The sequence below is a fragment of the Gymnogyps californianus genome, chromosome 21 (assembly GCF_018139145.2).
Source record: "Gymnogyps californianus isolate 813 chromosome 21, ASM1813914v2, whole genome shotgun sequence".
Lineage (NCBI taxonomy): Eukaryota > Metazoa > Chordata > Aves > Accipitriformes > Cathartidae > Gymnogyps > Gymnogyps californianus.
The window spans coordinates 5116085-5217515 of record NC_059491.1 but is presented as its reverse complement, the minus strand read 5'-3'; the positions used below and the strand labels follow the sequence as shown (position 1 = coordinate 5217515).

At 39.0% G+C, this 101431-nt stretch overlaps 2 protein-coding genes across 9 annotated transcripts; both read left to right on the top strand.

Moving 5' to 3' along the window:
* The first annotated feature begins 5905 nt into the window (after positions 1-5905).
* On the top strand, positions 5906-39202 carry CTNNBIP1 (catenin beta interacting protein 1). 6 transcript variants are annotated; one of them, XM_050909589.1, is made up of 7 exons: positions 6459-6591; positions 10425-10504; positions 13144-13183; positions 23297-23386; positions 25642-25763; positions 26239-26329; positions 37589-39202. In XM_050909589.1, exons 5-7 carry the CDS (start codon positions 25668-25670, stop codon positions 37645-37647), a joined length of 246 nt encoding a protein of 81 aa, XP_050765546.1. In that variant the 5' UTR covers positions 6459-6591; positions 10425-10504; positions 13144-13183; positions 23297-23386; positions 25642-25667; the 3' UTR covers positions 37648-39202. The 6 variants fall into 6 exon arrangements, with proteins under 6 accessions (XP_050765545.1, XP_050765546.1, XP_050765543.1 ...); XM_050909586.1 differs by lacking the exon at positions 13144-13183 and adding an exon at positions 9090-9132; XM_050909587.1 differs by lacking the exons at positions 6459-6591; positions 13144-13183 and adding exons at positions 7120-7182; positions 9090-9132.
* A 19435-nt stretch (positions 39203-58637) lies between these two features.
* CLSTN1 (calsyntenin 1) lies at positions 58638-99681 on the top strand. Of its 3 annotated transcripts, XM_050909382.1 has the most exons (19): positions 58638-58752; positions 69303-69425; positions 76404-76433; positions 77874-78069; positions 80211-80419; positions 81428-81577; positions 81676-81861; positions 83032-83280; positions 84991-85112; positions 86513-86675; positions 88851-88901; positions 90671-90828; positions 91528-91676; positions 92194-92420; positions 92851-93021; positions 93624-93769; positions 95326-95461; positions 96178-96362; positions 97053-99681. In XM_050909382.1, exons 1-19 carry the CDS (start codon positions 58650-58652, stop codon positions 97245-97247), a joined length of 2949 nt encoding a protein of 982 aa, XP_050765339.1. In that variant the 5' UTR covers positions 58638-58649; the 3' UTR covers positions 97248-99681. The 3 variants fall into 3 exon arrangements, with proteins under 3 accessions (XP_050765339.1, XP_050765340.1, XP_050765341.1); XM_050909383.1 differs by lacking the exon at positions 88851-88901; XM_050909384.1 differs by lacking the exons at positions 76404-76433; positions 88851-88901.
* The last annotated feature ends 1750 nt before the right edge of the window (positions 99682-101431 follow it).

The following is a 101431-nucleotide window of genomic DNA, read 5'->3' as shown; positions in this document are numbered from 1 at the left end:
ATAACACCCATCACAGTTGCTGGAAAGAAAAGGATGGTGATAATACTGGAAAGATCAGAAGAATTCCTAGGAAAAAAGTGATCTTGTTTCCATCTTGTTAGTGCTTTGAATTATAAAAATTAAGAAATACATGTACTAAAAGGATGACACTGAATTCTTTTTGAATTAGTAATGGTTTATAAACCAACTTTTAAACCCAAATGTTGGGTAGATTCAGTTCCAGTTTATGGTGGCATGGCTGGTTTTGGCAACGGTGGAGTTGGACCTGCATTTGTCAGCAGTTTCGGTGACCCACTGTTTTGAGGAATCCTGTATTTAATGGAGTAGAACATCTGTGTGTTACCTATCATATATATCTTAGGCTTTTATAGCTAGACTTGAGCTTCAGTGAGAACTGCCATTAAATTGAGTGGAGTGGAAATAGTCTTAAATTTGGATAGTCTATTGCAATTTTAATCTGAGTGTCACATAGTAGTCACTTAGAGACTAAGTGGGTAGTATAAACAGAAAATTAACATGATCAGTCATAATTTAGATTGCACTTATAGGGCATAAATACCCTATAAATAAGCAAGTTTGTCTAATTGTAAACTAGGACTAGAGTAAACCAGAAAATGCGTTTTTTAGAATGTATTTTGCTTTAATAGATATCCTTTTGAAATCTAGTATTTTAGAAATTAAAGGATACACAGTATAGACAGCATAATTTATGTCTTTCACTGACGGAACTTTTTTCCTCCTTTTTTTTTTAAGAAGCTTTTATTTAGATGGGGTCTTTTGTCCATTATGTCAGAACTATTTTCCTGTCTGGGGCAGTATTATGTTCTCTGACAAAGGCTGATTGCAGCTTTATAGCTGAGAGCAGCTTATTAAAAGGCGTTATTAGACAGTCTAAAATTATTGAAAACAAAACAGTCCATGGGGACTGTAGCTGCCTTCTTTTCCTTTCTGCTCATTACTGGTGCTAAGTAACTCTTCTCCCCCCACACCCCCCAACCTGCTTGCAGCATTAGTATGTAAATTAAATCTCTCAGCACTCCCACAGATCACAGTAAGTTTACAGTACAATGATATGGAAATCTTTTTCCTTGTAGTTTGAGGTGTACGTTTCCAGGAGAAACTTTTTTTATCGATTTGCAAATATTTCAGGATTTTTTCAAAGTTTCTGTACTGCAGGCAGTTGTAAAATTCCTATTAAATTGATCCTTGGATGAATATCTTTTTAACGTTGTGCTCCTCCTGCTCTTGAAAATATCTCTCGTGATTTAGGTGGACAAAGATGAGATTGAGATCAAAGACCAATATTATTGCAGGATTCAGTATGCCAGGCCAAACTTCCCTTCTCAAAAGTTGTGAAGGGTCAGAAAGCATAGCTCTAACCCAGAGGCTGGATATGTCCTGCAGAATGCCCTGACTATAAATGTAATTTAACAAAGATGCTGTTGCCAATATGAAGCTATTCATATGTTGACCCTAGCAAATAGTTATTTAAGTAACCTACTTGAAGTGGTTAGATTAATTTCAGAGGCATAGTAAGTTAATTGGTGTGCTGTGCTAAATATTTTGCCAAATAATCCTGGGATGTACCTCCACTAGTATGTCAAATGTTTCTGCAGGGGCTGGAAAAAACTCCATAATCTATTTATTATAATAATTATTTGCTCCAATAAAAACTGGTAACAAAAGAACAACTCCTAAATGAAAGCATGGTTTTGTCATTTAACATACAAGCTTGTGATATTTGAGTTCCATCCCTGGTCCAGTGTTAGACCCAGGCAGATCACTTATTCTCTACACATCTTTCTCTCCTGGAGTAAAATACAGATCATGATACTTGAATATCGAGTGCTATGAAGTTGTTATTGATCATACATTGCTTTGAAGATTAAAAGTGCTTTGTTTTTTGTTTATCATTTTACTTCTGAAATAAGAATTGTAAAGTACAGTAGCTTTAAACACATCAGCAAAGTTGCCCAGAGTTCTTTTTGGCCGTATATAACCTCCCTTTTTTAATCTTCTTTCTCTATAAGGTGAATCTAGTGATTGTACTGATCTAAAAGAAAATGTGTTAGAGAGAAAATTGAAGCTTCAAATGCTCTGTCTGTCTGTCTTCTGTCTTTGTCTCCTTGTATTATTTCCCTTCTTTGATCTTGAATGGAAAAGTAGCAAGTTATCTTTGTCTTAAAGGAAAAATACAAGATTTGTTAAGAGATCCCTTAGTTCATCATGTTACTTTGCCTGTTAAATTCATTTTGATAGAGAATTCTATATTAACGATACCCTACTGACCAGGCATTTAAGGCTGTATCATTAGTGGCTGAAATGGCAGGCAAATTAAAATATAACCATTTGGTTTTGTTTCCAGTATGGCCATTCCCTTCCTATATAGGGACAAATGTAATTTTTACATTGTAAAGAAATAAAAGTCAGCCTGCAGGCATCTTTTAGTTTCCCCACTTTCATAATTTTTAAATTATCCTCACTGAGTTCTGGGGAAGTCTTTTCTATTAGGGAAGTAAACTCTTATTTCAATTCTGTCTGCTTAGCTAACCACAAGAGAGGAATAGGAGTGCTCATATTGGAGTTTTTCTTTAGGAGTTATGCTCATATTGGAGTTTTTCTTTAGGAGTTATGCTCATATTGGAGTTTTTCTTTAGGAGTTATGGAAAATGTGACACCTTGTCTTGCTATGAGGTTGTAGGGTTTTTTAACTTCACCTTAATAGGGTTTTACACCTGTGAGGGAGAGGGGAGAATTACTGGAGTTTGTTGCCCAAGATTTCTCTCCCATAACTTTTAAACATCTGAGCTCCCCACCTCAGTCAAGCAGGAGCTGCTGATGTTCAATGCATCTGAAAAGGTGGCCTAAAGTATCTGACACTATCTGACAGGTTAAATAAAAATGTTTCGGAATCAGTAGTCTGTAAGGTCTTAAAAGAGGAAATACAGACATAAGGTTAGTGAATATAACTATATGTAAGGCATTGCTGTATCATGCACTGAAATATCTACTGTAATTTAACACACGAATGTGCTAATGATAGATTTAATAGCAGGTTTCTTTTTAAAACAAATTCTAATCATGGACATCTCTTTTTATCTCGCTATCATCATAGTTTGCTGCTTGATAATGTTTAGGATCGTGTTTTCAACATGCTTCCAAAAATGGGTCAGTAATAATCGCAGATGTACTGAAAACCATCAGGCAGAACCACCTGCAAATCCTGTGGACAGAAGTGTTAATGCCTGGGTAAATAGCTTTTCTTTTGATTGTCCAGTTAATATCCTTGTAAGGTGGAGATTGAAATTAAGTTCTGTAATGTTGTCGTAAAAGAGTATGCTTTGCAACTTTGTAAATACCAAATTTAATATGGGAACACTTCTGGTTTTGAATAAAATATGCAGCTGAGAAGGTTTCTTACTGTACAAACTAAGTCTGGATTAACAAAAAGATTGTCATAGCCTTTTTTTACACAAAAGGGCTTTTTTGTCCATCCCTCTAAAACATCTCTGTGTACTTCCTCACTGCACAGTTTGTAGAAATATTAAATATTCTAAGGCAGCTGAACTATTTCTTTAATTTTCTAGTATACTCTCTCTAATCTATGCACGTGCTCGCCACTAGTCATGGAAATTTTGACTGACCCTACATCATTTATTATAGTGTCCCAAGTATGCAGAGAGTTGATTGGTTGAACTGCATTTAATTTTCAGGAAACACTTTACTGTTTCTGCATCAGAGCATGATTTTGATGGATTGGAATTGTCAGACTGAGTCTGAAATATAAAAGATTACCAAAAGAAAAAAGATTCCAAACTAAAAACAATTCACTCATTGGGTACCATACTCATCTTCGAGAGAAACAGAGTTTTCATTATTGTTGCATGTGGTTAAATCAGATGGATAATGAAAGCAGGGCTTGTGTGTACAGATGCTGCTGGAAGCTCTTAATGAGAGGGAGATGCCAACAGATGCAGAGGGTGTAAGCAGCTGTACTGTGAAGGAATCCTAAATGAATTTCAGAGCTGATTAAGAAAGAATTGGAGAAGCATAGAGTGAATTGAGAGAATTTTTCTAAGCCAAGCAGGGATTCAGAGGAGGTTTCATGAAGTTTTGGCTTACTAGAACGAACAGCAGCCTCATTAAACAGAAGAGATTAGAAGCTATTGAAAAGAAAAATCCATTTAATCTGCTAGATTTTTATAAAATAGTATCCAGTCTTTACAGAATACTTGTAAAAATGTTAGAAAGACTTAATGTTTAGATAATTAAACTTCCTAACATTCCGCTGCTGCTGATAAGCTGTATTCTTCCCATTTTGTGGTTGGGGCAAGTAGGGTGATGATTGGTGAGATAATAGATTTGATCAAGTGCAGTGCACTTGTATCTTCTGTTGACGTTGTGAAGGTCTGTGCATTCCCATGAGACATGAACAATATTGTACTAAATCTGTTACGGAACTAAGAGTTAAGAGGTCTCTTGAGCATCCATCATGTCTTATGATGATACAAGTGAGTACTGTAATGGCAAGATGTCACCTTGCTTGATAGCTAAACACCTCAGTAAACTTGAAGGTAACGAACTAAGGTGGGGCAGAAGCTGATTAAGTGGTTTTTTTATTTTTTGTATATTTTTAAGAAAATAATCTAAAATTCTCCAAGGGTAGAGGAAGCCTTATAGTATCTCTCTCTGCTAAAACCCTTTCTAAATAAATGCAAGATGTTAAATTGATGCTATATAAGATTGCATTACACTGTTGTACAGTCAGCCAGCTAAATTAGAATAGGAGAGCTAGACAATACTTAGTCATAAAATGGTGTTTTGCCCATGATGTTATCAGTAAGAAAATTCATACTATTGCAAAGATGCAAATGATGGCTTAATTATACGCTCCTGCTAGCATAAGATGCTTTTAGATCTTTCCCGCAGACTCATGTACTGTGCTAATTAACAGTAATCCAACTGGAGGATCCCAGAGCAATGCTTCTGCATATTTTTTTCAGCTTATGCTGGAGCTCTTATGTTCTTTTCTTAAATAATTAATAATCATTACTGCCTGCTGTGCTGTGGGTATGTGCTAGTGATCTCAGATCCCAGCATATTTGCACCATTCCTGTTCCTGTCAGCAGCTTGGTTTTGCTCTTTGCATAGGCTTTCATGTTAAAACCTTCATTAACTGGCAGTGGGGTATGGATTTCAGTGGCATTGGGCTTTGATGTCATAAAGTAGCAAGCTGTTAAAGGAAGTGCCACCTATTTCATTACTGTGACTATTTTTATGCAATTAAGTTAAACGCAGAGTAGAAAACAGATGTATTTTACTAAATAACACTTGGTACACAAAGCATTTTTATCTTCAGGAATTTTATACTTACCTTGCTGACCCCACCAATGCATATAATAGGTAAGCAGCGTTACTGACCCCACCAATGCATATAATAGGTAAGCAGCATTACTGTTAAGCCTAGTGGGAAACCAAAATGCAGATTAGTGATGGAGCAGGGGTGATGAGCCTTTGATGGCTTGTGTCTTTTTTTTTTCCCCCCACTTAATTTTTCTCTGTGTTCACTGTGGTTTTACTCTGCTTCAGTCTATCTAGGGGAAGGATTACTTTATTCTTGAGTGCTTGAATGACCAAATGGATATTCATTCTAGTTTGAGGTTCTCAGAAGATGGCAATTTCTGTATTTGCTGAATTAGCTTGCATTAAGCTGTACCGAATTTTGCAGTGTCTTTAACTTTCTTAGCATAATATTATTGAAAAGTGGTCATGTAACCTGTTTTAACATTGATGTGATTTATCTAACACGGCACTACCGGAGAAGTTGTGCTCCTCAGCCTCGCCCCGTTGAACAGGACAGCTGGAGGGAAAGCATGAGCTCATGGAGACGCTCGGCACCACCTAATTTCAGAGTCTGATTCAAAGGATGTTTCTGAAGGTAAGCATTATGGCTAATACCAGGAACTAGACTGCGTGCCCCCTCTGCTGCCAGCGTCTTGTACGTCACCTATCCCGATGGAGAAGCGATGTCGCCGAGGGGGGTTCCGCAGCCCGTAGCGATAGGGGCGGGGGTAGCCGCTGAGTGCCGGCGGTTTGCTGCTCGGCTGGCTGCGCTCCCGCGCCCCCCGGGCAGCTGTGCCGAGGGGTCCTGCAAAAGGGGGGGCTCCGCGCCCCAGCAGCCCGGCCTCCGCTCTCGCCCCGGCTCCTCGGCGGGGAGCTCGGCCCGGCCCGGCCCGGCCGCTCCTGCTCCTGCCTGCGGGCGGTGCGCGGGCCCCGCCCCTTCCCCGCCCCGCCCCTCAGCGGCTCCGCCCCGCCCCTTCCTCCCGGCCGGCTCTCGGGTGGTGCCTGCGGCGCCGCCGCTGCCCTGGGCGCCGGGAGGCGGCGGGTCCCTCCCCCGCAGCCGCCCAGGCACCTCCCTCCCGCCCGCCCTCCCTCCCGCCTTGGGCCGCCGCGGTGAGTCACGACGGAGGAGGCGGCCGCTCCGCTCCGCTCGGCTACGCTCGACTCGCCCGCCCGCCCGTGCTGAGCGCGCCCGGCTGCCGCCGCCGCCGTGCCGCAGGACCGCCGGGGCCGGCCCGGCCCCGCACGCAGGTGAGCGCGGTCGCCCTTTGTGCGCGGCGCCCGGCCGTGAACAAAGGCGCTCGCCCGGGCCGGGGCGCCGCTCCGCCGGCCCCGGGCCTCCGCGCCTCCCCTCTGCCGCCCCGCGGGGGCCGGCTCCCGCGCCCCCTCGCCGGCCCGGCGGGGAGCCCGGCTCGGGGCCGCGGCCCCTGACCTCCCCGAGGCCCGGCGGCGGCCGAGCGGTCGTGGGCGCTGGCAGGCCGTGGCCCCGCGGCACAGGTACGGGAGGTGCCTTTTTAATTTTCTGGCATCATCTCTTACGTCATGTGGCACCCTGTTTCACGGCGGCGGTGTCCCACCCCAGCAATGGCCGCGTTTTTGTGGCAGGTGAAGTCATTCCCACGTAAAGCTGCTTAAGGTGCGCTGGAGCCGTCGCGAGGGCAGGTGTCACGTCTGCAGGCAATAACACACGGTATCTGGACACCCCGGCTCAGGGCAGCCCCCGTTTGTCTTACAAAAAGTGTGTGATGCTGCACAGCGTCCTGGCCCTCGGCGTGAAACACCGGTAACTCGCGTGGGAAAAATGCTTCTTGGCTAGTATTTAATAGAGGGCTTCACTTGGAGGTAATTTCTACCTTGGCTAAAAATTGTGTTTCTAGAGCATCCAAAGCAGTGCTCCGTAACTTTCGATTTAGTGTAAAGATGGACAGTATTTGTTGACACACAATGGTTCTGTATCTCTTGGAAAGATACACGAGAGAGGAACAGCATCATTTTCTGAATCAGAATACATCAGTCCTCCAGAAAGCGGATGAGAGATGATACTAGTTTCTGCTTCACGTCCAGATGTGCTTCATCAGGGTACATTTGACTTTCAGACTTGCATTTGCTTTCTCCTCAAGAAGAGAATATTTTGCTCTGTTGTGTATCATCTTTTATTTGACCGTTCCTCATCTTGGCACATCGAACAAAATAAGCTTTGATGCTCTGTGAGATCAGAGCAAGACATTCTGCAGATGTGGTGGTTTAAAAAAAAAAAAACAAACCCACCAAACTCCAAAAAACAACAGACATTGGAGGCCAGTTAGGTATGCTTGTTCAGTTTTCTGATCTGAGTTGGCTCCGGTATGGTGACAGGCATGTCTATTGAGTATTTTAAGAATATGATTTTTAAATACATTTACAAAATCAGAATTTTATATTTAGTTTTTGTTGGCTGCTGAACTTGCAAGCTGTCAACTTCTCTTGCTCTTGGGATTTTTGGAGCTCACATACGATGTGAAATAGCCTGCTGAAGGAGAAACACTATGTAAATGGTGAAAAGAGAGGCGAAACTACGTAGTTCGGGGGGGTATTTTTAAAGTATGGGTATTCAAGGTGAGGGGGCATGCAGAAAGCTACATATTACTACTTTTATTAAATGCAGGCTTATTTTGTTACCAATCTAAAAGCTATTGTTTGCCTTGACAAACAGATTCAGCTGGAAAATGGTGGCAGGTGTACTTCAGATACATTGGAGTTGCTTCACTTTGCCATTAGCTGAAAAAGCATCATCTCTTTTATTGTATCTTTGGCATCTTGTTAGAAATTGGCAGCTTCTTTAGTGTAATTTAGAATTTTTGGTAAATGGATTTGCATGCTCTCCTAGTTGATGTGGTACATCGTAATAGTGTAAATCTACAAGGAAGCATGCAGGATTGAACAAATGCAAGAGCAAAGGCCATTTTGAACAATATGACTGGTAATTGGTTGGCTGAAGTTTTATGGCTTACCCAAAATTGTTTCAAAGCAGTCGTTCTCTTAGTTAATTTTAAGCATTGCGACAGAAGTTATGAAAAGTTATGTAGGACATAACAGTGCTTTTCAGGATTCTTTTTGACTTCGAAGTGGGAAGATACTGAAATCTTCACCAGGAAAATCATCCCATAGCCTGATAGGAGTCATTGTAATAAATGCATATGAGATATAACACAGTTGTCATTTGCCTGAATGCCTGTTTGCAGCTAGGTGTGTGGGGAAAGAGGGCTATTTGCTCACAATGTGAAGCTTCTGTCTGTTGTCTTAGCAAGAATTGGTTAATATTCATACATTTCACCAGATATATAACATAATAATGTTAAGTATTAGGGCTGCACAGAAAGCAAGTTCTGAATCCTAATTTTATGGGAAATCTGTAGTTGTATCAATTTCTGCTCTCTTCCATTTTCTCCTTCCCCCATCCAGGGTTTTAGAGTACTTAACTTTGCAAGGGGAGAGAGGGGTTTCCAAAACAGTTTGTGTTATTTTCTAAACAAAACCAGAAGTGAACTGAAACAAAACCTAAATTTTGTCATTGCAAACATTGACTGTGATACACACCTATTGCTAAAAATTAAAAATCATCCTGCAGTTGCATACAGGCAGATAAAGCTAACATCTGAACGTGTTTGATACGGTGAAACTAATGTTAAAGGTTGATGCTTTGCCTAGGAAACAACTTGTGTGAAATTGATCTGTTTATATTAGTTTAATATGAGTTTTTTCCTCTCCAGAATGTTTGTCATCTGTAACCAACATAAACATTTATGATTTCTAGTAAGTATTTCAATTCGTAAGTTTGTTGTTGACTACAAAGCATCCCTCCTCAGCATCTGACCTAGTTTTAAGTGTCAAAAATGCACCCAAGTGCTGTGCATATAGAGAGGGAATAGGCTTTTGAAGGCTGCTGTTGAATATGGTTGGAGAAACTTCCAGTAGAGTTTTTTCCAAAAAAGAAGGATTGGGTATCTTCAGAAATATTTCTATACGTGCAGATGCGAAACTGTATTGCTTTTTATTGCAAGCTGTCATCAGATTGGATTTCCTGCTGAAATGCAACAAGGACAGTAGCAGCTGTTACAGCTATACCACACCATTGTGTATATAATGCAGAAGCAATTGAACCTGATGTTAATGTTTTTAATTGGGAAAATTGTAATCCTAATAAATATGCCAAATGTTTATATTCTGGGAGTTGGCATAAGTGTTATAGCTAGAAGGTGATTATAATTCAATTTTCAGATAGTAAGAGTAAATTACTTTTTCTGCTATGTTTCCAAATATGTTAGTAGTCATGATGGTAAAGCTGGTCGATCATGTTCTTATTTAAACTGTCACCATGGTACTTCTGGAATGATATGGTGGGATATTCAGTCAAAAATAAACCTTGATTTGTAATCAGAAAGATGTAAAAAGATCATAGTGTTTAATAGTTTTAATTGAGCCCTCTTTAAAACAGCACTTAGTCCTGTATGTTTTTCCAGTAGACTAACTGAAATCCGTCATATCTCATAAGAGTCTCTCGGAAAGTATACATATATGAGTATTCTTTGATTTTTTTTTTTTTTGTCTTCTGTGTTAAACCATATAACTAGAAACCATACATAATTCATATTGCCTTTTAAAAAAATTTCTTTTAAAATAACTCTCTGCGTCACAGACATTAGAAAGATTTTTTTTTTTTTTTTTTTTTTTTTGTTCAGAGTTCTGATTTGCTGGAAACGTAATAGTATCCATTAATTTAATTTCAGTAAAGCTACTGCAGTATACAAGTATGTGAATAGTCCCAGAAGGTGTTTATGTTTTGATGCTGATGTACATCAAAGATGTAAATTATTGGAATGAAAACATTTTGTTGCCTACTCCACATCCTAAGAAATGTTGGTAGTCTAATGGTCTTGCTTCTACATACATGGGAGAAATGATACGTAAATAGGTTTTAAATGTACTAAAAACTTTTTACCAACAAACTTAATTTCATTTAGAAAAAAAACACACTTGTTTACTGTTGTTGCTGCTGTTGTATCTCTGAGAATGGATGAGACTTACAGTTCTTTTTCCCTTTAAAGAGCCGTGGCCTGTCCGTGAACTTCGATTGGCATAAGAAAGCAGATAGACCAGAATGAGCAAAACTACGGAGTGTTAATAGGTGAGAAGAAACCAAAGATCAGAAAAATAACTGAAAAACCTTAGTTGGTAATTGAATAAGTAGAACACTTATTCAGTTCTGACTCTGCGATTTATTTTCAGACTCATTGTTGGGGAAACATTATGTAACAAATGCTCAAAAAAATGAGGAAAGTTAATTTCTTGTTTCTGCTCCCTACTGGTGATTTGACGGAATGTTACAGTGCTTATGTATGGTTTAAATGTCAGTTTGAATTTAGGAAGTGTAATCATACATCTTGCTTTTCAATAAGTATTTTCAAGGTTTTACAGAAATCAAATCTGCCAAGCCTATTTTTCTTTTTTAAAAAATAATGTAGACATAATTATTAATACTGTTTTAAAAACAAACAAACAAAAGCCCGCAGCCTAAAAATCTCATCTGGAGATAAACTGCCATGAAAAAAACCCTAAAAATTTAAACTTCTTGCGTTATTGGAATTCCTGTGACTGACTAAATTAGCTACTGATTGGGGAACAGAAATGGAGCCAATAGATTTGTACAACCATTACACTTGTCTCAGGGTGTTCTGTTTTATTTCCTGCAAATATCTAGGCCAAGAATTTATTTGACTTTTCAGAAAGTCCATTTTCTCTGTTATGAGGGTAACTAACAAATATGGAAGCAACTTAAGTAATCAACTCTGTTTATGACCATGACCAAGCTGTGAAACTTTCTGACTCAGTTTATCCTTCTATAAAATTAGTTGACTGCTTCACAAGAATGTTAAGATGTTTAATTAAAGTGTAATTGTTTTGCCTCTGAACTCATCCAGGTTCTGATTCAATGCACACTGAAGTCAGTGAGGAGCTTTTAATTAATTTCATTGAGCTTTAAATAAGTATACATGTACGTGCACCCATGTACACTTAAAGGAAATGTGACCTAAATTTTTGCATCAGAGTTTCTGTAAAGGAGCAGCATAAATACTGAAACAATTTAAGGTAAACTACTGATGGAAGGCTTTTTGTAGAAATGAGAAGGGGATATGTGCAACTGTGGTGATTGCTGGTGCCTGTTGTCATACTAATGTAATTTTAATAGAGTTTCTTAACTTTGAGTGTGCTGGATCTTACATGGAAAACTGGAAATTTCATTGTGTCCTGGCAGCTTGCTCAGTTGATCAGGGGAGGCAATATCAGACTTCAAGATAAACACAGTTAACTGGATGTTTATGCAAAAATGATCAGCAATAACACACTTAAAATATAATTAACTTTAAGAGTTGATGCCAAATTGAGAAAAATAGGACCATTCACATCTGCTTAGCTGCTTTTTTTCAGGAATGTCTGTAGATGCCAAATAATACTCATTGGTTTATGTGGAATTCATGAAAGGTTTTGCTTAACTTCAGAAACATCAGGTTTTTTAAACAGAACGTTTATCACTGAACATTTGGTCAGCAGCTACAGGGGACTCAGCAAAATAAACCTTTCACAATTCACGTAAAACTGTATGCAATGGTTTTCTCAATGTTTCACTGTCATGATTCTTAGTTCGCTAGCTCTTACAAAATATGTTTTAAACCTTAAATAAAATTCTGTATGTGTAATAGCATGTGTGAGGAAACACAGTTTTGGCACCTTGTTTTTAATATACCCATTTCATTGTTCTTTTCTTGGTAGGTGCAATTTTTGACATAAGTGCTATAAGCTCCTTCCTTTTGTTGAGAAACTAAATATAATAAAGATATACTGTACTTGTACCAACAGTTTGGGAAGTACAGAAATCTGTCTGCAACTTCAGTATGCTCTTTCCCCATTCTACCTGAAATTGGTGGTTGTTGCATGCAGTCTTGCTTATGGAAACTTTCTGAAGTGGTCTGGAATCTTACAGTTTTAACTAGTAGAAGGATCAGCCTTGTCTTGAGCATTGTTGTTAATGGTCTCTGGGCTAACACCTTTTGTTATTATTGGTATACATCAGAGTTTGATAAAATACGTATTGTTGCATCTGCATGATGCCCCCATTCTTAGGGGAGCTGTTGCCATTTATCCTGTAAATGCAGCGAATTTTACGTATATGGGAGATCTTGAAACAATCAGTTTTAAGTATTTAACTTCATTAGTGTCGATCTCTGAATAAATCAAACTTGCCACACAATTCTACATACAGTTTTCTATGCAGCTCAGCTTGGTTGCCTTTAACATATGTGCATTCTCAGTCTTGCCTGTAATTCTTCCAGTTTTCATTGTACTCTGAAATTAATCAGTCCCAGCACTGATTGGGACTTGATATAACCCTTAAAAAACCCTGTAGTCAGTAGTTTATTTCTCTCCAGCCTGTGTGTGTGTTTGTACAGTAGTGCTAAAGAGAGATTTCTGCTGTCAAACTAATGACCTCATACAGGTTAATTTCACAATTCAGGGCTAATATAATTAAGGTAACATTCAAAATTGTGGCTAGGGAGGAAGGAAATTGCATCCCTTTTCCTGAGAAATAGGAAGTTTCTTGAAGGCAAGATATCCTTCCTTGTAATCCCAGTTTACCAAAAAATATAGAAAGCAAAATGTCTGTGGTAAAATTGGTGTCTAATTAGGAATTTGTTTTAAACTTGTGAATGTTAAAAGTCCTCTCTTAAAGTTGACAAGGATTTTTTTCCTTCCTCCTCTCTCCATCAGATATCTTTGCAGCATGGTCTTGTTTGGTGACCTAAAGAAGGTAACAAAAATCCTTTTCTTGTGCTTTTTATTTTTAATAAGTCCTTCAGAGAAGAGAGGAACTGGCATACTTTTGCACATATGATTGAAACAGCTATTTAGACCAGTTTATGAAACACTATCGAGGAAAGTTCTCAAAGAGTATTATTTTAGGAAGGTCCTAGGAGCAGGGGTCTCTTGCCCATGTTATCCAGTAACATTAATGATGCTAACAGATCACTGAGGAGGCAAAGGTTTTGTGTTGTGCTTAGTGCAAAAAAGATGATCAAGGAATATATTCGTATTAGACAAATAGCCATTAATTCTTAGTTCAGCTTTCAGCAAGAACTATTGATAAAATACCTCTTTAAATGGTTTAAAAAATTAAACCATACATTGATTCAAAACTGAAACCACTTCTTTGCTTTTTTGATTATGCAGAACATCCATGGGGAAAGCAGCACAGAGATTTCTTTTTTCTCTAAAGAGGCACAATAAGTAGGTGTCATAAGGGGTGTATTTTATCACATTTTACAGCAAATTTTATTGATGTATGAGGACAGAACAATATTTCATGATGTTGTCCAATGGTTAGGCAATTTTAGTAGTCAAGAACTATTAATCTAAGAGTCTCTGGTCCTAACACTGTACTTTGATACAGTATTGCAAAATATTAAAATGCTAAGTAGTCACCAACCTAATAACAGCTCACGTTTTAATTGCTTTAAAAAAAAAATCTAGTAGCCATAATCTCTCTACTGTAAAAGATCTGTAGGCATTTTCAGTGTAAAATGTATATGATCGGCATTAATGATGTTCAGATGTCAGTATAAATTACAGGGCAGCATAGGTCACGTTTTAAATTGAAAGCTATCTTTAATATGCTAGGCATCTGTAGAAAGATACTATGTTGATGAGTACCAAAGAAATGCCTATAAATATAATGGTGCTTCAGTGAGTGGAATAGTGGAGAGAAATCCTTTCAGTAGGCATTACTCACGATGTCTGCCATTTCTGGTTAAATATAACAATGCAGTGTGCTTAAGCTGCTGAGAAGTTGGTCACTAGACCACAGGCAGTTCGACTCCAAATATGGTACTTCTGGGTTTTGGGGGCTTTTACTGCATGCTTGTAAATTGAAATTAAATGTTATTGTTTTTTTAACTGCTTACATATACTTACTGGAATCTTGCCTATTCTGATTTTAGACTGTTCTGTAATGGTTTATGGTTGGCTAATAGTGTCACTTGCCTTTTTGTTAAAGTTGACTGAAACATCAAATTTTTGCACTAGACGTAGTTTAATTTCAAAAATCTGAATACAAATACAGTATTAATGAAACTGTTTGGTTGGAAACATACCAAATACTGAAGTGCTGCTCCATTAGCACTGCTGGTAATTCTGAATGTGTGCTTGTTCATGCATATTTCTTTTTCCTGTTCCATTTCAAGCCACTTGAGAATTACTGAAGAAGGCAGAAAAAACATGCTGCACCTTGGGCATATACACATACGTGCATCAATTTTGACATTTTACTCCGTTGTGTAGGCATGGTAGGCTTATTTTAGGTTCATTATGCAGACTGAACCAATTTCTTGCTTCTACAGTCAACTAATTCTTTATCAGTGTTTATGCTTCATGAGTGTAGGGTGTTTATGTCCCATGTATTAAGGTATTTTTTAGTGTGTTGAGTTTAGTTTCTGTAATATAAGTGACAGTCTTCAGTAAAACTCAGTTTTAATGCTAATAATCTGTAAGTCTTCAGAGGATTGTGAGTCCAGCGTTACCACTTCTTGCGGAGCTTCTTTGAAAACGTGACTTTGGTCATAAAGCTGATTGACATTGCAAGAAAATGAAGTGACCACAATTAATGGTCTCAATCTTCCGTGTGCATGCTTGTGTATTGGCCTTGGTTCAGTTTCTGCAATGATCATAGAATAGACGTGCTGCAGGAGGCTCTGTCATTGGTGTCAATAATTAATAGTCAAAAAATATGATACTTCATAGGTGGAGGTGTTATATTGGTACATATTTGTACAATGTATGTAGCATGCCTACCGTATAAAATGGGATAGATATCTTGAAAATAATTTGTTGATTCTTGTAAGCTGTTGATAAAATTTTTACCTATTATTGGTGCTTCATTTTTTCACTGGTTTATGATTAAAGTTAAAATCAAACTATGAAAGCAAAGCTAATTTCTTAAGAACAGGAAAAAGCATCGCAAGTTTGTTATGTCTATGTGCTGGAAACTTCATTTACTGTTTCTGAATAGATAGAATATTTACAGAGGGATCCATAGAAAGCATTGCCGTACAGTTTTGTTTTGATGATGGATGCGTAACACTTTTTACAGCAGTAATTTTTTTGTGTGGGATACCTGGTAGTTAAAATCATTGGCTATCTATCATTAGTGCCTAATTTCCTGTCTAGAAGATTTGAAGCTTTGTTATAAATAGGGGAAGAGGCGCGTGAGCCTCTGTGAAAGATGCTAATGATTAGGACAAGAGCAGCACTCATCTATCCAGCTGTTGAAGACCATCTTCAGTAAAGTATTGTAACATTCTTTTAGAATTGTTTCTTTGACTGGGATAGAATTTGTGTATAAACTGCTGTAGCTAAGTGGTGTCACTTTTTAAAGAATTTTCGACAAATTCATCTTTGAAGTGTGAATACCTTTGTGAAATGAAAGTCTTTTTTTAAGGTTTTGTTGCTGTTACTACATTTAATTTCAGAGGCTTCAAGTTGACTGACGTGAACTACCTAAAAACCTGTGCTGCCTCTTTTAACTGTATGAGCCGTGATAGATGTCTTCTCTTTGAGAGATTGCTGCTGTGGTATGGCAAAAAAAATAATCTGGTTTGTGTGTGCCTGAAGGTCAGGAGGCAAGCATTAATTTCATAAAAATCGTGATTATAATGGTAGGATTTTTTTTTTACGGTTAGCTTGAGCATTGATGTAAGAACTGTTTCAGTATATTGGAACGCTTTTTTGAATGCACTTCATTACTACTTTTGAAGTCCTTTTTGAAGCTGTGAAAGGTGATCCAGCACTGGAAAAAAAAAAAAACAACTGCTTTTTTTTATAGATTTTTCATGTCTAAATGGCAGTGTTTTGGGCTGTTTCCTGTGCCTCTTCAAGAGGGAGGACTGTACTGTTTTGTTAAAAATTTAACATTTAAGAGATGCAAACCTACCACTGGAGTTCCAGCTGTAAATTGACCAAAATCTGACACTGGGGTTCAGATTCTAAAGTCAGCTAAAAGATAATACTGGACATAGAAATGAAGACAAAAAACCCCACATTAAATATTTCAGCTCTTACTGTTCACCTATAAATAGGTAGCTGTTATAAATTCTTCGTTGTCGTATCCCTCTGGAGATGGGAATTAATCCAGTCTCCAGCTGCCTGTGACTGAAGGTCATGAGTCAGACTGAATTAGAGGAAAATTTGTAGCAGGATTTTGCAGACTCTGGTTCCTGACTTCAGGTTTCAGGCTTCAGCTTGGAAGGTTTTTAGGGCTCTAGCTGTTCTCTGTAAAATGTCATTTGAAAATTAACAAGGCTTAAAGGTGCAGCATCCCCTTGCGCTTGCAAGCTTCCCAGTATGACCATGTTTTAGCCACTGAAGTACTCAATAGTATAACTGTAGAGGCTAATAGCTTAACCTTGGCTAATGATATCATAGAGTTAAAGGGACCTCTTCATGCTGGCTGTTAACTCAATTTGTGTAGTGCAAAGGAAACCTGCAGCGGTTGGTTTTATTCACCATAACTCCTTATCTGAGCTTTTCTAATCCTATCCCATTAATTGAGGTTTTTAGCTGCCTTGAACAGAACCAGCCAGATTCAAGGGAAAAAAAAAAAATTGTAGCTGAACTAACTCCTGTTGGATTTCTTTTGGCTATAACTGGAAGTGATACAAGATACTAAAGAGGTAGTCAGCTGTGACTTACATTTTAAAGAGCTTGCCAGATGGCCACTGTAAGTACCCTAAATTATTAAGACCGAATATGTAAAATATTACATTTACTGACAGATTACTGCCTTTTTCTTTTTTTCTCCCCCCTTAATTTAGGTTGTGCATATTCCTCAGTTCCACTTTGTTTTTTCCCATACCAGTAAAATGTGGATGTTGGGAATTTCAGCGTTAGAGGACTACAATGTTGGGGGGAATGTGTAATCTGAAGGAACAAAAGCTCATGTTGCTTTCTCATTGCATTAAATAAGCATGTCTTTAAAATTAAATGGGATGCTTAAGTAGCTTGCCTTACGCAAAATTTACAAACGTACCATTTTTTAGTGTGTCTTTTTCTTTTTCTGTTGGGATGTGAATTTTTTTTTTTTAAGGGATGATGGGAGGGGAGTCAGAGTAATTTAGAAGTTCTTTATTATGAACCCATCTGTGGCATTGTCCAGCAGAGAAGCCCTTCCAGGTTTTGAATTCATAAGAGCATAGGCGGAAGTGAGGGAAATACAGTTATGAATCTGTAATTTTCAGTTGCTGTGTGTTGGAATCCTCCTCTACTGAAAGCATTCAGTCAAAACAGTTCTTGCTGGTGAGCCTGCGTTTCCTTAGGAGCTGTTTCCATCTGTTCATATAACAGCCTAGTTAAACTCAGTTTGAGTACAGATTTCTCCTGCCTACATTTTTTTAAAGTGAAAACACAGTAGCTGATGTTCTAAATCTAGTTAGGAAAAAAAAAAGGGGGGGGGGGCTAACTGCAAAGGCAATATTTTTTCATTACATACTGTTGTGTCCAGGGTCAGTAATTGAAGAGAAAGCCGATACGGTCTTTTAGTTCGTTTTTGGGAAGGATTATATTGTATTTTCATTTTAAGCTTTTCAGGTGTGCTGGTTTTGGCTGGGATAGAGCTAATTTTCTTCATAGTAGCTAGTATGGGGCTATGTTTTGGATTTGTGCTGGAAACAGTGTTGATAATTCAGGGATGTTTTAGTTATTGCTGAGCAGTGCTTACACAGAGTCAAGGCCTTTTCTGCTTCCCACCCCACCAGTGAGGAGGCTGGGGGTGCACAAGGAGTTGGGAGGGGATGCAGCCGGGACAGCTGACCCCAACTGACCAAAGGGATTTTCCATACCATATGATGTCATGCTCAGCATAGAAAGCTGGGGGAGGAAGGAAGAGGAGGACATTCAGAGTGCTGGCATTTGTCTTCCCAAGTTACTGTTAGGCGTGATGGAGCCCTGCTTTCCTGGAGATGGCTGAACACCTGCCTGCCGAGGGGAAGTGGGGAATGAATTCCTTGGTTTGCTTTGCTTGCCTGTGCGGCTTTTGCTTTACTTATTAAACTGTCTTTATCTCAACCCACGAGTTTTCTCGCCTTTACGCTTCCGATTCTCTTCCCCATCCCACTGGGACAGGTAACAATGTGGAGAGGTAGGGAAGCATCTCTTAATGCTAGTGGAAAAGTTTAAAAATACTTAATCCCCTTCTACTTTGGTAACATACTTGTAAAGTGGCCCAACTGTTTTTTGGTGTAGACATACCTACATCTTTTGGTTCCAAAACCATGTCCGGTTTACTCTCATCTCTAACTTAGTGCCTTGCTAGACAATCTATAGTGTTTTGCATGAAGGCGGTACTTATACTTTCTTTTGCCAGGGGGACAGGATTGCACATACTCTTTCCACAGCCAGAGAGATCGGTTTGGTAGGCAGACAAACAGGGATCAGAACGGGGATGTCAGGCGTGCTTGACTCTGCCCAGTCCACATGTTGGGCCTTGCAAAGCAGAAGGCATTCCTGTGATCCTCACCCGGCCCTTCTGCAGGCAGCATGGGGAATGAAGTGCAGTAGAACAGGACAGCTTTTCCATTTTGTTTACTGACCAACCTCATTTACGGCTTCGGAAAGGGAGGGAATGTTTTTAAACTCAAATTGATTGCTTTGGCAAAGCTGGGCTGGCAGTTTTGGCTGTAATGCAGAGATCTTTCTCATTTATTATTCTGTCTTGTGAATCATATTAAAAATAAATGAGAAATAAATTTCATTGCATGTGCCTGCCAAACAAAGGAAAATTAGGTGACCCAATTATGTCCATTTGCAGTGTGTTGGATGCAGCAGGGCAAGCTTGTAGGATTTAGTCTTTTAACACGGTTACTAAAGAATATAATCATTTCAGACTAAAACTATAGCTTTTGAAACACACAGGTTAGTCTTTTTTGTGAGAAAGGAGTTGGATAATGGCATTGTGCTTAGCTGCAAAATAGATAAGGTATTGGCAGCCCAAACTTTCCTGTTGGCTTTGCACATCTGCCTCACCCTTACCTGGAGAGACCAGTTCCAGACTTGATAGAACAGTGCATTCTGTACAGCTTTATCAGCCTTTGGCATCTCTTCCTTTAGTGCTAGTAATTCAGGATATGGTTACCAGAAATTCAGCTGAGACCCCAGTATTTCTTCGCTTAGACCAATAAGTATCAGTGATCGTGTAACTGGGCTTCTGAATAGCTTTGGCTCTTCATTCTTTTGAATGAACAGCTTTCCAGTTGAGTTCTGTTAATGCTGTGGGGATTCCTTCAGTCCAGTACACAGTAGTTCTTGTTTTTCTCTCTCTCTGTCTGGCTTTTTGTGCTGAAACTACAGATTGAAATGTTATCTTTCAGGGAATGTTTCTCATCTGCAATATAATACATCTGGCAAGAATAGGTAAATAAATTAATTCTGTGTTTTAACTATAAACAGTAGGATTGATTAGTGCTGTTGATAAACGTTTGTTTATGATGTATGGGATGTGCAAAATTTGTTTTTATCTTTGCTGATCAGCTGACATTCAACTGCCAGGATCCTGCATTTGGCATGTTGCATCCTGATGCTGGTTCAGTTTCCTTATGCTGTTGTAATTCAGTGACATGTACTTTAAAAACACATTTCTTTTCAATTAGTTTGCCTTACATTTTAGCTTAAAAACTCATTTATCCTAGCAATGTTTGAGGAAGCAGCATGATCTCTTAAGTGATAGAACCTGAAGCTAAGACTTTGACCTTTTTCCATCTCCCATATGGACATCTCTGAACTTGTAAACATTAGTTCACTGCTTTTAAGTTTTTCTGTACATTTAAAAAATACTCTTTGTAGCAGTCTGTGACCCAAGTGTAAACCATTGTAAGGAAGTAGAATTATTTAGGACAGAAGGATAAGGATGGATTGAAACTGGAGTCTTTGTGCTTAGAATAGTTTTCATTTCACTTCCATGGTAAAGAACCTTGCATGCTTTTATCTGTTCTTAAATCCTGGCTGGGAACGTAAGCCCGTTGGGGCAACAAGAATTGTGATTGTAAGTTTGAGAAATGATTTTACGTTCTTGTGTTCTGGTGACACCTAAATTGGAAAGTGTTCAGTTATTGTTTTCTCATACTTATTGGGAGTACATGGTATGAGTTAAGCTTTGACAGAACCTCGTGACCAGGAGAAAATCTGAATCTTGCTTTCCGTGGTAGAAGTGCTCGTTGGTGTGACAAGCCCAAGCAGCTGTTTGTAGTGCCTGTGTAAGTGTAGAGAGGCTGGTCTGAGGGTAAAGTGATACAGACCTGCCCGAGTCCTGCAGCATTAATAGACTAAATGAAGTAGTCACCACTTGTTTAGAGACAAAAAATTGGAACTGAGCGTAGTCAAAATAAACTGTGTTCTGACCTTGCAGGAATAGAAGGTGGATATAGGCGAGCAAAGAAGCAGAATTCAGAGCTGGTAATTGCAACTGAGGCAAAGAATCACCTGACCTGAAAAGTGCTTCAGGGATGGATCATTGTGTAGCACACAGGTCTATTGGGACTCTTAAGATTGTGAACAGAACTCGTGCTAGTAGTAATTCAGCTGTTCCTCAGCTGTCTTGCTAAACTCTTTCTCGTATTTTGCACTTCTTCCCTCCCACCCCCAAAATACACAGTTGCAAAGTATTTTTAGATCCTATTTCTTAGGGTTCGTTAGAGATGAATGTGGAAATGTTGATGTGTAGTTGAAAAAGTTGGAAGTGTGAGCTGCCATTTAGAATAGATAGCAACAAGTTGGTAGGAGAACCTTTGTGTGGCTTTGGGCTGGTCACTAGGCCTTTTAGTCTTATTTTTTTCTCATACTTCTAAGAAAAAGTCATGAAACCTCTTCCCCCCCCCCTTTCTTTTTTTTCTTTTTTTCTTTTTTTTTTTAACTCCAGTCATTTTTGGAGATGTGCCCTATGGTTTAGCAGAGAAATTCTTACGTTCTGGTATGCAAGCTTGATGTTCCACCCATGTATTTGTTGTGACAGTGGTGAGGTGAGTTCAGCCGGGGGAAGCCATGTGGATCGGACAAAGACAGCATGTTTTGAGTGCTGCTGCTGACTTGTAGAGGGACTAGACTTTTGCTTGAAAGTGAAACTGTCCATGATACAAGCCTTCTGGCTGGTCATGCAAATGGCCTGTCTGTGGAGGCTGTTTCAGTTCTCAGCTGAATTCCTCTAAATTTATAGGGTTAGGAAAACATTTGATCGTTCTGTTTTCATTTGTATTTGGTGTTAAATATGACAAATGCATAGATTACTATTATTTGTAGTTTGGGGTATGTGTGGGGAATTTTAATGGTAACTATAAATACGCTGTTGCTGTCAGTAGGACAGAAGTGCATCTCAGAAGTGGTTACTTCCCATGCTCTAATCCTTTTCTTTAGGAAGGAGTTCACACAGTTGTGTGGTGAGTATTTGTACAGTGGTGGTGGTGGGGGGTATGTCTTTGAAGTCCGTAGAAATGAGAACAGCAATTAGTTACTGCGAAAGGTCCTGTTGTCAGTGCTGTAGATAATCTTTCTTGGGACTGCATTGCATATTTAGAGGGCAAGAACAGTGGGAACTAATTAGTGAGGTAGGGCTTAAATAATCCTTTCGGAGCAGGCAATTTCTCTCCTCTGGACAGGTAAAATGATTCTTCTAAGCTATTGATAAAGCTCAACTGCTTCCAACACTTGTTAGTAAGAAACAGTGTAGAGAACCTACAGGTGAAACTAGCAGGTATTTTGGATTCAGCATTTCTCTGATGAACCTGGTGTACAGAACAGTTGAGTAGCTCTAGCTACTCCTGTCTTGTTTCCCTGATAGTAATGACATCTGCATGGGGTGGTGAACAGCCATGAAAGAAATTGAATTAGTCTAGATCTGCCTTTGCTTGTTGACCATGGGGGGGGGGGGGGGGGGGGGGGGGGGGGGGGGGGGGGGATAAAAAAAAAAAAAGGAGAGAGTATGTTTGGTAAATTTAAGCTGGACTTTGTTAACAAATGGTGCAGGTATGCATATCTTCCCTACTCAAACTCTTAATTAAGTACAACAGCTTATGCTATTAATTACGTGATTCTAGCTGTGATGCTGTCCTAAGTAGCAGGCACTTGCTATTTTATTACATATTACAGAGGGCTTGAACTGTCACTTCGTTTGTGAGATTGAGCTGCTTGTCTTAGAGGCTGATGTGATGGATAGGAAGAGTGATAAATTCTTACCATGCCCTGATACCCAGTATCAGTTGTAAAATATGTTCAGAAATGTCAAGAGTCTAAAAAAAAAAAAAAAAGTCTATAACTGTTAGCTGTTGGTGACTGAGCAGTGAGGTTGGTCTGAAAAATTCTGTGCAAAGGGTTTTCCAGCCCAGCTTTCAAGTGTCGGTCTTCATAATTGCTATATTCAGATAACATACACATGGTTGAAAACAATAATTTTGGTCAAAACCAACATGCTTTACATTTCTCCTTAGTTTTCCTCAAATCTTTGGTAAGCTACGCCTATTTATTTTATTTTTTTTTTTTTTTTTACTAGAAGAAATTACATGTCATGACGTTTATTGGTTTTTCCGGGGAGTTGGGTTTTATACTGAAAGCTTCTTAAAGAATGCAAAGCTTGAATACATTCCATTCTCAAGTGATTGGGAATGTCATTGGTATGGTCAGGGTGTAAATCTTGCAGATGAAGCATGGCTTGACCTTTAAAAAACTTGGTTTTTAAAAAGGGTCTAGAAACTCCAGACAAGCCTACAGTTTTACAGATTTTGGCTAGACTGTGTTCTAAGGCAGACTGTGATTCAAAGCATATTTAATGAATGGTCTTTCTGGTTTTCAGCTTCGTGTATTTCTGTAATGCTTTGCTCATTTGTTTTCACAGGGCAGTTTCCTCATACATTTTTTCCAGCTACGATCATTAATCGGGACTGAACGCGTGGGTTATCTGATCTTCTGTGATTTTTAGAAGCAGGTACGTTGGCAGGGAAATCTCTGGTGATTTATTGGTTGGGGACGGGGAGACGACGACTTCATCTATGTGCCAGAAAGAATTGTAGGGTTAGGGAAGTTCTGCTTAAGTAACATTTCATTATGTATAGCATATTAATGTAGCTTTCTTGAGAAAGCAAAGTTGATAAGTACTTTGATAAGATTTTTCAGTCCTTCATTTGTAAAGATGGATTGTGCTGTCTTCTGGTCATAGACTAGCTTTGTAAGTGGTTTTGGAAATTTACTGATGTAATATATGTCGGGTAATATTGTCATCCTAAACTGTGTCTTAAAAAGCTTTATGTAACAGGAACAGAGATAATGTTAAAGTTTTTCATGTTGAGGTCTCAGTACTGTCTGAAGACTTTTGTCTTTCTACTTTGATGTCATGAAGTAGGAAAAGCTGTGGCGGCTGAGGCTATCAACCAAAATAATTGTGCAGTGTATGAAGAGCAAAGCACTGTTGCTCTTAATTTAACCTCTTTATACATATATTTTAATAGCTTTTGAGCCATATTGAGTGCTTTTTCCCCAGTGTTGCTTACTGACTTTGTGAAGCATTCGCTGAATGGGCAGGCTTTAGTATTTTTATCCTTCCTGTTAAATAGGTAGCTTCATGATAAATTCATCTTGGCTGAAGTTTACTTTAGAAGAACCAGGTTTAGATAGGAATTTCCATCACCCCTTTTTAAAGTTTGAAAAATTAATAAACAACTGGAAGACTATTATGATGGAAGACAATGAATGTCATGTATAGACTACAAATCTCTTGTAATATCTGATGTGTAGAGGAATGCTGAAATGTGATCTTCCTAGCTGGCATGGGGGCAACCATGGCATTTTCTTGGTGCTTGTGTATGGTGCTGCCTATTGATAGATATCCCGTATAATTTGTTCCATTTTTAAATGATAGGTGTGTTACCACACTTCAGGTTTTTGCTGTTGTGCTTTTCTAAATTGATTTCTTTGGCTACTAGTACAGCACCTTCCTTCTTCAAGTAAAAATATTACCAAAAAAAAAGAAAAAAGAAAAAAGTATGTATTAGTATAACATTAAGAACCAGTCACAACCTTTCCGACTTACTTGGTGTCTTGATAAACATCTGTTGTTCTATCAGTCTCTGGATATGCGTAACTTAATGTCTCTTGCTCACTGTCTCATTTTGTTCATTGTCTTACTATTGACATCACTTGTTAGCACTCAGTAAATTCCACCGTGGAGTATATGCTTAGTAACATCATTTGAGTTGACACTACACAAAAATATGGGATCATTTTATTCCCCCTTCAGAAAGCAGTTTGCTGATTATAGCAAAAAAATATGGTCACCTTGCACATTTACAGGCTGCAAGTTTCCAAGCAGAAGCATCTACAGCAAATCAGCATAATGCAAATCTTCCCACTGGAAACTTACTCAAGTAGGACTGATGATATAGCTTTCTCCACTTTTTACTACTGTTATCTTCATGCTAAGTAATGTGGGTGGTAAAGCCTATCCCAGCAGCTGCTACTTAAGTTTGCATTACTTCTGACTCACTCAGGAGAGCCTATGTGTAATTTTAAACTGTTTCCACACCCAGATTACTTTCCCTTAAAAGTAATAATGAAAATAAAGTGAGGGGAGAGGTTGGTGAAGACTACATGGGAAACAGTGTGTTTGAACCTGCTGTGATGCAGTCGTCATTAAGCATGCCTCATGTGTAGTGTATTCCCTTGGTTACTAAGGTTCGGGAAAGCAGATTTAAAGCTCAGTTTAGGACCAGACTCAGTTCTGTGAGTGAAAACTAATTGGAGAACTGTTCTGGAGCCAATTCTCCGAGCTGTGCATGGAGGAAGAGTGGCTGGCTTACACCTCCATCCACAGATTCCTTACCGGGGGTTACCTTTCTCCAATACACAGCATTTCTAAGAGGTTAGTTTAGTTTGTTACACCGCTGTACTAGTGTATTATTTGAAGCAACATTGTTTTCTAAATTTGAAGTTAAAGTTTTTACTATTTTACACAGCTAGTAGGGATGTGAACATCAGCCTCTTTAAATGTTTGAGTTGCATGTGTAAGGCCTAGTTTAGCTGTTCAAATTTTTAAGGATTTCTCTGATGAAGCATGTGATTCCTTACTCTCCCAGGCTCTTAAGTGGTCTGCCCACTGGTGAAAAATAGGTAGTTTGGAAATTAAACTTTTCCTATTATACCCCATTACCTATTTTAGTTTGTCTTTTTCTGATGTTGTATCTTCAGGAAATCCAGGAGCTGGCAGGAGGGGAATGAACCGTGAGGGCGTCCCCGGAAAGAGTCCGGAGGAAATGTATATTCAGCAGAAAGTGAGAGTCCTACTCATGCTGAGGAAGATGGGATCAAATGTAAGATGCACTGTCATAGCCTATATTTTGTGGCTTTCCAGACAATTTTGTAGTAACTGGGATAGTGCTTACTGAGATGGGCAGGTGGTGGTCTGGTTTTATCGCTGAATTGTTTTAGCCATCATTGATTTAACCATTATCTGCACAATTGATTTTTTTCTTAAATATTATGAGGCTTGTGATGCCTGAAACGAAATCTGAGCATCTGATCATTTCTCTATATAGAGTAAAGTTTTTCGTTATTGGAAAACCAGCAAAATAAAGCAACTGTTTTAAGGTGACTTTGAATCTCTCCATGAACACATGATGTACCAGTTTGCTGCTATGTCCTTGCAGATGGTATAGTTTGCACAAATAACAGTTGATTAAACTGTTGAAGAGTAGAATAGAGGCAACTGTGACGTTTCTTGGGAGGTAATATCTTCGGTCTTTCTTCATTTTCCTTTTTGCTGACCGACTCTTTGTACATTTCCAGCTGACTGCTAGTGAAGAGGAGTTCTTGCGCACATATGCAGGTGTAGTGAATAGCCAACTTAGCCAGCTTCCTCAACACTCAATTGATCAGGGTGAGTACTGGATTTGTTTGCCTTGTGTTTATTTAATCTGGGAGAACAGTCTCAGAGAATACCAAATTTAGGTTCCTGTATTTCTGTAATAATATGCGACCTACTTAAACCCATCCTGCAATCTGGGATATGCAAGTCATTGCCTGCTATAATCTTTGGAAGAGAACTAGAGTGTACTGTTCAACAGGTGGTTTTATTTTAACAGGTAAAGTCAGTCTTGGCTATACCTAAGATTCGTTAGGATGAAGAGCATTGTTAAACATATTATTCTCCATGATAACTCAAAACATTGATGGCCAAAGTCCTGTGAGCTAAATGCATGTATATAGCTTCCTACTCTATGTAATATATTAAATAGAAATAAATTTTAACCTGATTCATTTTTTGCTATAGGTGAAGTTAAATTCAGGTATGCATAGCTCCATCTAGTTCTGAGTGTGTCTTACTGTATTCAGTATGGATCCTCTGCATAAGATGACTTTCATCTAAATTTTTATATTTATTCTTAAACTGGACATCTGTGCTTAAAAAGGAACAAGGCTGGGGGTGGCAAGCACTTTCTTAGTACGCTTCAAACTGGGAGTTTTATAACAAAATAAAATGTAAAGTAGATACAGATTTCTAAGGTACAAAAGCAATTTGTTATGCATGTGATAATTTAGTTACTATGACTCTAGTTGCTTGATAACACTTTTCTCACAAAATAAAATGGAATCATCTAACAACATCTTTTGTTTTTTTCATTTCCATGAATGTGGAAGTGAAGAGCAATGTTACTAGTTTGGCAAAGTTTAGTAATAGGATGAATTTGTTTCCCATTGCATTTCTTTAATTTGCACAGAGTAATTAATTCCTGGACAGGGGTAGTAGACATGAAGTAAGTTTACAAATCTGCTTTGGTGTGTTTAGATTCCCATTAAAGGGATGAAGTATGTGCTGCTTTTGTGAATGCTTTGCAGAAGTCTTGCTAAACAATTGTGTGGCGCTACTCTGAATCTACTAATCTCTTCTGAACCAGAACGTTTCTTTCTGAATTTTTTTTTCCCTCCCCTTCATAGGCCTCGTGCCAGTTCACATTCATAATGTAGAATTTGGTATTGAAGGAAAATTGTAAGACACGTATGCCAGAAAGAACTGAGTTGAGCAGAAATTTAATATAGATCTAAGACATTTAGAAAACTATTAGAAACACAACCTGCACAAACTTGCTCTTCAGTTTTAAGCCTGTGTGTTCATTCCTCACATAGCTGGGGGATTGATGGAGATAGATATACTTGTATATTTTGGCTCAGAATTCTTAAACTTTTCTGCCAGTCTAAAGTGAAGATTTGCTGGTTTCTCATCAAAAACTGAGGTAGACATAGTTAAGAAAGACTGTCTTAGTTGCAGTTGGCATTCTTCAGCATTATCCCTAAAGCAGTTACGTTTCTCACAATGAAAATATATGCTGAATTACCTGCGCTTTGGCAAAGAAGAGATAATAAAAACAGAAGTCCAGCCAGGGGACAGATACTTTGTACAGCTGTGCTCCTGCACAGCTTGATCTAACTTTCTTGTATAAACTGTGTGGTTTTATCAAATGTAAGAGCTTCATACATTGTTCAAAAAGTTGTCTTTGTCCCATACCTGAACATGCTAACTGATTTCTCTGTCATCATTTTCTTCAAGTCCTTGAAGATTCTTAAAACTTTGTCCGTAGGGAAGTGAAGTCCTCCCTGTTGATGCTTGCTTTGATCTTATTTGAGACACTGCTGTCTTTCCTGGGAGATTTGACCCCACAATCTACCTTCAATCCTCCCAAATTACAATTGAGCTGGTGGTCTGACCGTTAAGATTTTTCTTGGTAGGGGAAAAAAGAACAAAGACAGAAAATAGTTAAGTATTTAGAGAAGTGGGAAAGGATGTTGGTTCTTTTCATATTCAGATATGCCATCTCTCCAAATTAAGTAGTGAATAGCGTGAAGAACAAATGAAAATGAGGAAGCCTAGCCAAACACTTTTTCCTTTGGAGAAAGATGAAGCCGTAGTATGCTGTATAGACACAAGCAACTGTGATTTATTGCTCAGGACTTTGATTTCCTTAGAAATCTCTCCAGATTTCTAACAGTCAGTTATGATAATGTTGCTCTTTGCTCTTAGGTGTGGTGGTTCACGCAGCAGCAATCATTGCCATCTGTCTGTACCTTTTGCTGTATCCTGGTGAAACAGGAAGGGTCGATTATGAAAGCATTGGAAACAGAGAATGCAAATTGCATAGGTGTCCAATTTGCCATCTAAGGGAGATTCCATCTCCACTAGATGGCATTATCTTGCGCTGAAAAACCCTGTCCCAAGTCCACACACTGAGGTACTTAAATGTTTTGTGTTCTTCGAGATTGCTTAAAGGAATTTTCTTCCCTGCTTTTCTGCTGTTTTCATTGAATCTCCTCTGGAGGATTTTTTTTTTTTTCCTTTATGCAACTTGCCTTACACAACAACTAAAAGGTGTGTTATTTAAGGAGTAACTTATAAAGAGTTAATATGTTAGTGGATTTCACAATCTTTTCTTCCAATAGTAGGACAGATTGCTCTCAGCCTAACTTGTCCCAGACCTATCTTTAGAGTCATTTTCCTCCAGCAGGCAGGCACAAGACAGAAAGCTGATTTCATACCCCCATTTCGTTCCAAAAAAGGGAATGACATTCTTGGCCTTAGCACTCTAAAAGCTTTGTTATAGACCTGCAAATTTGTGTGTGTCACTTAAAAATGCTGTAGTCTGGCTCCAGAATTACAGGAAGGTCCTTTTTTTTCTTTTTTTTTTTTGAGAAGAGTATAGAGGATGGATGGTCTAGAATTCTGTAAGTGTATCACAGTCTCTATTACAATTTTTATGCTTTTCTTTGTTGTGCATCCATGAAATAGTGTCTTAGAACAGCTGGCTGGTGGCCTCATAGTAATTACCCGAGGTAGGACTGCTGAGCTTATCACTGTATGGTGCTCCCTACAATGGTTTCTGATAAAGATCTTTCACCTTCTTTGTTGAGTCTATTTGTTTGACCACAGGGAGTCACTGCAACCTATGTGTCCAATATATATTTGCAGCAACATGACAGTGCGTTGAAGAAAGAAGTTTACACTTGTCCCTGCTGAATTCAAGTGCTTGTGCCATAAATGTTCAGTAAGCCACTATTAATAACAATATCTCTGACACTTAAAGTTCCTTCATGATACTCTGTTCACTGTCTTAGAGTTCAGTAATAGAAGTTAATTGCTAATTTTGATGAAGAAGCATCTTAGAATACCTCTGTAATTTTTAAGCAAGCCTGAAGTCTAAGACACCTCTTCAGTTTGTGCTTATTTTTATAGGAAGAGGAGAAATTAAACTCTTTATCTGTTTATTTCCCATTTTACTTTCAAAAGGAATTCATCAGTTCAGATGTACAAAAACACTATGTTTTAGGATTGTTTACAGATCTCCTTTTACATTTGAAATGTACATTTGGAACACCTTCACTCTTGAAGCATTTACACTGTATACTGTTGAAGGGAATCTTGTTTTCCTGACAGAAAGCTCACAGTTACTCTGATTGCATTACTGAATATCTTTGTGTAAATCAGGTAATAATGACACATGTCCAGGGCTCTCTAATGTGCTGTAGCAGATATCAAATTTAAATTAGTGCAAATCTTTCTAGTATATGTTCTAAATTCTTTACATTCATAGCCACAACGTATGTTAGAGCAACAGATCTGTGAAGGGATCTTGAATGACCAGAACATGTACTCCAGTCTTAAAATAGTATTTTTTCTTTTTTTTTCTTTTTTTTTTTTTTTATTCCAGCTCTATTTGCCCTTTCTTTTCAGTGTATTCCAGAATCTCAGGAAGTGCTTAGTCCCTCAGCGTGTTGACTTTGATACACTTCTCTAGAGATGCTGTTTCCCTAACACGGGCTATACTCCACCAAGAGCAAGGAACATTTAGGCAATTCAGATGTCTGGATTCTGTTCATAGCTTGATATTTTAGCTATTTTTATTAATACTTTGGCCTGTTCACCCATTCTCTTCTTCAACTGATCCAGACAGTCGTGTTGCATCCATGACAGTTACGAGGCTTATCTGATGTATTAAAAATACTTTATTATCCATTGAAAGATGAACTGCTAGCAGAGGGGATGAGATCTCAGCAACCCAGGAAAGCCTGAACAACAGTTACAAAACTCTGGGGGAAAAAAAAAGCTGAAGTATTTATACTTAAATTTAGTATTAATTGAGAGACTAAACATTAATGTCATGCTCACATTTTTTTATAACCATTTTATTTTTCGATCATTGCTGTAATGTTGTTAACACCTATATGAAAGTCCAAAATATAGGGCATTTTTCTTTACTCAAGGAGCTTTTTAGCTGACATCCGTGGGTTGTTTGTTGTTGTGTTTTTATGGCTTCAAGAATAACCGAGGAACCCAAAGGCATCTCTGTTCAACCAGTGTATGTGCTAGAGAGTGGATGTAATCATGAGCTGTTTTGAGATATTAACATACTAGTTGTCTTCCCTGCATTGCAGCAAGAACTAACGCAGCTCAGACTCATTAGGTTTCTTGAGCTTGAAATGATGAAATTAAGGCTTTCTCACATATTTTTAATACAAGCAAAATGCCTTTCAGGAAGTTATATGCACAGAAGCATCTCCTGCATAAAAAACATATTTCCCATTTCCCAGTTACTTAAATTTCTAAATGGTAGGCTAGCACTTGGCTTTCTTAAGTCGCTGCTCTGGCAAATCTGTAAATGGAAGCTCTGCAGCTAGTAAGCATGGTATGTGAATTATACTAAGACCTTGGTGATTACAGCTCTGTTGTTCCTATAGCAACAGGAGTGTCGTGCTGGTTCTTGAAGAAAGCTGGTCCCTTGGGGAGGGCAAAGCTGAGATGCAAACACATGCCTTGGCTAGGTTAGACGCATTCTCTGGATGGCAGGGCATTAAAAATGAACCCGGGCTGCTTGTGGAGTTAGGAGGGGGACCATGCTCATGAAATATCGGATAGTCGTGGAGAAATGGAGATAGAGCTCTTCTCAGTGTAGTTTTATTCTTTTGAACACAATGCTTGTTTTAACATCTCCTCCTCTCAGCAGTGCATGTTGTATTTTTAGAACGCCAGACTAGGATACTAGTACCGGGAGTTTCAGAGAAAAGTTAATGTCTAGAAGATAGTTGCTGGAAGGTGATTGAAGAAATGTGTGTATGCAAAGATCTCGAGGGAAGTAAAGAATTTTTTTAATTTGGCAGCCTTCAGAAATTCATGACAGGCTTAACCTTCTGATCTCTAAAGGCTTTTTGGTTTTAATTAATTTTGCAGGTGACTACAAACAAATCAGGTTTATGTATCTATTCATCATTCAAAGAACACTTGGAAATAGCAGCCGTTAGATGTGTCAGTTAGCATCTTCCTTTGTGTTAAGGTAGTGTGGTTTTAATCTAGCTTGTACCCTACTGGCTTGATGTCACGGTAGCTGAGTACTTGCTGTGGAAAGCATTAACTTCAGTCATGTTGGTGAAATTTTCTGAAACTTAGGTGAACTGATTAGCAGTTGCATGTGCGGAGCTCACTGGCTATCTACAGTCTTTACTGCTGTGTGGTAGAGTCATTTGACCTTCAGATCATCTTGGCTTGCTAAGACTGAGGTCCAAGTGGTATAAATGAACTACTAAATTCAGCAATCCAAACAACTGGAATTAGGACATAATTGCAGCAGGATTTTTTGGAAAGTTAGTGGAGTCAGACTGTCACTATTGCTTTTTTTAAGATAGGACATAGGCCTACCAGTTAATTATTGTTAATTTCTAGGAAGGATGAGGGTGGGCAAGTGTAAGGCAGAAGAAGTGGGAGAAGTATTTGCATGTCTGAAAGTTTGTGGCAATTAATGCTTTACTCATGAAAGAAGATGGGGAATATTTTGTTGGGTATATGTAAGTGTCTATTTCAGTGTAGAAATGTGTGCCCAGAAAAGGGACAGCTGTGGAGAGAGAAGTTGTATGTATAGAATGTAGAAGGTCAGGTATAAGTGTGCCTTTTTCATTGTTCTATACATTAATTACTGGAAGTGCAAAGCTCAGTGAAGGATGTGCTAAAAGTAAACATGGTTCACCGTCCTATTGTCTTAGTTGCGGGCTTTTGGCAATGTGCAGCTTAACTTTATAACCTGTGCTCTGCATTTTAATTTTTTTTTTTACTTGATTAGAAAGAAAACATCCGTTGTAGGAGCCAAGTGGGACTGCAGCAGAAGCTCTATTCACTAGTACTTTAATCCCTGCTTTCCTTTCACCACATAGAAACCCCTGCTCTATTCTCTGGAAATGTTTGTATTTGTACATAAGCACGGGCAGCTGTAGAATTGCTTAATGAGCAGACTTGTTAGATTGGTTTCATTTAGCTCTGGATAGTTTGGGTTGTAGGACTGGACTTGAACAAAACCTGCTTTTGTGCTGAGAAACGTGGATGTGGATGACCTTTTTCTGGACAAATGTCGCCCAGGTTTTTTTGCCACAGGACATCTTCAGAAATAATCGTGCTCCATAAGTGGATTCTGGAAGGCTGAAAGCACTGATGAGAGTATCCCTTTCATTTGCATACTGCGCTCTTACCCTTACTCGAGTTCAGCAGAGAAGTTTTCCATTCTGTTTCAGATCATTGAAATGCTCAGCTAAAACCAGTAGGACTTACTGCCCTTCAAGAGGTTGTGGCATTGTTATATTATAACTACTTGGCTTATGGACATGAAGGTATCTTCCCTTTCTGCAAGTCCCCTGAACAAACTGGTTCCAGATATGGGAAATACTGTTGCCTTTTATATCCCAGTCAAGAGTCACGGTGCTCATGAAGAATGGAGAATTGCTGAATAATGAACTGTCTCTTTTGTTAGTGAATATAAAATAAGGCCACGAGGTGCAATACTCGGAGGGCAGTGATACACGTGTTGAAAGTAACTGGGCTGACATTGTCTGGGAACCACTGGTTTTGGTGTGAAGTAGATGGTCCTGTTCACGCTAGCATCAGATTTGATAGCCTGCAAGAACTTTCTATGTGGCTGCTGTTGTTTGGACAAAGAATGTCTTCCTCTTTGTAATAATGTATCACCTCACTAAGGATAAAATTGGGTCTTTAATGTGGGAATAAAAGAAATCAGCATAGGCTTGAGTCTTTACTGCAAGATGTTGTTCTGTTGGGTGTTGTGCCCTCAGGTTACCCACCCACTTACTTGTCTACCTGGAAGGTATTATTATCTTTTCTTTGATAGATCAAATTGTCTTTTTAAAGGCAATTGCCTGAGGCTCTTGCAAATGTTGGGTTGCATGTAATTCCTGCAAATGAAAACGTTGGTGGTTCTACCAAATAACAAAAGGATCTGAGGAGGGAGCAGGAAATAAAACTGTTCAGAATTTTGTATAAAATCCAGTCTTTACTAATCTTGTTTAAAACTGTACCATGAGACATAGAAATAATCACTTCTTTATCTTTTTTTTTTTTTTTTCCTTTCTAAAATGAATAGCTAAACCCCTTTTGCCACCTCTGGTCTTCATTGCTATCCTGTTTGTTCCTGTATATTGTTTTGCTGCTCCCTTGTGTTTTGGCAGAACTTTCTAACTTTGTATTGCCATCAGATTTCATTAGTATGTGACTACTTTTCTGTTCCAGGATCATTTATGAAAGCATTAAGTAAATGGTGCAAAGGCCAACTGTTGAGAAAGTGCAGTTGTAATCTCCTTTTCAGCCCAGTGATTATCCTTTCAAACACAATTCATAATCTTTCCTTAATGAATTGTTTACCCACCTCGGTTCTTGTACTGATTGCCCATCTTAATTTAAAAAGTACCATATGGGAAACTATGTATTATAAAATGCTAAAGAACATCAGAGAGGGAGCATGCTTTTTGATGATGTTATGATAAAAAAAAAAGATGCACTTTGTTCATGAATTCAGGTAACTTTAAACCTAGTTATTGTAATTACGTTGGTGGTAAATCAAGGGTACTGTACACTGACTGTGCAGTTAGCTTTGGCTGTGAAAGACCGAAACCTTGAATTCTAGAGCCATTCTCCATCCACTGTTCTACTTCTTCCTTTAGGATGCACGTAATAATAATTCAGTAATACTATAGGTATTCAAGCATTTTCCACACTTTTACACTGTATTCTTTATTGTACTCTTCCTTTTTCCTCCAAATAGAACACTGGTTTAAAATTTGGCTTTTTCTGTTTTCCTGTTGTATTGACAAGCTATATTTCTTGTACTCCCTTCTCTTTTCCTATTCAAAGTCCAGGCAAATGGCAAGTTATCAGAACGTTCATACTGACAGCGACGCTGGTATTGAAGCTGTGCCAGGTGGGCCTAGAAAATTAGAACAGGAGCTAGCTGAGTGTGAACCTGCTCTTCAGCGATAGCTGTTTGGATTGTGAAAGCCAAAACGAACTGCAGAATTCCCAGCATCCTTTGTGCCAAAAGCTATTTCTGCTCATCATGCGTTTTAAACGGCTGGGTGCTCGGCACAGTAGGCTGTGCATAGGAACAGCGCTGAAAGCTGGAATTGTTCGGGACAGGCAGAAATATTGACCTGTGTGTTTATGGGGTTGCATGATTATCTGGAATGAAATTTCCTTTTCTGCATGAAACTTGTAAGGATGCTTGTAAGAATTTTTTTCATATTTAGACTGTAGAAAGGGGGGAGACCCTAGGAAAACAATCAACATCTGTTAAGTAATCCAGCTCATCTCTTGTGCTAATGTGACATCATCTGTGATTTTTGCAGTTGCTAGGCTACTCCAGCTGCTCTGGACTTGCATAGCAAAGCCTCCTCGACTTTAAAGGGGGATGCATGTAAAATACAGTGGCATAGGTTGTGCTTTATGTGCACTTGCTTTCTTAATGCTTCTAAGTGTCATTACTCCCTCCTCTTTCTAGCGTAGAAGTGTTTTTCAGAATCCTTGCAAATAAAACCCTTCTTTTTGTAGAGGCTAGTAGTTCTTATGCATTTAAAAAAAATAGTAACACGGTAACTTGTTAATTCAGAGCTGGATCCTAGCGCTATATATCATTTATGTTTTGATCACGGAAAAAACAGTTTGCGGAGGAGATGAAAAGGGAGATGACTGCAGGGCTTCTGAGTATTGGCAAGAGTGTGCATCAGCGCAGTTTTTGATGTAGTTCTATAAGATGGGGTCCTACATATGAAAAACAAACTACTGCTTGGTCCTTAATATTTCCTCCTTTGAGTACGTATAACAAATAAATTGTGAAGTGTATAAAAATAAATGTAGTTGCATTTCATAAGCATTGATTTAGTTTTTAAGGATATTAGCAAGGGGAATTTACAGCTTTCTCTTCTCCCCCGTATTTTGGCCACTTGTCCTTCTATATTGCAACTAAAGAGCAAATTAGATAACTGAGAAATGGAATTCATATAACTGTAACAGATGAGGAATGTTTATTAGTCCTCTTTCCTTTACCTCGTATGCAGGTGTATAGGCAGAAGTTGCTTGGGGCACAAAGCTGAAATCTGCTTCTTGATGTGCTTCAAGTAAAAGACTGGAGAATTTTTACATGCTGATGCTCCATCCAAGTTGAATTTGAACTTTCCAAACCCCAGTAAGAGAATTCTGTAGAGCTGATCAGTTACCTGAATGGGACAGGCAGTCGGTGTTGCTTTTGGCATTTCCTACTTTGTTGTCTAATCCTTTAATAGAAGCTTTGAAGAAAAACTTATTAAGCAAAATTATCCCAAGCAGACCGAATTAATTAATGAAGGCCAAAATGGTCATTGTGAGTCATCTGTTGTGCTTAAACACTTAGGATCATTTGAATGGAAGAAATAATTTTTAGAAATTATATAGACAGACTGGAGAATTCATCATATTTTCTAATCAGTTAGATAAATGCTGTTAGAGGATCTACAGATGAAAGAAAGCATTTACTTTTATCTGACTTTCTTGGGGATCGAATTTTTACCAGAAATTAAAAATATTGCACTGAGCCCTTCAGGGTTGTCTTCCAGTTCCTGTCTAGACTAGAGATATTGATTTAAACCACTGCTTTGACACTACTGTATGATGTATTTTTATTTCCATATTGTCCTGAAAATATTTCTCTTTAAGTGCCTGTTAGGCCACGCTCTATAGTTAGGAAGTCCAGAGAGTGGATTTTTTTTTCTGAAGATCTCAAGGTATCTTTTTGAAGAATGAGAGCTTGGCATGGAATGTTCTTTACAAGCCTTTATCAGACATGTTTCTCAAGCCATTCAGATCTTTCTACTATAAATGCCCACCTGAAAGACCACACAAGTTTGCAAAGACTTGGAGATGGTTGTAGGAAGGTAATTAACATCTTTCTGTGCTTAGAGGACATGAGTTTTAATGGTAAGTATACACAGTTGATAGCCTCAATTGAAGAAAAAAAAAAAAAAAAAAAACCCAAAAAAACCCAAAACCAAAAAATCCAATAACTGAGAAAGTCCACACACTGAATTCTTCTGGAAAATATTTCTTCAGGCTAGGGATAAAAGCATTACTTAGCAAAGCTGTAACTGTTCCCTGGGCAAATGGAAACCTTCAGTTTGAAAGAAAATACTGCACTTCCATTAGAGAATGGAACGTTTTCAAGACATGTTAGTTTATAAAGGGTGTTTAAGTGATTTTCAGTGGGAGGAAAAAAAAAGCAAAAACCTTTCAGCTGGCCTATTAAAACAATTTTTATTCTTAAAAGCACAGAGTCATGAATATCTAGATGTAAAGATAAAGTAAAGAATATCTAAATGTCACTTAAAAAGGACAGTGTGATGCATAGGGCAATACAAGTTTTATTGAACAGTTGAGTTCCTCATACTTCAGAGAAGCTCAATAAGTCTCTTATGCAGTGCCAGAGTTTACAGTGAAAAAAAAAAAATTATCTCTACATGCCTGTGGTGACAATCCTGTGAATTTTTTTTAAGTCTTGCTTCTTAGAGATATATGAAAGCAAGGAGTTCTTCGTTTTCTTTAAAAAAAAAAAACTGATTTCCTTAGGCTTGCAAAGGAGCGTTTTAAATCTACTGTTGAAATGTTTAGACCACTTCAGGTTCCAGTCCCAGAAAAATAAGATAACACAGCTTTCACTTCTTTCTGTCCTCTTTTTCCTTTCCTATTGATTTTATGGATGTGTAGAATGACAGTTTGGGTACTACATCTATCCACTGTTCTTTAAAGGAAGTAATTATGGCACACATTTTCCTGTATCCATTGTTATTACAGGTGCTGAGGATGTTGTGATGGCATTTTCCAGATCAGAGACAGAAGACAGAAGACAGTAACTACAGGATACCTGAACAACACAGAACTGGAGAGGACAGTGAGATTCCTGAAGATAGAGGAGGATGGCTGAGCATTAATAAGTTCCTTTGCCCACCTTAATTGTTCCTTGGTATCCCTTCTCCTTTGTAATTTTGTTTCCCTTTGCCCAACCCTCAGAATGCATCTCACAGCCATCCATTCCTGTAAGTTTTTGCTACTCAGCTGGGCTGTGTTAATTAAGGACAAACCTAAAAGTGTATTTTTGATTGGCTCGAAGGGACAGGCTGCGATTGGCTAACGGAAGACAATTTTTCAAACTTGACCAATGAAAACCTTTTATCTTGCATTTTATTTTGTATTTTAAAGAAAGTCTCTTGACATCCTACTTCTAAAGAAGCTTTTCATGCTGTGGTGCTTATTTAGGTCAAACTTGTGAATTTGAAGAGGGTTTGATTTGGCTGCATAGAACTGGAAGCAACTTGTGTTTGGTTGACAATGCAAATGCTTTCACTTCAGTTGGCTTGCAGGTATTTTTCTGACTTTGACATTTTCATTGCAGAAAGCTGATGTTTTGGTGCGTTGGTTATTTCTTTATACTTACTGACTTGGGGGAAAAAGACAAATGTGCTTTGCAATATTTATTACATCTACACACATATAAATGCTTGCTTTTTTGGGTTTGTTTTTTTGACTGGCTTTGAAATCATGTTTTTGATTTCCTATTGGCTGCAGTGTCTCTGATGCAATCAGTTTTTCCATACTCATCTGCTCTGTGGCCTCAAGCTCTTTTGGGAGCATGTGTCGAAAGCATATTTAGTTCAATAAGTCTACCTGTTTAAGCTGGAACACGGAGATCACCAGCCATTCTGTGCTGCTGTGTGGGCTGTACTATGAACTCCTGGTAGACCTGGCTGTTCAGGTGGCTTCTCTCTTTGCTTCTGACAGAGGAGCTGTAGATATTTTGCAGGAATTGCAAGAGTGAGATCTATGGCTGTGACATGAATTTGCCAAATTTGTATAGAGAATATGTGAACTTGTTTAAAATACTACATATAGTTCCACTTTAACCCTTTAATTGCTGCACAAGACTAGCTCTCACATAAGGAAAAATTAATGATCGTTAACAAATCCGACTTGCACTGGGCTTTAATAAACTAAGTTTCTAGTCACTTGAAAATGGTATGTGGTTTGGCTCCTTGCAACTGTTGGGTGATATGGAAATTATCTGGATCCTAAGATAATATCATTTTCTTTAGGCACTGTTCCAAGAGGCAGTAGCACTGCATTAAGCTGTCCAATAGTGAGTGTACAGGTGACACTCTCTTCGTAGTTGCAGGGCCTTAAAACACACACAGATGCGCATTTACAAACTGAAAAACCTGCAGTGAACTTCCTGAAGTGCACTGACTGTTCAGGAATCTGCACATAAAATTTCTAGCACTGCTGCCTAAAACCTAGCACTTCATTTTCTCTCATATGTGCGGGTCATTTTTACAATACTTTTAGATTTTCCTGTGGGTTGCACTGACTTTAAGATGTTTCAAAATCTATTAAAGCATAACTCCATTCACCTGTTCCTGGTCCCTTTCATATGGTTGTTAATTATTTGAAGTAACAATTCCAGAATCTGACTGTGACAACATGACCATTTTCATGGCAAGAAATTATGATGACAGGATGCTGTTACGGCCTCAAAATGGGGAAAAAGCTTGAGAGAAACTGTGGAATGTATGCAAAAGGAAGAACGAACTTGTGAGCACAAGGAGGGAAATTATCTTGAGCAAATAAATTCTGTGTGATGAGAACAACTGTACATCTATTTATGAAAAAGATCCTTTTGATTCAGTTGCAGCTTTGTAAAGTTCGATGTGAAAGTAAATCTTTTACCCCTGTTTGTTGGGGCCAGATAAGAAATTTCTTTATTAAAATAAACCAGGAATGAGCCCAAAAGAGTCTTTAAATTTTGACCTGGTTGCCTAAGAGGCACTTTAATTTTAACTTTGGTGCAAAGGGGGGCAGCCCTTAAAGGGTTAATTTAAGGGGATACGTGTGTTTCTAGCTGCTGGCTGGAATGAATGGGCTGGATTGTGGTGGCCTGTCATTGTCAAGCTAACATGCATCCTCCATGTGTATCTATGGCATTTCTGAGCTGTTAAATCTTTTCAAGGAGAAAAGTGAAGTGTTTATGTGGTTTAATCTTTTCACTAAAAATGTAACTGTTGGGGGGGGGAAATACAGTTTTTAATAGCTACTCTTGTTTCTTATTGATTTATTATACTGTTAAACTGCCAAATGGAAAATACTTGCTTCACCTTTGTGGAAGACTTGCATGTAGACTCCAAACTTTAGTACATTGAGAAAAGGCAGTGTGTTGTATAACAACATGATTTGGGATTCAGAAACTGGAGGAGAGATAGTCTCTTGAGAATATTTGTGCTTGCTTTGTTACCTGTGTGCTCTCCCCCTCCCCACTGGTGATTTCTTAACTTTAAACCAGGGCTGGAAGATTTATAATAACGAATTCATATATAAATCAGGGAGAAAGTAGTGGAAAAGAGGGCTTTCCAATATTCCCCTTGAATTATATTTCTAAGTATTTATCTTCTTGCTATGAAAACTAAATCCCTATTACCACTGTGGAGCCTGGATTAATTGGGAGGTAGAGAAACCTGCACAGAGTACATCCTCATGGTTGACTTGTTTATTCGATGTACAAATTTCTCTGGCTTTACCTTTGTGCTTTTGCCTTCTCAAGCAAACCATTACTAATAAAAATAAGAAATCCAGTGTTTTAGATGTCAGAGGTGAGTATAGATCTAAATTGAAATATATTTGTAAATAGAAAAGGCTGTATAGTTCAGCTACCAACCAAATAGTGCTTAAGACATTCAGTAAGGGAGCGTAAAAGCTTTAGAGGCATCTTCCAAAAAAGCACACATCTTTTGGGTGGTCTTTTTGGGAGACATGTTCCTTTAGATATTCAAAATGTGCTGTTGTACTTCTTCTCTTACCAAGCTTATCATCTACCTCTCATGACACACTGTGTTTTCCAGAGCTTGAGGAAGAGATTTAGAGCTGAGTCAGATACTCCTCTCATCTCTCTCCAGATGGGTAGCGATTGCTGTAATTGTCGGTAGGTCATTGTGTCTGTGAGCATTGCCCATTGTAAATGAAAATAAGAGTCCACCATTCACATAGGCCTTTAGATTGATTCTCCCAGGTCCTAAAATAAACCCTGGAGTAACAGAACATGTGAGCTGGTGGCACAGCGACACTTTGGAAGGAGCTATTGCCTGAAAGAAGCTGGACCACTAGTAAAATAAAGTAAGCTCTTCAGATTTTTTTGTTCCTATTCCCATCTAAGGTAAGTAGTTACTGTAAGTTGTCTCCTTCTCTGGCCTGTTCAGTGGCCTGTGTGAAAGTTTCTAATGCTTTACCATTAAATCTGTTCCAGTTCCATAAGGTCTATATTTCTAATTCACCAGCAGCCTAAATACTTCTGGTGAAGGCTAAAGATTAAATGGCCCATGAAATTCAAAGACCCCTGTCACCTATAGAAGAGATCATCCTAAATAAGACTTCAGGGTCATATGTAGGATAAATTTCTGTAGCTATTGAGAATCTGTTACAAGAATAGAGCAGTGCCATGTCTAAAGTTATCAAGAGGAAAAAAAATAAAGGCCAAAAGTTGAAAGCTGTGAATCAAATAAATGTAATATGTGTTAGTAATTATTTTATGAAAGGCATACTGAGTGCCTGGGCAATGAGGGGAATGTATGATTTTGATTACTTTAAGGTCAGTCCTTCAGCTTTCTTTTTGGTCTCTTGCTTCCTAAAGGACTGTGTAGCAGAGCTGACAGCAAAAAAGGCTGCCGGGCACTGGGACCAGCAGAAACCAACAGTGCAGTAAGAACAATTTCTGGAGGTTTAAGAGATCTTCAGTTGTATTCAGTCTCTACAAAAGAGTCTCCTTAGTGAGTAAGCATCTCGTCCTCACTGTTATTCATCAGTAACAAAGTGTTCCAAAGCTTAGTTGTTAATAAAGAGCTTTTAAGAAACTTTGTTAAAACTGCAGAATAGTTGTTTTAGGCGTAAGAGTAACAGGAGCACGAGGGTTGCACAGTTGCTGCCTGGATGGGATATTTGCTGAATGCAGTTGATTTTAAAATCAGCTAACAGCAATATGGTATACATCTAGCCTCAGCATCAACCTATTTAACGCTTGAATGAAACTGGACCTGTTTGTTACTCCGCGTTGCAGTCAGAGGTGTGTGTTGTACGCAGGGCAAATCCTTCCCTGTTCACAGCATCAACAGGAAATAAAATGTATTTTAAAATTTCTTTTAGGTGAAATGTTTTCATTTGTTTTATTTCACCTTCTGCCACAGAGTAGTGTTAAGGATCCTGTCAGTTAGGCCTGGATGAATTATTTCAATAAACTTAAGCAATATGAATGGCCTCACACAAAACTAGCTTTTAAAGGTGTTAAAATGGGTCAAATTTTGGTAATCATGAGCCAGGCATGGTGCTGATGGGTGTTTGCTGGACAGGCTTTTTTCTTGCAGCCTCATGTGTAACATGATCGGTTTGCTATAGTGCTTGCATCCCGCAAATTTTGTGTCCTCTTTATCTGCGACTTCTTCAGAGCTGCAGCAAATAGGTCACTGGATTGCCGTGGTGGTTCTTCCAGATCTGCCTTAGACTTGCTGTGTAAATACAGCAAGTCTATACAGACACTTTGCACTACTGTTTCCCTTAAACCTCCTCGTTACTGATGCTTTTCAGTTTTACAAATGTGAAAGTGCTGTATAACAGGGAGGAGCATTGTTATTACTTACCAAGGTAAGAGAAGAGCTTGGATCTGTTCCCTGTCAGGCTGTAGTAGGTTGCCATACAAAGACAGAGAAGAAATCACCTACTGTCTTCTGAGTTCTGCTTTCATTTTCTCTGCAGCTGATTTGCCTTAAGCAGAATTCCTGCAGTATGTTATAAACAACCTGGCTAGTTTCCTTTGTAGCCTGAAGCAGTTCAATTTTGGGGATTGTTTATTTTGGAAAGGAGAAAAATTTTTTTTGAAGCTTTATAACCTGGCCTGCTTACAAGCTGCCTCATGTATCAGCACGAAATAGTTATATGCACAGAGCTTTTTGCTGTCTTGACATTTTCCAGGTTAACTCTCCTTGCTACTAAATGCTGATCTGTGACCAGAGGCCTGTGAGACTCAGAAAAGAAACTTTCAGCCTTTGTTTAACAACTACCATACCAGCTCCAACCCAGATGTGGACTGATGCATCTATACTTTTCTTCAGTTTTTCACCTTAGATGACTATTGCTGCCCTTTTCTGATGCAGTGACAAATACAGCGATCCCTACAGGGTGAGAAGATGATCCTGTCTGTACCCTTGATGGGAGCAGCTGGAGACACTTACTCAATGCATAGCAAGCACACCTCTCCCATGTGTGGTGCATGTCATTGCTACACAGCACCTGAGCTCTTTGGACCTCCCCCAGAGAAAAAGGCCCTTTACCCTTTCTGTGAGTAACAGGTGGCTAATAACTTTTTCCCCCAAGGTTGTAAAATACTTCTGATTAACCTTGTTACTTTAAGTTGGCTGAGCTGAATCCTAAGGTTACATCTGCATTCTGAGTTGAGACTCTTACAATATTAGGGACCCATTTAGCTAGATTTATGTTTGAATAGGTATTTAATAGTGTTCTTGGCTTAACTGTTAGGGTTTTAGCCCCAAGCGAAGAGTTAGTTCCCTGTGTTTTACTTGCACTGCGCACCACTTTTGTATAGCTAATTTCAGATTTTGGAAGACACAAATCATAATTAAGTTATTCAAGCATGCAGTTTGCTGTTTACGCCGTAGTCCACGTTGTCACATAAAACACATTTCCATTTTGCAGTGAGGTGAAGGTAATTTTACTGCTCTTCTCAGGCAGGGCCATAACTCGGTACTCTCCTGATGCTTGCAATATTCCAACTGATGGAAGAAACGAGGATGATTGTTCTGAGAATATCTTTCCTCATATGAGGGGAATTTTGTGAGATGAGCATGGATAATATAAGTTCACATCAAGGCTTGATGTAGAGATACACCAGAATTAGAATGTGGCTCCAAAACCTTGCTCTCTAGCTGTTCTACCTGTGGGGTTTTGTTCTAAGCTGCCACAAGAGCTCAGAAGTTGCTTTTGTTTCCTGCCCTTAGTCTGTTCCTTCAGAGAAGCTAAATGCATAATTGTGGTCCAAGACTGCAGAGCAACTTGTGACTGGAACTGAAACATAGCTTAATGATGTCTAGTTTGCAAATGGGAGCCCTGTGTTCAACTACAGTAGCAAGGGAGTATGGCACTGGAACTAGCCGTTGTCTTTATAGTGTAGGGTAAGGCTATGATGGTCTCAGTGCTTTGTCACTGATGGTTTTAGGGTTTGGTTTTGGTGTTCTTTTAACTGTGTGAAGGGATGGAAAGTTTCCATGATTTTAGAGGAAGGATGCTGCTTCAGAAAAGAGCAGCTTTGGATGTTAGTTATTATGTTACATACATTTATCCCATGAAGTAGAATGCATGAAGTTACTTGATCATGGAATGACGTAGAAGCTTGTGTTGCTGCGGACTACGCACTGTAATCCATTTTCAGCTTTACTTGTGACCTCCTAATCAGAGGGCACAGTGTAAATTGCATTGAGCGTGATTGGAATGGACAGTGGTAGCCAAGCATTTTCCTTCAGTCTTTTGTCATGTATCTCAAGTGCCTGGAGCAGACAGACATTAACTCTGTGTCTGCAGTTAATGCCTGAAGTGTGTGCCTGATGCCTGGTCACAGCTAGGCATGGAGTTTTCTCGTGCAAGTAGAACAGTTCACAACGTAGTCTGTACTCTATGGTTTATTTTTTAATGGCTAGATTCTGCTAAATCTCTGGTGTGTGTCAGGAGGAAGTTAGGGGCAGGTCAGGAATGGATGAACTCCTGTAGGTGGAAGCGTAAGAGGAGGATTCTGCCTCACTGTTGTATTCTCATAAGCTTCTTTGAGCCTGGAGAAAGATGGTAATTAAACTAGACAGAATCTTAAGCTTTTGACTTGCCTCGCCAGCAGCACCAGACTTCACAGTCTCCCTCTAAAAGGAACTGTGCTGCATGCTGGTTCTGTAGCATGCTTAGCTGCTTGTACCATATGGGCGTACAGTAGAGCCCTTTGTTTTAGTCTGGCCTTGACCTTGAGGTCACAGCCTTCTGAAACTAAGTGGGATATTTGGACTTATCCAGTGTTGCTACATGAACATTTTTACTTGATTTTTTTTTTCCTCTCTCTAAATGTAGCGAAGTCTAGATGTCAGAGGATTGGAGCAGCGCAGGGAATTAAATGAAATCTTTTCAGTTTCAGTGCTATTGTCAAGGAGGAGGCAAGACTTAGATAACTGAGAAGTGTTTAGATTAACTACATACAGTAACAAACAGGAAAGGGTTTCTAAGGGTTTTGCAGACACCAAAACCAACAGAGCTCAGATATGTACCTGCTCTAGTAAATAGTAGACTAGCATGGTAACACCGCAATGTATGCGAAGATTCACAGTTCATATCCTTCTACAGAGAACATCCTTTCCTCTGTCCTTAAAGGTTTAAATAGAGAATTTGTCAGCAAAAGCACCGTGGCCTAAGTACTGGTGAGATGGATCACAGAGCATGAGGTCTTTGACATAGTACGATCCTAGACCTGGTAGTGCTTACAGCTTAGTCAACACTTTGTATTCAGCTCAGACAGAAGGAACATTAAATTCAACTGTGTCAGGTTGCTGTAGAGCAAAGCCACAAAAATACCTCTGAAACATAAGTACTATTAGATAGATACCACTTAGGGATCATAAGCAACATTCAATTTGCAGCATTGGGTAGTGACTTAGATGAGTTTCAGCCACAATTAAATTGGTTCTGTAATTCTAAAGTGACACATACTGACATCTTTGCAGGAGAGGCCACACTGCTTTTGTGATCTGATGGATAGTGTGTTCTGCCACCTGGGTAGAAAGAAGAGGTCATGTATGTTGTTTCTTTAGTCTCCTGTCTTGACAGAGTGCAGGGAGTTGGTTGCTGTCTGGACCTGAATAAATCTTTATGAAGGTTGTTAGCACCATTCTTGCTTAGAGCTACTAAAAAGAGAGGAAGAGCAGTATGGGGGGACAGAGATTAAAAGGGAAAACCCAGTAGGTTATAAATGCATTTTCCTCTGTGCTGGAGGTTAAATAATATTTTATGCATGTGACCAGAGATACTGTGATTAAGGAGCTGTCAGGCAGAATGAGAGCTGGGCAGCAAAGGGAGCAGAGATGCTTGAGGGAAAAGAGTATGAAGATTTTCTAATGCTGAATTCTCTTGAGCATATCTAGTGTATGATGTGTGGCTTTGTGCGTTTCACTGAAAAAAATGGCTATTCTACAGATATTTAGGGTTTTTTTTCCCCTTCATTGCTCCAGTATCTTTTCTGTCTGAGATGTCTCACTGATTACTAGTGACATTACTTTAGAAAATGGTCAAAAAGTCGTATCTACGCTGCTACTTCAGGGTCTAGGATTAGGACTGTGGAATGGCATATGATAATCTTGTACATAAATCATGGCTTTAACAAATGGAAAAGATGTCACGTTGTTCCATTTATCCAGTTTACTCTGTTGCAGAAAGACTAGTTCCTGTGCATCTTGCTCAGTTTGAGGACTCCTCAGTCATTGCAGAGCCTCTGGAATTTTAGCTGTCATCATATACCCACTGTTCAAATTGGCGAAAACTGGGCACTCAGACTCATTTTTAGATCAGGTCAATAAATACTTGACCTCCCCTGAGTTGTATTTTAATGTAATGTTACACAAACAGCAGTCATTCCCAGAGGCTCTTCCTCGCACTGCACGAAGCTGCCTGTGTAAGCTGAGCTTCAGACAGGATGATATGCCTGTCTCATCTCATAAGCTTTTTACTTCCACTCAATGGGCAATGTATCATTGAAGCAGCAGTAAACATGGAGAAACGTGTGCTGTTAGAATGCAGTGCAAAGCACTGCACTGCAGTCATTTAACACAGCATGGGATTTACAGCCCACCCGCTTCCTTTGCAGAAGACAATGTGTCATTCCATTTATTCAGCTGGTCCACTTTTGACAGACATGGAAGAATAGTGGATAGACCAGAAGGAGAAAAGGTAAGAAGCCTTACATCGAAGGCTCGTTGTCCATACTGAAAACAAGAGAAAACCTGAAATGTTAAAAGGTACAGGTGGAATGGAAATTCATGGCTGCTGAATGTTTGTCTAAGTAGTAGGATGGTCCTTGAGATCATGTTCAGTCCAGCAGAAGTAGATCCCATGGAATAAGTGGGCACATAACCTTCACAAAAGAACTCACTAGAAATGTTTTATCTTCCTTCACTGAGTAGAGGAAAACATGGAGTTAACAATCTAATGGATACATTAAAGCAGCGCGTGTTGGGATGGGGTAATTATTCTAAATCACTCAGATTCACTTACATATATTAGGTTGGCTGGGGGTGGGGGGAACATCCTTACCTTCGTGCTGAGTACAAACCATGGTGATGTTTGTTCTGCTGGGTACGTGAGCCTTAGCTCTGAGTGTGTATTTGTTTCCTGCTTTGTTAAGGCAATGCAGCTCTTTGCTAGCTTCCTTTTAAGGTTACTATGATCATAACACCTATTCAGGCTGTACAAAAGCCACTGAATAGAATTCTGCTGTTTTCCTACTGGTGGTAGGTCAGTGGCTGAGTCAGTGATGGAAACAAACCTCTGTTCATCTTCAGTACATTCACAGAACAGTATTCGACTTCTTTAACACAACCTTCCCACCCCAGGACAGTTTGCTGTCAGCATTTAACCTCCTTTCTGTTGTAGAGTAGCAATGGAAAGCGGCATCTAGCTTTAAAAACAGAAGACAGATGTGTCCTTGTAGGGAGACTGTCTGCCTTGGAGCTCCCCACGGGGAGGCAATCGGCCCCTGCTGTTGGCAAGGAGCTCTCACTCACTCGGCAGCATTAATCAGGGCTGACTGTTCCTCTTAATCCTCTGATCCCTTCCATACGGACGAGAACACAAGCACTGCATTTGCGTGTTATGCTCTTCTTCACTGAAAATAGGGCTGGCTCCGTGGCTTGCAGCAGGCAGTGATTAGATGGGTGGGTGATCAAAACATGATTAGCAAATCTGCAATTAGAGTGAAGGCTAGGAGGGCAGTGGCTTACTGCAAGGAAGGGTCACAACTGGTATCTGTCAGAGTGGAAATAAATATGTGAAATGACAAAGGATTTAGCTGCAATCCTGTCTGATGAGACTGTAACTTAAATAGCCAAGGCACTGCTAGGAAGAAGCTAGGAGCACTGGAATTTTAGAGAAAGAAGAAAAAAAAACGTAAAAGGGGGCTTTTCCCCTGGACCAGATAGTTTTGAAAGGCACTTTTTAAAGCACCAGAGATAGTTTATGTAGCTAAAACATGACCTCAGAAATTGGGACATCTGCATGAATTCTAAGTTTTGTCCCAGACGCTTTTTGTGACTGATATATAGGAACTTCATCATTTTCTTCAGCAGCTAGACAGTAAAGATATTGACCATGCCTTGCAGGGGGTTGTGAAGCTTTTAATATATCAATGTGTGAAATGCTTTGAGACTATGTGGAAAACGTCTAGCAAAGCTGCAGACTTATTGCCAGATGTGATGAATTTGAGCAGGCCAGGAGTGGAGGGGAGTTCACATCAGATACTACATGTAGAGGAAGAACAACAGTTTGCTTAAAGCCAATTGCAAGACAAACAATGGCATGTTTTTAGCTTATTTTTGTTGTCTTTAACAAACCTATGTGATGTGGAAAATATGGCAACTAGAACTCCGTCTCAGAAGAACTGTTCAGTAAAATTGATCCCATTTTTCCGCATCTAAATAATAGCGTTCACATCAGCTTCAGAGACAGGAAGATTGGGCCCATTTACAGCACCATGCAGTTCACTGTTTTCTCAGGAGTAGGAGGCACTTGGCATGTAATGATATGAAATCTAATACTGCATGATGAAAATTCAAATTACACCTTCAAGATCCAGGGAGATCTGGGAAACTTATAATCCATGGTCCAGATCCTGGAAATCAATTCTCTGATACTAATTTAACTGTGGTCTGTGCAAACAGAGGGACTTGTTCTTAGGACTCTGGCTGCAGCATTGGCACCTATTATACAGTCCCACTGAGCATCCATTCACATACTGCACAATTCATGGGAAGAAGGGGGTAGTTTGACTAGGGAGCCTTATGCACACTTGTGAAGAAAATTGTGGACAGCTGTTTTTAGAGTCCAATCATGACCAATAGGACTTCAGTAGTTAAAGCATATACAAGCTGGGTGACCTACGAATTAACCTTAGGAGTCTGATATTTGCATGTTACAGAAGGATAAACGACAGAGTTAAGCTTGTGAGAATTCAAAACTGTTTCCAGTGGGTTGGGAATTTGAACCTAGGTTCGTATGCCATTAAATCAGTCCCTCTGCCTGAAACTCTGACCCAGCAAGCCAGCCTCGGACAGACATAACGTGATTCTTTTTACAGGCCTATTGCATGACATGCATTGCACAGCAGGATCTTAGTGTAAATCTGGTAAGTAGAATTGCATGGGCAATAAAAAGCCTTTACTCTAAATGCTTTCTGTGTAGACAGTTAATGAACATAGTGACCTTTATTTATTTGTTTTTTTCAGACCATTATTAAAAGATATAGGTGGGCAAATGTTTAAAAATGCCCTGTTTTTAAAAGGCTGAGCTCTGGAGAAAATCTGGGCAATGTGAGGTGAAGAAGAAGAATGAGTTCTGACTGTCTTTTGAGCTATCTGCTTTTTGAGTCTCTCAGTTGCTGCAGGGTAGTTTTATTTCACTTACCTATGAACTGCCTACACCCTAACAGGCTCCTTTCCAATGTCTTTCATAAACTAGCTTCTATGCTGACCTTTCTTCCAGTGTCCCTCATGAGGATGTCAATAGAATGAGTTTTGACAATGGGGAAGACCAGTGCTGATTGTCTGTCCTGTAGTGGTGTTGTGCCTGCTTGTCTTTTGTTATTATTAGATTTGGTTTGCTAGTAGCACTCAAAGGAAAAGAGGAGATGCAAGTTTTCTTTTTTCATGTGAATATTGTAGCACAGTAGTATAACTTCAGACTCCTAGACTGGTTACAAGGACTGGAAAGGAGTAGTAGTGAAGAAAGAATCAAATATTGAATAATCTGTTTTTCTGGCATTCCACTGTTCCCAGTTCTCCATGCCCTACATAGGTTCTGAAGCTACTTCAAGCACAAGTCTGAAGACTAAACATTTGATGTAGATGAGTGAGTGCTCTAAGAAGTGTTGCACATTTTCAGGAAAAAATCTGCATTTAGGCAGGAAAGACAAAGGCAGCTTTGCAGTCTGTATCTTTGTAATTTTTTTTAATACAGTTTAATAATGAGGCCATGAATACCAGAAAAAAAGTTAAACATGATAGCTTTCTTCTAGGCTGTAGTGTTAAGAGTTTACACTCTTTACTCAAAATGCATTCTCAAGAAAATACAGATCAATCTGGACATTGACTGAAAGTCAATGAACATTCAAGTAGGGATTGTGATAACATGTTTGTGCTTTTGTGTAATATTCTTTGTTCTGAATATTTCTTATTGCATAGTGTATTTAAAATAGTACCAGACTTTGTGCGTCTCAAGATCTGTTTGGAATTTGGGACTGGCTGTTAATGATATATATAGTCATTTAATAGTAGGGAATTTATAAATGCTGCCTTTTTAATGAAAATACTAATACTCTGAATTTCTAGAGAAGCTTTCATCCTAGGATCTTAAAGTACTTTACAAACAGTTAATGAAGTCTTACTACCTCCTTGTGGAATACGCAAGTTGCATTAAATTGAGCGGATAAATGAGGCATAGAGAGATCACGGGACTTGTCTGTGGGTAGAATGTCAGTGGTCTCATCAGGAGGAGAACATAGCAGCCCTGTCCTTTCTCAAAATCTTACCTTTGCAAATACTTAGGACAAGAGCTCTGTGCTCTCTGAGTAGGGTCAGTACAATTGGGTTCTAAGATCAGTTTTGGGGGGTTGTTGTGGGTTTTGGACTGTATAGGAAATAATAAAACTGTCTTCAGAGAGCCCTTAAATAATTTTGGTCTACTAGTCAACCATTCAAAATAAAAAATGTTCCAGATGGTGTTTTCAGGAAAGGCAGAGCAAGCTTTTTCAACACTAATATTTGGCTGCTGAGGTTTTACTTCTATTCTTCCCCAAGGGACTTGAAGACAATTGGGGGTGTGGGGGGGAAATCCCTCGTAATGGAGGCAGGCACAGTTAAAGGCAATTTGCCTTCATAAACAAGCCTCAGGTTTCCTTACTGGTAAAACTTGTACCAGAGAGCAGTAAGTAATGAATGTCCACTGCTGTCTCTGGGAAGGAGTGAGTGACATTCGTTTTGTTGGGTGACACCCCTGTTTCCTGCACACACGACTGTATCGCAGCCAGACCCACTGGAGATCTGGACCCAAGGGGTTTGGGGGACACAGTGCTGAACAACCTTCTACTAAGTTTCTACCCTGTTGCAGGAAGACATAATATTTTGCTGCTCCTTTTCCTCCTTTCCCAAACAACCACTTTCAGAAGGAAACCGTCGGATATCTTTCTTTCCACAGTGGGGCTTTTTTAGCCATAGCAGCAGATAAGACCTAGTGGAGATTTAGATAAGCTTTTAGAGAAAACTATGGAGAAACAGTAACTTGTTTTCAAAGGAACAATAATTTGTCCTGGAGGAAAAAAACCAAATCTTTGAGGTATCTGTGGAGTACATCTATACCTACTTAATTTAGTCAGATCTACCCACCTTACTCTCTTATAGTAGTAAGAGTGCTTTTTTTGTTTTGTTCCTTAATATTTCTTTGGAATATCTGGTAAGTGTTCATTTGTGGGTGATCTGTGCAATTGTAAACTATCTTGGTTGACCCTTTGTAACTTTTTTTGCAAAATGTCATTGAGTTTCATGGATGTCAGTGGGAGATTAAAGATCTTGGTAACAGTGGGCCTTTGAACAGCAGTGATGATATTGCTGTGAGAGCTCTGTGTGGCAGTACTAGCGTAGTCCTTATGGCCCTGCTGCTTCAGCCAGTGAGTATAATGCTGGATACACAACTGGAGGCTTGGAGTTTGGTTTCCCTTGAGAAGTCTCTGAGCTAGACTGCAGCCCAACAGGAAAGCATCTGCTTTTCTTTTTGCTGAAGAACACTGCTGGAACTTCTCTGTATAAGCTCACTTAAACCCGTTGCTTGATTTTATTAATATGTAATAATTTGGGTCCTTTTACCTACAGAAAATTACTTATCTGAATAAAATGCAAGAATATTGTCCTACGAAAGGGGAAAATAAAGAGTATAATTGTGTTAATTATCAGAATACCAGACATGTAATTAATATGCCACAGGAACAAAGAGCAAATGTACTAATAGCACATAATTGGACTTAAACTACACCCTTGGTAGAAGTCTCTGCAATGGAACTGTTGTGTTTGTGCTCCTTTTCAAATTAGCAATAAGGAGTAAATTAACATCCATTTTCTTGCCCATACAAAGATGGAATCATATTGTGGGGCGCAGAGTAATGAATTCAGAGAATGCCTTTACATTCCCATATGGCTCTTAGGGAGGGGAATGCTCATGCACATGGCTCTTCTCTTCTTGCTTGCAGGAAGGCAGGCAGAGAGAAGAGGAAAACCTCATTGTATGACCAGATGTTTGCTGAATACCATGATCCTAAAGAATACAAAAAATCTGTAAGCTGAGTAATTAAACGTTGTCACCAGTACCTGGTGCAAATATTTGAGTTGGATTATCCATCCATCCTTTTATACATGGTATGCTACTGTATTATGTTGTCAGATAAGGAGATAGGTGGGGTAGGGGCTAGTCACTGACCCAGAAGGACATCTGTGATAGAACTGGAAAGAAAACCCATAATTCTTCACTCTTTTTTTTTTTTTTTTTTTTCCTCCTCCCCCCAGCATAAATCACTAGTTCAGTTTTCTATATAAATTAGGGAGTTAAAGCAGTTGTTAATGTGGACATGGCCCAGTATGCTGCTCTTCAGGTTAGTACAGTACATGAAGAAACAACGTAGAACCACTGGAGTCCTTGTTTTTTGTGGACACACATTGTAGAAAGGCTCAACCAGAGCACCTGACTGTAATTCTTATTTTATTGAGTTAGATTAGAGGATGATTAGTAAAATAACTTATTCCTGATACTGTTTCACTTTCTGTGCTCTCCCCCTCTTTGTCTTTAGTGGTGTCTTACTAAGCTTTACAAATAATTTATTTAATGCTCTTCAGAGGTCACAGTGGTTTCAGGGACTTAAGAGACCTCGGTACCCCTTCAAGTAAGGAAATATTTTGTTAAGAAACAGGTCCAGTTTCATTCAGACTCCACTTCTATTTATATAACACACCTTAAAATAGCCATTGTGGTATTAGATGCAAAGATTTATGTTAATAAAGCCTAAATTTTATTGAGATCCGTAAGTATTGCTTTTTAGCTAAGCACTTGAAAGCCAGTCTGTTCAAGGTATTGCAAGGTATTACAGTATTTCTTAATTCAAGGTATTTCAAGGTATTGCAGTACTTCTTAATTTTACCTACCCTCTTTGTGCCCTGCTTTCTTAAATATGCAAATGAAAAGCCTAGAAATTCTGTCTTATTCAATTGTAATGCACCTGTCATCACAATATCTAGACACCTGCCTTTCTACTGCACAGAAGTATTGTGAGAGTGCATTAATTAACGCTTGTAAAATGCTTGGAGATCCTAGGATGGAAAGTGCTAATGAGTTGTAAAATATTATAATGATGTTGCAGAATATTCAGTCTTTTTCCCTTTTTAAGGAAAGACTTGCATCTTTCCTTCGTTGCTTTCATGTTTCTAGATGCATATTTTGCAACAGAAGGTAAGTCTAAACAGGAAAAAAGGGATTCAACAAGGTAGAAAGATTGCTAATGCTGCTAGTTTTCTTGTGAGGAAGCTAGTTATTTTTATGTACTTCTTTGCTTATTGAATTTTCTTTTTGTCTCTCTGATGAACCCATACTTCAATGGCTTGTTGAGAATTCTCTGAACGTTCAGAAATGTCAGGGGAGAAGATTTTCTTCTTCAGATTGCCAAGGCCTTCATTTGCATCCCCTAAATCAATTCTCACACATGATCAAAGCAGCTCTGGAAATTTTCAAGTGTGGGGAAAACCAGTCCTCTAACTCTGTCTCCTCTAATATATACAGTCAGGTTCCAAAGCGTTAAAAAAAACCCAAACAAATCTTCATCCACCAAATCTAAAAACACGTGCATTTTATGCCTCCTTATGTTCAGAGGATTGCAACAGTGTATATTAGGGGCATCAAGGCTAGAAAAGATGTAACAGGTCATCTATGTATGTTTTTTCTTCAAGCTGGTAGGGGCATTGCTGTCACGTTTTGTTGTGGAGTTTTCTTTTGAATGACCCAAAAGATGCCACTTCTGCCTGCTGCCTTACAGAAGTACTCTGTGCTTTCATAGATCTCATTGTGAAGAATTATTTTTTTATATTCACCTTGAATTGTCTTTTTCTTAGTGTCATTATTGTTCGTTCTTCCTCCTTGGCTCAGACTGATAAAGCCATATCAGAACCAAAAAGTACTAGAATTCAAATTCCCAAAATGCTTTGGGATTCTCCTGTTCTTTCTCTGGTGGGAATGGGAGGAGCTAGAGCGGAGCTGTAATACAGCTTCTCAGAAACTGGTCTGTTGTTGCCTTCACCTAATATTTTGCTTGGCTGTGCATGCAATTCTCTCATGAGCTTAATTACTGCATAGTCTCTATGGCAATTGGTCCCCTTTCAGAAGTGGTTTCAGGGCAGCTGTGATAAACCAAATGCTCAGTAGAGGAGACGAAGCTAGGTTCTGAGTTCTCACTTCCCATTAAAAGCAGTCATAATCTGGAAATAGACTAGTATGCAGACATTAATTGTACTGAGATGAAAATAAGCTCACACCCAGTTCTAGCCTCTTTATTTAAAGACTGGATCATTTTCTCAACCCAATTCTAGACTATTTGAAGTTTGGACCATTTCCCCATACCTCCCCTTTTTGAACAAGGGTCCAAGTCTAATATCTAGAAGTAACAGTGCATATTCTGTGTGTATTCAAAATCATTTGTGATCCTGAGCTCTAACAATCAGATCCAGATCTGCTGTTGGCTTAACTGAGCAGGTCTCACTTCTCTCTGGTTTTATGGTATGCACTGGCTTCCTTTAAGTAGCAAGCAAAGGCATTCATTTTTACCTATCACCTTATCTTTTCGTTTCTGGCTGCTCAGCTCCATTCTGACAAGTGCAATAAATGTGTCCTCCTGGGTCCTTGCAAGCTGGGCATTAGTCACACTGTGCATTTCAAGGACATCAGTCCGATAGTTTTTCAGCTGTAACGGAAAACATGTTCTGCCAGGAGCCATTTGTTCCAGTTTTGTTGCTTACCAATAAAATAAAAATCAATGGTTTTTTGGAGCTTGAGAAGCAGGTCAGAGAGTAGGAGGGAGATAGGTGGTAAAAATGAAGGTGCTGAAGTTATTTCTCTGAAATAATGGCATGTGGCATTTCAGATAAAGTGAGAATCTCTGCCAACTTGTGAAATGCAGTTACCTCTGGCAAACAGTATAGCTATTGTTTAACAGCAAATAGGACTGGTGCATAGCAGGTCTCACACTGGGCAATTTAAATCAAATTTAGTTTTGTGAAACAAAAGGTATTTGAGAGGATGTTGTATTTGCCATACTTTTAGAGTAAGTGCCAGTGGAACATCAGTGGTGATACAGATCAGAATTTCATTTTGCTGTTTCCACCACAGGTGGAGTACCCATGCTATCCGTATCCTCAACCACTAAACTGCCAGTTCAAACCACTTAGTCATCTAACTAAACAAAATCATCTAACTGATCTTAAAATACAGACTAAAGAATTATTGGCTTTACTGAATCAGTGCCTTAGTCACAACTGACTCGGAGGAGTTTTGCTTGGAGAGTGAAATGTAATCAATGCCTTCTCCTTCCTTGGAAATTTTCCCGTTTCATCATGACTGATTCAGCTGATTAATCTGAGCTGGTAGTGTTGTTGTGCAATAAATAAGGTTTACCTGGACATAGCATTTCTCCTCCTAAAAATGGCTCCTCTTCCTAATTCTGCAGAATCAGAATCATTTAAACAAGTCCTGATGGTAACACTGAAGTCCGCTTCTTACTGTGGTCCATGCTAGTGTGCTTTCCCCTGCTATAATGCATGATACAGCCCAAGTGGACTGCAGAGCAAATTTTGCTCTTTAAACTGTCTTTTCTGCCACACCTAATGAACCTAGGTTGTTCTCCAGTTTAAAGGTAATAATTATTTTGCAGAAAATGTTTTGGAGTATGTGTATATATTTGCATGCCAGGTGGCCACTGACTTACAAGCCCTCTTCAGATACTTTTATATTGACATTCAAGCTCTGTACATAGTTATATTCATAATCAAAATCCAGTATTTGGGCAAATCGATTTGTGTTATATCATGTATTCATCAATGGGCAATCATCTTTTAACTGATGGTATCTTGCCTTGCAAATCTTTACTAATGGGGTGGTTCTTACTCATGCATTAAGTTAGTAAGACTAGTTTGAGAGTCATACTGAGCTGGACAGTCCTTCTCTCGATACAAAAGAGGAATACATAATGTAGCATACTGTCAGCTGAAGCTGCGTTGGCAGAATGTAAAGACTCAGCTATCTGGCAACAGATGGGCTACAGGCTTCTTCTGACATGATCTGCTATCCAGCATATGTTAGACAGGCTGAGAAATCAAGGGGGTTTAGACTGAGGCTTTAGCTTTATTTAAAAAAAAAAAGTCTTAGCTCTTGATAGAGCAGGTGGCCTCCAGCACACAGTCAATGACATAAATGTAGACTAACTTGGTTGCTTGGTTAAGGGATAGCTCCATGGGACAGGATAGTAATGGGGGTATTGTTCATTGTATTGGACCACAGTGTATTTCTCTTCAAATTCCTTTTCTGCTCTGCACACATTCATATTAGCAAATATGCTTAAGATACAGCAAGTAAAGATGGTTGGTTTTGAGGATGGAAGAAGCTGTTGGGTGGGCAGAACAGTTTGCCTTTGGATATCCAAATGCACTGGCTTGCACTGACCAGATTCTGTCAACTTGCTGAGACCTCTGTGACTGATCAAGGGCAGTGAATGAGTTGGTTTCTCACCTTTAGTTGGCTGGTCCCCCCATCTCGAGTTTGGGGTAAACAGGTAGTTGGCAGGGAAGGTAACAGTATTGGGCTTGCCTTGGGAGGGAGGGGGAGGTTTTTCCAGAACAGATCAATCTTGGTATTTAAATTGCATAGTGTTTTAAAATAAAGAAATACCACATCTCTAGGATCTTGAACATACTGGACTTTATTTTTATTTCACTGTGGGAGTGAAATGGCTAATAGGTACAAAGCATGAGTAGTCATATCTAATTATAAAATAAGTTGGTTGCATTTTAGTTGTCAGAACTCTTATCATGGTAAGGTATTTTTTTTCTTCTGTTGAAGCATTTTCTAATTGAAATTTTTGACCAAAGAGCAAATAACTTTTCTAATACAGGACAGGTTCCGTGCAACTTAATTATTCCTATGAAACTTCTTGATTTAGATAGTACTTGTGAATTTTTCCGAACAGAACTAATAGACTTTTGCCTTGATAAAACTACACTAAAAAAGGTTTCTCACTATGCAGAGTATTTGTCTAGACTGTGAGCGCTGCTGTTCCTCCATTTGGGCAGGGTTAATGCGATGTCACAGGACAATCATTCTCTGCAGCATGTGTACCTGGGGATGAGCACCAAGGAAACCCCCTAGGTCTAGGAGAGGCGTGACCGTGCTCTAAGGTGTGTTTATGTTTAAAACAGACACATTTCTGCAGGACTGCAGTTTTAGAGCTATGAAAACATAGCAAGAAAGCATGTATCTGTTTCATGGTGCTTGTTGCAGGCAGGTGTTGGCAGTTTGTTCCTTCCTGGGGTGGGATGACCAGGGTTTGTGCATCCTGCTCCCAGTGCCTTACTGTGCAGGGCTTGCTGCTGATGGCCTTGCTGTCTTTGGCATCTGTGTTGGGTTAGGTAAAAAACAGCTTGTTTTGCCTTTTTGCTGAAAAGATCTGTGAACGTTCAGGTGAAAGTATTTAAATAGCTTTATATAGGTTTTAACTCTCCCTAGAACGTTGGGGTTTTAATCAGCACTTGCTTAAATCAGCTGTGGGAGGCTTCAGCGGGGCACGAGCGCAGCCCCGATTACCAACTGACCGCAGCTGCTGCAACGCAGAAAACAAAAAAACAACAACAAAAAAAAGCCCCCCCCCCCCCCCCCCCCGGCACAGCCCCTCCTCCCGGCTGGGTCAGAGGGGGAAGAGGTGGACGAGCAGCCGGTGCGGGAGCGGTGCGGTGCCGCAGTGCCCGCCAGCCGCCCGCCCGGCGCAGCCCCGCGGGCTGTGGGGGCGGATGGGAGGCCGGCGGGCGGGCGGGCTGCCGCCAGGCGCTTCTTTCCACGGTGGTTTGCTCCGCCCCGCCCCGCCGCGCAGATGGGCTCTCCCGCATCCCCCGCGCCGTTGGTTCGCTCCCTTCCCCCGCCTGGTAACCGGCGCGGGGGGAACCGGCCGCGCTCGCTGCCGCCGCCGCCGCCATTTTAGGTGCCGCTGGCGGGGCGCCGCGCTGCCGGGCGGGGGAGGGAGGGGAGGAGGAGAGAAAAGGCGAGCGGAGCGGGGCAGCGCAGCGCTTCTCCTCCCTCCTCCTCCTCCTCTTCCTCCTCCTCCTCCTCGGGGCCGAGCCGAGCCCTCCGCCCGGCGCAGAGCGGAGCCCGGACCAGCGGGGGCGCCACAGCCGCCCCGCCAGCCGGGGCTGCGCGCTGCCCTGCACCGCTCCGCGCTGCCATGCCGCCGCCGCGCCGTCCGGGCATGCCGCGCTCGCTGCCGGCCCCCGTCTCCTGGCTGCTGCTCGCCGCGCTGCTCTGCGGAGGAGCAGGGGCCGCTCGAGGTAAACAGAGCCGGGGCGGGCGGGAGAGGCTGCCCGGCACCGGGGGGAAGGGGAGGGCGGCAGGTCTACCCCCCCCCCCCCCACACACACCCCCCCTCCGGCTTGCGCGCCCGCTCCCCGGGCGCCCTGTGGGGCTGTGCCGGTGCGGTGTCCTTGGCTCTCTTCGTCCTTCGGGAGGGGGGAGGGAGCGCAGAGGAGGAGATCTCGGCGGTGCGGTCGGGGAGGGAGGGGAGGAGGGCGCTGGCCGCCCCTGCCCGGGGCTCGCTGGGGGCCGGGGTGACCCCGCCGCGGCCGTTGCACCTGCGGCGCCGCGGGGCGGTAAGGAGCGGCGGCGGCGGCTCGCCCTCCGCCCTCACCTGCGCCGGGCTGCTCCCTTCCTACCCCGAAGGTCAGTCCCCGCGCCGGCGGGCCTACGCTGTGCGGCCGCGGGGGCCCGGCCCGGCGGCGGCGGGATGCGCGGCGGCGGCGGCGCTCGGTGTCGGCGGCTCGCCCGTTACGTAACCGCTCCCGCAGGCGCCGGCCCGGGCTGCGGCCGCCGGCCCGCGGTGCCCGGGGCGGGCAGAGGTCGTCACTTGTTGCAGGGGAGGGTTCCGCCGGCGAAATGCAGCGAGCCCCGCCGCCTGCCCTGCCCGGAGAACGGTCTGCCCGCTGGACCCGCCGCGCTCTTCAGGGCTTGGAGAGGCGGCTGCCTGCGCCGGGTAGAGCCGTGACGGGGTTTGGGCTCGCGGGAGAGCCTTGATGGCCAGCGGAATGGGAAGGGGAAATAAAGCACCTCGGAGAGCCCCTGGGGAGCCTAGCCTTCAGCCTTACGTAAAGAATACTCGTTTGGTTGTTAGCGAGAGCAGGTAGCTTTGCTAAACCTTAAGCGATACGGCGTTTTTAAACGTTGGCCTTGTGGCTATTGATTGATCTTGTGGAGTAAAAGTATACGCATTGCAGGTCTCCTCCTGAGCAGATTTCAGTAAGAGGCTCGCAAACGCTTCCTTACCTGAAGGTTACTCCTTGAATTGAGAATGCCATTTCTGCAAGATTTAGCTGATCATATGATGAGATCTGAGATCTTCCATTTAATTTGAATGTAGGTTAGAAGTGTGGCTTTAAAATGGCTTGTAAATACATTGAAGGGAAGTTCTTGATCTTAAACAAAAACAACTCATTAAGGACATATCTTGCTGCAATTTCCCTACATAGGATCAAGAAGCTACTGCTGTAGTAAGTGATCTGCCAACTGTTTAGATAGTGGCCATAATTTACCTGCACGAGATCTCTTAAGTACAACCTATTCGCTAGTATTCTTGGAACCATTAAATTTAATGCTTACCACACCGATAGAGAAGCACGATTTCATTGAATTGCTAGGCTTTTCCATCATTTGAAATTATGAATAAAACTAAAATCAAAAACCATTTTCAAAGAAAGCTAATATGTACTTGGAAATGAATGGCAAATTTAGATAGCATTACACAGGGCAGCTCTGTTAGTCAGCTTTTCTGACTGTTTGTTAGAGGCTGTACTTGTTTTCAGTCTAATCTACAGAGCTGCTGGACTGCAGGTCCTGATCTTCATCACACATAACTGAGTTACATATGAGGTCTGGTTTGGCTTAGTATGTGCAATTGCCTTAGTCCTCACGACGTTGTGGCTACTCTAGGTAGGCCTGTTAATAATGTTACATGAAGATGCATTTAACGACAAGTAAGCTCTGGAGAACACCTGGAAAGCTGCTAGGGCAATTCACTTTCATTTTCCTGTTTTCAGGAGAAGCATTTGTTTGGAAGCATTTATGGTAAACTTTCAGTTTTGTGCTGTATTGTCAGTTCCGTTTTTTTCAAGTACAGCTTCATTTTTTTCGTCTGTGACTTTAAAAGTCCTTGTTACTGAGGTTGCTAAGATTTATTGTAAGTGATGAAAACTGCATTGTGCTTGGTTCAGTCATGTGCAGAAATGGACTGGAAAGGCTACGCCAGAGTGGGGAGTTCCACTCTCCAGTCCTGCATATTCCTGTGGTTGGAACAGGGGAATGAAAAGTGGTTTCTTTTTTGATGATGGAAAGAAGTGGAAATAGCTTTTGGGGGATGTGATCTTACACAAAAGTTAGGTTTGAGCTAGCTGACCTACCATCTTTCGTGTAGTTATTTTGAGGGGTGCAAAGAGTGGTTTCAGGTTCTAAAGAGGCATATTCCTGTCCAGCTGATGCAGAACTCTTAATTTAACTGAATTTATCTTGCAATTGGTCAAGATGACCCAAATATTTCTAAGCTTGTTGGACTAATGTTGCAGTGGAAAAGCAGTAGTTAGCAGTGCGTTCAAATAGTGTTTGTCAAAGTGGAGCAATTGGATATTTATCAACAGAGCTGAATAGAGAGTGGAATGGAGTGACTTTTCAGATGAGAAGGTAGTGCATCTAATGGCTGCTTCTTCTATAGTTACTGACCAGGTAGAGCAATACACCTCTGTTGCCTTGGGCCCCTTCCAGCTTATTCTCATTTAGGAAGGGTATTGATCAAAATAATACTATCTTGAGGAAGCTTTGCTGAACTGTGATTATTTCAGGAAGTTATGCGGTACTATGAATGTCTCAAATCCAAACCACAAACCACTTTGTCACTACCATGGTCTTACTGCAGATGTTTCTTTGACACAGAAACAGCCTTTATAATATAGGGCTGGTGGTTAGGTTTCTATCTCCTTTTTAGAGGCAAGGAAGTTTAAGACTACCCTAATGCATTATGAAGAGACAATTTGGCTGTTTATGGGGGCCAGGGTTTTTTTTCCTCTAAGGATTTATGAAAGTAAGAGACCACCGGAGAAGAGACAGAATTAACCAGTGCTAGACCTTTCTATGATGCATAATGCTTGGGAAGGCATAATATACAGCCATCTGTTCATGCAAACAATTTTCATCTCTTTTTCTGTATATATTATATAAAATAATACAGTACTGTGGAAATTCAGATGGAGGAGAGATGGTCTGGGCATCTTTTGTTTTACTGGAGAGATGGTTTACTTTGTGTATTTGGAATACTATTGTGCCAGTTGTCTTTTCCAATATTATTAGACTGCAGGTTGTGCTGTCTGTGCCAGGTTATCAGGAAAATTTATCAACAGAAACTTTTCTAGACTTGTATCTTTGGTTTGAGGTCTTAATGTTTCTGCAGACTTGAAATCACCAAGATTCAGATTATTGCAAAGTGGTTTTTTTAAGGAGAAGGACAGAAGCTAGGCTCATGGACTTCCATTTCTCATGGAAGTTAGAAGGCTTGAAGCTAAACCCACATCAGACCACAGGACAGCATAATGTGAACATCTCATCTTAAACAGATTAAATAAGAATTCTGGTACTCTGGGTAAAGCGGCATTTTCTGCCATGAAAATCTAGGTATCTGATAGCTTAGTGGCTCATGGCTATGCAACTGTTCTGCAGAGGAGAAAAAAATTCTGTAGACATTGACGTTTTCTGAACCAAAGCACTTTTACCATTTTCCTGAGCCCTACCTCTCATTCTATTTAGTTGTATTCAGCGAAGTCTCTCTGAAATTTTGTTTATGATATTAAGGGGCATACATCTTGTAGCATTATAGTTATTGTCAAAGACAGAAGCGATACCTCAAAACATGGGAGAGTTTAGTAAGTCGGAAGCCTTGGTCTAAAATCTTGTTTTACACTCTTAATTTATTTGATTTGTACTGATTGACTCATACTGGCTTCAGTAGGGACTAAACCTCCTTGGGAGCCTTTAGAAAGGATTATTAGAAACCTCAGCGCCTTTGAAGAACTGTCTGTCCTTTGTTTATAGTATTAGGTCTCATCTCACTTGCTTTGTATTCAGATTGAAAACAAGTTGCTGCTACTGCTCCCAGTTGGTTTCCCTGTTTTTAAATGGAGTCAACAAGTAGAGCCAGAAGTGCCGGCTATACTGAGATGATGTTTGCTGTATTTGTAAATAAGATTCCCTTTCAAGGAGTGAAGTTTATAAATATGACAACAGTTAGAAAGTAAGTGATTTCCACTCTTGCACTATAATTAGCAATGTTTAAGAGAACATTTATTAAATGAATGTTTACGGTTAAAGCCTTATGTTTTCTATTTCAGTGTTCTGTTTAGTTTAAAACATTTTAAATTTCACTTCAAAAATTAAGGCTTTGTTGCCTTAATCCTATTTAGACTGTTTTGTGGTGGGATATTTTTGTTTTGCTGTTTTCCCTGCCAGGCTTTTATCCAAATTGAAATTTGGTCAGTATATTCTTTGTCTAAGGTCTTTGGCGCTCTGAACATTTCTTCTGCTGCGGTTGTGGATAATAACAATTGCAACTAGTTTCTAATCAGTCATTTGCATGTACCTTAGTTTCAGGCTTATAGCAAAACTTCCATGTATCTTTGTACAAACAAAATCAGATTTAGGCAACTGGTTCAGTGTAGAACAGGAAACTCTCTGTAAGTTGTCATAAACCAGAGATTTTTCACTAGGCAAAATATAATTTAATAAAATCTGTTGAATTCCTACAGCCATTAGTTTGAATATGATGTTTGGACAATTAGTGTTAATTGTACAGGCTCAAACTGTAGGCACCTGACAATTTATAAACTTTACCTTGTGCTCCCAGTGTATGACAGTTGAACTTCCAGAGCACAAATTACAAGTGCTCCTTAACTGTGGCAAAGAATCCAAGATAGAGATCTGAAGTTGTGGGATGAATTTCAACCACCTGATTGTCCTTCAACTAGGAACCGTAGAGGTTAATGTTAGTGGATGCCCATGCCCTTAACTAATCCCTCTCCTAGTGCAGATTCATCCCCCTGTAGTTTGTTACTGCCTACAGTTTTCATGTCCCAGTAATGGAAATTGTAGTTTGTCTTGGAAACCCATACTATGGATAAGAAAAGTTCCATGCTCAGCATTTGAGCAAAACTTGTGTTCGGTGTTATCCCATTGTTTGTACCTGGTTGTAAGACGATGATTTTTGAAAAAATTCTAGGTATGAGAATACCCAATTAAATAAACAAATACAATAATCTTTTCATTACCACTCATATATTTCAAGTTGTTCATATACAAAGTTAATCCTCACCCTTTTCTAATAGAAAATAGAGACACACCTCTGAATTGCAGGCTGGTGAGTCTAGGGCAGGAACAGAACACACATTATAATCAGGCCATGCTACACCCTTTCTTATTAAACTTTGCTTTCGGGTTGGAGAAGGCATATTTTATTGTGTAGATCTTTACTCCTTGGCTGAGCTATATTTTTCTGTGGTTGTGTACTACACAGACTTGTTCTTTTAGTGATACTGCTTGAAATTTCATCAGAACAATACTAAACTATGAATATCCAAGGTAAGACATGCTTTAGAGTTTTTTTTGTCTCACTGAAAGGCATGCTTGTATTTTCTTACATCAAGAGGAAGACAATTAAAAGACGTACAGTAATGAAAATTTTTGTCAGACCTTCAGGAAAGGAGTAAAGGACTGTTTACTCAGTTCATTGCAGTTCATTTGAAATGACAGAGAATATAATTCTCTTTTTATGCAATCTCTGGATTTTTCATAGAGTCTCAAAGGTGGATGCTAAAAATGAATATTTTATGTTTATGTACTGTCACTAGATTGAGCATCTAGCTTTCAAACTCTAGTACTTGTTATTAAGTTCATTCAACGTGTTTTAACAGTTAATTCTTAAGAATTTGTTTTGACATCATCTTGATCTCATTCTAAAGATATGTAAACAACACTATGTATTAGAAGTAGTTATCGAGAAGAAAAAATGTTTTCAGCTACAGTCCTTTCTGGTTGAGGTGTGTCTAAATCTTCAGTTATGTAGGTGCTAGATTGCATAAGAAGATAACTGAAGTCCTCAGAAAGGACTTTGATAAGTACATTTAATTTTAATATGTTCGCATTCAAATACTAGAACTGAATTAATTCTGATTGTCTTAAGATTATAGCTTTTGATTAAAGTTTCCATACTAGCCCTAAACCCCATTACCCTGCCTACATATTCATTTATATTTATTAATTCTTTTAAACAGCAGGAAAAAGTTGCTGCTAGTTGATCTGATGGGTTGCATTCTGCAGCATCAGCCATTGCTCTTGGTGAAGCGTCCTTTCTTTGAGGTACATTTGAGACCCCACCTGGAGTACTGTGTTCAGCTCTGGGACCCTCAGCGTAAGAAGGATATGGACCTGCTTGAGCGGGTCCAGAGGAGGCCACGAAGATGATCAAGGGGCTGGAGCACCTCCCTTATGAGGACAGGCTGAGAGAGTTGAGGTTGTTCAGCCTGGAGAAGAGAAGGCTCCGGGGAGACCTTATAGCGGCCTTCCAGTACTTAAAGGGGGCCTACAGGAAAGATGGGGAGGGACTCTTTATCAGGGAGTGCAGTGATAGGACAAGGGGTAACGGTTTTAAACTGCAAGAGGGTAGATTTAGATTAGATACTAGGAGGAAATTCTTTACTGCGAGGGCGGTGAGGCACAGGTTGCCCAGAGAAGTTGTGGATGCCCCCTCCCTGGAAGCGTTCAAGGCCAGGTTGGATGGGGCTCTGAGCAACTTGATCTAGTGGAAGATGCCCCTGCCCATGGCAGGGGGGTTGGAAGTAGATGATCTTTAAGGTCCCTTCCAACCCAAACCATTCTATGATTCCATGATTTTTCTGCAAAACAGTCAGTCGTAGTTCCAGTCAGTATTAGTAAAAGCTGGTCTGTTCAGTTTCATGAGAAATTAAGCACATTTACCTAGAGCAAATGGTATTTTAAAACCCAGTGTTCAAGGCACACATCACATCAGGCACCAATTCCCTTTCCTCCTATAGCTTAGCAGCAATTATCTTTAGATAAACCAAGTTAGACAGGTGGCTTGTGCTCACCTTGCAGATGCACGTGCAGTCTTTGCTTGCTGGCAGTAAAGGCTCTAGCATGAGCTTTACAATTCAATTTGCTACCTGGAAAAAGAGGTATGCTTAGCTGTCTCTTAAATTTTTTTGGCCACTAAAAAATAAGTCAGCTTGCCGTGTTGTGCCAGCATAGCTTCCCCCACTTGACTAGCTTAAATGCTAGTTGGGATTTGCAACAGATTCCAGTTGAGGCGCTTACAAATAGTGTGAATATTGTATTTCAAGGAAACCAGTATAGTTTATCCCAGTTAAATGGCAAGAGATTAACAGCTCAGGGCACTTTGTTAGTGTCAAGCTTGGAATAGGCAGACTGTTTCGATTTGAAATTAACAGTCTGGCTTTGAACAACTTTCTCTGTAGATTTCAGGAGTTTTGTGACAATTAAAGAGGAAAAAAATGTGAAAGGATAGTTTTCAGTCCAACATTTAATAATATTTAAGGCAACTGAGATCAGAATAATACTTGGTTCAATTTCACAGTTGATTCAAGGGAAGCAGTAATTTATCACTCATAAGCTGTGCCTCATTTCAAATGCTAGCTTGAGAATTTCTTACAGTATGCAGTTATGCTAGAGTCAGTAGATCGCAAATATGGATAATGGGCCTTTCCTGGATATTCAGCAGTAAGTTTGATGTTTTAAAATCCAGTGATGTTTAGCCTTCATAAACACAAAGGGATTTAAGCTTTATGTTTTAAAATCTGGTGATGTTTTAGCCTTCCTAAACACAAAGGGGTTTAAGCTTTATGATTTTATTGTCTACAGCACAATAAAAGGACATGACTTTGCTTTTAACTGGGCCTGTTGTTTGAAGGTTCGCTAGACTCTGCAGATGCTTAGCATACTCATAATTCTGTTCATATGTGGTTACAGTACTTCAAGCTTTTATAGAACTCCCTACCCTACAGTAGTGGGATTTACTGTAGGTTGCTAAATTAGGAGAAGGTTTCTCAATGCTTTAAAAAAAAAAAAAATTTGTAATCTACATTCAGAAGCATTAGAATGGAGATGGAGTTTTTTCTGGTAGAGATCTGTTCTAGTATTTTATACTAGGTCCTTGCAAAGACTAAGATGAACGGATGAAAGGACTCTGATATGTTCAGTTGCGATGTGACTGCCCCAGATGCAGTGACAGAAAAGTACACAACTGTGTCCTCCTTGTGCTCCTAACAGCCATAGCTGTACTAGTGAAACGCTTGTCTTTAGACCGGATTTGAATTGAGAGACATGTTTCAATTGGAGACTCAGACTTCAGCAGTTATTGGCGCCTTCCCTCTGAGGGAGAAATGATGTGTTAGTCCCTTTGGGCATGACGAAGTTTGTTTTAAAACACCGAGTTCCTTGGAGAGTGCTACAGCAGTGTACTTCTCTGGGTAAATAGAACAATGTGGCTGACATTTAGCTGGCTATTTGGTATGCTGAATATTGAAAGCATGCCCATGTGAGTGTATTGAGGCAATAAAGATAGTGTTGCCATATTGAGTAAAACCACATGGCGGTAATTAAACACTGTTTGCATTAGAATAGTTTGTTGTGAGTTCTCTCTTGCTGCATTATTATGTATGAAGATATTATGTCCTGTTTAGCAGTTTGTTGCTACTAACCAGTAAAAGATGCAGACGAAACCATATCGGGACAGTATTATGGTTTCCTGTATGAGTTCTCTACCTCTAGGTTTAATAATTTGTTTAAATATCCTTTTATCACTGTTTTCTTAATTCCCCTGGGTAAGCATATGACAGACGTCATGAACCCATTTTAGTTTCTTGGAGAGGCAGGATTCAAAAGTCTAGGTTAGCCTTACATCTCTGCCTCTTTTGACAATCTGCTTATATAATTCTTTAGAAAGGTGAAATAGCAGGACTCTACTGTGTAATAGTGTTCTAGCTGTAGTGTACAACTTGCTGTGATTGCACAGGCATTATTTCAGATGTATGTACTTGATCTCATGAAGACCAAAATCTGGGTGATGTCACTTATTGAATGCTGTTTGGTGTGTTTGTTATAACCTCTAGCAAAGCGTTTCTTACATTTGACTATACATCATTTGCTGAAGATGACTTGATTTTGTATGGTAAGGAGCAGTTTGCAGGCCCTCTAGATGAATGCTTCCTGTAGTTTCTAAGCAACTAGATACGTACAACCTGTGAAAATAGTATTAATTTAAGAAGCAAGAGTATGTGGTAGCCTAAGAGGTTTTTTGAAGTAGCAGATATACATTGCCCAAAACAATTTGGGTGAAACTGATGCATGTAGAACCTCAGCATGAAGAGAGCTAGACCAAGAGAAACAATATATTCAGCTGTCAAGAGGAATTAGTTGTTACACCACGTATACTGGTTCTGTGGACTACAAGCTGTATTTATCTTTGGAGAGCATAACATAGAGATAAATATTTAATAATCAGGGCTCTCTCACATTGGATTGTCACATAGTAGATGATAACCTAGTAGGTAACGTATGATTTTGTCTTGCATCTTTCGTGATGTACTAGAAAAAACTGTTTTTGCAAGCTGACAAGGAAAGATGCTGCATTTCTTTGCAGCAGAGGAAGACCAGTCATCTTAAACATGCTCAAGTGATTGGTTTACAGATTCTTCTATGCAGAGTTGAAGAATGCTTTTATGGGCGATCTTTTGGTGGAGTTTCCCAGTCTCTTAAAGCAACTGCTAAATAAGTGATATAAAAAGTAGTCAGTATTTTACTCAGATTTCAAGGTGTTCTATTAGATGACAGAAAAGGCCTGAGATTTTGGTCCCTTCTTCCAGTAGTGTTTGAAATCTGAGTTAGGCATGTGCTGGATTAACGAGTACAAAGTACAAGTCCTCCAAACCCAGCAGGGCCTGGAACGCATGCGTTGCCTCTCTGCAGCCGAGGTGTGGGACTGCGAAGCTGGTGTCTTGCCCTTTTCAATTGCCTCTCCTTTCTCTCCCTTTCTTGCATTTTGCATAGTTGCCCAGCTTCAGCAGAACTCCTGGGGTCCCCCTTTACCTGGGATGCTATATAAATGACTGGTAAAACTGATATGAAAGGTTCTAGGTATAGATCTTATACTGGGACAGAAATGTCCGTCACTCCCTGTTTGTTTCCTTGGCAAGAGTCCTTAGGCCTTGTGTAGAAATTAGTTAAGTTTGATCTGTTTTCCAACTGTTCTCCTAATGATAATAAAAATCCCATACAAGACAAAATGCTGTAACTAGAAAAAGCCTTCACATTCTGAAGAATAGTCCACCAACTGGATCCCAAGTTTTCCAAGTTGGAGAGAAGTAGAGCGTAAACAAACCCTTGTGTTTCATGTTGGCCGGTCTTTTTTCGTCTTGTGCTGAATATAGGTTTTTCTGGTGTCACGCTTGGCACTGATGGCAGCGGCTCCCCATCTCTGTTAGAAGGTTTTTGAATTGTACTTCAGGGGCACCTTAAATTCCAGCATAGTTAAGAAACTAATTTAGATTCTTGGAGTTACCTTTGGAAAGCCTACAGGGACACTGAACTCTTTTGAACATACTTAGCCAGGATTTTGTCTCAAATCTTTTAATTTAGTAAAATGCTGGTTCAGATTTAGAAAAATGAAAGAGGAAAATATTTAAATCAGTATTATAAAGCATTTTTTAAAGAAGTTGTCAGTTTCAAATGTTTTGACTTTGTACTTTTTTTTTCCTTTCAGTTAACAAGCATAAGCCATGGATTGAAACAACCTATCATGGGATAGTTACAGAAAATGACAACATGGTGCTCTTGGACCCCCCTTTAATAGCCCTGGACAAAGATGCACCTCTGCGTTTTGCAGGTAAAGAATTCATCTGCATTTGTTTTTTAAGAAGTGGAAATGCTTTCTTGATGACAAATGCTGTGTGTTACTTAGTGTGTTTTCCCTAACAGTAGCATAATGTTTCAAAGCTTTTAGACCCTAGGAAATGTTTGTGCATGAACCAGAGTTTTATTTCATATTTACAGCCGTAAATATATAGCTGTATACAAATATCCAGACCAGAGAGTACTCTATATTGCAGATATTCGATGCTTCTTTCAATTTCCTGTGTGTATGTTAATTTTTCTGTTTTGTTGGGGTGTTTTGGGGTTTGGGTTGGTTTGGTTTTTTTTTTTTGTATAGTGTCTAACCTTTTCCTCAATCCTCTGGATTCCACATTTCACAGCATTCAGCCTGGGAGTTGTGAAACAATTATTTTCTTATCATTCTGAAGAGAGGGTTTGGTTTTCTTAGTGTTTTTTATTTGTGTCTTAATAGATGGAAAACAGCAATTAGTAGAATTAAGATTACATTTCTTCTGTGCAGTATTTGGACTGAGAATTCCTGTAGAAATCTAGACTTTCTATGATAAGCTTGCTTAGCAGTTTAGGGCGTTTTAAAAAATCAATGACCTCTTTTACCTGAAGAAAAGGCTTTTTCTCCTCTAACAAAGAATATAGAGAATGATACACAAGCCATTTGCAAAATGTAGGCTAACTCTTCACTTTCATCATAGGACTGACAGATGACAGTTTTCTTACAAACTTTCACAGTAGTTTTTTTTCTGGAAACTACTGTTTAAGAATACTGTATTCATTAATTGGATGCAGTATTATGGAAAGTACTTTTTTGGTTTGACAAAATACTAGAAAACTGTATTTGAAGAATACCATTGGGCATCTGCAGGTATTTAAATTAGTTGTAGTGGATAACACAAGCTTAAATTAGATACTTGCAGAAGCTTACTTGATTAAGTAAAATTTTAGAGTTAAGAATCCTAGTAAAATACCTAGAGGATGTGACATTAGCCATTTTTGGGAACATTGTTTAACGTGGCTTCAAGGAGGAGTGATTAAATTAACAGCCATTTGAAATGTTCAGCATGCTAACTGCATTGTGTGCTACAGTGTTATGGCAATTCGGTCACAATTTCTTAAAGTGGTACTTAAAGTAACAGTTTTGTTGCATTATCATAAGGCTGTAATTATCTCCAAGGCTGCCTTACAAATTCAGGAAGTTCAGAGATGATGGTAAACCTCTGAACTTTCTCATGCATGGGATACACATGGCAGAGGCTCTTAAGTGATCTTAGCTGGAAATAAAACTCCTGTCTATGAACAAAAAACCTTTTCATTTCCAAATGAAGAAGCTTGTGTTGGGATACACAAAATCTGTTAAGTAAAAAGAGGTATAGGACGGCTGACTTGCGTACTCGGTGATCAGGAGAATATGAATCATCTCTCGCAGTTCTTAAGTGCCTTAAGTGTAGGCGCTGGTAGTTTGATAGCATTGAACAGATTTTGAAAACGGCAATTTTATACCTCTTGATGGATAGTAAAGTTTTCTTAAGCGCTGGATATCATGAAGCTTTAAGAAAGTACTGGCAGAATATCTTCAAATACATTGTCAAATTTTCAGAGGAAAATCCAATGTCAAAGCATCTCTTCAAATCAGACTACTTTTCCATTGTGTTGATCGAAATTGTATAAACCTGCTTTCATTTAATGAACACTTTTACCAACTGGAAGTTGGTTTTATTAAATGTTTGTATAAACATTATATATGTTGGTTTTCAAAAACTAACAATTCTTCAGCAGCGGCAGAACAATGGATTTAAAATAGTTATCTTAAATTCCAAGTATAGCACACTAACGTTGTAAAGAATTTTTCCTCGATATGACTCTGTTGGATTTGAATTGTGTAAATTTGGAATGACTGTGCTATGGGAATCTATAAAAGTATTTGTCTACCATTAAATGGAACAATACTTGAATCTGTCTTTGAGGAGACCAAATGTGGGAGATGTGTTGAATCAGCGTTATCAGTTCTAGTTGGTGGTGCTGTAGTCATGTCCTAGGACGGAGAATAGCGTTGTTGTTGTCCAGCAGCATCTATGTGGGTGTTTAAGTGTGAGAAGCCCATTAGATCAGTGACATGTTTTCACAGCAAAACAAAGCGTTTTCAGGATTAAATGGCTGTTTCAGCCCTAACTGGTATATTCCTACTTATAAATCAAATTTATTTATGCTTCAAAAGGTCAGATATTTTAATTAACTGTGCCCTCTAGCTGAGCTGCGAAAATTTTGAACTGTCTGCGGGTTTAAAGTATTTTAAATAGAGCTTTTTGCTTTATTTCAATTTTGAGCATGTCGAAACATCTTGAAACTAGTTCATTTAAATGCTTTGTAGTACATGAACTGTGGGGCAAGTAAAAGTAATATTTTATTGCTTTGCTCCCTCTGTGCTGTGGGTAGGATCCTAAAATTCAGGTGTGCAAAAATAAGTAGGGTTATATAGACATTTATTTCTAGGGTGATTTGTATGGGTTTACATCTGAAACAACACACTTTTGAAAACAGAGTTTGAATATAGTCATGCCAGGTTGCCTCGTCATGCTGCCCGACGTGTTGAGACCCTACAGAATCAACCTTTTGTACCATGATTGTTACAGATCTGCTTGAGAAGACAATGACCATTCTCCTTCCTCAGTGAAACTTTTCTAAGTTACAAATCAAGTCATGTTGGAATTTGATACAAAATGATTTTGCTGAAAAAATAAAGTAAAGGACAGCTATCTTTTCTATTGTACATGAGAGTAATTCGTGTCCAAAATCAGTTTAATGTCTGAAGCTCTCAGTATGGATTTCCCGTTTACTATGCAAAAAGGAACTGAATTTTTATTGCATTTGAAACAAACTGTTGTATCTGGATGTGTTCACATTGCTGAATGTGTTTTGTTATGAGAGTATAACACAGGGTCTTGCTAGCAAGACGTTTGAAATGTTTCCCTTGTGGAAGGAGATGTTTCGTTGTTTTTTTGATGTGTCGGTAATAGGATTTTAATCCTTCTTCCCCTACTCCTAGAGAAAACCACTTCTCAGCCACAATACTTTGTTTCCCCCTTACTAATCTGGGATGCAAGAAGTATTTTTGTGGGAGTTAGGAATTTTTTGACTTAGAGCATGAATATGCATAGAGCTTTGACAATGATCTTGCAGAATCTCTATTCATTCTTTAAAAAACCCCCAAAAATCCACCAAGCCTTTCTGTCAGCCTCTCCCCGGAGGTGTGTGGGGTTCACATTTTCCAGTGGGCAAGTGCTGATGCCGTGTTTCCACACTGCACCGCCAACCCGTGTTTGTTTAGGGCAGGGAGCTGTGCTGACGTACGGTCTGCAGTAGGCGTGTGTGTAATGCAGCGCTCAGCTGGATGATGGTTATAAAGAAATGATACGTAGAGAAGATGAATGACACTGTGTAATCAAACAGATAAAGATTTTGATTTTGTCACATCCAATGAGTGATTCAATGAGTGTACAAAAAATACGTTGCACAGCCGGTTGGCAAACGTAAGAGGAATTTTTGTTGCGATAGTATTTCAGCCATTTTTGCATCAAATTTAAGGCATGCAGGAAGTGACGTTTTGTACCTATCATGCATACAAATACAAACTGAAATGGACTTACTACTAATTGTGAAATTTAAAATTGGTTTGCTTTTTAACAGTTTTGTATGGTACTAAGAAATACTTGTTCAGGAGACATTCTAAACGTATTGAAATGGGAGGCTTTTCTGAAGGCTTTCCATGATCCTCATGTAGACTGCTGCTTGGTTAGAGCTGGGAGAATATACTTCCTCTCCTTCTGTGGAATGGAAATGTAGAGAGATAGCTAGCTCCAAAGTTTGAACGGTGTCTAGTTAAATACTGTATGTCCAGTTTAAATATCATATGAACCTTTTTTATAACTATATAATATAATTAGGTCTCTTACATCATTATATCATAACAGTACAGAAAGAGATAAAACAGTAAAAATCAACAAAACCTTAAAATTCTGCCAAATCCTCACTGTCATTTGATTTGTGCTACACTAGAAAGGAGAAATACAGAATGCCTTTAGGATACAGGATTACTGTATGTTTTTTGGCTAACATAAGTTCCACAAACTTGTGTTATCTGTAAAATGAAATGTTTTTTCAACTGTGATTACAGCTGAGTGAAACACAGTAAAGTTCTATCCTAGTTACTGTTTGTTTAGCTGAACAGTTTCCAATATATAAAATATAAACTAATTTACAGATTGATCATCATTCTGTTCTAAGATTAGGAGAGGTAGAAATTTATTTCAGTAATGTATCTCAACTTCAGAATGGAATGAGAGAAAGCATTAAGCACGTATGACATAGCATGAAACCTTAGGGAGCATGGTATGGGACTAAGTGTACTTAACAGCCGTGAAAAAAAATCCCTGCCAAGAATTCTGTAATCACAGAAGAGCCTTACCTATACTATATAAATATATGCATTTCATAACCGAGATGAAAATGAATATAATCTGTGTATGGGAATATTAATCTGTAAATTCTCTTATTTGTCTTGAAACAGCTCTGTAACAGTCTGTAATATATTTTTGAGAAAGGAGGGGGAACTTTAATTTTTGAAATATTTTGTACTTTAGAGAATTACTCCTTTTTGCTTCTTTTCATTACAGAGACACTTTGAAGAAGGGAGCTTAAAAAGCCTGTTAGGTTGGGAGCTCTGCATTTGCTTATTTAGACCACTTACAAGTAACACCATAGTTTTTATGCATTATAACTTTTTCAGTCACAAGAACCTTGTCTGTGTAGTAATAAAAGGGTTTTTTGTTAATCTTACTAGTGTGAAGTGGAAAATACGATTGTTTCGGGTCAGTTATTGTTCTCAGAAACATCTGGCAGGAATTGAGCTATAGTACACCTTGAACAGAAGCTTTACACCTCAAAAAGCATCTGGAGACACACGGGTATTTACCAGAGTGCTTATTTATGTCTTATGCTCAGGAGCCAAAAATATAATGCTTGAACTTCCTAGCACCCAAATTGGTGTTGGTGCCAGAGTTAAAGGTCACTTCAGATGATAAAGAACTGACCAGTTTTTAAACAGCCTCCCTTTCTCCCAAATAGGTAATTGCCACATTAATACACTTTTCCCTCTTCTCGCCATTATCAGGCTTTCTGCTTTAATGTTCCCTTCCATATATTTTTTTCCTGTAATCTTAATGTTTCACACACAATGCTTGACTCTCAAGGTTAGAGTTACTGGAAGGGAGCAGGGAGGTAGGTGTACAGGAGTATGAGATGTGGAATATTTCAGAACTTGCAGTTGGAATGTCAATTCTGGCTAATCAGTGGTGTCAGTCACGAATTTAAGCAGTGTAAAATTTTCTTGAATGATCCTATTGCCAAAACACATTAAAATCCGGGATTATATTTATATCCTGTGTAAGAATAGACTGAAATAAATTATGTGGGTGCCACAAGAGGCAGCATACTTGGTGCATTAAAATAAAGAGCTGATTATAAATCTAGGGATTACCTGGAGTGAGTTTCAGGGAGAACTTAATGAGAGCTATTTCAGAAACTGACTCCTTTTAAAATGATGGACTACAAATCATGATACATGATAAGGTATTTTTCCTTAATTATATTTCTGCTTCAATATTAAACTGTGAATTTGCCTTTTTAAGAAAAGTATTTCTCTGTAACTATAGTGCCTCATCTCTTTTTAAGACCACTTTAGAATGGAGACTTGAATAACTGTGTTACTGCAAGTTGTTTGAAATATGTGAGAATTAACAGGAGATCTGCTAGAAGTGATTTTAAGGGTACAGGGCTGCTTTGTTGTACTGGAATTCAGGTCAAAGATGATGGTAATCAGGAAGAAATAATTGATATGTTGGATGATATGTAAAAGGTGGTAGTTTGGGGTTTTAACAAATTATGATTTCCAGAGGAGTGAAGAACAGGGTTAACTGTGAAACTGTGAAACCATTCCAGGTGCCTATAATAGTCACCTAATACCATTGTAAAACTCAGTTATATCTGAGATCTCATAAGCGTGGAAAATCCAGGACACTGTGGAAGCCTGTACTTTTCTGGAGTGGCTGGAGGGTGCAAGGCAGGCTACTCCAGGGCATCCTCAGTACTAGCAGATGAATATATTTGAGTACCTGAATCTCATCTGTCCATCATGACAGTCTTTCAGCAGTAGAATAAAATGATAGAAACTGTTGGTTGAGTGTTTAACCTGGAAAAGCAATACGCTGCTAGGAAAATTTATAGGCCCCTCCCATTTCTTATATTAAAGCTTTTATGTTCATTAGGATCACAATTTAATGTGTTTGGTTTTTAATCATTAATTATGGCAATACTGTAAAGTGGAGTTTGATGTGGAATTTAAAATTTGCAAATGCTAGGTGTTACACAACCTAGACTGATACAAATTTATGTGGAAACACAAAAATCCCATGACTATTTTTAAAAAAAAATTTTTTTTTCCCCTGGAACTGAAGAGGGGAGTATGAAGTTTTATAATTGTAGAAACATGGTGGTTTCAGTATAATAGATAAAAGCTTGTTTAAATTATTTAACATGTCTTCTTCAAGTAGGATAGTACAAATAAATTCTGATGAAAATTGTACTTTGTGGATAGTTCTTCATCAACATGGAATTTTGAAAATATCTTTTGTTTAGCAGTTGGTATTATTAAAAAAAAGAAAAGGAAAAAGAAAAAAGCCTTTTGATAAACTTATTAAATACTTCAAAATTCCACAAATGACAACCTGGAGTTAAAAGATAAAATCATATTTAACATAACTAAAACTCTAAAATTGTAACAGTTACAGCAAATCTCCACTGGAATTTTAAAATACAACTTTTCCAAAGCTTTTCTGTGTAATGTGTACATCTTGCCTTTTCCTTATTTGCTCCCTTTCAACCTTTCCTGTTACTGACTTGGGTTTATCTTTTCTCCCTTTAGAGAGTTTTGAGGTGACAGTCACCAAAGAAGGTGATAAAGGGTTCTTTCTATCCCTTTTATGAATATTAACCTACTAACTTTGGTTATGAAATGGGGAATCAGCACTTAAACAGAAGATCCTGTCATGCTCTTTTGTCCCATTTATTCTCCCAGTTTTTTTCTATTTTAAAATATATTGATAAAAACTGTTATGTAACCAAACCCTTGGTTAGAAATATCTGTAAATCAGACATCCATTTGAACCATTTGGGATTATTTTACATTGTGTGGACACTGAAGAAGTTGGTTTGGGGGAAATTAGCGTTTTCTGGTATGTTCACTGATAGCTTACTTCTTTGGGACATCTTAAGTTTTTTCATATGCTTTGTAAAGTAATATTTAACTGCCGAAGCATTATAACACCTTCCCTGCAGTACACTTCCTTCAGTACGTACTTCAGTAGTTTAAAATCTGAATCAAATACCTTTTGTTGAATACCTCTAGACATGTTTACAGTAGGAGTGCGTTCTTGGTACTATGATACCACTGCAACTATAATAGCAAAATAGTGGTTTATGTTGGTGTAAGAAAATCACCTTGAAAACATAGCAAGTTATACAGGTAAAAACACAGTGTAGGTGATTAAACTGTTTATTGAGTGGCTTTTGTTAGCACAGTAGGTGTGCTAGGCTCAGTCTGCGTAACGTGCTGACAGATTGACCTAGCTGTGCCAGCAAGAGGCCTTGTAGTGTAATCTTAGGCTTAGATGTGTTTTAAAATTAGGTACTAGGGACTTTTCTTGCAAGTTTGTTAGGATGAAGAGTTTGAATAGAAGGGAAAGCCTACTAAATCGTTCCATGTGAGAGCTTCCTTGACTAACATATTTGGTCTGTGTTAGTAGATAGCTGTTGAAATGGATGCCTGAGAAGTTGGTATTTCTACCTTTCTCATTCGGTAGTTTATTTTGATTCCCTAATTTTAGCCAGGTACATTGCACAGGAAGACTTTGTTCTTTGATCTATTGACAGAATTTCTGTAATTATGGTGCTGAACCTGTACTTGAAGCTTTTTCATCCCTTGACTTGTAACTGTGCATTTTAACCTTTTGCTCTGGTCAAAATAAACAAGCTGCCCAGCTATTCCCAGTAGCTTGGCATAGAAGATATTACCAGTGGCCTTGGCTGTATGCTCTCATAAGATCTACTCTTACCCTAGAGCTATCTCAAGTACTCCTGTGAAATGCCTGTCTACATTTCTCTTTTTCTCTTTTGTATTCCTGCATGAATGGATGCAAAGTAAACAAGTTGCTTGGAAGGCAGACGTATGCTTCTTTTTACTAAAGTTCCCAGAAATCACCCATTTTTAAAGCACAGTGCTCTTGCTTTGTCCACAGACCCTCACAAACCCTTGGCTGCAAAATATTTGGTCATTTATTTTAAAAATGTATAATAATTTTGACCAATTCTAACCTCTCTTACTTTGAATCTGTAGGTGAGATTTGTGGATTTAAAATTCACGGGCAAAATGTTCCCTTTGAAGCAATGGTAGTGGATAAATCCACTGGTGAGGGAATAATACGCTCTAAAGAAAAGCTTGACTGTGAACTACAGAAGGACTACACATTCACCATACAGGCCTATGACTGTGGAAAGGGACCAGATGGAGCGAATGCAAAAAAATCTCACAAGTAAGTAAATCTGTGGTGGGCTGAGGGGAAGTTTGGTTTCAAGTGGTCTACTGCTCATGGTGATTTATGGTCTGTGTATTTAGAGTAAATGTAAACCAAGTGTTAATACTGGAAGACTTTCATATAATGGTAATACAAATAGCAGCAAAATGGAAATGAACTGTTTTGACATCTCTTTAGCTGTATTCTAGATGACACTGCTTTATCCCTTCATGTCTCTGAATTTCCATTAGAAAACAGTGTGGGGACAGAAGCAGGAAAACTGTTGATATAGTTAAAATCTGGCTTGAGTTGATACAAAGAGTTTGCATGGGATACCAAGCCTGGCCATTGTTTCAGAGTTCAGTTTCTAAAACGGAAAAACTGGTTCAAGAGGTCAATCTATATTAAATGTGACAAAATGGAAAAGAGTACATGTTGCTGTCATTTCCAGACAGCCTCACCAAAAAACCCAAGATCAATAGCATAAGGTTCATCTCTGCCTAGATTAAAGAATGGGAACAAAGCAATCTTTAGCTAATCTTTATCTAAAGAGAAAACCACAAAGTAAAATGCTGTCTAGAAAATCCACTTGAGAATAACTGTTTAATACCCTGGTGTAAACATCTGCAGAGCATGTGGAGGATTATCATTTGTGTGAACCAAAGAAGGGCATAAATAAGATGAGGAATAGACTAGCAGCAGTCATCTTGGTGACAAATACAACTTTGTTACTCTATAGCTGTATGCTTCAAATAGGCAGCAGAAAGTTATCTCCTTAAGGATTACACATATGGAAAATAGGTATGCCCTTAAACTCTATTTGATATTGAATTTGACTTTTGAAGAAAGATTTCAAAGAGAAAGATGGCAACAAATGTTTTGTTGGGTTGGCTGGAATTGTATTGTTTGTTCAGTTTGATAGTGTACAATTCCTTCTCCACACTGTAGAACTTACCTGTATTTTTCTACCTGTGCTGGTTAATTGAGATATAAACTTTCTTCTGATGGCTCTAGTAAAAATTATGGTTGTCCAAATTCATGGCTATGTAATGAACCAGTACAGATCTAGCAGCATGCTCTGCAACTCTTCTTTTCCCACAGCAGAATGATGGGTTTCCAAGACCTGCACCTACAAACAGCTGTTGAAATTTCCCTGGCCCGTGGCTGGCTGTGTTACAGTTTTTTGTGGCTTTTAACCATCTTGGAGTTTAGCGCTTAAAGTCAGGAATATAAAGTGTGTGTGGTACAGAAGGCCATTTTTTGTGGCATTTATTTAGCATATAGGATAAAATAAAATCTTAAAGACTTTTTTTTTAGCATAAGCATTAGAAAACTTTTGCTTTTATGGAAGGACTGTAGTGATTGAATTCTTTGTTAGTTTACATTCCAGATACTTTTCGTTATTCACCTTTTCTGCTTGGTCATTGACAGAAACTGCATTATTTTCCTATTCTGTGTATACCAGCAATCAGTGACAAGCATGAAAGGACGGAATTCGAGATCCAATGTGTTTAGGATTACCTAGCTAGCAATATGATGTGTTAAAGTGTATCTTCCACTTCTGTGATTCTTCCATTTAAATTGTCCGATCTCTCATTCCTACATCCAAGAAATAAGCCAGTTTTTACTGACTTACACAGCTTAGTACTTTATTAGCAAAAGAAAGCTAATCAAATGCACTCGACTGAGCTCTTACTCTAAGACCATTCTTAACTGTCATTCTTGTTCACATGAAATAAAAATTGGGTGTTTATATCAAATACTCTGACAGCAGGAAAGAACTGGAAGGATTGTACTGTTTTAACAGAAGTAAAAGCCTGTTTTGTCACAGCTGTATTTTGTTGTATTTCTGTAAAATGACGGCAATTTAATAGTTGCAATACAAGGGTTTGAATTTTATTTGCAAATAAACAGCAATAGTAAGCAATAACCTAGAGCTACACTGAATTATATAGCAACACACTGGAAAAACATCCACTGCTTTCTTAGTTAGGGTAGTTGAGATTGTTAGTTTTATTAGTCATTGGTCACTTCTTTCCAGGAGCTTAAATTCTGAAGGATAGCTTCATCTGTAAAAGAGGGAGCTGTTCTGTCAGATTCCTTGCATGAATAGGAGTTTTGCAATATATAGGAAATTGACCTTTCTGTTTTATTTCCAGAGCAACAGTACATATTCAGGTGAACGATGTTAATGAGTATGCGCCTGTGTTCAAAGAGAAGTCATACAAGGCAACAGTTATTGAAGGGAAGCGGTACGACAACATCCTGAAGGTGGAAGCAGTGGATGCAGATTGTTCACCTCAGTTCAGCCAGATTTGCAATTATGAAATTGTAACTCCGGATGTACCTTTTGCTGTTGACAAAGATGGTAAGAATACGATGTGAGATGGAGCGGGAATTACTATAATTTGCCACCCTAAGAATAGGACTTCAAACTGGTCAGCATGAAACTACAGCAACTCTCTTTTAACCCTTTCCTACAACATAGTTAAATGGAGGTGTTCACTTTAGCGGTTTGAATTGATAATGAAAAGTGAGATGTCTTTCAATGCCAATACCATGTGCTATCTACTGGTATAAGGAGCAGATGGTGGGTTGCATGTGTGTTATTTCATGTAAAATGCCTTTCAAAATAAAGGAAATATGGTAGCTGTATTATGTTTTAAACCAGCTCTTAGGCTTTTTTTTTTTTGCCTGTAGTTTTCTATTCTGTATTAGGATAGCTTTTGCTGATTAGCTTTCAGAAATGGGATTCCATGTGTGTGCTTTTCGCATTTGAGATGCTCATATGTGACTCTGGAGATTACAGTATCATGGTTATTGGTTTTGAAGTGTAGTGATTTGTTTAGGTCGTTTCCTTTCCGCTGGTGATCTGTGGACCCTTCAACATCTATAGAGTACTTCTAGGGGTTCAAGCAAGCTGATTAAGCAAAGCAAAACAGTTTTTAGTGGGCTTTAGTTTGAGGTTTTGGGGGATCCACCTTGCCAATGGATAATTTTCATGGGTGTGTAAACCTAAAAAAAGTTAGAGAATCCTGGCATGTGCCAAACAATTTATGTATCAGTTACCACCTACTCTTACCAGTTTCATTTTGAGTAATATAATCCACTGTTAAGAGCCTGATAAGTACATACCTGCTGTTCTGTGTATGAGTACTCATCTCTGGATTTGTGTAATTTTTAAGGATCTGGGCCTCATGTCTGGCATTGAAAACTCAAATAGTGAAGGGCTAATTCACTTGCAGGTGTGTCTGTTAAAGCCTTGGTACCTGTATGAAGTACGTAGGTGGTACCTGGATGCATTGAATGTGGCAGTGACCCTAAGAAATGAGTCGATACTGACGTCTGATTATTGCCTTTTTTTTGTGTGTGTCAGGTTATATAAAAAACACAGAAAAGTTAAACTATGGTAAAGAACATCAGTATAAACTGACAGTAACAGCGTATGACTGTGGGAAGAAGAGAGCTGCTGAGGATGTGTTGGTTAAAATTAGCATTAAGCCTACATGCAAGCCTGGCTGGCAAGGTTAGTTTGATCTCCTTCCTGTCTGCTTTTAGCATTTGCCAGTACCTTCAGTGAAACATGAGAGATTTTTAATATTGTTTCTTTGGATAAATATACAGGTTGGAGCAAAAGAATAGAATATGAGCCTGGTACTGGTTCATTAGCTCTCTTCCCCGGTATGCGTTTGGAGACATGTGATGAGCCAATAACCTCAATTCAAGCAACGGTTGAACTAGAAACCAACCATATTGGTAAAGGCTGTGATAGAGACACCTACTCTGAGAAATCCATTCACAGACTCTGTGGTAAGAACGCTTTTGTTAGAATAAAGTGGTCTCTCTTGCTTATTAGTTTTTCTTTGAATATTATGTTAGACCACAAACCAGTGAGTAGATATGGTCTTCATTTGCATGTAGTTTCCTCCAACTTTTTTCCTAGCAGGCAATAAAAAGCATGAAATTGGCTGAAGGTGACTTTTAAAATAATTCTCAAATGCAGTAAAGAATCTCTTTCTTCTGCCTCTCCACTAGCTTATATAGACGAATAATTTCCCTCACATGAGATTCATGTTCAAGAGCTGAAAGAATGTTATATATGCAGAAGGGTATAGCCATGAAAACCGCTCTGTTTTTCTGAGGCAAGATGGATGTGAAGGATGCAATGGAAGAAATACATGGTGAAAAAGTAGATGAGAAAACCAAGAAAGTGTGATTTGGAAAAAACAGTTTAGTCGCATCAGTTGAATTTATACTGTGCTCGCCCTAGGAATAAGCCCCTTGGCATCCACATATGCTGCGGTTAAAGGTCTTATGAAAAGTTTATGAATCCTTTGTAGCCAATATGGAAGAATTGAGATTACAGGACAAATTATCACTGGTGATTTATGTCTTCAACTTCAGTTGAAGTTAGTTGAAAGTGTGAATACGGTGTAACCCTAGAGACCCAGGCAATTCCTAAGCTATTCCCTGATGAGGTCACTGTGACATTGATGATTCAGGCTTGAAGTGGGGAAAAAACAGCAAGCTGGGTACCTGCTGGGTATCATTGCTCCTGACTGATATTATTAGACAGTGATCTGCGAGGGGATGCTTATGCAGCCCTTTTCAACTGGATGGATATTAGTCTTAGAACTAGTATAGTGTCAAGAGAAAGGCATCATGTTTATGGGCCTGAGGGACAAGTGGTATTAATGTAGTGGTTAAAGTGGATAGAGGGAAAATAAGGTTCTACAGCTGTAGAGATAGTAAGCAAAACAATTTCAATGAGATTAGTTGTCTACCCAGAAGTTAAATTTATGGAAGTCATCGTGATATTAGATGTCTGTTGTTTAAAAGGAGAATTGCTTGATGTGTGGTGGTAGTGCATAATCCTGACAGTTGTGCTGAAAAATTAGTGCTCAGAAAAACAGTTTGGTTTGAAACTAGTGGTGATCTTTTTAGTTTCTACCTTTTTTCATTTGAGTGTTTTTATTGTAGGTGCTTCTTCTGGCACAGCTGAGCTACTTCCTCCTCCAAGTAGTGCTGCTAACTGGACAATAGGACTTCCTACTGACAATGGTCATGACAGTGACCAAGTCTTTGAATTTAATGGCACGCAAGCTGTGAAGATTCCAGATGGCGTTGTCACAGTCAATCTAAAAGAGCCCTTCATGATTTCAGTGTGGATGAGGCATGGGCCTGGAACCAAAGAGAAAGAGACAATTCTGTGCAATTCAGACAAGACAGGTTTGTCAGTACTTCAAATATAAACAGTCTCATTGTTGGGTTTTGTTTGTTTGTTTTTATATGCTGTGGCAGCATATGTGAGAACCTTACGTTTTTTCTCTAGGTTAGGGTTTTTTTGGAAGTGAAATGGACTGGACTGTAAAAGTCGCTGTTTATTGTGCTTACATATAGGCTTGGCCTTTGCCTAATCTGAAGCTAGATAATCTGACTTGTTTTTCTAATTCTATTTCAATTTACATTATGCGTTTCTGTTTGCCATGGTAGATGACTTATTCTGGCAATGCAGTCTCGATTTTGCATCTCCAAAGATAACCTTATTCTTGATGCTGCCTAAAATCATTAAGAGAGGTATATATATCAGGTTTAGTGACAGCATTGGCTACTGTATCTTTTTTTCTAGGAGGAGATAATTTCTTTCTCCAGTGACAAAGTTTTTTTCACCCTGTGCATAATTTCAGTCTCTGTGAATGCTACAGACACAATCATTTTGAAGATGCTATTAATAAGAAGGAAATCTGATAACCCTGTTTCCGTAATTGCTGTCTAATGGGGTTAAAAGAATTCTTGTCTTTGTTAGCTGGAGCAGTGGATTTGTTCAGTGTATTAGAAAGATACTTTATTAAAATGCTGCTAGGTTTTTCAAAGGAAACTACGCTGAATATATTTTACATTGTATTTGAAAATAAGAAAGATTTAACAGTATTTGTAATATCCTAAAAGCATTTCTTTGAACAGGAGAAAAGTGACTGTCATTCAGAACCAGATACAAATATTCTCCTCTTTTCCCTGCCTTCACCCATTCCTGTTAATCAAAACCCAAAACTTTGGATTCGTGGAAGTAAGTGAACTGGAGAAAGAAGGCAAACTTAAGTACAGTTTTTCGTGTTTTAAAGTACACGGGAAGCAGACCTTCAAAACAAGTTTTCCTTTTTTATTCCTTGGTTTGACCGAACCATATCATTTTTGCGACAGATAATTTCTGGTGGTATAAATATAATTTGCCTTCATTTCAATGGTATATTATGCAATATTGAAAGACTGGAACTAGGTTCATTGGAGGGAGGCAATTTTGAATATATTGCACTGGAACAATACAGTCGGATTGAATGCTGTCAGGCTGAAAGAGTGACATGATTTTGGTATTTTTTCATCCCCTCCTTTCTTGACTCATTCATGCCATGGAAGGGATGATGCAGCTAAAACGTTTCTTTTCCTTACTCTTACCTGTTTCTCTAGCATCTCACCTTTGTATTTATTTTAAATGATAAATCCTTTAGAGCTACAACTATATAGCTTTCTCTTAGGAAAGCGTGTCCACCTGCAATCACGTGTACATGTTCCAAAACAGTAATTAGATGCGGTAGAAGCTACTCATTTGTAACAAAAAGCTCTTCTATTTGCAAATAGAGCTCTTTTTCTCCTGCTGACAGGTTTATCTCTGTGAGTCTTCAGTCCTATGCCTGGGTTTAGATTGACTTTGGAGATAGATATGTCTATTTATTGTGCAGTGTATTACTCATGGGTTCTTCAAGAATGTTTGCCCTAACTACTGTTACAAACGTTTCACATTCCTCTTAACATGCCTGATTTACTTTTACATTTGTTTCTTCCTATCAGTTGCTTAGGGATTTATGTATGAAATTACAGAACAGGTGAATTTTGTGGAGTTCTTAAGGTTTACAGAAAATGTTAATTAAAACTCTCGTGCAGATATGAACCGGCACCACTACACACTCTATGTACACAACTGCCGACTTGTTTTCCTCTTCCGCCAAGATCCTTCAGAGGGAAAAACATACAAACCTGCTGAATTTCACTGGAAACTAAATCAAGTAAGTTTGGAGGGACCGTTGGTAGGATGTTAGAATGCAGTGAAAACCATTGGAGACTAAACTCCCTGATAGTATAATTATTAATAAATACCTTTTGCAACTCCAGACTCCTGATATCGTGTTTTATAGAACCCAACAATACTTATTTTATTTGTGATCAAGTGTCAGATAGATTCAGCTATACCTTTTCATCTTTAATCTAAAATACTGCTTCAGTGGTTTTATTAAACCCAGTGGGATACTCATGAAATAAAGTACAAGTCATTGTCCTGAAAGGCAGGAAAATGTGGATTTATATGTGAAAATACGTCAGTCTTCTAGCTGTGATGTCAGTTATCTTCACTAAATACGCTGTAAGGCAGTGTGCATGAGAAAACAGGAGGTATGCCAGTTTGTTTACAGCATTGAAGTACTTCTGAGCATGCGACATTTTTGCAGATCAAAGTGTTAATAGGATAACAGAAGAACTTACCTTCTTAATCCTTTTTCACACTGAAATAAAATTTGTGGCTTTTTACACATTGCAAGCAGTAGCTACAAATTGGTTTTCTTAAGCAGATTTTACTCCACAAAAATAAAGTTAATAGGCCTCTGAGGGATGCAGGTACTTTCGGCTTCCTATTTAGAGAGGGGAGTTGTCTGTTTGTATTCTTTCAGTCATGTATTCTTAATTATTTTAGATTTGAAAGTGAAGGCTGTAATCACTCATTTTCGCTTTGGTCCTACTAAGATCCACAGAACTTATGTCTATGAATTCATTATGTTTATGATCATAAAGAGTAAGACAGAAGGGACTAAATATTTTGTGTGCTTTTCCAGCCCTGTGGATCTGAGTGATAAAATAACCCTGTATATCTGTAAATTTATAAGGGTTCTTTTAGCTGCTTTAGGTTACTATTACAGGTCTGTTTTGCCAGTTACCTAAACAATGAGTTACTTTCTAACATACCTCACTATATCCTATTTTCTCTGCAGGGCAATGTATACTGTTTTAATGGTAAAATGCCCATATACGTCCTTACTCTAAACAGTCCCTCTCAGCAAATAAAGGTCCTCTGTCAAGTAATGTTGTATTATAACAGTATTTCAGAATGTGCTTGCATGTAGATCCGTATCTTTAAATTGAAATATGCTGTTATTGGATATTATAAAAATTAAAAGAACGGAAATACATGCAGCCTCCTATATTGGCAATAGAAGAAAAGGAACTATAAATGTTTGACAGTTGGTTTCCTTTTTTCAGATGCATGCCATGTGTGTGAAACATAAAGTATGTCTGTACAAGCTTATAGGTTGTTGGTATGTCTGCTTGTATGTATATGCAAAATGTGCATCAGATCAGTTATTCAACTGTAATAAAAAAAAATTAAAGTAGAATTTTTAAAACTTTCTTTACTCAGGTGTGTGACAAAGAGTGGCATCATTATGTCCTCAGTGTTGAATTTCCTGCGGTAACTCTTTATGTAGACGGTGTTTCATATGATCCTTTCCCAGTGACTGAAGATTACCCACTTCATCCTTCAAAGATAGAAACGCAGCTAGTAGTTGGAGCATGTTGGCAAGGTAACTGTTTACAATTGTTAATACTTTTAATTAACTTTTTTTTTTAAAATGAAATCTTTGTGGTTAGCTTAGAAGTACATAGCAGATCTTTTTAGTGCATGAAAGATAACTTGTTTTGTCTTTTGCAGATTATTTTTGCTCCTAGCTAGTATCACAGATTTCCTCTTTTAGTCATTTTTTCCATGAGTGTTTTTTTGCTCATTGGCCACAGGTGCATATGAAATAGGAAGCTACTCACCAAGCAGCATTCCATCAAAGTGATTTTTGTGGTAACCATGGGAATATAGATAGCTTATTTTTAATAACAGTTGTAAGATGACATCGTATACTTCAGATTACTAAGCAGAACACTTAATTTCAAGTAGGTTGAAAAGCATATTGTAGAAAAAGTGTTCTCATAAATAGAAGCATGACCAGCAGACAGTTCAGCTAAGCAACACAGTGATGCTGTCTCTTGGATATTTTACCATTTGTGCTTATAAAAATAAACATAGAAAGCATCTGCTGTATTGTATGCAGACTATGGCTTAAAACACAATATTCTGCAAGCTGTAAAATGCTGATTCGTGTGCTTTAATACTTTTGAAACCTACTCTTCAAAGCTTGAGAAAACAGAGAAGAATGCATCTGAACGTGGAGGCTGATTACCAGAGATCTTTCTAACAGAGTTCTTGCTTCACAGTCCTGAACTGAAATGTTTGCTTGCTGATTAAATTACACCCTAGCTGGTATAAAGCTGATCTTTTTGGTCAGAGATAAAACAGTGTTAAATCATTCATGTTTTATTGTAGTTCAGAAAACAGACTGTAGTTGCAGTTTGCAATAATGCATAGAAGTAGCTTGTGAATGAACAAGTGGAAAGCTTTGAGACATGTTAATCAAATTAAGTCTTATGTCTCTTTTCTCTTTGAGTTTTAAGGCTTTTAAGTGTGAATGAAGGTTAAATTATCAAAATAGCCTCTCCATCAAATTTACTATTTTGTGACAAGTTCACTGTCTTTCATTATTAATGTTATTTCAGTGCTAAATTCATTCTGTTGTCCCTTCCTTTGAGTCAATTAATTATTTTCTCCATAATTCATCTCATTCTGTTTGTGACTTTGCAACTATCTCTTCTAGCTCAAAGGGAAGCTATAGTGGCTGGTTTTCAAGAAACTGGAGCTTGGCAACTCTGTTCCAGCTAAGTGTATGGATTGTATGATGGCTTCCATATATGTTCTGCATCCTAACAAAAGCATATGCGTTTAGTTTAAAAACTCCTGTGCTTTCGTATTGGCACCATTATATGATTCTTTAATTTCTTCTGATGTGAATTTTCTTTTTAATGAGAGCAGACTGAAGTAAGAGCTTTAAAAGCCTGGAATACAAGAACTTGAGGCGTTACCTTTTAAAAATTCCACCAAAAGCCTGATTTTTAGGGGATTACAACACAGGGGAAAAATGTATGCTGAAGGAGTGAAGTTACTGCTTAAGGCCATCCTCTTTGTCTTACCAAGATTTTAAAATAAATCAGGCTGCTCCCAGTTGTATATACAGCTCACCTCTAAGGAGAGAGAGATTTTATGCTTTTGAAAAAGTTCTTTTAATATTTCTTTTAAAAGATTAAAAGCTGGTTTTCATTTTTGGTGCTTCCCCCCCGCCCCCTGGATGCTTCTATCTCATAAATTGACTTCTTAATACATATGATACTATTATTATAATAAAAAATCTGTGTGGTAATGGCTCCTTTTGATCAGCATTTAATACCTTTTGGTGATTTGCTGGTATAGGCTGGATGTCACCTTAATTTCCCCTTTCGTAGCTGGGAGAGGAGAAAATAAATTGAGCCAGTTGATAGACCTGTATCTCATTTACTAATAGTGGTTTGTGTGAGACTGGGTATCTGTGGTTGAAGTGTTCTCCAGCGTGACTGGTTTTGCTGCAGCTTATGTATGGAGCTCTTCAGGCTGTCTTGTCATGAATGTTCTGTTCTTGTAACAAAATAGTAATGCTTCTTCCCTGCATTGCAGCTATTAGTGTTTCAAAGAACTCATAATCCTTGAGAAGCTGGGTCGAGTATGAGCAGACTTTTGGGGGAAAGTGCTGCTGTGTATTTTCTGTGATAAGAGAGTTTGCCAAATTGTAACTACTTGGTGCTTTCCCTATTGTCCTATTCTTTGTCTTGCTTTTCTACAGAATATACAGGAAATGAAAATGACAATGAAACTGTGCCTGAGACCTCTGCAGGTTGCTGGAGTTTTTTCCCTACTGTTTTATTTCATTTTTAAGCCAAGACATTGCTTCATCTCGCGCACAGCATGAAATGCAGGCATTGCATTCGGGCCATTGACCTTCACATAATCCTCTCCTAGGCTTGTTTCTTCATTGTGCTTCTATTTCCAGAGCTTCATCAGCTGATTTTTTTGCTTTCTTTTTCGTTTTTGGTGGGTTTTTTTGGTTGCACCCAAATGCACATCCATGTACAAATCTGCAACCCTTGTGATTGCAGTGAAGTGGTGTAAAATAAGTTGCTGATGTAAAATATCAACTATAATTTCTTTCATCCAGTTTTGTTAAAACATAAATGCACCTCATCCTATATAAATATATCTCTATATATGTATGTAGGGGTGTGTGTATCATAGAATTATTCAGTAGGTTGGGAAGGACCTCTGGAAGTCAGGTAGCTCTGCTCCCCACTCAAAGCAAGACCCATTTCATATTTAGATCAGGTTGCTTGTATGTAACTCAGACAGACATGTAATTTACAGTGGATACTCACTGGATCAGAAATTATAAAGTTCTAATTACTGTAAATGGGCATAAAAGCTTTGGCTACCAGATATTTCAGGTTGGCTACAGGGTTTTATTTTCTAAGAAATTTTTAGTGATAGTTCGGTGGATTTTGTGTCTTGAGTTGAGACACTTAAAATTAGTGTATATTTCTAAAAGTGTATTCAAGATATGTACTCTTTCTGTAAAGTTTAAGAATTCCTGGAATGGTCTAGATATAATTGACAAGAGGTTTCTAGCTGTGCATCACATTTTAATTTGGCAAGGAGGTAGCAGAGTCCAGGGGCTAGAAGCTGGAGCTGTACAAATCTAAACTGGAAATTATGTAATTCGTAACAGGACAATTCACTACTGAAAATTTTATTGAGTTATGCCAGGGATCTTTTATCACTTAGAATCTTTAAAACAAGCTTAGACATCTTTCTAAAAATCTGGTAGCTTAGTAAGTGATAACCTTGAAATACAAATTTCCAGGTGGTGTTCTGTGGCCCCCATTATTTAGCAAGATGGACTAGGTGATCATCGTGATGTCATCTTCAAAAAATCTAAGCAATAAGGGGCTTATTGGGTTGCAATTCATCGGACTTAACTCAGATATCTAAAAAAGAATTACCCGAGTTTAAACTGCTCGCTTGAGTCCATACAAAGAAGGCAGCACCTTTAGAGGGGAGCAGCTGACTCTTAGACACCTTTTTCAGAATGAGCTCAATCGCTTTGTGAAGTTTCTTTCTATCCTTTGAGTGTAAAGAGAGCCTATAATGATCGGTTTAGATGTAGATAACTAACATCTAGAGGAAGGATGCTGTCATCTTCTACCCTGATGGGCATTGCCCATTTTGTAGAGAATCGACTAATGAGAGGTGTTATCTCAACATGAAGATTCAGGTTTCATAGTTCATCTCATTGGTTCTGTCTTTCATTTCTGAAGAACACCACCTCGCTGTATGGGCGATTTCTTTTGAAATGTTTGTGACGGAAATATTAGCCTTAGTTTCACAGTTCAAGATGGCCACACCTGTTTTGAAGGTCATATGCATGGTGAACTGTTTAATTCTTATGCTTGAACGTAATCACAAGGTTAACACCCAGAATGGATAACAACTAACCCGCATGTATATAATACTGTGTGGTACCAGAAGGCATATTTGTTGTTTTACAAAAGAAAAAAAAAAGTGCAAAGAATCAAAACATATGAAGATTTTTTCCTTCCTCCCTTTATGAAGGTGGTGAACTCCACATGGCTCAGTTTTTCCGAGGCAATCTGGCAGGTTTGATGATTCGTTCTGGTAAACTGGAAAACAAGAAAGTGATAGATTGCCTATATACTTGCAAAGAGGGACTGGATTTGCAAATGGCTGATGGTGTTGGCAAAGGCGTGAAGGTAAAGTTGCATATGAATAAAGGGGAGCATGTATATCGCTTTGCTGATAATAGTTACAAGTTTTGCTGGCAGAGTTAGTAGGGGTGTCCCATATAAAACAAGCTAATCTATTGTGACACTTTGCATTAAAATTACATGAAAACTAGGAAATCTTTCTTGTATAGACATGGTCTTAGTGGTGTCTAAGAATGAAAGTTACTGTGTTCCCTTTAAGTCTTGAAGAGAAATTCTATATTTGTAAGCCTCTCTGTTTTACCAGCTAAAACCAGTTGGTTGTTTTAACAACCTGTTTTACCAGGTTGTCTAATAAAAGATAGAGATTCTTAACAAGCAGCTTAGTAGAATGAGACTAACTTGCATGCCTTTTTTTAGTAGCAAGGTTGTGTGAATAGAGCTAAATTTCTCCTTTATATTAGCTGAGTCTCTTCCATATTACTAGAATCTTCACATCAGAACTATGATAAGTGCCTCGATTTTTTCTTAAAGAACGAAACACTAAATATATTCCACTGGAATAAGGAAGTGAATAGGGAAGTTAGACTGTGTACTACAAGGCCAGTAAATAATGGCCTTATTGCTTTGAATACAGATGTAATTATCCTAGCATTTACCAGGCTCAGCAGTGCTGAACTTCCAGTTTTAATTACAGATCATGTTACTGTTTGGATATTCTCTTACTTTTTTTTTCTGTTCTTTCAGATCCACATGAACCCAAGTCAGTCAACACTGACCCTAGAAGGGGATGATATTGACAGATTTGATAAGGCCATGCAACACATTTCCTATCTGAATTCCCGCCAGTTCCCAACACCTGGGATTCGGAGGCTTAAAATCACCAGTGTTGTCAAGTATGTCCTAGTGCTGAAATAATGCATCACTGTACAGTGATACTGAAGCCTGGCACGATGTTCATATGTCTCAGTTGTGATAAACAAGGGAGTCTTGCTGTATGTAACCATCACACATTTGAATACGGCAAATGTTTTCTATACCAGCACTCTGTTTTCTTCCTGAGAATGTAGTAAGGAGTGTGTAAGATGAGGAGGAACTTACTGCAAGGGTATGCTGTGAAGGGTATGCTGTGAGTATGTCTCCAGTATCACAGCCTTCATTAAAGGTGTTATCTGGGGCTGTTAGTCATAGCATAGAAAACGGGGCCAAATGTTAACTGTAAGTAAAAATTAACTGTAAGATTGCTCCCTTGGTGGGGAATTCTTACTTTCCAACGCAGTTGATGAATTTATCTAAGACTCTTGGGTCTGAGACAGAGCTTTTTAAAAATTTATAAAGCAATTACTCTGCATAATTGTGCCTTCCTCTCAAATAGCCTCCTTCACTGGGCAAAACTGCTTCTGTATCTCACAGATGTTTCAATGAAGAGGCCTGTGTCTCCATTCCTTCTGTGGAGGGATATGTAATGGTCTTGCAACCAGAGGAACCGAAAATCAGCCTTAGTGGCATCAACCATTTTGCCCGCTCTGCTTCAGAGTTTGAGAGTTCTGAGGGTGTGTCCCTCTTTCCTGAGCTTCGCATAATAAGCACCATTACACGGGAGGTGGAGCCCGAGGGAGATGGAGATGAAGATCCTACAGGTAACATCCTTTTCTGCTTCGGACTGTTGCCTACCCTCACCTCATTCAGTGATCGTGTTCGAGGATCTTCCTCTTGCAAAGAGGTGTGGATTTCTCTTTTAATACAGAATCTAGTAGGGGAAAAGAAGGTGTATATCTCTTGTGAGAAGGTGTAGATACTCTGCTCGGGGCTAACAAAAATTTACCTGGAAATGGTAGTAAGCCCGGGCCATTATCTTCATATGAGTATCCCTTGTTTGTTTTTTTGTTTTGGTTTGGTTTGTTTTAATCATTATTTCATTAATACTTGGTCTCTTTACTTCAGGCCCAGATCTTAATATTTGTTCTGGAAGAAGAGTTGAGTTCACATGTGAGATTTTATAGCTCCTGGGCTCTTGTCTACTTTGCCTTTGTTTCTGCTTACCTCTTTGGCTTTTTCTCTGCTTTTTAGTACAAGAGTCTTTGGTATCTGAAGAGATCATGCATAACCTGGATACGTGTGAGGTGACAGTGCTAGGAGAGGAACTAAATCAGGAACAAGAAAGCCTGGAGATTGACATGACACGATTACAGCAGAAAGGCATTGAGATGAGTAGTTCCAACCTGGGCATGATAATCACAGGTAGGGGTTACTACTTCTGGTCTTTTTGTAGGAAGAGTCTGAAGACAGTGATAATGGGAACAGTGTGCTAGAGAGATGGTTGCTAGAGAGACCTTGCTCCAAAAACTTAGTTTTTGACTAGAATTTCAAGCTCAGAGGTGTTACAACTATTTTGTGGAAAGCTGTGATTCTAGAAAATACGTCATTCTAGAACCTCCTTTCTGTTATTCTCTCATGTCCCAGATTGCAGGTTACCTCTGGCCTGTGGAAATGACGTACACTTTGCCCCAGAAAAGGCTTGTTCCTTGCACAGATAATCCAGTGCCTAGGAGCATGCATCATTCTGTTCTATTTTATATTCAGAGTACGTTAATGTATTTGAAAGAAAGGCTCCCAAAATCCCTTTAAAGACTAACTAGGTCTAGGATTTTATCACAAAATGAATCCACGGAATTTCAGTGGAGTCACATGTGTGTGTCTATGGTGTTACCTTTTTCCTACTAACTGAAAATCTGTCAGCCAAGAAAACTTACTTGAGGAAAGGGAGTAATACTTGTCAAGTATATGATGTTGTACTAGTCTTTTGCAAAGTAATAGTTTTACTTGTTTATTTCTCTCCACAGGGGTTGATACTATGGCTAGTTATGAAGAAGTTTTGCATTTGATACGCTACAGAAACTGGCACACTGTTTCTCTCTTTGACAGAAAGTTCAAATTAGTCTGTTCTGAGCTTAATGGACGCTATGTCAGCAATGAGTTTAAAGTGGAGGTATGTAAGCTAATCTGATCACTCTGAGAAGTTTTAGAGCATGGATGGCTAGGAGGATGGAAGTTGTTGCCTCAACTGATAGATAATTGATCAATTATTGATTTAGATTTTTGTCCTGTAAATAAATATTAGTAAAAGTGTGCATTTCAGGCTGTATTTTATATATAAATGTGTTCTTAATCCTACATTTCAGCTTTAAATAAGGCTGCCTAAGCAGAGGTGAAACTGTTGTGTTGTAGAAGAAATAGTGTGGCTAATGGAAGTGTGAAGGTGAAAAGGTTGAATTGGAAAGACAGTGTATTAATTTAGAAAAAAACTAATAGAGGAAGAGTAGTGCTACCAGAGACTTGAGTGGCACTCATGTATAACTTCTAGGATTCCACACATGAACTTGCTGGGCCCTTGACTGTTTTGCTTGTGTGATGCTTAAATCGCTGATACTAAGGGCTTATGTAAAAGCACAGACAGGCTAAAATTGCATTTCCTCAGCAGCAGCATACATGTTAATTATTACTTAGTATGCTTATATCAAATATATGGAAGTACAGCAGAAGATAGCATAAAGGGCACTAAAATTTCAGGTGCTGGAATGTGAAGTTATTTATAGTGAGAGAAACTGTCACGTATCTCTGCATCTTTCAGCTATGAGCTTGAATTTCTACATTTTAAAGCTGACCAAAGGGATGACAGTAAAGTTAATTGTATTTACCGCTAGTTGGGTGGTTATGGTGGGCTGGGGAGCGTCCTGTGTTGCAGAACAGAAATTTTTGTATTAAGTAATGTGGTTTTGTTTCCTGAGGAAATTCTGTGAGTTTGAGTTGGGATCTTACCAAACTGTTGAACTGCAAATGCCTTTCTTGTTCTGTAGTAAATGTGTGCTCTTCCTGTTGTGCAGCTGGTCAGGTACCCTCTATCACAGTGTTCCACCACAGGACGGGTATATTTAGCTCTGCTTGTTTGGCAAGGAAACATGAAATATGCTGTGCAAATGATGAGCTTGCAGTTGTATGTAAAAGCCAGCTATGCTAAGTGTGGGTTAAACTCTAAAGAATAGTTTTTTTCTTAACCCTTTGACTGTAATACAGATTTTTTTATTTTCTTTGCTGTTAGCTGAAGATATACAGCAGAATAAGAAAAGATAGGAATGAAGAAAATGTAATTAATGTGTTATATATCTTTGTATATACTGTTATTTCAGGATTAAAATGGCTGGCTACCAAATTTGATGATAATCTGGCTTTATCTGTTTTATTCTGAAATACTGGTGTCCGTACACAAACTTGCCAGACTAACTAAAACAGATTGGAGAGCTGTGAAACTGAAGGGTTTTGTGACAAGAAATTGTAACATATGAGGAGCTACTGATTGGGATGATTGTCCCCTGAGACAAGCCATTGCTGTGTTGAAGGAGAATTGGATGCCTGCCCTGGGAAATAAATTTAAAAAAAAAAAAAAAAAATCTATCTTAAATTTTATTTTTTCTTTTTGTTTCTTTCTATATCTTCAGAAGTAAACTGTTGCATTTCTGGAGTTTAACATTTTCTTTTTGTTCCTAGGTGAATGTTATCCACACAGCTAACCCAGTTGAACATGCTAATCACATAGCTGCACAACCACAGTTTGTTCATCCAGTGCATCATACATTTGTTGATCTCTCTGGTCACAACTTAGCTAACCCTCATCCATTTTCAGGTAAGAATTCTCAGTCACTGAAGTTCAGCTGTTTTTTCCTGGTGTTAAAATGTCACAGAGGCTTCTTGCTGCAGAGAGCTTTTTCCCCACAGTTTAAACCACTGTGTTGGACTAATAATCTAAGCAGCTACTCGATCCTGTTCTGCTGTTGCCCAAGCAGGGAGTAGAAGATTACTAGAGAGCTAGGAAATATCTTTTCCTGCCAGCAGGAGAGCTTTCTGTTAGTGTGTGTACATTGCAAAATGGGAGGTGTACTAGTCTGGAGGGGACTGTAAGACCTAAATAAAGGACTGTGAGGAACTGCGACAGTATTTCTTCTGAATGGCATGAGGAAAGAACTGCAGCGTTGTTCCCTTGATGAGTTGTGGATTCTGTCCTTTCTGTTTTAATTATGTTAATTTGGCATTGGTGTAGGATGTGAGAGGAAGAAAAATAGGCATTTTAGAGAGGAGTCTCTGTGTGTGGTGGAATCTGCTTTCCATGTGTTGTCAGTCCTTCAGATTGATGTAATTATACTTAAGGAACTAAGTTTTAGTTCTTACTCTCCAACTGACTTTTTAAGGCTTAGACAAACTGCCTCTGTGTAGCTACATGTAATATTTGTATAATGCCATTTCCCTCTTGCAGGTGATGGGAACAGAGGACTAGTTATTAACATCGTGTAAGAGTTACTTATCAGTATCATCTAAGAAACTCCTTTTATTTTCTTGTTGCAGTTGTTCCGAGTACAGCCACTGTTGTGATTGTGGTTTGTGTCAGTTTCCTGGTTTTCATGATTATTCTGGGAGTGTTCCGAATCAGAGCTGCACATCAGAGAACAATGCGTGACCAGGACACGGGAAAAGAAAATGAGATGGACTGGGATGACTCTGCTTTGACCATCACTGTGAACCCCATGGAGGTAAAGCTGGTGTCTCAGCACTTAACAAAAATAGGCCCTTTTCCAGCTGTCATGGGTATGATTGTACAGGGACAGAGCAGTAGAGCAAAACCAACCACTGAACACAGAGTAGAGACTTTAACTGTGAATTTTTAATGAATGTGCCAGTGACAAACGCCAAGAGCAGTTATGTTTGGGATCTTATGTGGGTTATAGCTTCATGATACATAACTGGATGTTACAGGTCAGTGTCCAACAGTAGCGTTAATCATGCTGCATGCTACCTTAACCATGGTCCGCTTTTTTCCAAAGTTGCAAGAATTTATTGTTGAAACACCTGTGTTTATGATGTTTCCTTCTCCTGTGGTTGACATCTGAATTTTTAGAAAGTCAGGAACCAGAAAGATGTGCAACCTTAATGCTCTTTGTGTGACCCTACTGAAAGATCCTGTGCCAGTAGAATCTGAAGCACTGGATCACACCTCAGAATTAATTTGTTTAGAGTGACAGGTTTAATAGCAATGTTACAAAGCTGTTTTAAAGAGCGCTACTCCCTTTTTCTTTTCTGGTTGCCTAATTACTGCTAAACTTCTAGAAACAGTAAGGAATCTGTAAGAGCTCTTTCTTCAGATAGTGCCTTGTGCCTGAATTCAAAAGAATAAAAAGAATTTTGGCCAGTATGATATCAACAGCTAATTTCTGTCTTAACAGACTTATGAGGATCAACACAGCAGTGAAGAGGAAGAGGAGGAAGAGGAAGAAGAAAGTGAAGATGGAGAAGAAGATGACATCACTAGTGCAGAGTCTGAAAGCAGTGAGGAGGAAGAGGGAGAGCAGGAGGAGGACCAACAGAATGTGAATAGACAGCAACAGCTGGAATGGGATGACTCTACCCTCAGTTATTGATTCTAGCTGTTCCCTTTGTCTTTATGTTTCTGCTCTAGAAGACTCCACTGTAATACACTCCATTGTTACCAAGGATCCATGGTGTTTAAAAAAAAAAACAAAAAAAAAATCATTCTGGCCAGTAGATTCAACCCACACACATCCCAGTGTTTGTGTTATGTCAGCTAGTTCCTGATGCTGTTTCTAGAATTGTAGTTAGCACCTCTCTTCCTTCAGCCATGCCTCAGTGACTGGATTTATTTTACGCTCTGTGAGGAACCACCTTGCACTTTTTTCTTCATGTCATCTCAGCTAAGTGACTCTACAGATCTGTAGCCATTGCACATGAATTTCTGAACTGTCTTTTTTTGCTCAGTGAAACAAACTTGGCTTTGTTCCTTTTCCTAAAAGATGCAAAGTTTGCTTGTTGACAAAGGGTAAAGCTGCTCATTTCAGCCTGTTGATTTAATTTTTCCCCCAACTTAGTGCATGTGTAAAGTGGCAGAATGAGGTTAATATGTAGAAGATTAACAGACTTTTTAATATTTTGTAAATATATTGGAATTATGTAATTATGTCATTTGTGGTAGTGAAAACAGGGATTGGGGTTTAAGACATGCTAAAGTAAAAAAAATCATGCAGCATGAAATATTACAAGTCTCATACTACTGCAGCAGGAGCACGGGCACAGTTATCTAGTGTAGATGTTTCAGTAATACAGTGTCATTGGCCTTGACTGCCATGTTCGCTCATGCCCCGCTCTGGTTTTTCTTTAATTTTTTGTTCCTTTTCTGTAATCTCCTTTATTTTTGCAGAGGGAACGGACAAGCTTGTGAGAAATTGTAAAGGCTTTAGGAACTTCTGCAGAGGTTCAGCTGCCCTGTGCAATACAGTCGTTTGTTTTTTCTTTTTCTTCTTTTTCTTCTCCAACTAAGTCTTGGCATAAGAGCTTTTAAGTTATTGGGAAAAAACACTACTTGGATGGTGGGCAAATTAGTGTGCTGTTGCTGTGGTGTGTTGCCACAGCTCCTGTTAATTACCGTGAGGCTGCCTGTAGTACAATGACGGTCTGTTGATACTGCTGACAGGGTGGATTATTCATTTAGTTGATTGATCGTTACATTGGTAACTGAAGCTGGAAAGCGCGAGACCTGTGTACCTGTGCACCTTGGCTGCCGGTCTACATAGATAGGTATTTTGGGTTTTTTTGGCTGTTCAGTTTTGCTGATTTGGTAGTGGGAGGGCTCGGGGCATAGCTGATATCATTTCTATTAAACACACTCCTGCTCATTCCCTGTAGCCCCTTGTACAGTAACTGGGACTGTTGGTGTATTAAGCCATTGTTTACACTTAGTAATTGTGTTTTCCTGCTGGTGAAAAACTATAGCATAAATTATCCAACCAGAAAACCTTGGGAATCATGTTAATATTATTCCAAGTCTAGATGATTTTGGCTGTTTCTGCTCAAAGTTCTAACTTGGAATTGCAAAGGACTTTTCTAAAGAAATAGCTGAAAGGTACGAAAAGTAAGTTATGACCCCATGGTGGAGAGCGGTAGGTTTTTTTGTAAGAAGGCAGGTCTTGTTTATTTAACTTTATTTAGTCTTAGGCAGGGCTTTGAATAATAAATATCTGCTGACTTGATTTTTTACATTTGGAGGTGGATTAAAAAAGAGTAACTTGTTTTGCTTGTAACAGGAGACTAGGACTCCATTCACTCCTCGGCACGGTAAGCAAAGTTCCAGTTGTTGATCTTGTATGTAGTCTGCCTCTGTTCTAGGTGCACAGACCACACAGCTCCTGGCAGGCTAGTCGGTGGCCGACAGGACACAGCAGGGAAATGTTGCACTGGGTAAGCGTGCTAGAGGAGCAACAAGCGAGCCAAAGGGTGGGGCACAAAGGGTCAGAATTCACAGAGATAAAAAATAAGAATTGATCCAAATGTTTCTAGAGTTTTCATTTTCAGAGCAGACCTATTCTCACCTAGTGCTGTGTGTAATGGGACCTAACGGTGGGTTTTATCTGGGGTAACGCTTGACTGCGGAGTGCCTTTTACAATAGTAGATGGACCTGGAAGCAGGGAAGAGAACCCACACAACTAGCTTACCGTTTTTTGGGGTTGTTTTTTTTATGTAAAATTTTAGATTTCTAAAATGGGGAAATGGTTTTGACTACTTAACGTGGTAATAGAACTGCTAGTTTTAAGTAAACTGGGAAACTTTTAACTTATGTCTGACAGTTGTCCTGTGTTAATGTGTAGAAGACTTTTATCCTTCCATATACTGTTGCTGTAGCTGCTGTATTTTAGACCAAAACTGATCATGACTTAATGGTAATACTGAAAGGCTGTAAATGTCCTGATGCAGTTTGTAGCCACTGTGGGTATAACTTTTCAGAAGTGTATATTGGTAACAGGTCAGTTTGGAAAGTCTATAAGCTACAATAAATTTCTGGTTCTAAAGGTTGTTTGCATTTATTTCTTACTGAATGGAACAAAGTTGAATCAAGTTATATTAACTGTGTGTTAATTTGCCTCTGCTGGTGGCAGCAGCAGTTTTGTTGTTTTCATTGATGTCTCAAGCATAGAAAGACTTCAGCAGCATGTGCGTACAATTTATCAGTCTTTTTTTTATTTTTTGACTTACAAAACGTATCTAAAGCAACTGAAAAGTTAAACATGTAAACATTCTCTTACAGAACCATGGTTTGGCTTAAAAAAATACTTCTTTTTTTCAAAGGCAACAGAATAAGCACAATCATTTTGTACAGAGTTAAAAAAATAATGACAGAAACATTTCTAAATAAATAGAAGTAGAAAGGGGTATCACTGAGCATATTTATAAAACCAGAAGCTACTTATAGTGAAACGTAATATTTTCGAAAGTGATTTAAGTTTCAATCTTCAGTACAATTCAACTTGCTGAAAACTTATCAGGTGAGCTGCTGCTTTGCAAATTTGGAGTCAAAGGCTCTTTGCTGACCCAATACAGCCATCAGCGTTCATTCAAGATGCTATTCCAGTGGTGTACAAGGAAGAAGGACCACTTGATGACTCACTGATATTTTTACTTCTTGTAGGTAAGTCCATTTTCTAGGCTAAGTAACCTCTCTGTAAGACTGTGCTGGATTGAGAAACACCTTTGGAATTGCTCAGTTCTCGCAGTTTACACTGATACAACTTTGTTTTATTGCACTTCTAAAATAGAAGGACAGATGACGTGAGCCACTGCTGCTTTGTACTTCTGTAAAACTATATTAGGGCCTGAGTTTTCTGGGAACACTACCAAAAGCACGGCTGAAGGTATGAACCAGGTACCTAAGAGTGACTAAGGAGACTACTAGGTGAGACTGCCTTGCTGCAGTACGACAGGCAGGAGCCTGGATTACCAGTTTGTGGCAATGGGAGAGAATTGCTTTTACATTTACAGAAGCGTAGTACGTTTCTTCCCTTCCACAAGAATGTACAAACCGCTGATTAGGTTGTTGTGGTTTCAGTGCATCTCAGCTTGCATCTGGCCTGATATTTTTGCATACTTTTTGCTCTGTAAATTAGTTTAATAAGGAAGGAAATAGCAATATTTATCTGTTTTCTAAAATGGAGCAAAGTTCTGTGGCCACAGGGAACTCTGCAAGCAAACAGAGTCTGGGTGTACCACCCCAAGGGAGGGAACACAAAGAGGTCATAAATGGGACCATGGGTGCAGTACTGTTCTCTCGCTGTCTGATTAGCGTGCAAAGAGCTCCAAATCCTGCAGTATTTTCTTCTAATATCAAACCAACTGTTAGAGCTTGAGTGTTGGGCTTCTGTTTTCCTTTTTGCATTTCCTATTTAGTATTTCAGCAGGATCCTTGCCAACCTTACTTTATTCCATGATTGTGGCAAATTTTCTAAATATTCCATTAAGCTTGGGTGCAGAATGCTTGGTTTCCACAACTCTCGCTCTTAAAAAAACCTCAAAGAATTACAAAAGATGGCATCAAATTGTTAAGAGGACAATGGTGGAACCTTGTACAAGCATCATCCTAGAGGGGAGGCGACACAACGGTTTGATGCACAAACAAGGTGCTTACCGGACATTCATTGTGTGCATTAGTCCTGCATATTAACGGGGAAGTAGCGTCATGTGACCTGGTTTTCTGGGGGAAAAAAATAAGGTAAGCAACACAGTCATCAGATGGTGGGCAGCAGCATCTTGCTGTGACAG

Coding starts and splice junctions, on each gene's coding strand:
- CTNNBIP1 (XM_050909588.1), top strand. CDS start 25,668: ATGAACCGTGAGGGCGTCCCCGGAAAGAGTCCGGAGGAAATGTATATT. Junction 25,764..26,238: donor TGAGGAAGATGGGATCAAAT/GTAAGATGCACT, acceptor GTACATTTCCAG/CTGACTGCTAGTGAAGAGGA. Junction 26,330..37,588: donor TCAACACTCAATTGATCAGG/GTGAGTACTGGA, acceptor TTGTTATTACAG/GTGCTGAGGATGTTGTGATG.
- CLSTN1 (XM_050909382.1), top strand. CDS start 58,650: ATGCCGCCGCCGCGCCGTCCGGGCATGCCGCGCTCGCTGCCGGCCCCC. Junction 83,281..84,990: donor GTGCAATTCAGACAAGACAG/GTTTGTCAGTAC, acceptor ACTCTCGTGCAG/ATATGAACCGGCACCACTAC. Junction 93,770..95,325: donor GCAATGAGTTTAAAGTGGAG/GTATGTAAGCTA, acceptor TTTTGTTCCTAG/GTGAATGTTATCCACACAGC.